Below are 125,456 nucleotides of genomic sequence, written 5' to 3' on the forward strand. Positions count from 1 at the left end.
GGATAATTTGTACAGCAAAATCACAACGAGGGTAAAACATGGATCAGACTACAATCAACCTATAAGATTACAAGTATAGCAGCTTAGCTTATATTGATCCAATAGGGAAATGAGTCATATAACAAGGGTACATGGAAAGATCAAAGGAGTTCTTAGAAAGGGAGGGGAATATGGGTCCAGGTGTTTTGGTCACCCACCTGTGTCTGATGCCTATCTGGGTCCACTGGTGCTAATTACAGCATAATCTCAAGTTGCTGTTTGTCTCCAGGGAGATATGCAGGCCTATCTATTGCTTTTCCATGGTGAGGGCTGGCTCTTTTCAGATTCACCTCTAGCCACAGTTCTGATGTCTTTATTTTTTGTGCTGACTTCCTTGAAGGTGTTGTGCCCAGATCGCGATGTCCCAAAGACCACCAGGAGACCGTTTCCGATGTAAGCACACGAGGGTCGTTTATTCAAGCTTAAGCAGGGACTCTCAATTGTCACCGACGCAGCGGATCGAGATTGAGAGCCCCGAGCCTCGAAACTAGCAGGGTTTTTATTGAGTATACATCAAGCTTTGGTTGTTAGTAGCCAGGTGATTGGTTAATGCTAAATACATATGAAGTGTAGGGTTTTGATTGGTTAGGCTCGGGGGGGGGTTAAGGGGGTTACGTATAGATTTTTGCAAGGGAGAAGGGGGCAAAGGTTAGGGGTCGACTGTCATAAGCTGATGGTTAGCAGGTCCACTGACTAATGGTCACATCTATCTTTTGTGGGCAGTTAGCCATTAACTGTTTACCTTATAGGTAGTGTGTCCGGAATGTCCTTCCTGAGTACACAGATGGCTGGGTAATAAACTTAGGAATTTTGAGTGGATAAGCACAAATTTGAGAGAACAAAGGAGACAGCTCCAAAATGGAGTCACTCTGAGAGAACAAAGGAGACAGCTCCAAAATGGAGTCACTCTGGCTCCACATTCCCCCCTTCTCAGGGTGCTGTAGAGGGCCAATCATGGGCCTCTGGGGGTTAATTTTGTCAAATCAATAGGTATTGGCTGGTATTGGGACCTGAGTACCATTAACTGAACAGCGTTAATTCGCTTTTTAATGAACGAAACTAGTCTATTAAGTATGCAAGGTCCAAAGGTTAATAGTAGCAACACGATAAGCAAGGGGCCCAACAGGGTAGAAATTAGGGTAGTGAGCCAAGGGGAAGAATTAAACCAAGATTCGAACCAGGTTTGAGATTGTTCTCTTTCTTGTTTACGTTTGGCGATGTCTTCTCTAACTTTAGCCATGGATTCTTTGACTACTCCTGAATGATCTATATAGAAACAGCATTTTTTACCTAGTGCAACACAGAGTCCTCCTTGTTGAAGGAAAATTAAGTCCAGCCCCCTTCGGTTTTGGAGGACTACCTCTGCTAGTGAAGTTAAAGACTCTTGGAGGTGGGAGATGGAGCTTTTTAGCCTTTCAATATCTATATCTATGGCTGTCCTTAAATCATTATAATATTTATTGTGTATTAGTAGCGATGAAACTCCCGTTCCTGTCCCAGCTAGTCCTAATCCTAAGAGAACGGTCAAAGTAATGGCCGTTACAGGTTCTCGCTTAACTCTGACCTGGGTTTCAGCCAGGCGGCTGGGGATGTCTTTTTCTGAGTGATATAACAACCGGGGGACTAATTGTACAAGTACACAGAAATCTCTTGTTTGTTTTAACACTAGCCCATGTACACAAGGGGTAAGTCCAGAGGAACAGGCCCACCATCCATCATAAGGGGGAATGAGATATTTAGGCCTAGGTCTAAGGACGATTTTGTTACAAAGGTGTTGGTGGGAGGCCGGGACACTGCCGACACAAGTTCCTTGCCCAGTTACTGATTGTAGGGTCAGCCTAGCTGTCCCTTTTTGTTGCCATCTACATTGAGTCGGGCTGTCTGACTTAGTGAAATTGTCTAGATAAGCTACTGCTTTATAGTATGGGGGCTTAGTATCATAACATAGCCAGCAGGACTGAGTGAGGTCTGGCCTAGATGTATTTAGGGCTTTAAAGGTGTGAACCATCAGTTCCCAAAGGGGGTCCTGGTCCCGGTTATGATCGACTTTATCAATCTGGGTGATCATTTGAATCAAGGGCGGGGATGTGGAAGCGGAGGTTAAGTCTGATGGCCGTACGGAGGCGTTTGGTTTTGGTGACATAGGCGAGCTTTTTGGGGGAGGGGGCTTAATAGGTCTGAAAGGGGCTATTGGAGCTAGCGCCAAGTTTGGCCCTATTAATTGGGGAGACCCTATGGTGAGCGGCTCTGCCTTCAGTTTTATAGTGAATAACAACCCGGTATCATAACCATCTTGATATAGACGGAGTCCCCAAGTCTGGCCTGTTTTTCATTTAGTGTACCTTTTACCTGAATCCGTGAATGAAAGTCTGACCGGGTTACAGAGGAACCCGGTACAGGGGCCACTAAGAACTAAGAAATTACCACCCTTTTGATTTGTCTGCAGGCCAGGGGGCCCAGGGACTCTTTTTAAAGAAATAAAATCGTCCTTGACAGGCGGGGCCCAGGAGACGGTGCCCGTGGACTCACATCCCCATTTGGCACAATAGAACTGGTCAGGTCCCCCGCACTTGTTTATCTGAGACTGTGTGCGCCTTTTTCCCGGACAAACATAAAAGGGGGTGCTTTGTAGGATGTTTCTATCAAGAGAATGGCTACACCCAGGGTCAAGTCTAGGAGGGGCCATGGGTACTGGAGCCATGGGCAGGGATGTTCTATTAGTATTACATTGGCCTATGTCTTTTTTACATATTGGCTCTCCTCTAGGCCCGATTTTCCAGTTTCCAGTGTTCTAAGTCCCTGTGGCGAGCGAACACAGGTCAAAGTCTAGGTCTGGCCACCAGGTAAGTGGTGGAGCCACTTCGGATGAACTATTAACAATGTTGCCCGTAGACGTACTAATGATCATCCAGGTTAAATTTAAGGGAGCATATGGGTTTTGTCCTCCTAGTGTCGGTGTCAAAAGTACAGTTACCATAATCACGATCGTCGACGACGTAGCTTGAGTTTGAGGGGACTGTCTTGGTCTCTGGACACCTGCCATGATGGAATGAAGTCTTCTAGGACAGTGTGAGGATCTGCAGGGCGAACGTGGGTGTAGTGTACCCACGAAGCAATCCCGTCGACCTTGAGAGCAGTGGGCGTGGTCAGGACTGTGACGTAGGGTCTTTTCTAACGTAGGGTCTTTTCTAACGGGGCTCAAGGTCTTTCTGCCGGTGTGTCCGAACGAAGACCCAGTCTCCAGGTCGGTAGCGATGGGGCTCAGGAGGTGGTCCGGTCTGGTATAAGGCTTCTAACTTAGGCCAGATGTCTTCGTGTACACTTTGGAGGCTTTTTAAAGAAAGTAACAACTTTTGGTCATCAAATTCAACAAGTACATTTGAGTGAAGGTTGGGGATAATGGGAGGGGGAATTTCAAACATGATTTTAAAGGGGGTCAACCCCATTTTATAGGGTGAATTGCGCACCCTATAAAGGGCGAAGGGAAGGAGAGTCACCCAGTCACCGCCAGTCTCTAAGGTTAATTTAGTTAAGGTCTCTTTTAAGGTTCTATTCATCCTTTCTACCTGTCCTGAGCTTTGGGGTCTGTATGCACAATGTAATTTCCAATCTGTCCCCAACACCTGTGCTAGGGTTTGACTCACCTTGGAAATGAAGGCGGGTCCATTATCTGATCCTAGCATTACTGGAAAACCGTACCTTGGCAGGATGTCTTCTAGCAGCTTTTTAGTCACACTCTGCGCTGTCTCATGTTTGGTAGGAAACGCTTTTATCCATCCTGAAAAAGTATCTATGAAAACTAACAAGTATTTATAACCGTACTTTCTAGGTTTTACCTCGGTGAAGTCCAATTCCCAATAGGCTCCAGGTCGGTTTTCCCTCAGCCTATTTCCTGGGTTGGCCCTATTGTGGGTGGCATTTGTCAATTGACAGGCTTTGCAGGTAGCAACAATATGTTCAATTGTAGAATTAGCATCACGGATCTTAATTTCAGCATGTCTCAGGAGATCTTGCATTTTCCGAGTGTCCATGTGGGTGGTCCGGTGTATCTTGGAGAGAACTTGTTCTCCCAGTGTCTTAGGCAGGATGACTTTACAATCAGAAGATTTTTACCACCCGTTGAGGCACTGGGGCGTAGGTAATTGTTTTATCCAATTTAAGTCCTTTTCAGTGTACTGGGGCTTTTCTGGGAGGGCTGCACTTCCCGGATCGGGCAGCTGAGTGGCCAGTGTCAGATCAACCTTTAAAGCTATTTTTTGGGCCGTCTGGTCAGCTAGATTATTTCCTCTGGCAATTGGAGTGTCGCCCTTCTGGTGTCCTGGGCAATGGATAATGGCTAATTTTTTCGGTAGCCAGAGGGCTGTTAAGAGGGCAAGGATCTCTTCTTTGTTTTTAATAGTCTTTCCTTCAGCTGTCAAGAGTCCCCTTTCTTTGTAGATGGCCCCATGGACGTGCGCAGTGGCAAAGGCATACCGGCTATCTGTGTATACATTTAACTTTAGGCCCCGTCCTAAAGTCAATGCCTTGGTCAGGGCTACGAGTTCTGCCCGTTGTGCTGAGGTCCCGGTGGGCAATGGTTCTGCCCAAATGACCTCAGTTTCTGTCACCACAGCTGCCCCAGCATACCTGTGGCCCTCACGAACAAAGCTGCTTCCATCAGTGTACCAGGTGTTGCCTGTGTCTGGCCATGGTTGGTCACTCAGATCTGCTCGAATTCCGTGTACCTGGGCCAGGATATCTGTGCAGTCGTGAAGCGGAGCCTCTAAGTTCGGGTCTGGTAACAGTGTGGCTGGGTTTAAAGCAGCTGGGGCCTGAAAGACAACTCGGGTTGGATTTAGGAGTAAGCTCTGGTAGTGGGTCAGGCGAGCATTACTGAGCCATCGATCTGGAGGCTGTTTTAGGACTCCCTCAATGGCGTGAGGGGTGGTCACGCATAGTTCTTGGCCTAATGTCAATTTGTCAGCGTCTTTGACCATTAGAGCTACTGCTGTAATCATTCTTAGGCACGGGGGCCATCCTGACGCAACTGGATCAAGTCTTTTTGATAAGTACGCCACTGGGCGGCGCCATGGCCCTAGATACTGGGTCAGGACGCCCTTAGCGACTCCTTTGTTTTTATCAATGTAAAGGTGGAATGGCTTAGTAATATCAGGCAAGCCCAAGGCTGGTGCCGTCAGCAAGGCTGTTTTAATTTGATCGAAAGATTTTTGTAGCTTTTCTGTCCATTGAAAAGCCTGACTGTCTCTAGTTGCCTCGTAGAGGGGCTTTGCGAGCTCTGCAAACCCTGGTATCCATAGGCGGCAGAAGCCCGCCGATCCCAAGAATTCTCTGACTTTTCGAGGGGAATCTGGTGTGGGTATCTTAAGAACTGTCTCTTTTCTAGCATCCGACAGCCATCTCTGCCCTTCTCTAAGCACGTACCCCAGGTAGCTTACCTCGGGTTTGCAGATCTGGGCCTTTTTAGCGGACACCCGATACCCCAGCTCTCCTATGACCATCAAGAGTCTCTTGGTTCCATTTAAGCAGTCTTCCTGTGTCTCAGCTGTCACAAGAAGGTCATCTACATATTGTAACAGAGTTAGTTGGGGGTTCTGGAGGCGAAACTCACCCAGGTCTTCATGTAGGGCCTCGTCGAAGATGGTGGGAGAGTTTTTGAATCCTTGAGGTAATCGGGTCCACGTCAGCTGTCCGTTGATGCCTTGCTCTGGATCACTCCATTCAAACGCAAAGATGTGTTGGCTTTTAGGTGCCAGTGGAAGGCTAAAAAAAGCATCTTTAAGATCTAAGACTGTGTACCAGCGATGGCTCGGGGGAAGAGAACTCAATAGGGTGTATGGATTAGGCACTGTGGGGTGGATGTCCATAACCCTCTTGTTTACCTCCCGGAGGTCCTGCACTGGCCGATAGTCATTAGAATGAGGTTTTCGTACTGGCAACAAGGGGGTGTTCCAGGCCGATTGGCAAGGTCTGAGAATCCCCTGAGCAAGTAACCTCCTGATGTGTGGAGTTATTCCTTTCTGGGCCTCCAGGGGCATAGGATATTGGCGAACTCGTACCGGATCTGCTCCAGGTTTTATTTCTATAAACACCGGTGCCCTGTGTATAGCTAGCCCCATGTCTCCAGTTTCCGCCCATGCTTGTGGGAACATGGAGAGCCATTGTTCCATATCAGGATCAGGAGAGGCCCTCTTTTGATGTAGTAGATATTCATCTTCCAGGTTTATGGTTAGTACCTGAATGGGCCTTCCCTCTTGATTAAGGACTTTTGTGCCCCCGGGTTGGAAATGAATTTGAGCCCCTAATTTAGTAAGTAAGTCTCTTCCTAATAAGGGGTAGGGGCAGTCTGGTATAACCATAAATGAGTGGGTTACTTGGCCCACTCCCAAGTCTACTGTTCTTTGGGTTGTCCATGAATACTTTTTCATGCCTGTAGCTCCTTGAACCCAGGAGGTTTTATCAGAAATATGGCCACACGGTTTGAGTAGGACTGAATGTTGAGCCCCTGTATCCACCAGGAACTCGATAGGTCTCCCCTCCACTTTTAGGGTTACCCTGGGCTCGGGGAGGGGTGCCGAACCCCGTCCCCCCTAATCATTTGATTTATCCGCAGCCAGAATAGGGGTCTTGGGGCGTCCTTCTCGCTGTTTCTTTTTAGGACAGTCCCTGGCCCAGTGTCCGTATTCTTTGCAATAAGCACATTGATTTTTCCCCAACTGGGGGCGCTCTCTGCGTCTCTCTTTGTTTTCTCCTTCCATCACAATCTTTTTTAGTCTACGTTCACATTCTTTCTGCTCTCCCGCAGTGGCAGCCAGAAGGATCCGAGCTAAGTTTCGGGTCTGGCGGTCATCAGCTTTTTCTCGTTTTTCCTCTGCGGTTTCTCTATTGTTATACACTTTCTCTGCCACTGCCACTAAGTCCTGAATACTCTTTTCTCCTAACCTATCTACTTTCTGTAACTTTCTCTTAATGTCTGGTGCCGCCTGGTTGACAAAATGTATTATTACAGCTGCCTTTGTCTCAACTGCTTCTGGGTCCATAGGAGTGTACCTACGAAAAGCTTCCTGAATTCTTTCTAGGAAAGCAGCAGGGCTTTCATCTAACTTTTGTTGTACATCTCTTACCTTAGCCAAATTGGTGGGCTTCTTCGCCGCTGCTCTGAGACCTCTTAATAAAGTCTGGCGATAGACTCGAAGTCTCTCCTTACCTTCTGCCGTATTGAAGTCCCAGTTAGGTCGGGACAGAGGAAAAGAAGTGTTGATGGTGTCTGCATTGGTGGTGGGCTGACCACTGTCACCAGGAACCAATTTTCTGGCCTCATTCTGGATTCTCTCTCGTTCCTCAGTGGTGAACAGAACCTGCAGAAGCTGTTGACAGTCATCCCAAGTGGGCTGATGGGTAAACAAAACAGTTTCTAACAGGTTAATCAAATCTCTAGGGTTATCAGAGAAATTGGCATGTTGTCGGCGCCAATTATAAAGATCACTGGTAGCAAAGGGCCAGTAATGATGAGGCTGGTTTCCATGTTCATCAGGGGGCCCTATTGCTCGCAGCGGGCAGACAGTTGAATCTGCCGGTCCTGCCGGCGAGGCGGCGCGCCGGTGACGAGTATTTTGGGCGGGACCATCACGGTTGTCGGCGGCGCCCGGGGCGGGCTCCCCAGCCCCGGCTGGGACTGGGTCACCTCCTCCAGCCTGCTGTGGCGGAAGAAAGGGGAGGGAATAGGGGGGAGGAAATATAAGATCTTCCTCGGTCCCTCCCTGGAGGACAGGGTAAAGTGGCGCGGTTGGCTTGGTTTCGGTTTGTTTTTCATCCGCGCGCTTTTTAGGAGCCTTTTCTTTGGCCGTCAGGATTAACTCCGGTTGCTGCTGCTGTGAAGGCAAAAAGAGCTTAACCCATGGGGGCGGGTTAGAAACCAGAAATTCCCAAACGGCGATGTAGGGTATCTGATGGGGGGGAGGATGGCTTTACGAACTCTGCGAATTATCTGCAAATCAAAAGTTCCCTCGGGGGGCCATCCTACCCCGAGGGAGGGCCACTCTGAGTTACAGAGGGTGATGAACTTAGTCTTCTTAATTTCTAAACTTAAGTTATGAGCGCTCTCCCTAACTTCTTTGAAATGGTCTGTTACAAGGGAAAGAGGGGTAGTCACAGTCTGTCCCATCGTCTCGGTCCAAGTCAGCACAAACAGACACACAAACGCAACAGAGAAGCACAAGGTGAGACAAAACCGTCCTCCGCGCGATCGGAGGCAATGCAAATGGGACGACGGCCTCCTGCCGTGCCGCGGGAGCGACCCGCACCGTCCCTCCAGGAGTCTCACTGACCCGTACTCTTGGGGCACTCCGTCCCCACCAGTGGAATCCGGAACGTCTTCCAGGATTCCGGGTCGGCGGCCCTTGCAGCGCGTCCGCCTAGACCGTCTGCCGACCTTCCCAGAAAATAGGCCCAGACTTTACAAGCACAAAGAAAACACTCACCAGCCGGCGTTGACCCTCCGGTACGGGAGTCCTGAAGGTCTTGGGATCCCGGACGAGCCCCCAAATGTTGTGCCCAGATCGCGATGTCCCAAAGACCACCAGGAGACCGTTTCCGATGTAAGCACACGAGGGTCGTTTATTCAAGCTTAAGCAGGGACTCTCAATTGTCACCGACGCAGCGGATCGAGATTGACAGCCCCGAGCCTCGAAACTAGCAGGGTTTTTATTGAGTATACATCAAGCTTTGGTTGTTAGTAGCCAGGTGATTGGTTAATGCTAAATACATATGAAGTGTAGGGTTTTGATTGGTTAGGCTCGGGGGGGGGGTTAAGGGGGTTACGTATAGATTTTTGCAAGGGAGAAGGGGGCAAAGGTTAGGGGTCGACTGTCATAAGCTGATGGTTAGCAGGTCCACTGACTAATGGTCACATCTATCTTTTGTGGGCAGTTAGCCATTAACTGTTTACCTTATAGGTAGTGTGTCCGGAATGTCCTTCCTGAGTACACAGATGGCTGGGTAATAAACTTAGGAATTTTGAGTGGATAAGCACAAATTTGAGAGAACAAAGGAGACAGCTCCAAAATGGAGTCACTCTGAGAGAACAAAGGAGACAGCTCCAAAATGGAGTCACTCTGGCTCCACAAAGGCCCAATCCCTCTCTGACTGTATATTGATTTCTAACTTAGCTGTCTATAATAGTAGCTCTGGAATCCTCGTGGCTGAAAAGTTTGTCTCTATTTGTAGTGGTTTCAGTTATGTGGGGCTCAGCTTGTTCCGGAATCCAAGTGATCACAGGTTTAGAACAATGGCTGGAGATTCCTCGGGTAGCTGAAATGTCCCTATAAATCTCTCTTCAGATTCTTAGTCTTGAAGGGAGATAAGAAGATGTAAACTTAGGGCTAATCAACTATGTTTTGGCCACTTTTAGACTGACATTCCCTGAATGATTAATATACCCATATCCAGAGCTGAGAAGGGATTTGACCTGAAGTTTTACAGTAACAAAAAATATAAAATCAAAGTCACCTTTTGTTCTGCTATTTATTTATTTATTTATTTATTAAGCCGAGGTTTCGCTATGTATTCCAGGCTGGTCTTGAATTCACTAGGTAGCCCAAGCTAACCTGCAACTTGCATCAATCCCCCTGCCTTAGCCTCCAGAGTATTGGGACTGCAGGCGTGTGTCACCATGCCTGCCTTTGTTCTGCTTTAAATTATCTATTGAACATTCGTGAGTCCAAATGGAAAGTCACTTTTCTATTTTTTCTTTTTTAATAGCAAAAAATGGCTTTTAAGTCACTGATTATCCCAGAAAAAAACAGAAATCGCGGTTTTAATGAGTTAGCAGGCTAGGACCCATCCCTACAGTGGTCTCCCACTAAGGAAGAGACAAGCATACCCAGTGTTTACTAACACAGTACCTGGGGCATAAGTGCTCTGTAAATGTTAACTGTATTGCTAACACTATTACTCCCCTCTTCCACAATGTAAATCTCTTAAGAGGAGGGACCCTGTCCGTCATGTTCACAGCACTTGGACTGGTGCTTGGCACATCTTGAACCGAATCGCATAAATAGGATAAGGTTCCCAGCACCTCAGTTGCTTGAGGGCAAACACAGGAGCCTTTCAGAGGTTTACCAGTCTCCTCCCTCCCCCTCCCGAGGGTAGAAGTCGCGACCCAGGATAACCCAAGGCCCCTTTGGAACTTGAGACCCGCGCCTAGGCCCGCCCCGTTGCCATGGAAGTGGCTCCGCCCCTAGCGCTGTATATCCCGACCCCTGATTGGCTGGCCGGGCGGCTTCCTTTCGGGATGTGTCCGCTGCCGCCGTTGTGCGGCGCTAGTCCGCTCGGAGGGTTCCGGCTGTGGTCGATTCCTTGGCCTCTCACCCCAACCCGGCGGGTCCGGGACTCCGGTGCGTCTCGGTGCGGGCGCCGGCATGTGGCTGTGGGAGGAGCAGGGGGGCCTCCTGGGCCCCTTCTCCTTTCTGTTGGTGCTTCTCCTGGTGGTGACGCGCAGCCCCTTCAATGCCTGCCTTCTCACCGGCAGCCTTTACGTGCTGCTGCGCTTCTTCAGCTTCGAGCCGGTGCCCTCCCGCCGGGCTCTGCAGGTGCTCAAGCCCCGGGATCGCATTTCGGCCATCGCCCACCGCGGCGGCAGCCACGACGCTCCCGAGAACACGCTGGCGGCCATTCGGCAGGTGAGCCCCCCCACGCCTCGCGCCCCTCGGACTTCCGCTCGACCTTCCGAGGCCCGGGCTTCTCCCGACAGCCTTCCCCATTCCTAGTTGTCCCCAAGGAACACACCCCGTTGCTCCTTGGTTCCTCCCGATTTCTGGGAATCTGCCTACTTAAGGATTTATATAATACAGCAGCTGTTTATATAGTTGCTACAGACACAAGAGGTTACCGCTGTAAAGAAGACCGACAGGATCCCTGCATCGGAGTCGGGGAGACAACTCCTAAGTGAATACTTTTTTTTTTAAGTAGGAAGATGTTGATAGGAAAGCTCCTGAGGGGCAGGAGGGGTCCCGAGTGGGTAGCCCTCCTAAGTGAATACTTTAAGTGAGCAAAAAATGAAGTGAGATAAATGGTCATGAGATGAAAAATTGGGAGGGAGAAGTTAAGCTACTGTAGTTGGCGAAATTCTCACAGAAGTGATACTTGTACTGAAAGCAGAATTATGAAAAGGAGCCACGCGTGGAATATGTGGGGAAGGTGCTCCAGGAAAAGGCGGCATCAAGTGCAAAGGTCCTGAGGTCAGAAAGGAGTTGGAGTGTTAATGTAAGAGAAATAGTGTAACAGAAGTGACTTCAAGGTACACAACAAAATCCCATGTGTGAATGAAATAGGTAGTGGGCCGGGTCTAACAGGATCTTGGTCAGTAAATGAGCTTATTCTGTGTGGATCACCCATCTCTGAAAATGTCTTTGCTTGTCCTTACTTGGTCCTCCTCTATCACCTTTCTTCCTAGACACACACACATACACTCGCACAACCCTGACAGCTGGACTCCCGATAATTTTGCCACAAGACATTCCTGAAGTTACTGATATCACCCAGGTCTTGGTAGTCTCCTGGCTTCATTATAAAGAGTTTTTCAGTTAATTAAGCATTTTGGCTCTGCTTTCTGTGCGTTTTGCATTCATGGATTCAACTACCTGTGGCTCAAAAATATCCAAAACCAAATTACATCTGAGGTGACTATTACAGTATAGCAACTGTTGATGAAGCATTTACATTTGTATTAAGTATTATAAGGAATGCTTTTTTAAACTATGTGGAGCTGGATGTGGTGGTGCACAGCCTGTAATTTAGCTCAGTGGTTCCGGCACCTGCCTCGAAAGTGCAAAGATTACAAATACGCAAAAATCGATTCAAATAAAACTGATTCTAGAATTCAGCCTTTCATTTTCAAGTTCCAGCACTGTTTGTCATAGGTTAAAATTTTTTAAACTATGTGGAGCTGAATGTAGTGGTGCACAGCCTGTAATCCCAGCACTTGGAGGCTGAGGCAGGAAGATTCCAAGTTCAAGCCCAGCCTGGGCAACTTAGTCATTTCGTGAGACTCTGTCTCAAAATAAAAATGGATGGGGGATGTAGCTTTGTGAGGGTCCTGCATTCACAGAACCACACAAGAAAAATAAATAGAGAAAGAAAAGAGAGAAAGTGTATGGGAGGATCCCTGTGAGTTTGAGGCCAGCCTGGGCTGCATAGTGAGTTCAAGGCCAGCTTGAACTACATAGCAAGACCTTGTCTCAAAAAAAAAAAAAAAGAAAAAGAAAGAAAGAGAAAGACACATTGAGCTGGCAATATTTATGTTTTGGCAGCTACAAGTCTGGAATTTGTGAATCCATAGAAAGGCTCAATTTTCAGGTGAAAGTCACAGGCCCAGTTTGTAAAGATGGCTGCTCTTTTTTTTTTCCCTAAAAAACACTCTTTGTACACTTTGAATCTCTCTCTTTTCTAAGGTTAAGTTTCTACTCTATACCTTATCCACTAAACTAATTTATGCCCTGATACTGTAGTATCTTTAAGGGATTTTTGTGATGGGCCTGGGAGAAAAAACAAGCAAGCCTAAAAGCATAAACAAGCTAATGGAACACAGATAGGATAACCTGGTAACTTTGTGTCCTGAAGGTACAGTCTTCTTAAAAGTACAATTTTAGGGCGGGCAATTTAGCTCAGTGGTTCTGGTGCCTGCCGCATAAGCACAAGGTCCCAAGTTGAATCCCCAGAACCAAAAAAAAAAAAAAAAAAGTACAATTTTAAAACTGATTTTCCTTGTCTCCTTTTTACCTCTTTTATTTCTCTTATCCTACTTCACAATGAGCTGGCCTAGTAAGACCTCCACAAACATAAACTCTTTCTTCCAGGAACTCAAAGATGCCTTGATTCTTCAGAGTAAATGTAAAAAATTGAAGTCTGGAAAAAGGGAGACAAGGAGAGCAACATTTGAGTTAGTAAAAGGCATCTGAGTTTTTATGTATAGCCATGTTAAATTTCTCTTAGCTTTCCGTCTTTTGATAACAACTGTATGGAGGAAAGGTATATTTTGGCTCACAGTTTCAGAGGTTTCGTTACTGGATTTTGGAGTGCTGAAGTCTCCTGGTAGTACTTTCTGTTCTGAGCAAAGAATTGGTCAAGACAAGGATGAACAGTGGCCAAGTTTTATTAAAGGTAGGAAAAGAAACAGACTCTGCAGAGTGAGTTTGGGCCAAGTAAAAGAAAGAAAAGAAGTACAGCCTACAGCTGAGGTGTGCCACCCATGCAAGGGAGAACGCAGTGACAAAAACTCAGTGGCAGCTGTTTTTTTCTATCACCCACTCCTCAGACTGACACTAGATTGAGGGCATCCTGTGAAAAACCTGCTCGAGTTCTCACAAGAAGTCCATGTGCAGGGCTCTGGAAACTGTTCTGCATATGTGTTCTGGGATTTTGTAATTAACAGGCCACACTTACTCCCTCAGCCAGCTTCGCTACACCCTCATCTCCTATCTGTTTCAGTCCATGGTCATCTGGCTCCATTGCTTTTAGGCCCATGATGAAGCAGAAACATGGCAGAATGGCATGGTGGAGGAAAGCTGCTCACCTCATGGCAGCCAGCATGCAGAGAAAGAACAGGAGCCTGTGCTAGTGGGCTTCTGCCTTCCTCTGCTTTTGTTCCGTCACCCTCCACCCTGCTGTGTGGTGCTGCCATCCTTCGGAGCAGGTCCCCCCACCCACTCAGTCTGCTGTCCCAGGCACCAGTCATCTCCGGAAACACCCTGACAGACACACCCAGAAATGTGCTTTCCAAAGTCCCTAAGCTTTTCGCAGTCCAGCCAAATTGACAATTAAAATTAACCAGCACACTTACACTTTGACCTCTTGGTTCTTTCTTTGTGATGGGAGAAGGTGAGAGCAGCTTTTCTAGCCTCCTGTTTGAAAACAAACCTGAAAATACCGAGGAATGTACATACATAAACTCAAAAAGCTTGGATAAAGTAATATAAGAAATACAAGAGGTAGAACTGCCATGAAAAGAAAGATGATTATTACTATAGGAGCAGAGCACATTGCTGTCATTGTTTTCCATTTCAACTTACCCTTATGTAAGTCAACTTACAAGATATCTCAAGGTAGCCAGGCATGGTGGTGCCCCTGTAATCCCAGCACTCGGTTAGTTGGCCACACAGTGCATTTGTAAGTCCTTACTGATGGATGTGGTGGTTTGACCAAAGCATGCCTGACTAAATCATATTAAATGAATGAGGAAGCATATATATGAAATACATACACAGTGCTTCACTGTGTATTGCAAACATCCTGTTGTATTGCAAAGAAACTATGGCTAAATGCAAGTCATGTTTTGGATATTTATGTTGCACATGTCTTTACATAACATAATAACGATAATAAAGATTGTGCCAAACTGGTTCCTGGTCTTAAGAGGAAATGAGATGTGGTAATTCAGCTTATTAGAATATGAGGTTATTGTTAATGAACTTTTTAGCCCTAACTGTATTTAGCTACCAAATACAGACTACAGAAAAGAAGGCTATGTCCTCTGCCTTGATTTCAAAAGAAAGTTTATTTCCATCAGAGTTGTTTTTGTTCAGTCCTGTTCTTCATCCCATTACACATTTCCAACTTATAATTTATATTCTTTCTTTTTTTGGTACCAGGGATTGAACTCGGGTCCTTGCACTTTCGAGGCAGGTGCCGGAAGCACTGAGCTAAATCCTCGGCCCAATATTAAACATTTTACTGTGTAAAAACTCAGAAAAGTTGTTCTGACAATGGTAGAATTTCTGGTAGGTTATTAACTAGACATAAAAGGGAAAAAAATAATGTGAAGTGAATGTATTCCAGAGAAACTCTTACACTATCATAAATAGTGGCAAGGGAATGAAATTATATATATCTGTCCAGTTCTCCATACAGGGGCCAAAGTATAGCTTTGAAAGTGTAGATCAGATTATATCCTGTTTTTATTAAAACCTCCTGGTGGTTTCCTGTTGCAATTCGATAAAATCCAAACTTTTTGCTATCATGTGTCTTTCTCAAAGCCCCTGCTTTCTCTGTTCCACCCCCTGGGTGTTTCATCAGGATGCTTTCGGCGTCATGTAATAGAAGATCCATCCTCAAATATCTCAGTAAGGGAACTGAGTGACTCTGGGTACGTGGGGAACAATGACCTTTGGGATGGTTCACGCAGCTGTGCGGTTGTGATGGTGGAGGACCCAGGCTGTGTTGATCTGTGTCTGTCTGCTCAGTCACCTGCAGCGTATGTGCCAGCCCTCATTGTAGCTGCCAGGTGTCCAGTGCAGCCCTGGGCATCATCACATTGTCACACACCAGTGTCCAAGCTCAAGGAAGGGCTCCACCAACACCTTCTTGTGTCTTTCTCAGAAGCCTTCTCTGATTACACAGACACACACACACACACACACACACACACACACACACAGATTTGGAGTAGTCCACTTACTCTGAGCTTAGGAGCAAGCTGAACATGGGGACAAGAACAAGTGTCTGCCAGAAGAGAAGGGAAATAGATTTGGTTAAGCAATCAACATTTTCTGCCAATCCAATGGCTCCCTCCTACCTTGGTGCCTTAGTGTTGCAGTAGTTGCTATTTCTTCTGCTTAGGAACTTCCTCCCCCAGGTCTTTTTATGGTTCTCTTTTATCAAAGAGCCCTTCCCTGGCTGCCTTGTCTAGTGACTCCCACCTATCTTTCCCTTCACATTACCCTCTATTCTCTTCTTCAAATATTTTTCACTATCACAATTGCATGTAATGTGTTTCTCCCCACTAAAATGTAAGAACCATGGTCCTTTCTCTCTTACCACTATCTCACTGCTTAGAAAAGTGCATGATACTTAGTAGACAGGGAGAGAGAGAGAAGGAGAGAGGGAGAGAGAGAGACATACAGAGAGACTTTTTCAGTGAAACATTCAAAAGCTTTTTTCTTTTTTTTTTGAGACGGGGTCTTGCTCTGTGGTTCAGGCTGGCCTTGAACTTGTGGTGATCCTCCTGCCTCAGCTTTCCAAGTGCTGGGATTACAAGTGTGTGCACATTTAAATACAGAGCCATTTAAATATAATGAATTTGTTGAAATAAACATGGTGTTTAAATCGGCTTTATCAAAGTGCTGTTTACATACACTAAAAGATACACGTTTTATGTGCATAATTTGGCAAGGTTTCCTAAAATACCTGGGTAACTACTGCCTCCATCCATTTCCCTAAATATTCGTTTGTGCCCACTTTGAAGTCAGCACCACCTCACCAGTGCATCAGGTAGCCGTCGGCCCGATTTCTATTCCTATACCTTGATACACCTTCTACTGTTACATTATAACACTGAACACTTTATTTTTATTAAAATTTAATAAAATTGCAGTGTAAACTTGTTTATTGGCAATTTGTATGTATAGAAGAAAAACATAATGATAAATTTCCCTAAATAAATGAGGTTAAAAAAATGCTAGTATGTGAATTAGGGTTAAGAGTGTTCATCTTTTGTCTGTATAACCCAGTAAGTCCAATGTAGTCCTTAGAAGATTTGGTCTCCAGAGACTCGACAGTGGTGTTTCTTTTATAGAGCTTTTGTTTGAGTTTTTGGTTTTGACTTTAATAAACTACTCAGAAAAAGCAAATAAGTGAACTCGTTATCAGTTTTAGTATTTTTGTTAAAATACTACGTCTCACCATTTTGTGTGTATGTGGGTATGAATAAAAGTATAACTGAACCTAATTATAGTGCCAACATCAAGGAATGAGAATAACATTTGTGGTGTAGTGAGGGAGATGTACTAAAAATGTGACTTGGTTTTATCTTATAAAGTATATAACCCATGTAGATTTACCTGTACATCATTCTGGCTTTAACTTAGAAAAGATATGCCTTTTAACTTCGTTAAACCCTTTTAACCAGGATAGATATAAACATTATTATAATGGCGTTTTCATTAGACTTAATTTTTCTAATCATGATAGCTTAGGTGAAAGCCAGCTCAGAGCCAGGTACCCAACTTGATAACTTGAGTACATTGTTTCTAAATCCTCACAACTCCTAGAAGTATTATCTTTTTTTTACTAGAGACTGATACAACTTTAATATTATATTATAATGCTATAAAGTACTATATAACAGTTATTACATACATTTTCATTACAAATCACATCTACTAACCTAGAAAAGCAATGTTTTCACATCTTCAGATCAGTATAATACACATGTCCATCTCCAGTGTGCGCTGTCATGTCCTCTTGAATAGACCTGAGAAATGAAGCCATTATCTTAATGAAATGGTGGCTACAGTAGATATGTAACTCAGCCTAGGTGACTAGCTAGTTAGCGATAGAATTGGGATTATTTTTGTGTGAAAATATCTTGGTCACATAGGTGAAAATCAAACTTCAAAGCTTAGAAGAAAATATAGTTGTATATTTTTATAACATGGTAATAGAAAAATATTTAAATAAGGAAAAATATCTACCCATAAAGGACATGACTGTATTTGACTACATTACTTTTAGAAATGAGTTTAAAAGGATACAGTGAATGGCAATGGCTAAAATTATCGAATGCTCACTGTGTACCAGCACAGTGCTGTATGTTGTTTGTGGGTACTTAAGTATGCAGTAAATAAATATGTAAAGACCTATAAAGGAATGACATGGTAATGAGTCACACCACCTTTAAGATGGCTTTTACTTCTGGAAAGAATGGGCTCAAACTCGTGATCTTCCTGCCTCAGCCTTCCAGACTGCTGAGATTATAGGTATGCACCACCACATCTTGCTTAAGGGCATTACTTCTGGAAAGGAATGAAAAGGAGAAATTTGGCTGTATCAACTTCTGTTGTCTTTTCAACTGTACTATGTATGGTTGCAGTAGACCATGACTTTAAAATTTTTTAAAATTAAAAATCTTGATTACAAGAGTGTTTCACATCTTCATGGTGATCAGCATGAAGAAAGCAAACATTAGCATCTCAGATTTGATGTTCTCTTATTCATTCATTCATTCATTCATTTTTCTCTGGTAGGCACCAGACCTAGACCTCGAGCGTGCTAGCCAGGTGCTTTATCATTGAGCTACACACCCAACCCTAAACTCTCTTCTTGGATAAATTTTAATGTAGCCTATCGAGCTTACCAGTTTTCTGGCCAACAGCCAGTGACGTTAATGTAAACAAACTGTGGTCTCCTCTCGAAACAGGCTTGGTGTTTCTTTTATAGAGAATAGACTTAAACCAACAAAAACCTGATTCCTCTTGTTTATACGAAAGTAGTGAAATATCTGACTTATGGACAAACACAGGGGAATCTTCAGAGTTACTATACCAACAGAACGTAGGCCAATAGTGGAATTTGTTAAGCATCTTAAGCCATTGATGAACTATGTAGTTTAAAGCATCCAGAGAAGACTTACAAAGACCACCCCTGCCATTAATGTGCAGTTGGGAAGAGTAGGGAAATTGAGTGTTTAAAGACACTGTCAGTGTAGAAGTCGAGGCAAGGTTAATATCCACACCCAGGTCAGGGCTACCATTTGGAAGGGGAGTCAGTAAGAGTAGCTGTCAGTTTATCCAGCTCTATTGGTCTTCTTGACGTTTAGATGCAGAATGATGTCTGTGGCCATTTGGCATTAATGTTGTTGCTGTTTTTGTTAAGGCAGCTAAGAATGGAGCAACAGGCGTGGAGCTGGACATCGAGTTTACTTCCGACGGAGTTCCCGTCTTAATGCACGACAGCACAGTAGACAGGACGACAGATGGGACTGGTCGATTGTGTGATTTGACATTTGCACAAATTAGGAAACTTAATCCTGCAGCAAATCACAGACTCAGGTAAGTAATTTATTGTCACTTAAACATACCTTTTAGCCTTTCTTGGAGATCCCAGATCGACACTGGCACCTTCTAATTACAGCTTTTGCTCCAGGAGAGTTGCTTTGTTTTGAACTGTATACAGGTTTCCAAGTAATAAACTGGTGCCAGGAACAACAGAAATACTGTATGTATATTTTTAATCTTTCCCACTGAGGCCAGATTTGGTCTCAGGATTATTCTGAAGATAGTACTCTGTCTAGTCATTAACATAATGGTTATTCTGTACTGTCATTTAAATTATAGAATCAATCATAAGGCTGAAAGAAATTGCTTGTCAGTCTTCTTGCCTTTAGGTGTACCAAGAAACACATGATACGTTCCTTAAACTCTTACAGAGTAATACCACCTTTTAACTAACCTTCAGATTTTTATAACAAACCTCTGAGGAATCATAGAATCTAAGGAGTAGGAAGTATTCTAGAAATCATCTAGAACAGCACTGTCCAATAGCTGGATGATGGAAGGGGTCTGTTTTTGCACTGTCCATTAGGCTAGCCAAATGTGGCTGTTGACACCTAGTTGTTAACTATCTGGCTAGTACCATTGAGGAACTGAATTCTTAATTTAAATGTAAATTTAAACTCAACTAGTCATAGGTGATAACCTATAGATCTAGATTAATCTTACTCTTAGAGATAATCCCAGAAGAGTTGAGTGACTTATTCGAGTGCTTAAAGAAGCCACGTATCAGGGCAGGGATTTAGCTCAGTGGTTCCACCGCCTGCCTCAAAAGTGCAAGGTCCTGAGTTTGATCCCCAGTACCAAAAAAAAATCCTTCAAGAAGACACCATACTGGATAAGAAGGCACTACCGTGTTGGAATTGATGTATCATATTACTGGTTTTTGTTTTTGCTTTGGTTTTTTTGGTACCGGGGATCGAACTTGGGTCCTTGCGCTTGCACAGCAGGCAGCGAAACCACTGAACTAAATCCCCAGCCCTCATATTACTGTTTTTAACAGTCTTTGCTCCACAGTTGGACTAGGCCGTCTTTTCTTCTGTAGTGAGATGCTTGTTCAGCCTGCGAGGGGAGCACAAACTAAGACTGCCCAAAGGAACAACAAACTCAGGTCTCCATCTTTTTCCCAGAGAATGGACATGGACTAGAATGGCTGGCAAAATGCCTGTAACACTTAAATTATTCTTACCCTTTTTTTATACCAAAATCCTAGAGAAGAAATAATACAGTTGAATGAGCCACAAGTTAAATCATACAGGGTGAAATTTCATTATGAGAAAATAGTTGATTTCTCATGTTAGGTGCTTAACCTTCATTTTCTGTATTAGAAAATTATTCATATCAAGAAGTTCCACTTAAATGCACAAAAATACAGTTAATGAATTTATATATTTTAAAGAATTTCTCCTGTTTAGAGTTCTACTGGGGAAATTAACTTAAAATTAAGTTTCTGAGTTTTCCAAAGGTCGCATATACTCTGCCTCTTGGGAAGTGGAGTTACTAATTATGTTATCAATTCAGTGATTTCTTAAATGATTTTTTGTTGTTGCTGTTGTTCGTTGCTCAAGAACATAATGTAATGTGGTGCAAGAACCTATAGTAAATTATCACTGGACTTGGTAAAGTTGAAGAAAGGAAATTGGAGAAAAACACTCTTCCCACTTGTTTGGGAGGCATTTGCAAAATGTCCATCCCACTGAACTTTGCTGTGTTTCCTGTAATGTACCATTCCTTCTCACTCTTTTGTAGGAATGACTTCCCTGATGAGAAGATCCCCACCCTAAGGGAAGCCGTTGCAGAGTGCCTAAACTATAACCTCACCATCTTTTTTGATGTCAAAGGCCATGCAAATATGGTACAGTTTATTCTGTGGACTTGCCTTTGCTATAGGACATCTTATTTAATTGTTAATCATTTCCAAAATGTTATTTATTTTTTATTTTTACAGACTAGATTTGCTTAGTAGAAGTATACAACGTACGAATCCACATCTTGAAGGAAACAGTAAATTATGAAACTATTTTATTCTTTTGTGGAACATTTTAACAACTCCTGATATTTCACAACCAGCACAAAATGAAGGGGTCAAGTTTCTTTTATTTACATAAAGCATTTACAAAAGATTATTAAGTGAACAGTAAAAAGCCACTTCTAGGGCCGGGGATTTAGCTCAGCGGTTTCTGCCGCCTGCTGTGCAAGCGCAAGGACCCGAGTTCGATCCCCGGTACCAAAAAAAAAAGCCACTTCTAGAATAGAGTAACCTCCAAAACAGGAATTTGGGGGTTGCTCATAAGACCAGTTCTGGCTGAAGAGTTAAGTCCAATGCATTTAAAGGGAATTTTGTATTTAAGGCTTCTAGTAGCTAACAGCATATATATATATATATATATATATATATATATATATATCTTTCAAGTAGATGTGTCCCTCTGTATGATTTGTTTGTTAGGTACAGTTTTGTTATTCAGTGATTTGAGTAGTAGTATTTATTTGTTTATTTTTTGGTATCGGGGATCGGACTCGGGTCCTTGCGCTTGCACAGCAGGCGGCGAAACCACCAAGCTAAATCCCCGGCCCCAAGTAGTAGTATTTTTTACCAAAAAATTACCACGTTATTTTCAAATATGTATGATATTCCTGAATAAAATTTTGCTTAGAGAATGTAGACTTTTACTCATAGAAACTTGTTATAATGTAAATCAATGAGAAAATACGGTTCTAATTACATTTGTTCTCTTATAACTTTTTTTTTAAGTACAAATAACTTTTCCTCCATTTGGGCAACCTGAGTGTTTTTCCTTTAGCAATATTTATAATAAGTAGTAGTCATTTACAGGTGGAGAGTTCTGGCTATGTTAATTTTTTATTAAGCCCAGGAACTAGTTTAAACCAATTATTAAAACCTAAAATATAAGCATAAATACATACTCTGATTTTATTAGAGTAAACTCCCACATTTGAAGAAAGAGGAGAATGGTAACTAACTTAATTCTGGTAAACTGATACTTTATATGTCTAGGTTTTCCAGTTGATTGCATCAGAATTGCCTGGAAGCACATATTTTAAAATAAGGGTTCGTGGGCCATACATACTTACTCACTGTGCTGCTGAGCTGGACTCAAGAAACATGTGCTTTTAATGAGCCTCTAGCTTTGCTGATGGTGATGACCATGTTTGGGAACCCCTGTAGCCCCTACATTTTACCCAATGTACTGATCTCCATGCTTATTCTCTTACTGTAGAATTGGGGTGTGGGGAGTATAAGAGGAAAAATTTTAAGTTATTTGAGTTTTCTGAATGGGCGCTCACCTGGTGTTTAGCCAAGATTAGTCAGAACATAGCAATCTAAGATATTAATGCAGAGGGGCAGGGGTAGGCAAGAAATTAGAGCTAGTAGAGCCCAGTAGCTAAAATCATGACCTTTGGAGTCCAACAGACTTTAACAGAGCTCTGCATTTGCTACAAAATAATCTCAACTTTGACATGCTTCAGTCTTCTCATGGACAAAATGAGACTAATGAAAGAAACTACCATATAAGTAGGGGTGTTACACGAAGTACATGTGTTAATTCAAACATCTAGAAGACAACTTTGACCCTATACATCTTTCAGTTATATTAATAAAGGGGAAGTGTGATATGATTAATTTGTATGCTCTTTCTTATTTTGGGGGAAATGCATGTTGTTGCTTATATTTGATTGTAGGTGTATGTCACCCGCCAAAAATGAACAGAACTTAAGAGTTCTGATGCACACAATGTCCGGTCATCTCTTGTGTCAGCTACTGTTGATATTAATTCACTAGGGGCTACGTAATGTTGGAAGACTTCACGCTCTCCCCAGCACCCTGTCCCGTTGCCTCTCCCCTGCGCTGAGCAGAGCTTCCCTCAGCCATTCCCAGGCAGGGTGGCTCAGAGTTCATCTAGGAAAGGCAGAGGATGATCAGTTGTGGGCATGAAAAGACTTCCTCATGGCTAAATCAGAATATAAGGAAAGGATTTTAAAATTTTGCCTCCTGCCTCCTCTGGCCTATACCCTGCCAAAAGCATGGCACAGGGGTGAGCCTCTCAGCAAAGCGGTGAAGCAGCCACAGCCTGGCTACTCCCATTGCTGATGTGGACAGTGGATTTGCCCATACTTGCAGCATCTCCATAGGCAGTATTAGTAAACTTCTGACTTGTTCAGTATGGTTGTGTTTAACATACAATAGTTACTGGCTAGGACTATCACATTTTAGTAGATTTTAAATAATATGAATTTGTTTTACAGGCAGCTGACACTCTGAAGAAGATATATATGGAATTTCCACAACTGTACAATAATAGTATGGTCTGTTCATTCTTACCAGAAGTTATCTATAAGGTAAAATTCAAGATTTTCTTGTACACAGTATTAGGTTAGTTAAGGGAGACAATAGCAACAAGCTATGTAAGCCAAAGGTACATGCCTCTTAAACTGAACTGAGTCAAGATCGAAGTGAAGAACATCTGTTAAAATTAATTAACAAGAGTCCTGGGGATTTAGCTCAGTGGTTCTGCCACCTGCCTCACAAGCGTTCGATCCCCGGTACCAAAAAAATAAAATAAAAATTAAAAAAATTAAATTAACAAGAGAAATCCCAAGGGGGAATATTCTTGTACCCCATTCATAAATGCCATGATGAGGCCGGAGCTGTCACTTAGTGGTAGAGTATTTGCTTAGTATGCACAAGGCCAAGTTCAGTCCCCGAGAGGAAAAAAAAAAAGAAAAGGTGTGTTTTCTCTTTAGCCCCTCATGTTGTTTATAGACCCATTTAGGTTACTTAGGTAATAAACATTCTCAGAACAGAAAAGAATTATGTAGCCCTTCTTCTCAAAGCATTCCTTAGGAAAAAAGCCCCTCTTAATTATGGAGTATTTAAAATATATATAAGCCAGGAGTAGTGTCGTATGACTGGTCCCAGCACTAATGATGCTGAGGCCAGTGGCCTGCCTGGGCTACGTAGCGAGAGTGCATCTACAAAAGAAATAAGTAATACAATGAAACTCCCCTTTAACCATAATCCAATTTGTTTAATATATACCGCTATTGATCTTCCCCAAGGCTATTTTAAGCAGATTTTATTATTCATGCATAAAAATTGCATTAAGTATCTTTAAAAAGTACGTGCTTTAGGGCCAGGGATTTAGCTCAGTGGCATCGCGCCTGCCTCACAAGCACAAGGTTCTGAGTTTGATCCCTGGTACCAAGAAACAAGTATGTGCTTTTTAAAAATACAGTAACAATGCCATTGTCCCATCCAAACAGTAAGCCCTTAATATCATTAAATATCAGTCATTGTGTAAATTTTCACTGTCTCAGAAATGTCATGGTAAGATACTAACTGGGCATGGTGGCACAAGTCTGTAATCCCAGCACTCAGGAGGCTGAGGCGGGAGCATCACCTCAAGTTGGAGGCTAGCTTGGGCTACATAGTGAGTGCAAGGCCAGCCTGAATTGCAGAGCAAGACCCTGCCTCAAAAAAAGAGAAATGTTATGGTTTTTTAATTTTTTAATTGTTTGTTTGAACAGGACTTAGGTAAGGAGTGTAAATTTCTAAATTCTAAGTTCTAAATTTTAAAATCTCCAAGTTCTCTCCCTCCCCTCCACTCCCCCTCTCCTTTGTGATGTATTTATTGGAGAAACTAGATGATTGGTTTTGTAGCATTTATCCATATCTGGATTTGCTAAGAATACCATGATGTAATTTTTTACATTCTTACCCTCTTTATTTCCTATAAATTGGTGGTGAAAGGTAGGGGCTTGAGGAGATTAGGATTGGTTTTTCTTGGCAAGATAATGTCATAGTGGGGGTGTTTGTCATCAGGAGGCACATAACATTTGGTTGACTCTGTTGTTAGCTGTTATTGATGCTCAGTGGCCAGATCGGTCAGTTTAGAATGTTGCAAAATGATGATATTTTAATTCTGTTATTTCTTCTTATTGTATTAGCTAGAATCCATCTATAAGGACTTCTCCTCTATTTAGTTACCCAAGAGGCTGGATAAATGCCTGGTTTTTCTCTTTATTTGCCAGCTTCTAAAATAATGAGTTGGTTCTGTGGCATTCTTCCCCAGTGACCAGGAGAGCATACATCTAAAGTGTTGCAGTAAGACTAGAGCCTATCCCAGTACAAGCTGTCATTGGGATGAATAGGGCCACAGGGCTCCCAGACACCCAAACCTAATTGACCACCAGGCCTTTAAAATGGATGAGACATTTTCCAGAGGAGTGGGAGAGCTCAGACTCTGCATTCCCACTCTGCTCTCTTCCCATCTGCCCTCTTCTCTCATTTCCTTTTCACTTCCCTGTGCTTTCTCTCCAGCCCCCGGTCTTCAGCCTTTGCCCTGGAAAGGATCAGAGCTCTCCAGTGTGTTTGAAACAATCAGGGTTCAATTCCAATTACCTCTGGCCAGAATTTAAATCAGTATCCAATTAAAAGCTTATTCTTGTGACATTATAATTTGACCAATTCTGAGGTTGTGTTTTTTTTTGAGACAGGGTCTTGCTATGTAGTTCAGACTGACCTTGAACTCATGGCAGTCCTCCTGAGTCCTGGGACTACAGCCATGCGCCACCACATCTGCGTGTAATTTTCTTTCTTTTTTTGGTACCAGGGATCGAACTCGGATCCTTGCGCTTGCGCAGCAGGCAGCGAAACCACTGAGCTAAACCCCCGGCCCCATAATTTTCTTATTTTAAAGGGATTGCGGTTCTTCTAGAATAATGAAAAAAGTAGACTCATGTGTACTGCATATTAAACACTTTATGTCCATTACATCTTTTCTCAAAGAGTTTATGATAAAGGACTCACCAGTAGACACGGGCTGGGTTACCGTGACCTCTTCATCATAGTGAGCACACTGGCTAAATCTAAACTAATGAAAAGTTTTAGACTTAAGGCATGGTGATTATTTTATTTTCCAAAATTTCTTTTCAGATGAGACAAACAGATCAGAATGTAATAACAGCTTTAACTCATAGACCTTGGAGCCTGAGCCATACAGGAGATGGGAAACCCCGCTATGATACTTTCTGGAAGCACTCCATGTTTGTGGTAATGGACATTTTGCTCGATTGGAGCATGCATAATATCTTGTGGTACCTGTGTGGAATTTCAGCTTTCCTCATGCAGAAGGATTTTGTGTCCCCGTAAGTTGGGAGATTTTCTTTATCTTTTCCTGATACATTTGCTGAATGCTCTTTCTAGGAAGAAAACATTAAGGATGTGGACAGCTGCCTATATTATGGCTCTGACCCGTAAGTCCCACTGTACCTCTGTTAAGTTGGAATATCACGTTTCTTAGGTAGAAGAATTCAGGCACATCTTGCTGATTGAAAATAGATGAGGAGCTATTCTTGGTTTTTTAGTAAATTTTAAAGAAAAAGGGGTGGGAGAATTGCATTTCTTGTTGTTGGCTTCCATTGAAAACCCATAGGATCCAGGGCAGAGCCGCAGTAAAGCTATCGGATGGATGGATGTTGGTCTTACTCCTTCTTCTCCCTTCTACATAGCAGGCTGTGCTCTCTGTTCCAGGAAACTGTCCCTTCCCTAACCAGCTAGCAGTCTTTGACTCTTTCCTTTGGCAGTTTTAGAGCTATATATTTCAGCTGGCTAGAATTACAAGTTTCTTACGATTTTGAGCTTGCATGCGATCAGTTCAATGTGTATTTAGCTACCACCTACAGTACTTTAAGGTACTTGTTAAGCCAAAGATGCAGTGGTGAAAAAGCAAAAACCATGGTCTCTACCCTCATGGAATTACAGTCAAGTGGGAGAGAGATGTGAATATAAAAATTGAAGGCATAGAAATCACATCTAAGCTGTTTTTTTAGGAGAGAATAGTGTACATAGACCTTGGACCCTGACCTGAGTATGGGAGTCAGGGAAAGGGTCCCCAAGGAAGTGACAGTTAATGTAGCCAAGAAAGGTCCAGTTCTGCTGCCACCCGAGAGAACCAGTAACTGGAGAGACGGGATGATGGAGAAGAGAAGTGTTATTAGCAACAAGCTGGCATGTTGGAGAATGGACAGTTCGTGCTTCTGTCCACCTTGTGTGGCGCTGCCAAGAGAATGTTTGTATAGCATCCTTCCTGGGGATGTTACAACAGTCTCAGGCAGATGGGCATCAGGGTAGTTCGTTAATCTTAAAAAGTGGCCAGTTCTGAACAAGAGTTGGGAAGATCTTATCGCAGATCAAAGGTTACCAAGTCATCCCAGACTTTTGAATCTAAAGGAGGATTGTTTAGAGGCTTGCTGTTTGCAAGTTTCTCTGGTTTCTGGTTTCCAGCCAGTGTGCATGTGGTCGTGTCGTCGTGTCGTCTCTCCCCACTCCTGTACTGGGAATTGAACTCGGCTTTTGCACTGAGCTACATCCCCAGCCTGTTTGTTTGTTTGTTTATTTATTTTTAGATGAGATCTTGCTAAACTGCCCAGAACTTATAATCCTCCTGCCTCAGCCTCCCAGTGTGCTTGGGTTTCAGGACCATACCACTACACTCAGCTCTGATTTATATGTTTTTTTCTTCCCATTAAGTTTATTGGTACATTTTAGGTACACAATACAGTTACATTCATCATTGGGATCTTGTACCATTACATGAGTCTCTTGGTTCTTATTTTTTTTCCCCTTCCCTTGCCCTCGCTTCACCCCCTCCACCCTTCCCTATTTGCAGAGACCTTGTTTCCATTTTTTTCCTCTTCTCATATTTTTTCCTTTCCCTTTTTTCCCTTCCCCTACCCCTTCCAATTCCCCTGCTCTTTTAGACCTTTTCTTTCTGTTACACAATATCAGTTATACATTTTTTAAATTACAATATTAAGATCTAGGAGACATTACCACAGATTTTACAGAATTTAAAAGGATATAGAAAGCATATTGCAAAAATCTTTTTGGAAATAAATTTGACAACTTCTAAGAAGTAATTTAGAAGACAAATTAATGAAACTAACTCTGGAGGAAATATAAAACTTGAATAGCACCTATTAAAGAAAGTATATTCCTAGCTCGAAAACCTTACCTATATGACAACAGCAGGCTCATAAACATTTTAACTGATAAATTATATCAAACAATTAAAGCAGAAAAAAGAAGGAACACTTCTCCCCTCGTTTTAGGAACTCAACATTGTGCTAATCCTAAAATTGGATAAAGATAATAGAAGAAAAAAGTATGAACATAGATAGAAATTTGTTTAACAAAAACTATTAGAAGTCAGATCTGGCAGGATGTAGAAAGTGGTTTTGTTATAGGGATGGCGGTGTTGGTTCAGCATTGGAAGATCCACCCCCAAAAGTCATCATTTTAACAGAGGAAAGGAGAAAGCCATATGATCCTGTCACTAGTTGGAGAAAAAGTATTGGACCAAATTCTACAGCTGTTCATGGTAAAAGCTATCAGGAGACTAGAAGTAGAACAGAAACTTCTCAACAAATTAAAGACATCTACTCCATACTTCCAGTGAGAACGGCTTGCATCAATGGAGAAGATACAATGCTTTCTCCTTAAGGTGGGGAATAAGGGCAGATATGCTTACTCTTTGTCTGTCCATTAAACTTTGAAACCTAGTCCCCACCAAAATAGTCTGGCAATAAAATGACACAACTAGGATAGGATTGGCATGGCAGAAGCAAAATCTTTATATGTAGATGAAATGATCATCTACAGAGAAAATACTAAGAAATCTCTAGGAGCCCCTAGAACTTGTACTTGAATTTAGCAGGATTAGAAAACACAAGGTATATATAAAAATTCAGGTCTGTGTATACTTGCTATAAATGAAGAACTGGATATTGAAATTTAAAAGTTATGTAGGAGTACAAAGGACCCAGAAAAGCCAAAAACAAAAATAAAAACAGTGTTGGAAGATGTTTAGCACCCAATTTTAAGACTTCTTCTAAAGCTACAGTAATCAAGGCAGTGTTGGTGTAAGGAAAAGCATATAGATCATTGGAATAAAACAGAGAATCTAGAAATAGAACCACATATACATGGTCCACTGAGTTTTGAAAGATTATTTAACATTAGCATTTTATAGAATATAAACTTGATTCAAGAGCCGAGGAAGAGATAGTATCTTCAGCAAACGGCACTAGAACACCTGGTATCTGTATATTAAAAAATTAACCTCAACCCTTTTTTTCCGTACATGAAAATAACTTGAAGGAATCTATGAACCTAAATAAGAAAGCCTAAAAGTATAAAACTTCAAGAAGAAATTATAAGGGAAAATATTTATGAATTCAGGGTAGGCAAGAACTACCTAGGATACAGAAAATATGTATAAAAGAAAAAAATTGATAAATGAGATTCCATCAAAATTTAGAACTTTAAATGACATCATTAAAATGAAAAGTAGTCCTTAAACAGACCATATTTACAATGCATATAACCTATGACCAGAATATATAAAGAACTCTTACAGCTCATTAATAGACAATCCAATTAAAATATAGACATAAGAAGATGATAAATAGCCAGTATAGCACAAGGAATGGTGTGCAACTCTAGAATCAGAAAAATACTAATCAGTACAATAATAAGATTGAATTATACACTCATTCGGGAGATGAAGTCAAAAGTTTTAAAAGCCTTGTCATGACTTTTTCTTTTTGTTGGATTCTCCCCCTTTGCATTTAATTTGTCACGCCCAATGGATTCATTCTGCTGGGTTTCCTGGGGTTGTGATCCTCATTGTCTTTTCCTAGGGTATTGTCTAAAATTTTTTGGAGTGCCGGTTTGGTATTCATGAAGTTCCTGAGGTGCTCTTTATCATCAAAGTATCTTATTTCTCCATCCATTTTGAAAGATAGTTTTGCAGGGTACATCAATCTGGGTTGGAGGCTGTTTTCCTTTAGGGCTTGAAATACATCACTCCAAGCTCTTCTTGCCTTGAGGGTTTGCACTGAGAAGTCTGCTGTGATTCTGATGGGCTTTCCTTTGTACGTGATTTGTTTCTTTTCTCTCACTGCTTGTAGAATTTTGTTCTTCTGTTGGATTTCTGGAATCCTAACTATTATATGCCTATGTGTAGGTTTTTTTTGATTAAGGCCAGCTGGAGTCCTATATGCCTCACTTATCTGTATGTCAAGTTCTTTTCCCCTCGGGAAGTTTTCTGCCATCACTTCTGTGAACAGTTTTTTTATGTCATCTGCACTCTCTCCTCTTTCTTCATTGACTCCAATCAGTCTTATGTTATTCTTCTTTGCATCGTCTAGCAGCTACTGGATTGATTTCTCATGTTCCCTTACAGTTTTTAAGCAATTTTTCTTTTCCTCCTCACTAATTTCGGTCTTATCTTCTATATCTGAAATTCTGTCCTCACATTGGTTAATTCTGCTGCGCAGACTTTCAATGGAGTTTTTAATCTCTTGGAAATCTGTTTGTATCTGTTTTATGGATTCCATTTGTTTCCTATGTTGGAATTCCATCATATTCCTCAGATCCTCTACTTTTTATCTGTGTCCTCTCTAGATTTATTAATCATGTCTTGCACCATGAGCAAAATCTTTGCTGTTATCTGAGTATTTCTGATTTCATTTTTCCCAGATCCTCTTTTGTTGCCAGCTCAGAGAGTCCAGGTGGTTGAGTATCAGATTGTTCCATCTGATTGTTCCCTTTGGGGTTGCTGTAGGTGATCCAGAAGTCTGTTTTTGAGGCTTGTTTATGTGTCTTCTCATTTCCATGGGGGGGGGGTGCTTCTGGCACCCACGCAGCTCACCTTCTCTGCCCTAGGAGCCTGGGATGGAGGTGGGGAGCTTCCTTCTGGGTGGTGGGACTGGCTGAGCTTCACTGACCTAGGAGCCTGGGATGGAAGCGGGGGAGCTTCCTCTGATTTATATGTTTTTTGACAACTACCTTCCCCCACCCTGCAGTACTGGGGATTGAACCCAGGTCCTGTACACTTAGCTATATCCTCAGCCCCCAGCCTTTTTTTTTTTTTCTTCCCAAGACAAGGTCCTGCCAAATCACTGAGTTGCCTCAGCTTCCCAGAGTGTTGGGATTATAGGCATGTGCCAGGATGCCCAGCAACAACTACCTTTTAATGGTGACTCTTCCTATATCAAAACAGTGCGTCAGAGCTACTTCTACAGTTAGCCATTAAGATATGGAGTAGGGTACAGGGAGAAAACAAAGTTATCTCATAAATTGAGAATGGGAAAAGTAAGAGAAAACTTTTAACTTGGGGTGTGTCCTCATGAAGCTCAGATATGAAGGGTGTGGGCAGCAGAGGAGGGGAAAACACCAGCAAAGTGTTGTGGCCAAAGGAGAACAGTCCTCACAAGGAACTGAAAGAGAATCGGTATTCTGTCAGACTGACAAGAAAGGGGTAGAATGGTGTGAGAGGCTGTGTTGGACATTAGGGAGGGGTGGTCATTAGTGAGCCACTGGGGACAGTGGGAGGCCTCCGGGTGGCTGGCTTGAAACACACCTTGACTGCAGGGTGGGCCGGCTCTGGGCGCCCCTGGCACTCAGGGCACACCAAACCCAGCAACCAGTGTAGACTCTAGGTTGAGTCGGGGCTCCAATGTGTTGTTAGCCATTGTTCTAACAGTGTTGGCTTTTCCTTTTCTCCAGGGACTATTTGAAGAAGTGGTCAGCTAAAGGAGTCCACGTTGTTGGGTGGACCGTCAATACCTTGGAGGAGAAAAGTTACTATGAATCCCATCTTGGTTCCAGCTACATCACGGACAGCATGTTGGAGGACTGTGAACCTCATTTCTAGCCTTTCACCCTGGGGAGGAAACACAGGTTCAGAAACTACCCTTTGGCCTCATACAGGGATATCAAAGTACTCTTTGTGCTAGTCCAGCCCTGGGGGCTCAGTGGTTCACACAAGCACTAGCCAGTAATTGCATTCTTATCTGAGTAAACCAAAAGCAGGTGTTGCTGCCAGACTCCATGGAATGCCTGAGTTCGTCACTGTCGCTCTTGAAAGTCTGGGTCTGAAAAAGGCACACCAGCCCCCGCCTGCTCAGCCAAGGCGACACCAAGACCCGGTGAGGATAAGCACAGAGTGGGTTGTGCACTTGGGGGATGCAGATGCAAATGCATGGGACTCGCATGATCACTTGGGGTTGACATTTTAAAACTTGCCATACTTAACCAATGTACCTATTTCAAATATTTGTATTCAGGTCTGTTAACAGTGTCCTGTAGATGTCAAACTTGTGAGCACACTAATAAAATCATTAAAAGGAATGTGAAAGGAAAATGTACCAAGCTCCATCCTCCCTAAGTGAGGCCTGGGTGTGCAGCAACCACAGGGAGGGAGGTGTTGGGACCAAGCTGAGGGATTATTTACTTGACATAAGAGCCACAAACCACCAGGGGGCAGAGTTGCACTTGTGGTTTATTAGGAAGCTTTACAGCACAGCATTGTAGACAGAACTGGAAGAAACTCCCAAGAACTTCTCAGCCTCATGTTACAGATGAGACTACTAGAACTTGTGGATAAAGAGGGGCAACCTCCAAAACCACACAGGTGGTGATGGAGCAGGGCTTGATCTCATTAACTTGTTTGCTGCAAGCCAGGAGCTACACAGGGTTTAGCATGATCTTACTCAACCTGATGAGGAAACTAAGGCTCTGCAGAGTTAAAGTCACTTACCTGGGCTCTCAGAGTCCATAGTATAGTTGGGGCTCAAATCCGCCTGGGCCTAGCTCAGAGCTACTGTTCACCACGCACCATATCTCTGCTCCTTCCCACATGATCATCCAAGGCTTCTACTGTGAACTTAAGTAGCAGTGTTTAGAATGAACTATTTTAAAATGGCAGATCTGTCTGCCTCCTCTAGTTAGCCCTGTCTGTGGTCTTCATTACAGGCCCATATTTAGCCCTGGCTTCCCCCCTGCGTCCCTCAGATGGCTCGTCAGGCTCACCCCTGCAGCAGCCAGGCAGGGGGAGCTTTGGAAGACCATTTCATGTAACCAGGCGGCGGAGACGCACGCTGCTTTTTGTTATTGTAGGTGTTGGCTGGGGCATGATAGATATAGCTTGGGATATTTTCTAATCAGTGTTTACAAAGAAATGTTCTCAGCTGTTTTTTGGTGCTAGGTATTGAACCCAGAGCCTTACTCGTTCTAAGCAACATGTATCACATGAGCTGCACCCTTAGCCCCCAAAGAGATTTTCTTGAATCTTAAAATTAAATTTATAAAGTAAGTGGAACAAATGTCCATGCATGTACTTCTATGCTATATTGTGACTAAAGTGACAAGCAGGAAAAAGTAACCAAGGAAGACATCTGCGGACTGAATTTATCTTTGGGTCTTTCCCGAGACTGCATAGCACATGACAGCCCAGGATGGCCCTTGGGGACAGCAGAGTTAGTAAGAGCCCTTCTCTTGTGGGAAAGCCTCTGGTGAGCCAGGAGTTCTCTGCCTATTGACCTCCATCCCAAGCCTACTTTGCCCTGACTCAGCTAGGCCCAAATAAGGACTTAGGTAAAGAATTTGAATGAAAAAGGGAAGTATCAATAAGTATGATAAGCACTTCCTTGAAAGGTTTACTACAGGGTTAAAAATGTCAGTGGACCTGTTAGTTTTAACAACAGTAACGGACTTTGTGAATCATTTGGCAGTTCTTCAAAAAAATTATACACATTCATTTCATATGCACACATCACCACGGGCTTCATGTTTGGTTCAGCATAAGACTTCATTGACGGTTATATGTATGAAACTTCACAGGGACAGTCCCATCCTGGTTTAACCCAAAGACCCCTGTACTTCATATGCAATAAGGAGACAAGACCTCTGAGTCTATCTCATTTGTGGGTGACATGAAGATGTTTTTAGTTCAGGGTCACAAACAAATGCACGTTGCACAACTCGGAGGATTTGCATGCCTGATTAAGGTTCATGTTTTTATTCATTCTGGACCACTTATCACAGCGCCAGTTTCTAAACCTTTGCCAGGTCTGGGAAGAGAGATTCCTACGGTCCAATAATTCAGACACACATTTCTTGAAGATCAAGTACATCAGTTTCAAGTTACATCTTTCCACATTCTCTGAAGGAAAATCTATTCCAACAGTTTACTGGAAAATTCCAAGTATATTGTCTTGAAAAATCAGCAATCCAGGCTTGAAAGATAACAGATGATGCCCGCTTTTCCTTGGCATTGACATTGTGGGTTAATGTTCCCCTCCCAGCGAAAGGCTTGGATTCTTCCGAAAACTCCTCGAGGCCCAGTTACGGAAGAATCTTTCCCATTTTCATCTTCTTTTCTTGTGGGCTTGGTGTCTGGCTACCGCAATAGTCATCAGGCCTTTAAGTTATCTTCTTGAACTGAGCGCCTAAATCGCAGGTCTGGGTTTGACACAGGAAAGAGGAGTTAATGCAGACACACACTGCCCCATCTCTAGGAGGGAAAGCCTGGGCCTTAAAGGCCTGGCAGCTTCTCGTGCCTTCTTTGCCCTGAACTCCCACCACTGGATGCCATGAGTAAATGCTGTCCCAAAAGACTACTGAGCTGGTTTGCTTCCTCCCCAGCATTCAGTCCCCTACCGGCATCAGCCCCAGATTACCCTTAGGAATGCACCTTCCCCTACTCTTCACCTCTGTGGTCCGTAAGGTGGCCCTGCCCCATACCTGTAGCTGAGACACGTGATTCAGACATGACCAAGGAAATGGACACATTTTTACAGCCATGCCAATCAGTCAATCCATGGATGAGCACCTTGCCCCATCACATCCAGTGAAACCCTGAAAACTCTAGGTCGCCTGCCCTTTTTCAATAACCTGAACCTGAGATGGCATGGGAATGGTAAAGCTGTTTTGCCATGATTAGGAACGACTGTTTGCAGAGGAACTAACATGGAAACGAACTGAACAGAGAAACAAGGTGGTGACACTGAACGCCTGCCTGCCTTAGGTCAGTCCTAAGGCAAAAATCATTCTTGGATTTTTACTTAAGCTATTTCGCATCAGGTTTGCAACTGAAAGACCACTTGGTACACAAGCAGTTCTGATCCTCTCTGCTTTGGGCTATAGCCCCAGGATAAAGCACCACATTTCCCCCAAAATAAGACCTAAATGGAAAATAACGCCTAGCATGACTTTTTTTCAGGTTGCTCATAATATAAGCCTTACTCCCAAAATAAGTCCCGGTTAAGATCATCAGCCAGATGGACACATTTAATACGTCCATTGAAACACATGATGGATGTTTTGAATTATAAAATAATATAAATAGTATTATTGACATTAAGACTTAAATGATAATATAAATTATAATTATTTGTAAATACCCAAGCAGGTGTGTTTGGATGAGAGGTAAACGTCTATGTAAACAGATGATTTATTCCTGAATGACCAATCAGAGTACAGACACAACACATAATGTGCACACTTGGTAATGAACAGATGTGGTTGTGTCTAATATGAATCTTCATAATTCAATTGTCATGATGCACTAGGAGCAGGCTACGTGAACACGAAGTGTTCATTTAAGGACAGCTCCATTGCTGGACATGAGAGTTTGGGACCAATATTTCTACAGGAAATGGAGTTGCAAGAAATTCAAGCTGGAATATCGGGGTTTGGAGAGTTATGACAATGTTCTAGAATTAGACGACATGACTATTTGAATAAATGTAGATTTTTGTACGTGAACAAATAAATGGAGATTATTGTACATGAATACATGCCCTATTTAATTTAAGACCTGGTTGTGTTTTTGGGGAAATACAGTACTGTTTTATTCTGTCAGTGAGATACTTACCAGGAGTAGCATCACATTCCCCCAAATGCAGAGGGCCTTGTTGCTACAAAAGGAAAATAGGGAGCCACATCACTGGGAAAGAATGGAGAGTCTGGGTCTTGTTGCATGGGTCATACAATTTGTGAACCTCCCATTACTTTAAAATTAGGGGTAACAAGACAAACGCGTCATACCCTGAACTATCAAGTGTGTTTTGTGTTATTTCCCTCAGTCATTCCACAGATACTTACTGAACATTTATAATATGCCAGGTAATACATTAGGACCTGGGTGACAAGGTACAGGCATGGTCCTTCACCGCAGAGGATATGACTTGGGCTTCTAGATTCCTTACCTAAGTTGTGCTGACAGTATTAATTTGCACCTATAGTATATCACACTGTCAAGATCACAACTTCTAAAACTGGTGGTATTTAAATTAAGGTTGGCTTCCTGTTTAGCTTTATTTTCTGGGACACCAAGGAAGAGAACTTTGGGATTAGAGTAGGCTTTGAAGCATCTCTAATACCCTCTTGGACTGAAATTGGTGAAATCTTTTTAAGCGTGATATGGCAACATCTATGAACATTACTGTGTACTGTCCGGGGGCAGAAATACTCACATAGAATAACAAAAAGGGCCAGGAGTATAGCTCTATGATAAAGCATTTGCTTAGCATATACAAGTAACACTGCAGTAAATATTACTGTAACAAAAATGCTTCATTGTTTACAGTTTTTAATACTTAAAAAACCTGGAAACAGCACAAATGTCCAGAATGAAAAAATATGTCCAAAATAAAACAATGACTGAAAAAATGTTGAGTGTGTATGGGGAGGGGGGTATGGCATTGTTTATATAACTATAGCCCCACTTTTTTTTTTTTGGTACCGGGGGTCGAACTCGGGACCTTACGCTTGCGAGGCATGCAGCAGAACCACTGAGCTAAATCCCCGGCCCTATAGCCCCACTTTTGTAATAAATGAAAATGTTAGTATCTACTAACAGGTGTGTTTGCTGATACCTGGGGGAAAGATCTGGAAGAACATACACTGAAGCATGAATAGTGGGCTGAGATTTGGGGGAACTTTTCATCTCAGTGTAATGTACTTGTATATTTTAGTAGGTTATGTAAAACAAATGTGTATCTCCATGAGGGCAGGGGCTTTGCTTTGTTCACAATAACCCAGCACCTAGAACGATTATTCTTATTTAATTTTTAGAAACCAGAATGCTTAAACATACAAAGAAAAGGGTCTGGGTGGGATGGTGTGTGCCTATAGTCAAAAAGCTGAGGGCCGGGAATTTAGCTCAGTGGTTTCACCGCCTGCTGTGCAAGCACAAGGACCCGAGTTCGATCCCCAGTACCAAAAAAAAAAAAAAAGAAGCTGAGGCAGGATCACTTGAACCTCGGAATTTGAGACCAGGGCAACATAGTGAGACTCATCCCAAATACACATATATAGGTGCTTACGTGGGCTGGGGATGCAGCTCAGTGGCTGCACCCCCAGAGTGCTTGCCTAGCACGTGCAAGATCCTGGGTTTTTATCATCAGCACTGCCACAACAAAAAGTGAGGCCATTTTGTGATGCCAAGAACCGAGCTCCAATTCCCTGATGCACTTTGCACAGGAAGACAGCCCTATTCCCAAGGGTCCTAAGAACGACATCTCACCTCCGTCTCTCTCCTTTCCAGAATAAGTGTGCTGGGCTTTGCCCTCTTCTCCATGTCCTGCAGTTTGGTCAACTTTTCTATCAGGAACATCTTATCTTTGCCCTCCTGCCAAGAAGAAAAGCAAAACAAAAACATGAAGGAGGGATGGTGGTGGAGGATTAAGAAGCAATTGGAAAAAGAAGGACCCAGAAGTTGGATGGAGCTTGCTGTCATGTTTTCTATTGATAAAAGACACACACACATACACGCACGACAGCAACATTAACAACTGCCTCGAGCCCTCATGCACTGTAACAGGCTCCTGTAAAGGAACTCCTCTAGCAGGCTTGGGCAGTAGCCTGCCCTAGACTGCTGCTAGAAGCAACTTACATGCCACTGTCTGAAGGCCTATGACAAACGTTTTGGTGTCCCCCTTCTTGGCTGCTCCCTGCCCCAGAAGCCTGGTCTGCAAACCTAGGATTGCCTCACTCTTCCCTGTCCTCCTACTAAAAATGCCAGATCTTAGAGCTTGGCCCCTAAGAACATCAAATGGGTTTCATTTGTCAACATATCTGTGTTGATGGAGATTAATAAAGTAAAATTGGAAAGAGGGACAAAGGAAAGGAGTCTGCCTTCCCATTGGGTGGGTGTAACCCCTTTCCTGTAGTAGAAAAGGGAAGACTATTCCACCTGTGTGCTGCAGTGGGTGAGCAAGCACCGTCAGCGGTCTTCCCAGTTTAGGCCAACGATGCTCATCCCGTTCTCATGCCTCTGTTTCTCCTTACACTTTTACCCTTTAATTTCGCCACCCAACAGTGGGTCTTGCTTCTCACAATTATCACCATGCAGTTTGTTTCAAGATGATTTTCTGCCTCTCCAATCCGTCTACATTTATTTATTTATTTATTGGTACCAGGGATCGAACTCGGGTCCTTGCGCTTGCGCAGCAGGCGGCGAAACCACTGAGCTAAATCCCCAGCCCCCCCTTCTACATTTATTAATCAGAATTCTTTTGTAAGGAAGAGCTGTCCCTGAGAATAGAGATTTTTCAGAATACCCCTAGGGTCTGGTGACACACACCTGTGATCCCCACACTCGGAGAGTTAGGCAGGAGGATCGCAAGTTCGAACCCAACCTTGGCACCTTAGTGTGATTCTATCTCAAAAAAGAACTGGGGTGCGACTTGGGGCAGAGGCCCTGGATTTAATCTCCCAGGACTGAAAAACAAAACGAAAGAAAACAAGCTGCCTAGCTGTCTTGGATGTAGCCAACTTGTTTGGAAATTTCTGGTCTATAGGAGGGGAGTGGGAATTAGAATTACCTAGTGGGTTTGTAAAAATGCAAACTCCTACGCTTTCCCTCAACAGACTTTTACTGGGGGAGACAAAACTGCATTGTAGTTAAGAGCACAGACTTTGGACTCTCCATAGAGGAAAGGCTGCAGAAAGCTTTGTGATGGACGAATTAGGCTAATAGTCCTTAGAACCACTGATTGCTGTCAACATCACAGAAGAGACATCATATATCTCAAGGTGATGTGGAATAGAGGCATATTATCACCTGTGTGAAGAGAGGCACAGAATTATTGTACCTGAAGTACACTGGTCCCAGACTTAGGACAGTTCAACTTGAGATTTTTCTGTCTTTACCATAGAGTGAAAGGCATACAAATTCAGTAGAAGCTCTGCTTTAATTTTTGAACTTTGATCTTTTCCCAGGCTAATGAAACTTAGTACATACTCTGTCGTGATGCTGAGCAGCGGCAACAAGCCACATCTCATGGTCAGGTCAAGCTGCAGCTCGTGGTCACAACAGTGAATAACACACTCTGCAGTGAACAGTACTGCTAAGCTAGGATGTTCATTAGGTTAAGTGTCTCAAATGCATCTTCCACCTGGAACACTCTCAATTTACAAAGAGTTTGTGGGGCATGTTCCCATCTGTAAGTCGAGGAGCATCTGTATTTTGTCTAAACAGTTGAATCTGGGTCTGTCAAATCTCTAGATTTTACCACTCATTTATAGGAAATATAAAGGAAAAAAGAAACATAGGAACCAGCACCAGAGGGTTGCAGATCAGGTACACGTAGAATATAGAAAACATAAAACCTGGGTTCTTCCATAATAAGAAGGCAAGAAAAAGTGAGGAGTGCTGAATGGTTACAGATTAAAAGAAAATTAGGCATATCAAGGAAAAGCAATATGTGGCCATTTTTCAGACACTAATCGAACAACTCTTCTGTAAAAAGATGCTTACTGGGACAGCTGGAGAAATCTGAATATTGATTGGGTCACATGATAGTAGTAAATTCTTGGTAAGTTTTCTTTTAAGTGTGATGGTATTTTATCTCTCACGTTTATTTTTTATTTTATTTTTATTTTTGGGGGGGTACCGGGGATTGAACTCAGGTCCTTGCGCTTGTGCAGCAGGTGGTGAAACCACTGAGCTAAATCCCCGGCCCAGTGTGATGGTATTTTAAGTCTCTATCTCATAAATATGCATATAAAAGTTTTTACTCAGGAGGTCACTCCGGTTCTGGTTCCAGTTCCAGTTCTTGTTCCAGTGCCCGGGATGGCTTTCATTCCTGGTGATCAGTAACAAGGTCAAGATGCTGCAGAATCTGTGTGCTCTTTGACAGATTGCCCAGAGGCCACCAGCACTGCTTCACCCAGGCATTTTGAAAAGAATGTTCCACAGAAACAAAAGCTCTTTGGGAGGCCAGTGGAAATCCAGTGTGTCTACAGGGTGCAGTAGCTGATGCCCTCTTGTATAGAACCACTGTGGCTTGTGGAACTGCATATGCCATATCAGCTGGCTATGGCATCATTTCCAAAGAAGCCGGAATGACTTCAGTCATCCTAGCAATTGAGTGGCTGAGTTCCAGTCAGTTCTTGGACCAGTAATATGAATATAAATAACTGAGCTCTTCTTTGGGGAATCAATATTTATTGACTTGTACTAACTGCCACTAACAAAGCAGTCTTTACCCCCAAAAAAGTTTTTTACTGATAAAAAAATGAATAAAGTCTAAGATTTTCTTTAAAATAATCTATAATAGAGATCTTCAGAGAAGAAATGGTGTAGATAAAGTCAGAGTACATAGATGTCGATGGTTATCGGGGCTGGGTGCAGAAGCCATGGTAATTCATTATGCTCTTCTCTCTATTTTAGGGTATCTTTGGAAATTTCCATTATAAAGTGTTAGAAAGAAGAGGGAGAGGGTGACAGAGGGACCCTACAGGACTTACATTAATGATCTGTTCATGGAGCAGCCTGATCATAACCTTCCTTCCCTCTGTGATCTGCCAGTAAAGATAGGTGATGATTCTGGAAAAAAAGAAAGAATGACAGACACTTTTGCTCCAAATTTTAACGGGGGTGCCAAAGAACTGGAATTTTTTTTTTTTTTTTGCAATTGGGTTTTGCCCCAAATATGTTCCTGAAAAGTCGTATCAGGGTGAGTTGCTGGTTAGAGTAATGGTTCTCAACATCCACATGGATCACAAGGAGGTGATGTAAGGGCCCCCTCTCTGGTCAATGAATATCTGGGCATGGGGCCAGACATCAGAGGGGTTTTTTGTTTTGGTTTTTGGGTTTTTTTCTGGTACCTGGGATCGAACTCAGGATCTTGCACTTGCAAGGCAGGTGTGGTGCCACTGAGCTGAATCCCTGCCCCAGCATTTTAAAAATGCTCATAATCCTAATATGCAGCTCAAGTTGTGAATGTGGACAGAGCTATTCAAACGTCAAGTAGGAGGATCACTGCAAGTTCAAGTCCAGCCTGGGCTACATAGTGAGTTCAAGGCCAGCCTGAACTACACAGCAAGACCCTGTTTCAAAACAAAACAAATGAACAAACAAAAACTTCAAGTGGCACACATTTCTTGGGAATTTGCTGCAATGCATATTCTGATTTAATAGTTCAGGGGTAGAGCCTGTGATTCTGCATTTCCAACAAGCTCCCAGTATATATTTCTTCTTTGTCCCTGGCACACAGCTCCTAAAATTCTTGGAATCTCTAGAGAGTCTTTCAAATGAGACTGAGATTTATGGTGGCTGGGAATCAATAGGTGGCTTTAGGATAGGGCTAGCACCAGAAAGACCAGAACATGATTAAAGGGTTGGACCTTTCTGTCCCTGCCCCTCATGACCAGGGGCAGGACACAAAGGCTGGAAACTGAGTGAAACCCCAGCAGCCAATGATTTGATCAATCATGCCTACCTAGGAGTGGGCATGGAAGCTGCACACCACCCCTCCATCTACCTTGCCCTAGGCATCTCTTCCCTTCGACTTTTTCCTGAGTTGGATTCTCTATAACCAACTGGTAATAGTAAACTGCCTTCCAAGTCCTGTGAGTCATTTTATCCAACCTGAGGAAGAGGTTGTGGGAACCCTCAAATTCATAGCCAGGCAGGGAGAAGTACAAGTGACAATGCGGGACTTGGGACTAGCATCTGAAGCAGGATTGAGCCTTTAACTTGTAGGGTCCCACACTAACTGCAAGTGGAGTCCCAGAATTGAATGAAATTTGAGGACACCCAGTTGGTATCCAGAGAATTGGAGAATGGATTGATGTGAAGACAAACCCTACCCCATCCCAACATTTGGTATCAGAAGCCTGCATGAAAACAGCACAGACCTAGTGAATTAGAAGTCTGAAGAAGCAAAGCAGCTGGAGAGCTCACCATTCCCAGGAGCCAATGGCAGCTGGTGGAGTGGAGGAGGGCACAGCGTCGGGGGGGGGGGGGGACCCGGGTTCTGCCCTCTTCTTTCCCTACCAGGCTGGGAAGCCTGGAACTTGTTTCTGCAAATCACACCTTCACTGTAAGTCTTATCACTCCTGTCTGCATGTGGACAGACTGCTCTACCATCTACACCAATTGGTTCCCGTACTCTGTGCTTTTGGACTGCATCCTTCTGATTAGGAGTTGCCATCCTGAATGCCCCTAGGGGTGATATCTCAACAGAGACTGCTGTAAGTCCACCAGCCAATTGTCCCACGCAGGAAAATGCCCCAGTGTTGGAAATCTACATTTCCTCAAGAAGCCAGAAATGGATCTTTCAAACTATAAAAGCACAATATTCTATATATCAGGAATGCCCAAGCCCTTTTCAAATGTCGAAGTGTCAGAAGGAAATTATATATACAATTTTCCTAAGTATTGTCATGTCCAGTTTTTCATTTTGTTCTCATGTCATCTCTTAAAAGGGCAAAGTAGGTATTACTTTCTCTGTAGATCATGGAAAAAAAAAACCTCTGACAATATTAAATAATTTTTTTTTGGTACCAGGGATCAAACTGGAACCTTGCGCTTATGAGGCAAGCGGCGGAACCACTGAGCTAAATCCTTGGCCCGATATTAAATAATTTTTTAAAAATATATCTAGCGAGAGAGTCAGGACTGTCTTTTTGGGGGGTTGGGGACAGGGGCTCGCTATGTAGTTCCAGCTGGCCTTGAACTCAAAGTGATCCTCATGCCTCAGCCTCCCAAGTGCTGGGATTACAGCACCACCACGCCCGGCTGAGTCAGGACCACCTTGAACACAAAGCTTGGTTGTCGCCCTTCGCTTTCCAGCCAAATGTCCCCAGATCTGCCCTCATCTTACGTCCAGGGCGGGTCTCCCCAAGAGCTCTGCACTTCCCCCACGAGTTTCCCAAGGCACCCCACTTACAACACGATGATAGTGAGGATGAAAAAGAAGTGCACACTGCTGATGAGGTTCTGATAGATCCAGACCACCCACGTGTAGCCAGACCTCTTACGAAGGGTGTCGATCCAAAGGTAGATGGACTGAATGAAGAGAGGCACACCTCGGAAGGGACCGCAGTTAGCTGAAGGCTTCAATCTGGAAAAGCAAGGAACAGGAAAAAAATCTCTGGCGTGGAACTCCGACGTAGTACTCGAGAATCTGTGTGTGTGTGGTGGTGTTGTTGGGTGTTACTGGGGATTGAACCCAGGACCTTTGTACTAAGCTACATCCTCAGCCACTCTTCCCCTGCCCCAGTCCCCCCAAGGCCAGGTACCAGCCAACTCAGGACAGCCGAGACCCCAGAGCCTGCTGAAATTATTCAACCTACCAAACCCTAAGTCTACCCCGTCATTCCTGTTCCTTATCAAGGAAACCAAATGAAGGCTCTTGTCAACATTTCCCCTCCCTCCCTCTGCCTCCTGACCAATGCTGGTGCTTCCCTGGGTGGCCCTGCATGGCACGGTGTCCCCTGCCCTTGGGAACTGTGAGTAACAAACTATGGTTTCAACAGTACTTGCCTCCCATCAGTTGGCCTTACCATACCTACATTTATCAAAGCCCACATTTTAAACAAACCCACCCAGTCTCTAAAGGCAGTCATGTCCTACCTCCAGACGGTGATGGCCAGGGTGCACAGCACTCCCGTGAAGGAGGGGAAGAAGAGCAAGAAGATGAAGACCGTGATCATCTGGGAGGCCCTCCAGGCTTTGCTCGGAGGCTGGAAGTTCCTCATCAGGCTGATCTGAGGGGAGAAACACGGTCTCCTCCCATGTGTGGCCAGAGGAACACCCAGAGGGAAGCACCAGGTGCTGGTTTCTGGGTCCCTTCCCAATGCCCCTCCAACCACCACCAGGTCCTATGAGACTGAGAGAAGCTGACAGGTCCCAATTTGGGACTGACTCACGTATTTGACATAAAACATGATGAAGAGAGTAATCATTTGGATTAAGGGCAGCAGAGGGCAGAAGAAGATCCCAATCCTGTGAGCAAAAGATGATGAGTGTCAGAGACCAGGGGAGACATGAGGAGTCAGGACAGATGGGGAGGGTAGAGGGAAGGGAGAGAGGGTCGAGTTGTGTCCCCCTAAAAGTCATACGGTGAAACCCTATCTCGTGGTTCTCCAGACCATGGCTGTATTTGGAGACAGGGTCTCTACAGTGGTGATTAAGACAGACGATGTTCTTGTGGTGGACCCTAGTCCGACAAGATTGGTATCCCTAGAAGGAGAGAAGGCGGGGGCAAACTCCCACGAGGGATGACCCACGAAGACACAGGGAGAAGACAGCTACCGATTAGCCAAGGAGGGAGGTCTTCGACTGATCCTTCCCTCTCCGCCCTGAGAAGAAACCAACCCTGCGGCACCTTGATCTTGGACTTCTGGCCTCCAGAACTGCTAGGACAAGCTTCTGTGGCTTAAGGTGCCCAGACTGGTACGTTGTTCTGGCAGCCCCGACAGACGAACACACAGGGAGACTGTTTGCCTCACAGCTGACCTAACCAGTTCCCCCAGCCCCGGTGTCCAACTGCTGGGAGATGTTGCAGGGACTCCCACGCAGCCACTAAACCACCATGGCCTTCAGGGTGTGCTAAGGCATTATGGAAGGTCTGAGACCCTGCAGGGAGGAGGAGAGAAAGTACCCCAAGTTACAGATGAGTAGGGCTTCACTTTCCAGCTCTCTGTGATGTTTCTGAGGGCCAAAGAGGGGACTCTCAGTTTTGTGCTAAAATGGTTTAACTCAACTCTTGCCAGCCCCCTGCTTTCCTAGAAAGTTTCTAAAGTCATAATTGAGAGGATTAGTAGAGAGCAGTACCTAGATAGAATACAAGGACCATGTAGGACAGGATTGCTTTTATTTTTCCAATTACTTGTGATTTCTGTTAAATGGTTTTACATTTATAATCATAAAATAAAGACTTCTGTAAAAATGTATTTGAGTAAAAGAAAAAAAACCACAAAAAAATCAGCTGGGCATGGTGGTGTATGACTATAATTCCAGCACTCTGGGAAGTTGAGGCAAGAGGATTAAAAGTTTGAGCCCAGCCTGGGCAATTTAGTGACTTAGTGAAACCCTGTCTCAAAATAGAAAAATTTTTTAAAAAAGAGTTGGGTATGTAGCTTAGTGCAAAGGCCCACAGGATAACAATGGTCATAGTGTCCCCACTTATAAAACAGCTCTGAGTCAGGGACTCACTGAGCATTTTTTAATTTTTGTTTTTATTTTCTTCACTGAATATTTAAGTACATATATCTTCTCACTTAATCTACTCTAAACACCAGTGAAGTAGGTACTATTCTCTCTACCTTTGAACTTTCCCATAGGCATCCTGTTGGTTGAAATAGTGGGTGGCAGGTCTTTTTAAGCTGTCAAATTGCCAGTGAGTGACCTGGAAGTGTACAAATATATCACCTAAAAGAGAAAGAAAAGCCCTCTCTATCTCTAAAATGAATCCATTGACATGAGTGAGTTATCTGCAGACAGCCAGATTACCCAGGAAACTCTATTAAAAAGTCAGAAAATATAAAATTTCCAGTTGCATGGTATGTTGGAATGCCAAAGCCATTTTGCCCATAATCCATTTAATCCGCAACACTACTTGTTATTATCAACTACAGTTATTTTTATGTGCATTTTACCAATGAAGAAACTGAAGCTCAGAGAAGCTCAGGGCCCACAGTGACTGGAAAAGCTAACCCTAAAAGCCAGGTTATCCAACCCTAACTGCATTGCTCTCAGTCAGCAACTGGAACTGGGCATGTGATGCATCACACAGAATTCTGGCATTAACTCCATTGTGTTAAGATAAATAAGGAAAAAGACTCACTGGCTATTGAATTCTAGTTTCTAGATGAGGATATATACAAACATGGATGCAAGGGGCTAGGAGTGTAGCTCAGTGGTAGAGCACTTAGCATGCCCAAGAACCTAGAACCAAAAGTTTGGTCCCTAGAACAACAACAACAACAATAACACAACAATTGATGCATGATTCAATTAGCTGGTTTTCTCAGTACACACACACATGCACACACATAGTTGCTAGAATAGAAGTGGTGATTCCCCAAGGCCACAGAGACCTCACTTGGTGGTACACTGGCATAGCAGGCCAGGTTAGGTATAAGAAACACCCAGTCCTCTCTTTCCTTTTCTTTATTCTCATATTTCTGTTGAGCTATAGATGCAAAGTAAAGTTTTACACTGCCAGCATACAGCAATGAGAAATGGCAACTCAGTGCTGGGGAGACGAGAGATCAAGGTGGAGACAGGCAAATGGGAGATCCTCACCTTCAAAGCCCCCCCGAATGTTACCATGATAGGAGAGGGGCCAGATCCTTCTGGAGAGCAGCCAGGCATTTAGATCCTATATGGAATTTCCCGATTTTTTAATATTGGTGGTTGTCTTAGTTCACTCATACTGATATTCAAAATACCATAAACTGGTCAGTCTGGGAACAACAGAAACTTATTTCTCACAGTTCTGGAAGCTGAGAAGTCCATGATCAAGTATTGGTAGGTTCAGTGTCTGGTGAAGGCTGTTTCCTGCTTTGCCATAGTGCCTTTCTTGCTGTCCTCACAGTGTCAATAAGATTTCAACATAGGAATTTTAGAGGGTCACAACATTGGGAGCACACCACGGCAAGGGGTGGTTCAAAGTTTTAGAAATGGCACTGTGTGGGACAAACGAATCATATCTATGCACTACATACAGACAGCCTGTGGGCCTCCAGTTTGGGACCTGCTCTATGCCGATTCATATCTGAAGCCCTCATGGTTTCATAAAGGAAAAGCAAAGTCTACAAGCAAAACTTACGGCTCTCAGACTAGCTGGGTTCGGTATCAGCTTTAAAACAACAGATTGAGACCTTGCCACCAAAATTCTAAGTCAGGTAGGAGCTGACTGGGGAGTCTCACAGAGCTGTAAAACTTACCACACCAGAGTTTGTGCATAGATCAGTTCTAGAACATTCCTGGCAATGTCAAACTCCTGTAAGCCCAGACTTGTGATGAATCGCATCCCAATGATCCTGTAAAAATGTACTAAGTTTAGCACCCAAACCACAACTGCCTCCTTCAAAAGAGGCTCCACATTGGGCCGGGGATTTAGCTCAGTGGTTCTGGCGCCTGCCTAGCAAGTGCAAGGTCCTGAGTTGGATCCCCGATAGCAAAAAAAAAAAAAAAGAGGCTCCATAAAGCTGGGCATGGTGGTGCGCGCCTGTAATCCTAGCACTTCAGGAGGCTGACACCGGAGATTGAAAATTCCAGCCCAGTCTGGGAAAATTAGCAAGACCCTGTCTCAAAATTAAAAATAAAAATAAAAAAGGGGTGGGGATGTAACTAAGTGAAAGGTCCTGGGTTCAATCCCAGTAACACACATCCACAAAACATCAAACAACAATGAAGCCCTTCCCCAGTTTAGAATAAAGTTGTAAGCTCCCTTGCAAATGTCTGAAAAGTTCCAAATACATAAGTATGCATGTGAAAAATAACTGACAGAATTGAGGGGGAGATGCAATTAGTACAGTGTAGTTAAGTGGAGAACTGCTAAAGTAATTTATAAATAATTCTAGAGAACATGTTACTTTAACTATTTAATTATCCCAATTATTACCTTGTTTGTACCACTCTGTGCTTATCAAACTCTTTTTTACGAACCAGATAAACAGAGAACCTTCCAACCCAAATAAACAAAAAAAACTTGTTTCTTGGTCCTGGGGATTAAACCCAGGGTCTTGCACATACTAAGCACACATTCTACCACTGAGCTACAACCTCAACCAGATAAAACAAAATTGTAAATTTATGGTAACTGCAGCCAAATTAATGATTTTTCCTTGTTCCCTAAATCTGCAAGGAGGGAGCCAAGCTCTCCATTTACTCTGGGGAAATTTGAGACTACATTGACTTCTTCAGACAGAGAAGTTCCCAATAATAAATTTCTGTCAAAAACAAACAAACAAATCAATCAATCCTCTCATGTTTATGCCAGGCCCTGGGCAGAGGCTTGAGTAAAAGCGGGTTTGGGCAGAACTGAGTGAGGGAAGCCAACATCCAATCTGCTCACTGAGAAAAAACCCAGCACGGTGTCATGCCATCCCCTTACTTTGGCAGGAGCTTCCAGAGCCATGAGAATATCTGGAAGCACAGAAATGCTTGTCATCTCATTTAAAAATGAATGAATGAGTGAATAAAAAAGAACCACACATGGCTGAGGTATAGCTCAGTGGTAAAGGGCTTGCCTAGTATGCACGACACCTTGAGTTTTATGCCCAGCAAGGCAAAAAAAAAAAAAAGGGATCAATGATATTAGTGCCTCAAGTCCATATACCTGATGTTAAAAAAAAAAAAAAATTAGGGCCGGGGATTTTGCTCAGTGGTTTCGCTGCCTGCTGTGCAAGCGCAAGAACCTGAGTTCGATCCCCAATACAAAAAAAAAAAAAAAATTAGAAGCCAGGCGTAGTGGCATACTCTTGAAATCCCAGTTCTCTCAAGGCTGAGGCAGGAGAATCATCATGAGTTTGAGGCCAGCCTGGGCTACATACTGAGTTCAAGTCCAGCTTCTTTCATAGATAAATACATACATACATATATACATTAGATTAAAATGAGGTAAATCTAGATGTACAAACATGGAAAGAGGCCAATGCATAGCTAGCTTAATGAAAGCAAACTCTACAGGGATTTTCCTGCAAACAAAAATCCCATCCATTAAAAAAAAAAAAGCCCACGCTCCGCACAAACAAAAATCATCACAGAGCCTGCAGAATGACTTAAAAATTGTCTTTCTTTTACAACATGGTCTCGTGAAATTGCTAAGTTGCTGTCATGGTTTTATTTGTATCGGCATTTTTTTGGTTTTGGTTTTCTTTTGGTACTGGGGATCCAACTCGGGTCCTTGCCCTTGCGGAGCAGGCGGTGGAGCCACTGAGCTAAATCCCCAGCCCTGCTGTTATGGTTTTAGATCAGGAATCTCTCAGCCCCAAAGGCCTCATGTGCTCCCAGGCAGGGCTTTGGGGAGGCGGCTGACTCACGGGGGCCACAGAGCTGACTTGCAGAGAGAGAGAAGGTGGGGTCTGCCCACCAGGAACGTGGCTGGACAGCTGCCTCTCCCTCCCCGGCCCGCTCTTCGCTGCTTCCCGACCGCCACGATGTGGGCGGCTTTTCCGTGCCGGCTCTTCCACCACGCTACCAACAACACAAGGACTGAGACTTCTGAAAAGTCTCGGAGTAAACTTCTCCCCCTTTTAGTTGCAGGTTTTGCTATTTTGTCCCAATGATGAGGACAGTGACTTAGACAGGTGCTCAGGCTAGAGCCAAACTTGAAATCCTCCTCCTGCCTCAGCTCCCAGAGTGCTGGGACTACAGGTGTGCACAGCCAGGCCCAGATGGGTGATCCCATTTTTTATTTTTGAAAATTATTTAATATAATATATTTTAAAATATATATGGCTGAGGATTTAGCTCAGTGGTTTCGCCACCTGCTGCACAAGCGCAAGGACTCGAGTTCGATCCCCGGTACCAAAAAATAAAAAAATAAATAAATAAAATATATAATCCTAGAATATTAAAATTATCTACAGTGGATAAGATTTTAAGTGGCTAAATTTCTATTTTAATTGGAGAGAAAGAGAGAGTGTGTGTGTGTGTGTGTGTGCGTGTGTGTGTGTGAGTGTATGTGTGTTTTCTTCAAGAGAAGGTTATAATGGTTCAACTGAACCCAATAAACTGTGACAACAAGGCTGTCAGGTTAAGGTGAAATTTTAGTTCATTTAGAAGAGAACAATATCCCAAAGGACAGTGGACAGATTATAATAACACACAAGTTGAGTACATAAGAGATCCACCCCTACCTGGTGCTCAGTTGGGAATCAGGATGTGGTTACAGCATAGGAGAAAATATTCATGGCCAACAAATATTTACCTCCTCAAAAATTCTCCCAGGAAGGAATCAGCCAAAGAAAACACAAAATCCATCAGAAGGAGCCGGTAGATCTCCTGGCCAATGAAGGTTTCCCAGCACTGGAAGGCAGACAAGAGACAGGATGTGGTGGGCCGCTGCCCCTGCTCAGTTCACGTCTGTTCTGTTCCTGCCTCCATATGCTGTTTTACCCACCACAGGTCTCCAAATTCACCCTACCCCCACCATTTCTTAGCCAGGGATACTCAGCCTTTTTTTTTTTTTTTTGAGAATAGGTCTTGCTATGTAGTTCAGGCTGGCCTTGAACTCACTACATAGCCCAGGCTGGCCTTGAACTCACAGTGATCTTCTTCTTGCCTCAGCCTCCTGAGTGCTGAGATTACAGGTATGCACTACCACCCACAGCCTGGGCTGATCAGTTTCTTCAGGACAGCAGGAGGGATTGGTGGTTTATAACACTCCCCTCTTTTTGCTGATTGGCTTTATGAAAAATTAATCAGTGTGTGCTTGATTAAGAAAGTGAACTGGAGGTTTAGCAGGCTAATGTAAACTGGAAATGTGACTTAGTTGGTTTATGAAACTGGTGTTCAGTAATCTCTGCAGGAAGAACTATGAACTGATAGACTGGGAGAGTTTGGGATTGGTTGGAGGAGAGGGAAGTTTTTGGTGCATAACCCGAGGATGGATGGATGGATGGATGGATGGATGGATAAATGGGGCAGGTGGATAGATGACAGATAAAATACATAGATGGATGGATAGATAGATGAGTGGATGGATGGATGGGGTGGGCTGATAGATGACAGGTGAATAAATGGATGGATTGATGGATAGATGGACATGCAGATGGATGGATAGAGGTTGCTAGATGAGAAATGGATGGATGGATGGATCAATGGATGGGAGAGTGGGTGAATGGATGGAGGTATAACATGGTATCTTCTCTAAACAGGCTAACCTGGAAGACAGGTTTTAAACTTATTTGACAATAACACTGAGAAGGTAAGGGTGCCATGTTCATGAATCTGGAAACAGCAGGATTATTTTGGTCCAGGAACAAAAGGTGATAGTTGGAGAGAAGCGCCTGCTTCCCTGACTCTGCTTCCAAACCCAGGCATCCCAGACAACCAAGGGCTCAGGATGGAATAGGATGTAGGGCCCAAATCTCATGGGGACCCCAGCAGCAGCAGGAGAGGCATCCCAGTGAGGAGGCCACAGAGGTTGGCTTGTTCCTGAATTCACATGGGACACCATTCTCAGAGTGGGAGTTCAGATGCTCTGCCTCAGAGGTGAGGGGAAACTAAAAGGTGTGGCTGAGTAAGGCAGAGCCAGGAAAGACCAGGATTAGGACATAATTGTTACTGGCAGCACTTAGAGAACTGGTAGCACTGAAGAATGGTAAAGCCCAGGGTGTCTAAGTTTCAGGAAAAAAAACAACGGAATAGGGAGGATCAAAACAGATCTTATTCAGAAACCCAAGTCTCTTAGAACAGATTAGCATCAAAATTAGTAAAACCTGTTCCATACCCACTTTAAACTGGGCCTTGTACTTATACCACGTGTGATACTATTTCATTCCCATTTTTACAGATGACAAAAATGAAGCTAAGGTGACCGCAGAAGACAGCTGGGTTTTCAAGCCAGGTCTGCCTGGGTCTAGGACCTGAATCTCTCACTGAGGCCCCCTGCCTTATGCAGCCGTCTACCCCAGCTGCTCCTTCTCCTCCGAAGAGGTTAGTACAAATAGGGCGTGATGGCCATCAAGAAGCCTGCATACCCCTAGGAGCAAGGACTACAAAACGAAACTTAGGGCCAAACGGTGTGGACCTCTCACCTCTTCATCAGATAGCGCCACAATGTTGAGCCAAGAGTAACAGAGGATTCCAATGACTGATATTTTCAAAAAGATGTTTCTGAACAGCAGAAGAGAAGAAAATTATGATCATTACCCTCCATGGCAGTCTCTTATGCTTTCTCAAGATGATTCCTCTTGGGCACATGATAGGACAGAAGTCTCTGCCCCTCACCAACCTCCAGTGGCTGGATGGGGCCATGTGGCTAGTTCTAGAATTGTGAAGGTAAGTGATGCATGTCACTTCTACACCAGAGCTCCAAATGCAATTCGAGACCCTCTGGAACTCCCTGTCTCCCCCATGGAATGGCCGCCAGCAATATCCGAGATGGGCACTGCTCCTAATGATCGGGCTCCTCTCTGATGAATGGGACCAGAACCCTCCTGCAAATCCATAACGCACACGTAGCATGGACAAGAAAGAAACTGCTGGGTTCCAAGCCACTCAGAGTTGGGGGTTTCTTTTTGTTACTGCAGCATCACTTAATTTATCTGACTGATACACTCTCTTTTGTTGTGTCTACAAACTATCTGATTTCAATTTCCCACGAAAATAATAGTAAATGTTCTGTTCCTAACATTCACTGGTGCTGACCCAAGATACTCCGCTGAGTACTTTAATGAGTCACTCCCCTTAATCTTTACACACTACCATCAGGTAGATGATATTTCATGCCCATTTTACCCAATGTGCAAAGTTTTGGGGTGACCATGATACATACCTAAGAAAATGATGCCTTGGCCCAGGGCGTGGGATGTAAAGGAGTAAGAAGGGTAAGGAATCGCCTGTGGTTGGGTTTTCACAATGAGTCAGATAGAATTGACAGACTGATGGATTCATTTACTCACTCATTCATGTCCCCATTATTCTTGAGCATCTATTAAAACCTAGCCATTGTGAGCAAGGCAAAGATTTCTCCCATCAACTACGGGGGAGGAAGATATCAATCGATAAAATATGCTAAGGAGTGGTAAGAAAATGGTGATGCAGGGGCGAAAGGGCAGTGAGGAGCTGTCATTTTTAATAGGGTGGCCAGGGAGTAGCTCTCTTAGAGGACGATATTTAAGCAGAAGCCAAGATAAAACCAGGAATGAGCCATGAGGCTCTCTGTAGGAAGAGCTTCCGGTCAGAAAGAGCACCCAGGGCAAAGGCCCAGAGGTGGGTGCAGAGCTTGGCACGTGTGTGAGCTCCTAGGAGGCTGTGAGGGACAGGGTGGGGACCAAGGAAGAAAGAGGTAAGAAATGGGGCCGGAGAGCCGGCCATAAGCCAGCGCTCACGGGCCAAGGTAAGAACCACACTTGGCAACTGGCAGGGAAGACACTCACTCTGCACCGTGCAGGCTTATTGTCACAGCCAGGAACTAACCGATCGGGGACTGGCCAGGAAAAAGCTAGGAGGACAAAATTTGGGTAGTTTTAGCCTTTGTTTATCAAAACCCCAGGGTCACCTCTAGCACACAGGATGCCTTTGTGGGAGCCACCCAAAGGCACCTACTCTGAACCAGTGAACTGCCAAAAGTACTCCTCTCACCTCTGTTTCAGTAGTGGAACCACTGTTTGACAACGGCTAATTTCAGCCCTCACACAGCTCTTCAACTAGGAGCCTTGGCGCAGTGCACTGCCTGTCTAACTGTCCATGTTATCCTTGAGAACTATGTTTATCAGCCATTGGTAAAGGTAAGCTGTTACTTTGGGCAAAAGGCACTTGTACTGTGCAAGAGTATCTTCCTAGAGTTCTTTTATGGCTATTAACCCACACCACATTTTCCACTTGGAATTGCTTCCTTCTGGAGCATGGTACTTTGATTGTTTTGTTTCGTTTTGTTTTGAAACAGGGTCTTGCTAAGTAGTGCAGGCTGGCCTTGAACTCACTAAGTAGCTCAGGCTGGCCTTGAACTCCCAGCGATTCTCCTGCCTCAGCCTCCCAGGTGCTGGGATTACAGGCATGCGCTACCACACCCAGCTAAACTTCAATATTTGAATGGGACTCCTCTAACTCTGTGGAAATGGAGCCGCTGCTGGGTGTGGCAGACACACCTACCGGATCAGGAGGGTGTAGACTTCGTGCCGGGGCATCTCGTACCTCTCCACCAGCCCGAACATGGAGTAGAAGCGCGGCACAATCAGGTTGATGCAGGACACCACAAAAGGCAGTAACAGCACCGCCCCAGGGTCCCTGTGTGTTCTCAGGAACTGTAAGGATGGAGGAGAGAACCAAGCTGCCTACAGTGCCCTGCACCCTCTCTGCCTCACTCAGAAGAGCCACATCATGGGAACGGCCCAGGGGCAGCACCTGTGGGCTTCACTACTAAACTACCACTTCTTTAGCACTTAACCTGTCCCAAGCACATGGAGACTCAGAGAGGAAAGACACTTGCCTCGAGTCACTCTGCAAGGAAGTGGGAGATCTGAATGTAGATGCATCTGAGCTCAAACAGCCATTCTGGGACTCTACCTGCCTCACCGAATTCAGAGACCTGGGCCTACTGAAACCACAGTGCGAAGGCATTCATCCCCGTGGAAGTTTTCCTCCTCTCCTGTGTGACCTTGTTCATTTTCCCTAGAACTGAACTGGGGGACAGGGCACCCCTGCTATCCCACGCTGCATCTGTGTGTGGCGCCCTTCCTCCAGGGGGACTCAGGCTCTGGCAATGGTTCCGGGCACAACCTGAGCTATCCTTGGCCAGGTGCCCTTCCCACAGGTCTTGGATAAGATGGGGAGCAGGTTTATCTGATGCCTCACAATCCCATTTTCTCCTCCTGAGGCCGGTCTGTGACTCCATATGCCCCTAGATGGTTCAAAAGCAACCCTGGCACTCTGGCAATGTCTTTGGAGCCAGGTTAACCTGCTTCTAATGCTGCCCCCCACACACACACACACATACAGGCTGAATGGGGGGATGGTGCTTGGCATCTCCCTGCCTTTCCACATCTGTACAACGGGGAGATCGTCACCTAACACGCAGACACACTGCAAAAATTCAATGAGATCAAATAAGGCAAAGTCTGGCCCCAGGGCTGCTAAATGACAGCACCATTCACATGAAGTAGGAGTCACCAGTGATCGGTGGCCACTAGAGGTGTGTGACAGGTTGATACCGCCTGGCACCAGGCAGATGCTCAAACAGGAAGGACTCCACCTCGGCATTCTCTCTTCTTAGCTGCCCCCTTCACTTCAGGGCAAAAGAGAAAGTCAGAAATCTTCTTTCCACCTGCAGCTGCCTGGTCACAGCTTCCACCCTAGTGAGCAATGCCAGCCCAACGAGGATTGTAACTTAATTTCCCCTCTTTCAGGGAAGATCTTAATAGGGTCAGTGGCAAACCCTCCGTGTTGTATAGTCCCACATCCTGTGTGTGTGTGGTACTGAGTATTGAACTTGGGGCCTCTGCACAGACTGCACTCAAATTATGGTCCTCCCTGTACCTCAGCCTCCCAGAGAAAAGGAATCACAGGTGTGCACTACCACAGCCAACTGCACGTTCATGTTTTTGCTGGCTTCTCACTTCTTCATCCATTTGCTAGCTCCTATCTGTACCAGGTATTAAGTCAGGTGCTGGGGAGAAACAGACTCACAAGCAGGCACCTTTAATGCCAGGTGTGACAAGTGGCACAGAATCAGCCTGTAGAGTCACACACATTCAACTCAGCCTAGGAGAGGCGGCAGGGACGGCGAGGGAAGGCCCCCTGGAGGAGGTGACACCCATGGTAAGGTCTAGAGGAAGGGTAGGAGTTTTCCAGATGAAGGGAGTTAAGAGTGTGCAAGAGTTTCCTATCTTGGAATAAAAAGAAAGGCGTAATATGTTCAAAGAACCTGTGACCATAATCACGGAGCCTTGTTAGTGTGGGATATAGGTAGTGGGGGATGGGGTGGAGCTAGAGATGTGGGCTGAGGTCAGGTCCTAAAATATCTATGAATCACACTGTGGAGGATAGTTTGAGTGTTTTGGGTGGGAGTGGGGCTCCAATCCAGGGCCTCTTGCATGCTAGGCATATGCTCTATCACTGGGCTGCCATCCTAGCCCTAGATTTTATATTGAGAGTAATGGGAAGCCATTAAGGAAAAGTGACATAATCAGACCAACCTGGACTCCAATTCTGTAGGCTGGAAAAGTGGATAGAATTAGCCGAGTAGTGTAGTCTGAAGCCTTCAGAAAAACAGTATTGGGCCATAGTGACCTGGCTAATTAGTCCCAGAGCCCAGCTTTTCTCTCATCCTGACTACACCACTTACAAAGCCAGGTAGGACCACTCCTGGCTGGGGCTTAGAAAGATTGTATCATTTGCCAGAGTTCACTGGCTCACCAGACTTACTGAGTACCCACTCTACGCCAGGCACAGTGAGCAGCATGAGGAGCAGAACAATAAAGAAAAAACTGAGAATGTGATCTCAGGTCTGTGGCACAAATTCCCATCTCCCCACCAGCCCAGAGCCCCTTGCCCTATAACAAGTGTTCACATCACCTGGGGCCTTTGCTTAGGTGCAGATTCTGAGTCCCTGGGCCAGGGACTTCCTGCTGCTGGCCACAGACCCTGGCTGGAGCAGTGGACTCTGCATCCCTGCCCCCCTCCATCAGGTCATCTCTTCACCTGGTTCTCCATCCGGCACCCTGGTGTTCCTGCCTGTCTGATTACCTCGGAGTTGTACTCAGCCAGGTAATACACGGCTACACAGCAGGCGGCAGCCACTCCCGCTGAGACAAGCCAGGCCGCTACGTGAGCAGAAAAGCAGGCCAGCTGCTGGCGGAATGTGAACTTGACATTCTCCTGGAGGATCTCTGACAGGTTCTCCTGCAAATGCAACAAAGTCAAGTTGGTCTCTCTCCTCTGTCATCGAAGATCCCCAGCCCAGATTCATAGGTGAGAGGAAGGGGAAAGTTCACGATGGATGTGGACTGTGGGAGAATCTCAAAATAACCAAGCAACACCGTATCTACATCAAACTCATCCCCATCTCCGAGGAGCAGGCAGAAGTAACAGAACGGGACCCTGTTGTTGAGGAAAGCATGTTGAGGTCATGGGCTCTTTCTTAACAAATGAGGCTGGGACCACTCAGAGGGAGAAGTCAATAGCTGTGACTTTTTTTTTTTTTTTTTTTTTTTGGCAAAGTCCTTCTTAGCAAATTCTGCCTGTTCTTTCGTTTTTTAATAAGTTTGTTTCTATGGACCAGACTACTCAACCTCCATACTACTGCCACTTGGGCTGGATCATTCTGCACCAGGGGGCCATCCTGCTCCTTGTAGGCTGCTTAGCAGCATCCATGGCCCCTTCCAGCTGGAGGCCAGTAGCACACTCATCCTAACTGTAGCAACAAAAGAAGTCTCCAGACCTTGCCAAATGTCCCCGAGAAGCAAAACTGATGTAGCTGGAAAAACACTGCTCTAGGATAAAATTATAAACCTGGAATGGAATGCTGGGACCAAGAAAAATATGCATTTTAATATTTTGACATAAACTGCTAAATTGGCCTCCAGGAAATTTGCAGCGATTTAGAAAGCTTCAAAGTCACGTGAAAATGCCCATTTCCCTACACCATCCTAGCAAGAGGTCAAGGGGTATTATGAATATTTACCTTTTTTTTTGTTTTTCACAATCTCACAGGCAATAAAAAGGTAATTCTCTTTACTTTAAGCAGTGACAGACATAGAGGAGGAGGGAAGGAGAAGAGCCATGGGAAGGCACTGGGTGGGATGAGCTCGCTTTACCCTTATCTCCGTGCTGAGATTCTTCTGCTTGAGCTTCACAGCTTTTTCATGAGTGACAGTGAAGTCCCAGCAGAAGATAAATTTAGCGATCCCTCTGGAGTAAATGTGAGGGTTAATGAAGCTGTTCCGGAAATACTTGGCCATGCTAGGGAAGGAAGAAACCCAAACAGCCAAAGGTTACAGGACAGGCATGGGGAGCACAGGGATTAGCCAAAGGACAGTCCTACCATTCAGAGTGAGAGCCAGCACCAGACATGGAACCTTAAGATCTTCACCCACAACAGCGTGAGTACAAACCTAAAGGTCAAGTTTTGGGACAGACAGGTCTATCCTGTAATCCAATCCTAGATTTGACACTGGTGGGATTCTTGTCCCATTGACCATTCTAACCCTCAGTTTCCACACCTGTGTAACAAGGATAATACCAACATCCACCTCCCAGAGATATTATGAGAGTTGTGTTCATTTCCTGTGGCTGCTATAACAAATTACCAGCTTAGTAGCTTAAAAAAACACAAAGTCATTATTTTGTACTTCTGGAAGTCAGAAGTCAACAAATGGGTCTCAAAAGCAAGGCTATGCTCCTTCTGAGGATGCAGGGAGGAATCCATTCCCTTGCCTTGTCCCACAATCCATTTAAGGGCTCACTCCCAGCTGATGACCTCTCACCAGGCTCCACCTCTTCAAGTTTCCACCAGCTCCCAGTAGTGCCAAGCTGGGCTCAACCTTTAGTACATGCACCACAGGGGGACATTCCCAATGCAAACTATAGCAATAGCCACCTTCAAACCAAGGAGAGAGGTCCTTGAAAGAAATCAACCCTACTGATTCTTGGTCTTGAACTTCTGGCCTCCAGAACTGTGAAATAAATCTCTTGCTTAAGCTACCCAGGCTGTGGTACAGTGGTACCTTGATTCATGAATTGATTCTTTCCATAATTCTGGCCACAAACTGAGTTGGATGAGAACCAAATCAAATTCAATGGTTAGGTTCAATGTTGTCATTATAGAGAAATTTGATTCGGTTCTCATCCAGTTCAGTTTAAGACCAGAATTATGGAGATAATTAAGTTCATGAATTGAGGTACCACTGTATTTTGCTACAGCACACCTAGCAAATGAGTATAGAGATTGAACACATATTCAGTGTATATTTCCAATCTGCACCTCCTCTCTGACGTTTGTCCAGACTACTCCTTGCTGGAATCACCCATCTTTCTTTTCACACTGACCCATTGCTTCCGAGGCACACAACAACCTCTCTTTCTCTGCTGCACTCATATTTTATTTTGTAGGACAAGGAATCATTAGGCAGCCGCAGAAAGTCCATACTGCAGAGAAGTTGTTACTTGGAGATAATTTTTGAGTTTCTTGGATTTTGCCTAAATCTCAAGCCTCAAATTAGGGCATGCAGATGCTCTGTACCTGTAAAGCAAACTGAAGAAGCAGGCAATCAGCCATGCTCCGATTGTGAAGATATAGGCCAGCTGCATGTCATAGGATGGCCCGCTGCTCCGATGCCTGATTGTAGAATTGGTGTAAAAGCCATAGTACATCACTGTTTTCGTAAAATAACCCTGCAGAAGACAATAAAGAGATCCAAGTCAGGTGGATCTCTTGCGGGAAAGGTGAATGAGTGTGGTCCACACAGTTGACCTCTTCTGCCTGCAGGAAGCTTGGGCCAATCAGTGTAGACATTCACAGTGATCCCTTGATATCCAAGGAAGAGCAGTCCCAGGACCCCTACAGATACCAAAGCTGCAGATGGTTAAGTCCCTTATGGAAAGTGGCAGAGTCTTTGCACATAGCCTGCCCACATCTTTCACATACTTTAAATCATCTCTATATACAATATCTAATACAATGTAAATAGCTGTATGGTGTAGGGCATAACAAGAAAAATCTGTTCATGTTTAGTGCAGATACATTTTTTCATATACTTTTAACCTGTGGTTAATCAAATCCAACAAGTCAGAATATGTGGAATCAGAGGACCAACTGTAGTTTATCAGAAAAGGGGCTCCTGAGACCACTGAGGAGCATCGCAGTTTCATCACTCGGCTCCCAGAGTTGAAAGGATCCCAAACCAACAAGACTGACAATGCAGGGACCCAGCCATTACCACCTGGACTCAACGACCAAGCAAAAGATCACCAAAAGCAAGACAGCCAGATGTTAGGTGCATCTGTCAACTACTCATGATTATGACCACGCGTGTTTAATAGGAAACAAATGAAGCCTTCCAGTCTACAGAAAAGAACGAACAGAGAAACAAAGTAGACAGACCACATGGAAATAATCAGATCATTCCAGAAGGGAGGGCACTGGGGTCTCTAGTTTCTGTAATAAGCTAATGCCAAAAAAGAAGAACGGGGGAAGGCTGGAGTTGGGAAGGTTATTCTTGACTAATAAAAATCTAAAGGAAAAATCACACACAACAGAATGCAAAGTCCGGTCTCTGATAGGATTCTGGCTGACCAAGCAAGTGATCAATGACATTTTGGGGAAATTTTGAATATCGAGATTTTTGATAATATTAACTTTAGTTTGTGCGACAAGGTATTGTAACTGTAGAAACACGTCCTTATTTTTCAGCATATTGAAGCATTTCAGAGTGAAATATCCTGATATAATTTACTTTAAAATGCTTCCAGAAACAATAAAATAAAACAGATAAGGAAATTTTAATTTACCTAGTGGATATATGGGTGTTTATTATACTCTTTATTTTTCTGTATGCTTTGAAGTATTTCCTAATAATTTTTCCTATATACAAATGTACATGGTATTTGAAGGAGAAGGAATAAAATGAAGGAGAAGTGTATACAATAATTCCATTTTACGGCATCTCTCGGAAGGAAGATCTTTTTAGTATATGTGCTGCCGAAGCAAGCACGGAAGGCAGATCTTTTAATGGGAAAAAAGGCAAGTAGGAGAACTTTACTTTGGACGTTCTAATGCAGGGATCAGAAACTGCTTTCTGTAAAGAGCTAGACAGTATACAGCTTCCGTTTTCTAAACTGGTTTGACAGGTACTCACCCTCACCCTAGCATAAAAACAGCAGAGATAAGAAGTAAGCAAAATGGGTGTGACATGTTCCAAAGCAACTCTACGGACACCAACATTTGAATTTCTTAACATTTTCTTGTTTCATAAAACCTTTTTCCTTTTGGATTCCTTTTCAATAATTTATAAATGTAAAAACCCATCTTAAATTCACACAAAAAGCTGGCAGGCTAGATTTGGCTCCAGGGCTAAGCTTAGCCATCCCTGCTCTGCAGACTCTCAGTGGCAGAAATACCTTTCAGGTCAACTCTCTAGACAAGGGTTAGATGCTTCAGTAGGGAGCTGGGTAAATAAATCATGGTTATTGCTAAAAAGAATTGTGTAGGTTTCTAAAAATGTTTGTGATATATAGTAAGGCAAAAAGAAGGTGCAAGACACAGCCATGCAGTCATATAATCCTATGCTTCTTTTAATTTGAATATTTATTTATTTGCAGTGCTGGGGACGGAACCCAGGGCCTCACTGGTGCTAGGCGTGTGCTCTGCCCCTGAGCTCCCACCTCAGCCCTCCTCCTCTCTCCTCCCTCTTCTCCCTCTCCCTTCCCCCTTTCTCCTTCACTCTCTCTTTTTCTCACTCTTGCTCTTTCCTTCTCTCCCTTTCTCTCTCTCTTTCTCTCACCCCAGTACTGGGGATTGAACTCAGGGCCTTTGGACTGAGCTACATCACCATCCCATTCTTATTTTTTATTTTGAAACAGAGTCTTGCTAAGTCACCCAGTTGCCCAGATTGGGCTCAAACTTTTGACCCCACTCCCTCAGTCCCCCCGGGGTGCTGGGGTTACAGGTGTGTGCCACCATGCCTGGTTTTCCTTTCATTTTTAAAAGAATCATTATTCATGTATCTATGACACTGATAGCTCCATTGGTGTTTGCATGGGGAGAAAAAAGCAGTCTCCAAAGGTATAACCTAAGCTGGGATGTTCGACAAGGAGAGAGGTAAAGTGGATGTTTTCTTAGTTCTTTTTGATGGTAGAAATTTCCCCAAGGAGCACTGTGTTTTATAGAAATAAAAAAGAAACATAGGTCTCCAGCATGAGACGCTGTCCACTATCATTAGATGAAAGAGACCAAACCATAGATAACATATAATGAATAATTCACCTCTCATGAGGACATAAAGGAAAGGGCTGCCTGTGCAAACATGAAGATGTGTTCACAAGTGTGCGTAAAAGAGGACTGTGGAAAATTGTTACCGTCGGCTAGCTCTGGGGGCAGAAATCCCACAATGTCACGTTTGCGTTACTTGGGGGAAAGGGAAATGCTTTAAACACCCACTTTCCCCATCTGTCGACCTCCAGGCAAAATGAGGGGCGTGGGTGGGTGACCACAAGGGACCTCCCTGGGTCTCCCAGGTGGCGAACTCACCGCCCCGGTGAGAAATTCCAACCCGGTGAACTGGAGGGTGTTCCTTTCAGCCACAGTAAGCTGAGGGATTATGATGAAGCTAAAGTTCAAGGCGAAGGAGAAGATGTTGAACTTCAAAAGCCACCTCAGGAAGTTGAAATAGGAGAGGACACTGGTTCCAAACTTGCCTCCGATGACCTTGAGCGCCTTCTGCCACAAGCTGATGGAACTGAGGAGGTCGGAAAGACTGTTCTTGGATCTCCGATAGCCCTGGAGTTGGAAAGCAGAGGCGGTGGTTTGATAGTCGTTCAACAGGGATCTCCTGAGCACGCACCGCGAGCCGTGTGTTTACAAGTCTAAGCTCTTTTCATTCTCACGGCCACCCTCTACGGTTCTGCTACCTTGGCCCTCCCTGGTGTGCTGTTGAAGAAGGTGTCACTCTCACTGTCAGGCTGCCCAACTGACTCTGCGTCCTCCTAGACCTTTCCACAGCCCATCCTGCCCCCACACCCATAGTGACCTGATGGCTCTGGGTAGGAAATAGCCCTAGATTTTCATTTTTCTTCTCCTCTGACCCCTTCCGTCCTCACTCTCTGCACTTCTTGTTTTTACCTGCTTGCTGGGCTTTTTTTCATGTGGGGATATAAACTAGTACACCCACTACGGAGGGTCCTCAAAACCCTAAATATGGAATTATTACCTGACCCAGCCAAGCCACTTCTGGGTATACATGGAAAGGAAGTGAGACTGGTATACCAAAGAGATTTCTGCAGGCCCATGCTTACGGAGGCACTGTTCACAATATCTAACGTCTAGAATCAACCTAGGGGTCCATGGATGAATGGATAAAGAAGTGGTGCATATATATATATATATATATGAATATTATATGGTCATAAAGAACAAAATCCTGTCACATGTAAAACGGATGAAACTAGAGGACATTATGGTAAGTTAAATAAGCCAAACACAGTATTCTTTCATTCGTGGGAGTGCAAATAAATTTGTCTAAATGTTGACTAGTGATTACAAGATGTTTAGAAGGGTTTGGGAGAGGAAGAATAAAAGGAGGTTAAATAATAGGTAACAAAACATAAATAAGACGCTAAGTGCTGGTGTTTTGCAATTCGTTGGGGTGAGGAGAGTTCACAATAACCCGTCAAGTACTTTATGAAGATCTAGAAGAGAGAAGATCCTAGGGATCCGAGATAGGAGAGTGATGGCGAGTGTACGCTGAGTGTGTGCAAGGCCGTGGGGTTCCATCCTCAGCTCCAGAAAGCAAGGGGAGGAAGGGCCGAGCATTTAGCTCAGTGGTTTTGCCGCCTGCTGCGCGAGCGCAAGGACTGGAGTTCGATCCCTGGTACCAAAAAAAACCCCCAAAACCCAAAAAGCAAAAGAAAGAAAGGGGAGGAGGGGAGAAGGGGAGGAGAAGTAAAAGACGTGGCCAAGCATGGTGGTGTGGGACTCCGTAACCTTTGTTCCTTTTCTCCAGCCCCATTGTGATTAAATGTGAGTTGATGGATAAAGATGCTTGTTAGTTTTGGGACACTAGATAAAAATCTGTAACAGACCTGAAGTCCCAGAGTAAACTACTCAACTCCTTGTTTGCCCGGAACTGATGTTCCGGGCACCACAATCTATAAAACAAACTGCAAATGTCTGCTGACCATCAATACGTGACAGTCGACCACTAACCTTTGTCCCCTTTTCTTTAATTCTACATGTTAACCTCCCCCTCAACCCCCTATAAAACAGCCTCGGACTCTGAGCCAGTTGCCTCTCTAAGCTATTTTGCTTTGGGAGTGCCGTCTGGCCAGACTAATAAAGGTCTGTTTCACTTTCCAACTTGTCCGGTGTGTTCCTTCCCGGGTGTTCTTTGCTGCAGTCAGCTCCTCAGAGTGTTTGGTAAGGCTCTCAGTCTTACATTCTGAAGGCACCACTGGGATTCCTGGGTGTGCTTCACTATAGTCAGCTCCTCAGAGCATTTGGTAAGGCCCTCGGTCTTACAGTGGCACATGCTGATAATCCCAGGACTCTGGGAGGCTGAGGCAGGAGGATTATAAACACAAGCCCTACCAACTGAATGAGACCCTGTATCAAAATTTTAAAAAATTTAAAAAAAGGGCTGGGGGTGTGAAGAGACTCTGTATTCAACCCCTAGTACCACCAAAAAAAAAGTCACAATAAGGGTAGGGAAATGCTACCCTGACCCAATCCGCGTACCCTGTATGCATGTATTCAACTATCACACTATAGTCCACTAATATGTGTAATTATTCCATGTTAATCAAAAAATAAAATTTAAAGAAAGAGTCTGACTTACCCGAGAAATGGAGTTCAGATACTGAGCACAACACTTGAGCTGGAGTGTGTGATGGGACTGTTTACTTTTCTCTTTGTCAACTATGTTCCTGGGGGGATAGGCAGGAAGAAGTGAGACACCAACACTGTTATTCATTCATTTGAATAATAGCTACTGAGCGCCCACTATCGATCAGCCAGGGTCCCAGGTAGTAAGCAAAAGAGACCACATTCCCTGGCTGGTGGGGCTGACATTCTAGTTGGAAGAGAAAGATAATTGCCAATAAACACAATAATAAAAGAAGTAAACTCTGTGAAATATGAGAAAGTGATTTGCACTACAGTATACAGAGGGGGGTAAAGAGATGGGAAACACTGGCTCGGGACCCTTGAAACAGTGTTACAGCAAGGCATCCTCCTATTGAGGGAGAGGAGGGTTTAGTCGTACAGAGGAAGGAAAATCCCACAGAGGACAGAGCATAGAGCCTCAAACGGGCAGAAAGGCAAGGAGCCAGCGTGGCTGGAATGGATGGAGCAGAGGAACAGGAGGAGAAGGTGAATGTGGACGTGGTGGGGCTGTCCCCGAGCATCAGTGCTTCTCAAACTGGGGTGATTCTGACCCCGGGGGTGGGGCAAATGGCAATGTCCAGGCACTTTCTGGTTGAACTGGGAATGAGGCTGGGGAGAGAGATGCTTCTGACAGCTACAAGGTAGAGGCCGGGGATGCTGCTAAACCCCCTACAAGGAACAGGCAAGAGCCCCAACCAAGAACAGTGCAGCCCCAGAATGCCAGCTGCACCGAGGCCGAGCAGTCCCCAGCAAGGTCTTCTGGCCCCTACTCTGTGACACAGGGACCACGTGGAGCTTGAAACAGAAGAGTATTTTGAGACAGCCACAATCACAGTTGTTCTCCTTGCCCTTCCCCAGACTGCACAAACTCTTATTCTTCCTGGCTCCCTTCAGTCCTCCTCAGTCGTTCATCCCCACACCACCCTCTTTAAAGGTGTGTCTCAAACGCCCCTTTCAGCCCCAGCAAACTGTGTCCCTGCTTCCTAGTTCTCCAACTGCACCCTCGCCTTCCTTGATTTGGCCTGATTTTCTTTCAGCCATTTCTAAGTTACTTGTTGACAAATCGATCTCCTCCTCTGACAGGCTTTGAAATTGTACCTTTGCAACTCAAAGTCTGCCTCTGAAAAACTGGATTGCTGGATTATTTATTAGTAGCTGTGGTTGCCAATAATTATGAGTTACAAAAAAAGAAAAGAGGGGCTGGAGGTCTAGCTCATTGGTACAGCACCTGCTGTGCATACCCAAGGTTCTGGAGGTCCCAAGCTCCCTGCCAGCACCTCCAAAAAATTTTTTTAGGAGAAATAAATGTGAAGTCTAAAAGCCAAAACAACCCTCATCTCTCTTTGAATTTCTGGGCTTGGAAAGCTCATAGGTCTCCCTTTTCTTTTTTTTAAGTAAACTTTTTAAATTGTAGAGTTGTCTGAACTTTACAGTGACAACTACTAAAGGCACTACAGAGTTCCCATATGCCACTCTACAGTTTCTCTGATTACATCTTATTTTTTCAGTGTTAAGTTTGTCAAAACTAAGAAACTAACAATGGTACATAAACATCTATGTAGGTTATTTGGAGTTCTTCTATAAGGAAGAGTTGTTTGTTTTCTTGCATTTATTTATTTATCTTTCTGAGATGGGGTAAGAATAAAAGTTTGAGGTTCACATGAAATCTGAGAGAGAAGAAAATCTTTGGTTTGTACCTAAGCTTTCTTTTCTCCTCCATGGTCCTTGGCTGGTTCCTGATGGTTTTAATCCTCTCTCTAGATGTCATGGGTATCAAGGATGTGATTAACTTTTGCCCTGCAAAAGAAAATAAATGGAGTTTAATTTCTTCATCTTTAACAGAGTTATAACATTTAAAAATATGGCATTGAAATCAGAGCATGTTTTTATAAGAGTACAAGGACAGAAGAATATACGGACCTAGGGATTCCAAACATCACAAGTGAAAACAAGAAGAAGACATATGTGTGTTAAAGTACAAAGCTAAAGCAAAGGACAAAATTTTTGCTCTGTTGCAATTCAGTGTTTCTCTTTTACCTGTGGCAAATAAATAAATAAATAAATAAATTCCTTTCAGCAAAGTCAACAGGGTGCCTTTGTACACGCCAGGCCTTTTCTCTCTGACTTTAATTTCCCACATTGCTTCCTTTTCCCCTTGAGCTCTAGGCCAAGTGACTTATTCTCTGACTGACTGCTGTAATATACTCTTCCACATCCCTCTTCTCCTGCTAACTCATATTCATATTTTTGGCCAATGTGGCTGGCAGACCCTGTTGCTCACCTATGCCAAAGTCATTCTTCCTTGTAAACAGCAGAACTGTGCTTGGGAATCTACCCCGCTTCCCTCCCAAGCTTCCTCAGGGCAGGCCCATCCCCAGGCACAATGTCCCAATGAATCTAAGACAATCCTGATGGTCAGGTCCTCCTTGAAGGTGTCTAGGCAAAGCAATGTTTTCCAAGTGATGGTCTTCAGAGAAGTCTCTTGGAAAAGGCTTTCTTCCTTCTCAAAACAGAAGAACAAAAAACCCCACAAAATGGGACTGTGGTGTAGCTCAATGGTAGAGGACTTGCCTAGCAGGCACAAGGCCCTGGGCTCCATCCAGCACTGCATGCACACACACAAAAAACAAAACAAAATGAAACAACAGGTTCTTCTTCCTCTGGATGATGTTGCGGCTCTGTGTGACACCTGGAGCTGCTCTCACCCATGAGGGAGGCCAGCTGGGGCAGTGAAGGGCTGGGGATGTCTGAAGGACAGGGCTACTTGCTCTCATCGCTGAGCCAGAACTCCTCACAAGGACATACCATGTTCACTGAGGTGCAGGAGGAATCCCCAAATGAGGACCACCAAGTCACTGTGCCAAAGATGAAATTTTCCTTAGTTGGGTGCAGAGACACATGCCTGTAATCTCAGCACTCCAGTCAGCTGAGGCAGGAAGACTGCAAGTTCGAGTCCAGGCTGGGCAACTTAGTGACTTAGTGAGGCCCTGTCTCCGTATTAAAAAAACAAAACCAAACAAAAACAGGCTTGTAGATGTAGTTCAGTGCTGAGGCCCTGGGTTCAATCCCGAGTACCACTGAAGAAAGAGAGAGAGAAAGGAGGAGGAAGGGAAGGAAGAACAGAGAGAGAGAAAGAGACTGATTTGTCTCTCAACTAAGGAGAGAGGAAGCAAAGAGAAGGGAAGAAAAAGGAAAACACAGCAATGCAGGGAGACAGCAGTGTGAGCAGCAATGCCAATTTTCAGTAAGGGGCAAAACCCACCAAATGCTTTAGTGTGAGTGGATTTTCTTCTCCCAGAAACCACTGAGAATTAGTAGACTTTATGCCTGGAGTGCTAAGGAGTGAAACAGAAATAGCAGTTTTGTTGACCTCAGGAGCAGACGGGCCGGGGATTCTCAGCGAAGATCTCGTTTCTTGATGAACTTGGCAGGAAGAGGTGTCCTACTATATTCCTAGAAACCACAGTGGGGAAGGATTGGACCAAAGTAGGACAGCATGATGGTTAAGGACTCGGGCTTGGCCGTCAGGCAGATCTGCATTTAGTCCCACATCTGCCAAGTCATTGAATTTCTCTGAGCCTCAGTTTCCTCATTAAGCAAATGGAAGTGCCTGCCTAAAGGTGCAGAGTGTGGGAAATAAATAAATCTAAACTTGATGGTTAACAGAAAGGAAATAAACGAATCAAGGTCAGCTCTCATTAGTAGTGCGGTCTCAGAGTGATCCCTCCCTACATTCCCAATGTCTTTACTTCATCTGCTAGCTCCTCAACATTCCTTGATGTCTTAAAAATAAAAAATTCAGTGGACAAGTGATGGTTGGTAGTGCACATCTGTAATCGCAGCACTCTGAGAGAAGGGTTGTGAGTTCCCTGTTAGGGCAACTTAGTGACTTACCTAGTGAGACATTTCAAAATTTTAAAACTAAGTTTTTTAAAAGGGCCAGGGATGTAGCTCACAAACAACAACAAAGATCCCGTGGACAACTCAGAAGCCTTCTCTGTTACTGCCCTAACTTTTCCCCAGTTTTATACCTTGAACAGTTTCATGGAAAGTACAAGCAGTGTCTATACCCAGGCACTCTGGGCTACGAAGGGTCTGCGAAATCGGTTCTTTCAAAGATGTTGAAAATTCTAACAACTGGTTGTGCTTTTTGTCATTCCTGTGGCTGAAAATCAGAGAGTCTGTCACATGGATATCAGACGTGGATGAAACCATGCTGAAGGCTGAATTTGCCAATGGTTTGTCTCGCATAATCTGAGTTGGGGAGGGATGGTTTTGGATCCCAGAAGGAACATTCTCAAGCTCTATGATGATTTCATGCACTCGGTTATCTGACATCATCTCTAGTCTCCTAGAAGCCTTATTTTCCACCTGTAGGGTCTTCAAAGACCTCACAGGTAGTTACACCGCCATTATCGCACCGGGACCCACTGCAGGACAAGTGATGATAATGATACAAGGATGCTCCATTCACATTTTTTCAATGCCAGGATGAGATCACCACAGCCAGCTCCACAAAAATCATAGCCTAACTTCCCCGAAGCTGTCCCCTGAGGAGTCTTCTCAGGAGGAGATGTATTTTCCTGTAGAGAATTCTGTCCTGGTAGCTAAGTAAGAAATTAAAAACAGAATCCTTATTGAAGACAATGGGATTCTAGAAAAGAAGACAGAAGCTCTAAATGACTGATAGTCGAATGGCAAGATTTTCTTTTTTAATTTAACACTTCTAACTTAGAATTTATAATTTCACATGCCTGTAAAAGTCCAGGTGAGTTTATAGTATTTCAATTGTCATCCTTGGGTCATCCCAGATGGTAGACACTGCTATCTGTCTACCTCCTAACATTGATTCTTTTTTCCCTATACCAGTAGAAACCGAATTTCTTAGGTGGTCACTAGACTCAGTTTAAGATTTTCCCAGCTTTCTTTACAGATAAGGGTAGACAGGTGACCCAGTTTTAGTCAATGAAACAAGTGGCTTTCAGGTATGCTCTTTAAAAGGAGATAGTTGCTTGGATTCACCTTTTGTCTCTCACCATTCCTCCATTTTCATCTCAGAAACAGCCATTTTGAAAACAAGAGGACGGACATTCACCTACTGAGAATGGTGGAGAAAGATACCAGGAACCTTGGCCCTCGAGGGCATCATGGGAAGAGTGGATGTAAGCTTTGGACTTCTTCCCTCCACTCTTCTTGTTACATGAGACAAATACATCAGAATATTGCAAAGCTATTGCTCTGTTTCAGCATTAGGCACCTGAACACAATTCCTGTCCAATAAACCTGACTTAGGCATCATATTATTTATTTAATAGTTGGAGAAACAAAGGAGCAGAGACATGAACTGACACCTTCTTTCCCTCATCACACCCCAGTAAATGGCAGGATTGGACTAGAACTCATGTACTCCTCACAGCAACGATAACTAGCAGTAACAAGACCTACCATTACTTCAGACCAACACCTTAAAAAGAGTGTATCATTTTCTTCTCACAATCACCCTATGAAGTAGGTACTATAATCAATCCTTTCTTTGGGGGGGGGGATCGAACTCAGCATCTTGGGCTTGCATGGCAGGCAGCGGCACCACTGATCTAAATACCCAGCCCCATCAATCCCATTTTATAGCTAAGAAAACTGAGGCTCAACAAAGTGATTTTCCCAAGGTCACACAATCAGCAAGTAGCAGAGCTAGGAGTCAAACCCAGGTCTGAACCCAAAGCAGATGAAGTACTTCACTGTGGCCCCTTCCTGAAACAAGATGCTGATGTCTCATTCATTCAATTATAAACAAATAAATATTTATGAGTGCCTACTATGTGTGAGGGGCTTCTTGGAGCATGGCAAAATCTTTTAAAGTGACACTTTATCGTGAAATTACCCATCAATTAGTTGTACGTGGTTTGAAAATAAAAACCAATGTAAGACAAAACAGCAAAGAAAGCCAGCTCCTCTATTTCATTACTTCTCCCTCCTTTGGGGGGACTCTCATCTCAAGCTTCATGCTGGCTGGATAGGGTGGTCTTATGAAGGCTAAAGCCATTTCCTCTCCCTGATAGTTAAAGTCAATCTTGTCTTCTACAGTAAAAATGAATGGTGCAGGTGCTTATGCTCCAAATAGACTGGTCAGAGTCTTTCCCTGGCACCGATGGACAGATCAGGCAGAAGGGAAGGCCTTTCAAGGAGGTAGCCAACTGACTCGTTTCTATGTGGGGCTGATGGCCTGACTCTGATCCAGATGGAGAAGGTCAAGTTTATAGAGAAGCTGAGTCAAGCAGAGTTGAGAAATGGATGGAAAACAAAGAAATGCAGGTGGTACTGAACCCTCACTTCAGAGTCTTAGGCCCCGATTTCTCTAACTCATTTAACAACTTAATCCAACAAATATCTCTAAAATGCCTACCACATGCAGGTTACTGTATGAGGAGCTGGAAGCAGTTTATTTTAGGTTCTTTATCTGAGACAGAGTCTCACTATGTAGTTCAAGTTGGCCTTGAACTCACTATGTAGCCCAGGCTGGCCCTCATACTGGTAGTGACCCTCCTGCCTCAGCCTTCCGAGGGCTGGAACTACAGGTGTAAGCCACCACACCCGGCTATTTTAGGTTCTTTAAGTTTCTCCCATATCCTTCCCACCAAATGAAGCAATTAATGCCCTTGGGCTAATGCCCATTTGAATTGAGTTTCTGTCACTTGCAGCTGAAAGATTCCTAAGGAAGTCACCTTGCTACCTACAAGAGAAAAACTACATATTTGAAATAAAACTCCAAGAGCTGGGGGTGTATATCAGTGGTAAGAGCCAGTGCTTAGCATGTACAAGGCCATGGATTCATTTCCCAGCACCAAAAAGGGGGGAAGAAAGAAAGGAACGAAGGGAAGGAGGGAGGGAGGAAAGGAGGGAAAAGAAAGAAAAGGCTCCATTATGATAAATTAAACAAAGCTGCATCCAATACAACACCGGGTGCCAAGAGAATACGGCAATATCTGGGTTGCCTTGAATGTGTTCCTTCCCTCGGGCTGGTTTTAGGATCACAGTCCATTAAGCCTTACCTTGGGGTGACTTGTGCCAATCACATTTGGACAATAGTAGGTTTCCATTGCCATGGCTATTTTCACCCACAAAAGCAGGGTTCACTGGAATGAAGAGGAAAGAGACACTGCAAATCAGTCTTATGACCCTAGATATCAGGGAGCACATAATGGTTAGTAATGGTTACTAACACCAAGACCTTGACTTTAAGGTTCTAACAGATCCAGGATCAAGACCTTGGAAAACAGAACAAATATCAAAAACAATGCCATTAAGTATTACCAACCTGGATCGATGATTTTCATTTGACTATAAGTCATGATTTAAAAAAATGATTCTTACCTTGAGATACAGGACACAGCTATACTTATTTAACTTAAAAATAAGTTTCACAAAACAATACTTTGAACTATAGAAACTTCACTATGATATATTCTTACCCTATTTCACTCTTTTGTATTTCACTTTATTTTTAATTTCATCTTGTTTTCGGAAAATTCTATTTCAGTTTAAGAAGTTCATTTCACAACTTGTTAATAAGTCACAATTCAGAGTTTGAAAAGTACTTGTGTAGATGAATACAAAGGTTGCTTCCAGCTCTAGCCTGTTATGATGACACATGAACAAACTTAAAATATGGCATGACTGCCTTAGGGACAGAGTCTACTTTAAGCATCTACATGACTGCGTCACAGTTCAATATATTTATATTCAATCCATGGTAAACATTAAAGGTAAACTCCACAACAGAGAAAATGGAGCACATTTTGATGGGGCCAGTGTGTAAAATTAAATTACTAAAGGTTCTGGAATTTCTTGCCTGGGCATAATTCCCAGCCCTGTTTGTCCCTAGGAATGTTACTTAACATCTCTGAGGTTTTAAAATAGGGATAATAATATGATTTTCACATAGGATTGTTTGGGGAATTGAATATATGTAAAATAATAAAATAATACTGGAATGTCATCAGCTCTTAATTTCTATATTAACTATTATGGGAGATTAACTGTTATTCAGCAAATATTGCACCTCCTCCATGTTGGCTATCTTTATTAATGTTGGGGTTGATGACATGACTTGCTTTTACCAATGTAACAGCAGAAGTGAGGGTCCCCATTCCAAGACAAAGCTATTAAAGACCTTGTGAGTTTCTGCTTGCTATTTTACCCTCCAGGTAGCTCGCTGGTGCAAGAAGGACACTAGACCCAAACAGAAGCCATGATTTGGAGCCAAGAACAGCCAAACTCAGCCTGATGCAGCCAAAACCCGAAGAATCCTGCAGATGTGTGAGTGGGAAATAAACGGTTGCTTATTATATGACTCAGGCTTTGGGGAATTGTTTGTTATGCAGCATTCATGCAGCATGAACAAACCGATACAACTTGTATGGATGCTATTAAGACAGTATGGACGTTATTAAGGCAGTGCTCATACATCTACTATGGACCAGGCACTGGAAACTGGGAAAATCACCTAAAGCCCTGGGGGGTGCACAGATGAAAATGAGTTCTTCTAAGGAGCGAACAGTTTGTCAGAATGGGGGGACACCAGGTCAGTGACTGCTAAGGGCTACTACATTTGCTCTACAAAGGAGCTCAGAGAAGGAAGGCACAATTAATTAATTAATTAATTAATTCCTTCTTTTTCTAAAGCACTTTGATTTCCAGTATTCTGAAGAGATGGGTGGTAAGGAATCTGTTTGCATTTGCCCTGTTTTTTCTCAGCAGTAATGCAGGGTAAATAAAAGGTCAGGCTTTGGGGCAGAGAGTCTGAACCCCAATCTTGGCTCTGTCAAATTAGCCGTTGGTTGACCTTGGGCACATTTCTTTCTGAACCTCAATTGTACCACCTGCTAAGGCAAAGCAGCAGTGCCTACCTGGAAGGCAGTTGTACAGATTAAGCAAGCTAATAAAAGTAAAATGTCCAGCAGTCTCAGGGCATAGAAAACACTTAAAGCCTACTTGGTATTATTCGTGTCACTTACGCTAGGGTAGGGCAGGTAGATTTATCAGTCTTTCTTTTCATTATCAGCTCCCAAAAGAGTCTTTATAGATGTATTTATGAACTCTAGGTGTATCTGCTTTATATAAGAAGAGGAAGATTTTTTTTCTGGCCTTTCAAGAACAACCCCTTCCCTCGCTCTTGGGTTTGCTATTGTTGTCTGCTGAGAAATGTAAGGATAAAGTTTTGAACAACTGACATTTGGGTTCCTAAATGAATGGTTTACATATAGATGTTTAACAATCAGTGTTTTTGATTACAATAGTTTGACTTACAATTTTTCCACTTTATGATGGTGGGAAAGCAATATACATTCAATAGAAACTAGACTTCCAAAATTTGAATTTTGAAGGGTATGTAGCTCAGTAGTAGAGCACTTGCCTACTTGAACTGGCTTCTCCAACAAGGCAGCAAGTCCCTCTTTCCTCCTGGAAGGTAAGAACTGTTCAGAATTTCCTTTGTCTCCTGGAGCTGGGCATCTTACCTTTACACACAATAGATTCTGAGGATGATGTGACTTCTCGCATCTTAGTCTCAGCGTACCACTTTGACCTACCTATTTAAAGTTAAAGTAACATGAGGCAACACTTGTATGTGCTTCTGTTTAACTTGTGAACAGAGACTTATAGACAGCAAAAAAGAAATCCTCCTCTGAACCCAGAGCTTACTGTCCACCACGAGTTTTGATACATATAAGAATAAGATGATACCTAACACAGTTTAAAATGACAGGTTTATTAACAGCCACTAAAGCTGGTTCGAAGACTAAAGAGTTGATAATTAAAAACCATGAGCAATGAGAAAAATCTTAGCTATATTAGTTGGAAAAGTAGCATAAGCATAGTTCTGCTTCCTTTCCTCCTTGCCTCCAGTAGATTGTGAATACACAGTTGTCGATTGGACACCTTTAGGATGTGCTAAACTAAAGTGGCCATAGCAGTCCTTATACCTCCCCAAAAGTGATTTTTGTTTACCCACTTGGTGTTTTAGATTTTTAAAAATTATTTCGGAGCACATCAAATTCAAGAAGTACTCTAGTTTGAGTGTAGGTTGATGTGCCCCCCAGGGGTTCATGTGCTGGGATTTTGGTCCCACTGTGACCATGTTTATGTGGTGGGACCTTTAAGAGGTGGAGCCTAGGGAACACAATTAGGTCATCGGGATGCTATTCTCAGAAGGGATTAGTTGGCTCTCCCAAGAGTGGGTTGATACAAAGCAAGACCACCCATGTGCTTGGTCCTTCTGCACATGGCTGGTTTTCCTTCCTGCTTCTGCTTCTCTGCCATGGTGTGATGCAGTCAAGTCTCACCAGAGGCCAAACAGATGGGGCTACCTGATCTCGCACTGTGAACTAAATAAGCCTTCTGTTCTTTACAGAGCACCCAGTCTCAGGTATTTGGTTATCACAACAGAAAATGGACTAGTAAGGAGATTTCAAGTTAAAAAAAATTTTTTTTCTGGCTTCTTTTGAGAACTCTCAGGATCTCACCACCCTGAGTACACATAACCATAGTGGGCCACCTCTGCCACCTAAGGCAGACACAGGTTATGCAGGCTCCCATTTTCCACATGCCTTACCTGGCCCTCTTTGAACACCAATTACACTTGGCTTCCCTAGACCCTGACTTCTCACCTCTTGTACCTAAAGAAGGTGTTTGAAGGGGAAACAATAGGCCAATTCTTCTATGGTGATGGCTGCTTAACCTCTAAATCCACTGGATTTTGCTTTTTTTTCAGGACATTATCTTCGTCTTAACACATGCTTACCGTAGCCATTTCCAGGAGCACCTGGTAAAGAATGGCCATATGGATTTGCCATCTTCACTGATGTCATTTCAATGCTTTCAGGGTAATCTTCAGTCTCGCCTCCAAGGATGCCCAAGGGGCCATTACCCCTGCAACGAAATGAGAGCTGGACTGAAGATGTTCTGCTGAACACCCTAAAATCCCAAAGTGATGGGTCACCATTCACCCAGTAGTGTGGTAAGAACAGCCATTCACCCATCCATCCATTTTCCCATCCATCCCACAATTGCTGGCTGAATGCCGACCATATGTTAAGCATGGGCAAGGCAGTAAGGATACAAAGATAAAGACAAAGTTATTTGCCCCCAGGAAGCTCCCAACACAATCTGGCATAGCTTCTTCTTTTTGAGACAGGGTCTCCCTAGGCAGCTCAGGTTGGCCTCAGACTCACAGCAATCTACCTGCCTCAGTCTCCCAAGTGCCGGGATTACAGGTATGCACCACCATGTCCAGCAGGCAAAGCTTCTTAGACACAGCAAGAGGTGATTATAATACAGGTAGAAGGGCCGGGGATTTAGCTCAGTGGTTTCGCCGCCTGCTGCACAAGCGCAAGGACCTGAGTTCGATCCCCAGTACCAAAAAAAAAAAATACAGGTAGAAGCTGATGGGTATCAGAAGATGAGTCCAAGGTGTTCAGAGGAAGTAGAGAATGCTGGCTGGAAGTTTTGGGGAAAATCCACATGGTTAAGAGACATCTGAGAGGAGACTGGAGGAAATTCATTTATAGTTGAGGGATGGCATTGCAAGGGTTAGGTACAGCAAAATAAAGGCGTGAGGCCAGACAGTATTGAATAAAGGAAATGTTATCAAAATCAATTAACCCGTAGCAATGATTTTCAATTTTATATATGCTGATTCCCAGGCCCTATACCAGACAATTAAATCAGAAGCTCTGAAGGTTGTGCCCAAACATCTGTATGATTTTTATTGTTACAATTCCCCAGGTAATAAAGTAATTCAAAGGATCAGTCAAAGTCCAGAATCACTAACGGTTGAGGCAGGGAGGGAACAGGGAATAGGAGAGCCACATCAAGCAGGCCTGTCTTGGGGTGGCACCTGATGTCAGCACAGTGTCTCCTCATTCCTAACTGCTCTGTAAGTGAAGCAAAGTGGCCTTTCTCCCACAGGTAATGGGGATACATGGAAGATGAAAAGCAGAGGAGTGACACAAACAGAAGGGTTTCTTGGGCTGATGACTCAGGCCCGGGATTTCTCGGTTAACCCCACACAGGAATGGCTGTTGTCATGTTCCTTCCAGAACTCTTTGAAAGTTAAATCTGCATCTGAGACCATGTCCAAGTACAAGGAGTCAAAACTCAAGACTTTGTGGGCCGGGGATTTAGCTCAGTGGTTCCGCTGCCTGCCTTGCAAGCGCAAGGTCCTGAGTTCAATCCCCGGTACCCACACACACAAAAAAATCTGCCTGAAAACTCAAGACTTTGTTCTTAAGTTAAAGCTAAAATTCCAGCTGTAACCTAAGTTGTTCATATGTCAGGCCGGTTGTAACTCAAGGGTCCACTGTATCTCCCCTCTCCTGTTTTCGATCAGTAAAGAGGTTCCAGAAAGCCTTTTTTTTTTTGGTACAGGGGATGGAACAGAAAGCCTATTATTAACCCAGTTGCAGAGCAGACCATTCAGGGTCAATGTGCGCAAACCTGGAGGTTAGTGTGCTTTTTTGTTTCTGTTCTCCACAATACTGTGCTCAACTTCCTCAGTCTTTTGGGAAAAGTAGCTTTTGCTAATTTATCTCCTGCTTGACTAGGTTCCTATCCTAGTTTACTTCTTTCTGTACTCCAAGTCTCATCTGTGATTTTCTTCCAGGTAGCCTTTTATGTTTGAGTATCATTAGGGAGTTGTTTTCTCAGGGCCTTATTTCATCCCAGTCCACCTTTCTGCCATATTCAGCGGCCATTTTGGTTCATCCTGTGGCTTGGCCACATGGATTTTGCCATTTTAGTTGGTCATGTGGGTCAACCACATAGTTCCACTATGCTCATTTGGCATTTTTTTTCTTTTTCTTTTTCAACTGGCCTCATGGTCATGAAGAAATCTCAAGATTGTAGCTAAGAGCTAAGTAAGCCATCAGTTTTGAAGAACATATGGACCTCTCCCCTTTTCTTTTTTTCCCCCCTTTTCTCTTTTGACTTGAGTTAGACCCTTTCCCTGTTTTTCCTAACAGAAATTCAAGTAATTTAGAAACCTGTGCTTGGGAACCTGGGTGGAACAAAGGAACAGCCAGTAAAGCTTAACTCAAGTGCCTGTGAGTATGCAAAAATAGACCCATACTGGTTCTTAGAACTTTCAAAAGTTTTTTTAAGAGGCTTCTGTCTCAATTGCCTAAAACAAGGTATGAAGATTTTTATTATTAAGGAAAATGTGAGGGCTGTTATTCTCAAGTGGTTGTGTTTCTCAACTGGCTAAAGGAATCCCTCGGCAGGGGGCTCCACCCTGATCTCATGGGAGTTTCTAAAGCAGCAGCTAGAGGGCTCCATTGTTCTTCTTAAGCAATAAATGGTCTCGGCCAGGGATTTAGCTCAGTGGTTCCGTCGCCTGCCCTGCAAGCGCAAGGACCTGAGTTCGATCCCCGGTACCAAAAAAACCCCAAAAAACAAACCTGGAAGGAATAAATGGTCTCAACTCTTCCAGGAAGACACCAGTGCCACTCCATCTTTGAGCAGGAGCAGAGACATCTGCTTAGTAAGTATTTGCATCTCACAAGGGATGTTTTATGAACTCAACAGGTTTCCTCCTTCTGCATGGACTTAAGGACTCAGACCTAGTTTTGTCTCTCCATAGGCCATGGAAACACCCTACAGATTCCAGCCACCTTGTCATTAGGCTGTATCCTTAAAAGCTGACAGCAACTTGACCTTGAGGGTAGCTAGTTGGAGCTCTAGGGGCTCCACCTTTGTAATGTGTGAGTCCAGTATAAACTAGGAAATAGCAAGAGATGGGTACAGAATGGCAGTCTAAATTACAGTAGTGCTCTTCACTTAGGTCTTTTTTGCAAAAGGCAAGGAAAGTGGTGTAAAATCTCTTATGTTCAGGCTTTTATGGTTCTCAATCTCTGAAAAGGCCCAAGAACCACGGTATTTGAAGAGGCCTCCCAAGGAAAAAGATGATATCCTGTTCTCAGATCCCCACCTGACTCTCTCCGGGATATAGGTCTTTCCCACCTGTTTCCACTAGAGGCTAGTGCCCCAGAGAGACCAGTATTTTAAAATGACTCAATTGCTGGACATGGCCTTTTCTGTATTCAACAACTGGGCTCTAGATGAGGATAAAAGGAGATGGACTGAGGGGGAAAAAAAAGGACAGACCAAAATTATTGCTTCAAGCACACCCAAGTTGTCCAAGGGAAAACCCAAGGCCAATCAAGGCCTACAAAAAATTGGACACTGGGTACATGACTGTACCAACCCACCACCTGGGCCCTGCTCCATGTGTCAGGTGGTCAATGTACCTGACTCGTGGCACTGGAGGATTGACTGTCCCCACTCCCAGAGAGGAGCTAGGCCAGCCAAAATCCTCATCTCCCACTCTGATGAAAACCGAAGGGGCCCGCCCAGTCCACGGACATCTATAATGTACCATCCAGGGACATCTCCATCTCCTGTGTGAAACCCTGGGTGACCTTGGATATCATGGGTGAGGATTTCAATTCCTTTGGTTTCTGTTTTAGCTTCTTTCTCTAAAACCTCTCCTCTAGATATAATTGGGGTCAAGGAGCACCCTAGCCAGAGCTTCTTTACTCGTGCTCTGAAATGTTACCTCAAAGGTCAAATGTTCAACCATGAGTTTTGAATTGTTCCACAGTGACCTACTCTCTTATGAATAAGAGATTTACTAGCAATATTGGAGGCATTTCTCAAACAGCAAAGGCCAAAGCAGATTTTACCTGCTGGGACTACGCTAAGCCATGCTTCTTGGATACCCCTGAGGTTACTATAAAGATTTGCACTACTCTTAATCCTGCCTCTTTGGTCCCTACAAGCTCAGAAGTTAGCCACTGTTGTGAATAGATGGCTTCCCAGACCTATGCAAACAGACAGGATATCAGAGACTTGCTCCTCCAAACCCTGAGGAGATATTGTTCATTGATAGAAGCAGCTATGTCCAAGGAGGACATTGAAAGTCAGATCATGCAGTTGTCAGTTCAAAACAGGTCACTGAAGCCAAACCCTTCCTTCAGGGACCTCTGCTCAAAAAACAAAAAACAAAAAACCAGAGCTCATAGCCCTCAGGCATTAATATTAAGCCAAATACGTCTTTCTAGTGCTACATCTCCATGCAGCAATTTGCGGAAAAAGGAGCTTTCTAACTAATAAGCAATCATCTATAAAGCAAAAGCAGGAAATCCTACAACTCTTAGATGCAGTCTATCTTCCCAAGCAGGTCACTGTCATTCATTGCAAGGGACTCCAAAGAGACATGTCTAAAGTTTCTTTGGAGAATCAAATGGCTGGTAGAGAGGCAAGAAGCAAAGCCTTACAGCCCCTCAAGACCCTGGTCCTTCCTCAAGGGACACAATAAGAAGCTATAAAATTCCTACATAGAAAATGATCACTTGAATTTTCACAGGACTGGGACTAGCAGAGACCACCAGACAGGCCTGAGAAGCTTGCCCACTAACCTTGCCAAGCTCAGATCAGCTCCTTTGTTAGAACCTGTACACAGGAGAGCGACATAACCCAGGAGGACTGGCAATTATATAACCAGCTCTACCTGAACTATCTGAAGACAAAGACCACCCCCCCCCTCCACCTCCACTGCCAAAACAAGTTACTCCTGTGTACTTCTGGAAGATTTGAGGGTCCTTTTTCAAAAGCAAGACTCCAGTACTCCTCTAGGTGGAGATAAGTAGAGTCACTAATGAGCCTAATTCACCACCGCTTAAAACAGGCATCTGCATCAAGACTCCTGTTTTTAATTAGAGCCATAATGTGAGTAAATTTTTTGGTTTGTTTTTTGATTCAGTTCAGGGTATGTAGTTCAGTTATGTAGTTCAGGTTGTCCTTAAACTCACTATACAGCTCAGGTTAGCTTTGAACTCTCTGTGATCCTCCTGCCTCAGGCTCCGGAGTGCTGGGATTACAGGTGTGCATCACCACACCCAGCTTCAATGTGGATCATCTTGCTAAGGCTATAGCTCTCAGACTCTCCATCATTTATCTAACATACTTCTTTGCCATACTTTCTCCTCCACAGAAAGTGAAAATCTGTCCCACTTCTTTTCATATTTGGGCTCTACATCTCTGATCTAATAGTAAAGTTACTCTCCTGACAAATTCACCGAACTTTCTCCCATTGAACAGGCAGCTCAGTAGCCACTAACTCTTTTCTTACTGTCTTCTGGCAGGTTTTTTTTTTTTTATTCAACCTAGCTACTGGTAATTTGTCTCCTGCTTGAGTATATGCCTACCCCAGTTTACTCCTTTTTGTACTCAAAGTCTCATCTGTGATTTCCCCCTAGATTTCCTTTTATCTCTGAGAATCATTGGTGAGTAGCTTTCTCAGGGACTTTTTTCATCCCTGGCCACCTTTCTTCCATATTTACCAGCCATTTTAGTTCATCCTTGGCCACAATACCCCAATGTACTTGGAAAGCACATAATCCCCAGGAGATAGGAATATAGCCCCTTTCAGCAGGAAGTAGCTCCATGAAGACAGGTACCTCCACTCCCTTAGCACCCCAAAGAATTATTGGGATATGTGTCTTTCAGGGGAAAATGAGGTAGAAGATTAAAGTGTGGCATGCTGGTTTGGAAAGTGGGCATGACCTGTTAATTAAAAAGTTTCAAGATGCAGAAGAGTTCCCAAAGCCCTGCACATGGACTTCTTGTGAGAACATAAGCAGTCTTGAGCCTAGACCTGATGTCAGCCTGAGAAACAGGAGATACAAAAAGGCAGTTGCCATTGAGCTCTAGGATACTGTGTTCTTTCACAGTAGTCTGCTCTCATGCTGCTCTAGAGTGTACTTTTATTTGGCCTAAATTTGCTCTGCAGAGCTCATTTCTTTCCCTACCTTTAATAAATATAAAACCTCGCTACCGCTACCTTTAAAAAAGTAGTGAGAGTCTAGATGTGTTACAAGGTTTGGGCGAAACTCTGGGAAAATGAGGAATTGAAAGATTAAATTCAGGTAAGGGCTTTGCACCACAGACTGGGAGTCTATGGCCCACGTGAAGTCCATGGGTAGGTCTGAGAGTTTCATCACAAGGGCAAGTCATTGAACCATCACACCTGTTCTTAATCAAAACCACAAGAACTAAGTTCCATTGACTTGATAACATAGAACTCAGTTCCCATCAATGAAGGAATATACCTGAACTTACCCCCTGGTCATTTTCCAGGTGTCAGAAGAGCTATAACCATGACCATCCTTAGCACCTGGGTAATCAGGTTCCCCCCAAATATCTGGAGAATTCTGATGGTCTGCAGCACCAGGATAGTCTGGTTCCCCCAAAAAGTGGAGAGAGTTGGCTTGATTCTCAGCACCTGGATAATCAGGCTGTCCCAGAGAGTCTGTGTATGGACTGATTCTGGAACTAGAAAAACCTAGATTCCTTCTAGAGCCTGGATGGTTAGAATTGGCTCTGTGGCCAGGGTGGTTAGGGTTGCCTTTAGCTCCAGGATAGTCTGCTTCTCCCAAGGATCCAAAATGATCTAGCTTTGTTCTGGCATCTGCGTAGTTTCCACTGATTCTGGACTCTGCAAAATCAGGATTTCTTAGAGATCCAGAAGAATCTGGCTCTCTGAGTGAGCTCAAGTGGTGTGGATTGCCCTGGAATTCAATATAATCAAACTCTGGCAGAGATCTGTGATAGTCTGGACTTGTCTTGGAATCTTCAGAATAGGGATTATTCCTGGGGTGGGGATAATCTGTAGAATTTGGAGATCCAGGATAATCTTGTTCCACTACAGACTTAGGAAAGTCTAGATTTGTTCTGGAGCCTGCAGAGTGTGCATTGCTCCCAGTGCGGGGATAGTCTGGATTGTTCAGAGAACCTGGAAAGTCTGGATAATCCTGAGTTTTCAAATACTCCTTCTTATGGTCCTGAGACCTTGAATAGTCTGGGTAATCTGTGTGCCTCTCGTAGCTGTTATTTCTGTAGTAGGCAGACATGCCGGTACAGATTCTTCACTCCAGGGTGTTACACCCTTCCTACATTTGCAGTCACTCAAGGATCCTTTTGTTAATCTGAAAAACAAAAAGGACAGAAAAAGTCAGGTTTTTCTCTGTCTCCTTGCAGGAATTGCTGGTTATCATGCAGCATCTGGTCTCTTCTCTCACAGCTGGGAGCACAGCTCCCTAGAATAAAGACAGTGTTTCCCAGCCTCCCTTGCACACACGTCTGGGAATGGGAGTGGCTGGGGGATATGAGCGGAAGCAATACACACAACGTCCAGGTTGTCCTTTCGAAAGAAAGGGGTTATCCTTCCCTTTCCCAGTCTTCTTCCTCCTGCGGGCTGGATCGCAGACACAGTCCACCAGCTCGGGCCATGTATCCAAAGGCAGCACTCTCTGCCCTGTGGGAGAGAGCCTGGGTTGCCGGCGACTTCGCAGCGCAGAGCCCCCGAATCAGCACTAGGTGATTATGGAAGACAGAATGAGCTTCTAAAAATCCTTTTTAAACTACTGGGGTTTTTTTTGGGGGGGGCTGGAGGGTGTTGAGATATGTGGCCAAAGTTACATCTTAAACAACACATTGCCTTGTTTGGAGAAGAAGGCAATGAACCAAAGGATTAGAAGGAATAGGAAATTTCCGAGGAATTTTACTGCATGTGTGTTTCCAGGGTTCAAAGCAATGTGAGAAGGGGCACCAAGCATACGTTAGTATGGGTGCAACGAAGGAAGACTAGGTGGTGGGGCCTAGAGGGCTCAGGTAGGGAGACGTTTGCTATGGCCCCTCCAGAGTGAACAGACGGCTTTATGAGTTCCGTGAGCTCTAATCTGCAGACACAGCAGGCATCCCAGTCGGAAGCGATGTGGCTTTCTTTCTCAGGTGTGCTGTATATCTATTTTTACCTGCCTGTGGCCCATTTCCCCTTCTTTTGGCATTGATGCCATGATTTTCCTGTCATCCTCCCCTGCCCCCGTTCTCAGTCCAGGTCGTGCCAGAAGGGCTGGCTGCCTTCCTGACCACCTCCGAGATGGTCACATGACCCAGGCCTGGCCAATCAGGCCCTGCCCCTGGCCATAGGGTGTGGCTCGGGAATGGGTTTATAACTAATGGCAGTCCACTAGAAGAGAGATCCACAACACCCAGCCACAGGCTGCTACTGGTTATGGACCAGGCCGCAGAGCAGGAGGTGAGATTGGGCAAGTAAAGGATGCTTCGCCTGTTTACACGGCTCCCCGTGGCTCACATTACTGCTTCTGTCAGATCAGCGGCAGAATTAGATTCGCATAGGAGCATAAACCCTACTGTGAACCACACATGTAAGAGACCTAGACTGCTTTTGAATCATCCTGAAACCATTCTACCCACCCCAAGCCCCATCCATAGAAAAGCCAGCTTCCACAAAACCTATCCCTGATGCCAAAAAGGTTGGGGATTGCTGCTCTTGGACCTGAACTAGACTTACAAAAAAAGTGCTCTTATTTCAAGGGAGATAGAATGTAAGTCTGGAGCTGCTGCAGTAGCATTAGTGGGAATAGAGAAGAAAATAATAAGTAGATAATTAAAAGGCAGAGTCAATAAGATTAACGGGCTGACTCAATATGGAATAGACGAGAAGCGAAATGAAAGAGAAACATGTCCACAGTTTAAAGCTAGCATGATAAAATACATAGTGATGCCTTCAAAAGAAGGAAGTAGAAGATTTTGAAAGCGCAGCCAACGTTTACAAGTTTATCTCTATGTAAATGACAAGAGTTGGACTTTTTGAGTAATCAGAGCTAAAGGCAATATTAACTTTCTGCCATCACCTGTGGTTTCCAAGTATTTGCCAACTCAATTCCCTGTGTCTAGCATGGCAGAGGTCTGTTTTTCTTTCTCTTGTTTCACCTAGTTTCCTTGACAATCCCTCTCCCCCACTCACAGTCCCCTCAGGCCAGGTGTGGACATTGGACCCAATCCAAATTATATTCTTTTTGGCCATGGGGACAGGGTCGGCATATCATGCAGTCAGAGCCAGTGAGATTCAATTCTTGGCATTTTTTCAGAGCTAGAAGGAAGAGCACAGCTCAGTCTTTCTGTGGGACTTAGAGTTAGGCATCTTAAGCTTGAGGTTGCCAATGGTCACAGGTGAAGGTTTGCCTAAGAGTGATGCCAACAAAGAGAAAGCAGAGCCAGGAGTCAGACAGAAAGAATGAGCAAGTACTGATGACACTGTTTAAGGGCCTGGATCCAACCATACCCGAGGGGCGGATGACACTGGATACCTGAGTCATCACATTCTCTTTTTGGCTTAAGTTCCTTTGAGTTGGGTTTATTATTTGCAAATTAAAGAAAAGAATTCAGACCAAGATGTGAGCTTTGCAAAAGAAACATCTATTCACAGTGTAGTGCTGTGAAGACTAAATGCTAAACTTTATTATAAACGTTTTTCACAACACAGAGTTTGAACCCACTTATTTACTTGTAGAAATTCATATGTTTATGCTCAAGGAATTTCTGTGACCCAACAAAACCTAAGGAAGCTAAATGATGCCTAGTATATGCAAGAAACTAAAAACAGATATAGCTATATATCTCAAAAGAAATGAATATGTCTACCAACAGGCAACAAGAATGTTCACAGAAACATTTTTTTTCATGAGAGGCAGAAATTGGAAGCAACACAAATGTCATTCGGTAGTGGAATAAGGAAATGGACTGGGGCATATTTGTACCATGAACTACTACGCAGCATTAACAAAATATGAACTTTTGCTACATGCAGTATCATGGATGAATCTCACAGAGGTAAGGATATGGAAACAGCTGGACACAAGACAGCATGTTCTGCATAACATTCACACAAGTTCAAAAATAGGGGCCCTGACATGCGGTGACAGAAGGGAGAACTTGGATATCCGGGGGAGGAAAAGAGGCTGGGGAGGACTAGGAACTGCCTTGAGAGGCTCAGAGGTGCTGAGTGGTGATCTCAGGTTGCATGGGGCACAGACATATAGGTATAAAATTTCATCAAGGGTACACTTAAGAACCGCATACATCTCTATCAATATATCAGTCCTAAGTTTTAATGTTAGAGTGAAAATGAAAAAGACCAACTAGAAGACAAACATAAAACCTGTTTCTCCAAGGGGCCATTATACCAGTTGAAAAACACAAACAGTTTAGGCTCACAAATATTTCCAGTTTTCTTACAGATAAATCAGAGAAAATCTGAATTAATGAAAACAAAAGCCAGGTGAGAACATGACACATTACGTGAACTGAGTCATCTCTCTATGTGATGCTAAGAAATGAAAATGCCAGAAGTAAAATACTGTGCTTGGTATCAGTTAGAACTGAATTTAGTTTCTATTTGCTGCCTGTGTGGTCTGGGGAAGTCACTTAATCTCTCTGAGCCAATTTCTCTACCGATGTAATACCGAATATAATAATATCTCATACGGCCATTGCGAAGAAACATTCATTGATCAGAGCTATTATTTACCATTATTTTTATTTAAGTATAATGTAAGTACCAGCAATTTTCAAAAGAGATAGGAGTTAGTGGATAATGAAAGTCATGCACTCAACCAGGACGTGATTAAAGAAGTAAGAAATGAGGGCCGGGAATTTAAGCTCAGTGGCACCAACGCCTGCCGTACAAGTGCAAGGTCCTGAGTTCCATCCCTGGTACTGGAAAAAAAAAAAAGAAGTAAGAAGCCTCTCATAATGAGGTAGAGGACTGCTGAGATTTCTGCCTTGTAACCGAGAACTACATTTTGCTGTGAGCCACTTACTAACTCAGACTAATAGGGAATCTCTGTGGTTATCGAACACTCATGATCAGTGAAAAAGAAGTTTACCAGTTTTTCTAGATGGCCACACTGTTCCTCAGGATCAATGTCTGAAAGGAGCTCATCACGAGAGCCCTTCCAAAGGGAGCAGATAACAGCACAGTGATGCGGGGTCATGGTCCCCCTGGAGTCCCTCCAGGTCGCCGTGAGGTGACAGCCCTTCAAGTCAGGTAGTGGGCTGGAATTGCTGGTGGCCAGGTCACTTCCAAGCCGAACCTTTTAAGAATCAAAGTGGGACTCTCTCTCCAGCTTCCTTTCCCTCTGCCCGGTGGCCAGTGACATCCATATAGGGACCTGTCTGCCACCCTGGGTTCCTGCTCGTGTACACGGACGGCAGCCCACCCTGCCAACCCACAGCAGCTCTGCAGGGCAGGAAACAGACTTTCATCCATTAGGACCCTGAGACTTTGTTTTGATGTAGCAAAGCTCGGCATAGCTATACTGATACAAATGATACAAATCTTCTTGATCTTTGTTTTGAAGCTCTGAGTATGTGTGTGTATGAGGTGTGATTGACTTAACTTTAAAAGTTATTGCTTAACTTAAAAAAAAATGATCACGATAAAAGGCACATTGCCATTAATCCCCCTCAAAATAGTCCCCTTGCTTCAAACACTCTTATCCCATTGTCCTTGCCACTTTCAGAAGCAGTTTTTCAAGTCCTCTTTTGTGAGTGTCTTTAACTGCACTATCATGGATGCCTCGATGTTCTGAATCCATCCAAAATGTTTACCTGTCGTATCATTTTGACTTTGGGGGAGAGCCAGAAGTAGCACAATGCCAGATGCGGTGAATATGGTGGATCAAGGCACATTGTAATTTTCCATTAGATGGCACAAGGGAGGACCATTCACAGTATTTTTATCACATAAAGTCGTTCAGGAAAGAGGACTTTCAGAACTGCTTCAGAAAGTGGCAAGATCAATGGGGTAAGTGTGTTAGAAGTGAGAGAGTGTTTTGAGGGGGATTAATTGCTATGTGTCTTTTATTGTAATAAGTTTTTAAAAATTTAAACATTCACTGTATATTTTGATCACACTTTGAGTGTATTGCCTGCACATATCTGTACACTATATATATGGATATGATATGGAGAGGGCCAATTATATATATGGATTATATGAATGTGTATACATATATAATATACACTAAATATGTAGGTGTATACATACTGTGTGTATATATAGTACATTATGTATTTGTCTGAGTAAATCTATCTATATATTGTGTGTATTTACAGTTATCCCTCCCTGTATTGACAGATTCCATGTCTGCAGATTCAACCAAACTTGCACTGAAAATACTTTTTAACAAATGCATATCTATGGAACATGTACAGACTTCTTTTCCTTGTCACTATTCCCTAAACAATAGAGCAAACTATTTATATACTGTTTATAATGTACTAGGTACTATAAGTAAAATACAGATGATTTCAAGTACTTGGGAGGATTGTGTAGTTCTATGCAATTATAATGTCATTTTATATTGGGGACTTGAATAGCCATGGATTTTGGCATTTGGGAGGGTCCTGGAAAAACACCTCTTCCCCCGATCCTCCGTAGATACTGAGGGATGTCTGTTTATATACACAGTGTACGTGTGTATTACTTAGAATCTATACACATATATCTATGTAGTAGGTATTATATACACATACATTCCTTTAACACACAAACACGCAGATTAGATAGATGGATGCATATGATAGACAGACAGATGCGATCAGCCCAGACAGACCTACGTTCCTTCAGCTCAGTTCTCTGCTCTGAGGTCACTGACAGGGGCTTGTGTATTGCACGTCTCTGAGACGCAAACAGTGCTCCAACCACCATAATCTGCACTGGAATCACTTTCTAAACAAACAAAAAACCAAGCCCACAGAAAAGGGCTATGAAAGAAGAGAGAGGAGGAAATGACCATAAGGAAATAATCTTGTAATGTTTGTCCAGTGACATGGGAGTGGCCTTCTGAGAACCTTCTGGCTTCTTGTAACTACAAGGGAAGCAAATAAACACGCTGCCCACTCAATCTCTCTTGGCGCCTTAGAAAAAGCACAAGGCGGGCACTGCATTTTCTCCTACTTTTTGGTTCTCTTGTACTGCCTCAATAAGGGCAATCAGACCATCTACTCCAAATCTACCTTTGGTATCTCATTTAAGGCTTCTCACTTCTGTTGCAATGATTGTTAATCATTTTCCCAAGCAGTGACATGCGATCCCAGGCTGGCCATCGGGGTGACTTATTACATGGCCCAAGGCTGCCTGGTTTTAATGCGTCGCCACAGTGATCTTGTTTTGTTTTTGTTTTTGTTTTTTTTTCTGGTACCAGGGATCAAACTCAGGACCTTGCCCTTGCAAGGCAGGTGCAGTGCCACTGAGCTAAATCCCCGGCCCTTCACGGTGATCTTGTGTTTGCCGCTCAGTGAGTCCAGGAATCTGGGGATAACACACTTGGGAGAATCTGGGTGATTCAGATCATTCAGTCTCTTCATCTGGCTCTCTGCTGCCCCTACCAGCTACCCCAGCACACCCTGTGCCCTCACAAGACATGGGGCTCAGATCACTAAGGGTTGTCAGGCCAAGTTTTATCTGCAGGAACAAACTGGAAACAACTCAAAACCCACTTACAGAGGGTGTCAGTTTCTTGTACATCTCCACAAGAGAATATGACGGAGTGGTTAGAAAGAAAGCTTTATGCTGGGCTGGATGTGCACACCTGGAATCCCAGCACTTGGAAGGAGCATCATTACCATGCGTTCAAGGGTAGCCTGAGCCACATAGTGAGACATGGTCTCAAAAACAAACAAACAAACAGACACAGCAGGCTTTAGATGGGCTTGTCCCAGCAGCAGACGGCCAGCTCTGGCTCTTACCTCTCCCGTGCTTTCCCCGTCTCCTGCCCCAGGGTTAGGAGAGAATTCAGTGGCCATGCAGACTGAAAAGAATGGAAGGTTAATTTTGCTAACTGAGGCCATTTGTTACCTGAAAGGCAGGAAAGAAGCCAGGGCCTTGTAAAACTGCGAGACTGTCCAGCACCAACTGCAGAAGTCACCCCACAGGAGGCAAAGTGAGGCCACACCTGTACCTTTTAACTTCGGCCTGGGAGAACTTTGTCATGCCAACGGATGACAAGGCAAACTCTCCAACTTACAAGAAGAAATCGGTGCTCTTTATGCTAGTGAAGATCCTGTATCAGTTACTGTTACAACTGTACAACTGTTTTTGTTATTACTATTACTGTTATTACTCTTACAACTGTAATGTATTCGAGACCCTCAGTCAAAATCATAAAAATGCCTGGCATGATGGCACATACTTGTAATTCCAGCTAGACAAGAGGCCGAAGCAGGAAGATTGTAACTTTGAGGTCAGTCTGGGCAATTTAGTGAGATCTTGTCTCAAAATAAAATTTTAAAAGGGCCCAGGATGTAGCTCTGTGGTAGAGCACTTACCTAGCATGCATGAGGTCCTGGCTTCAATTCCCAGTACAACAACAAAAAATTTTCATGAAAATGATCCTGTAAAAACTCTTAACTAGTTCCAAAGAATCACTATCTATTTGATTTAAAGGAGACCAAATTAAAATTTTAAAAAGCTGTTTTGGTGAGGTGGGAGGGAGGAGAAAGAACCTAGGGTTACCAATGTTCTCTTCTGCCAATAAGGGCATTAAAAGTCATGACCACAATCAGAATGGGATATCACTATTCATGCACACAACATTTTATGGGTATTTTAAAAAAGGAAGAGAAAGTGGCCCAATCTCAAAATGATGAGCAGTTCACTTAATGGAATATTTAATCCCACGAAAACTTACTCTTTTACCCTTATTTTTCCTTACTTGGTCCCAAACAGATGCTATCTTTACCCAAATCAATTTGGACTGCAGATGCTACTGGGAACTGCTGGCATCATGTGTCCTGTGTCTTCTCTCAAACTGGCTTTAAAACTGTTTTAGTTTTAGCCAGGTGGTGGCACACTATAATTCTAGCACTTGGGAGGCTGAGGCAGGAGGACCATCATGAGTTCAAGGCCAGCCTGGACTACATAGTCAGTTTAAGGTCAGGCCGAACTACATAGCAAGAAGGTTAATTTCTTAACCTAAGGGGGTGTAGCTCAGCACTCTCTGGGTTCAATCCCCAGTACTGACAAAAAAGTTTTATTTTTTGACTGACATATAATTGTACATATTAATGAGCTACATGTGACATTTTGATTTACGTATGCACTGGGTAATGACCAGCGCAGGGCAATTAGTATATCCATTACCTTAAACTTTCATCATTTCTTTACGATATAAATACCTTTAAAAATCTCTTCTAGTTGTTTTGAGATGCATAATATATTACTATTAGTTAGACTCACTCCACTGTGTCAGGCTTTTTTTCCCCTTAAATTCTTTTATTGGTACATTTTAGGTATACAGTACATTTACATTTATCATTGGGATCTTATTGACATATCTCGGTTCTCATTTTTCCCTATCCCCCTGCCCTCCCTTCACCCTGTGTCAGGCTTTTGATGGGAGCTCTGCTATAGTGATTTATGAGAGGCTATGATCTCTGATGCTGGCCTATTCCAAGTTGCAGTCTGCAGTCTGAGCCACATATCCTGAAAATCACATGGGAGAGGACTCTGACTCCCATGAAAGAAGGTCTCATCCTGTCTATCTTTTTTTTTTTTTTTTGGTACCAGGGATCGAACTCGGGTCCTTGCGCTTGCAAGGCAAGCAACGGAACCACTGAGCTAAATCCCCGGCCCTCATCCTGTCTATCTTAGGTGCTTTTGCAAGTGGGAGGTGCTTGTTCGAACGTCTCCTTGTTCTATTTTCTCTTGTAACTGAAAAGAAGTAGTAGACAATGGTGAAGTAGAGAGAATAAAAGAACAAACGCCAACAGATACAACCAGCCCTCTGTGCTGAGGACTCTACCTAGGCACAGTCAAGCACAGATAATCTGTGGAGAAGACCCCACAACCAGCCCCCACAGACACTGAGAGATGACTGTATAAAGTAGAAAGATATTATAGAATTAATTTTTAAAATTAAAAAATATATATAACTTATGAATTATATAAATATATGTTTTGTGAAACCTTCTTAAACATAAAGCTGGTTTTGGGATCTTTCCATGCCATTAGCTCTAATTAACCAAGCTAGAAATTCACACATCGTGTTAGAAGTTAGTTCATCTTTTTTTTTTTTTGGTGGCGAAACCACTGAGCTAAATCCCTGGCCCCAGAAGTTAGTGCATCTTAATGGCTGTATACTGTTCCATTATGTGACCGTGATGTTGTACTTACTTCTTTTAAAAAAAATTTTTTTTTGGTTTTTTTTGAGAGAGTCTCACTATGTAACCCAGGCTGGCCTGGAACTCATGGCCACTCTCCTGCCTCAGCCTCCGAAGTGCTGGCGTTACAGGTGCGCACCACCATACCCAGTAACATTGTACTTATTGCTTCTCCTACTCATGGATGCTGGGCTTTTCACAACTTTAAACAATGATCCATGTGTAGCCCAGCTGAATCATCTTATAACCACCAGTGAAAATTCCTCCAGGGAAGAAAACAGAAGTGGTTTTGCTGGGTTGTTCAGTTTGAGTGTACTCAATTTCACTGGGGTTGGCTCAGTTCTGCCCCTAAATAGTTGTAGTACTTTCAAGCACTGGAAGCAGCTCACTCATTGTCATACTGTCAACTAGGAATAGTTTCCCAAATTGCTCTTCCTCTTTTTTCTCTGGATTATACCCAATCACAATGCCATATGCAGCTTGCAAGGAGGCAGAGCAAGAAGCTAATGGGAAAAAGAAAAAAAAAGAATTGCAGGATTAGCTTAAATTAAACTAGATTTTCCCCATCTCAGCACGCTGACACGTCCATCAGGTAATTCTTTGCTGTGGATGGCAACCCTGTGCAGTGTGAGGTTTTTAGCAGCTTCCTGGCCTCCACCCACTCGCTGCCAGCAGCACCCGCTCTGATTTTAGCAGCCAAGCATTGCCAGATGTCCAAGGGGGACACAATTACCACACCCCTGACCCTTCACTGAGTTTGAGAATGGCTGAGTCAGGCAGAGATTAACGAGTGGACCTAAAAGGGCTTTTCTAACTCTCCAGCTCAATGATGTACAGAAAAGGTTATGGGGGAAAAAAAGAAAAAGCAGCAAACAGAAGAGACTTCTTTATTGAGGAGAAAGAAGTGGACATTTTAGATGAAAGGGAACCCTAAATTGGGAGTGAAATAGTCAAAGTAAGAGAACGTGCACTCTCGGGACACTGACTTCCACTTCCGCTCGCGGACAGGTGGGCGCTGCGCCTGGGGTGCGATCATTCTTCAGGGTCCCTCGGGGTGTGCCTCTCTGTTCGCATTTCACAGGTGAACGCTTTGAGGCTTAGAGCTGGGGACATCTCCAAGCTGTCGCAGAGGGTGAGCAGGTACAGGGGTTAAATATAAACTGAGAGTGCTTCACTACTACACTTGGCCATTTCCCACTTAGACTGATATGTTTTGCCTTAATTCTGTGTTTTGAAATCAGTGAAGATTGCTCAGGCAGAGAGAGAGAGAGAGAGAAAGAGAGAGAGAGAGAGAGAGCGAGCCCGTCCCCCGTTATAGATGGAAATAAAAGCAAGTCTGATTAAGGTGAAAAAAGAAGTGATTTGTGGCACTGGGGATTGAAGCCGAGACCTTTACACTGAGCTACATTCCCAGCCCTTTTTTATTTTTAATTTTGATAGAGGGTCTCACCAAGTTGCTAAACTGCCCAAGTTGGGCTAAAATTGCAATCCTCCTGGCTCAGCCTCTCAGGGTGCTGGGAATACAGGCATGCATCTTTCTTTGTAACAGAAAGGAAAACAATGAACAAAGCTTGGGTAAAAGGTAGCAGGAATTCTCCCAAACCATGGCCATTTTAAAGTGAAACCAGTTTTTTTTAAAAAATGACCACAACACCAAAGCACCATGTCTGGGGAAAACAAGGAGGAAAATATCTGGAATAAGCCAACAGTATGAATGTTTTGTTTTGTCCTCTAATCTCTAGGCTATGGATGCTTTAAAATAAATCAAAATCAGTTACAATCACAGCCTATGGAGCTTCTGAATTGTGCGATCTACTTAAAACCTCAAAGTGCGGATGATAAAGTGTCAGTGAAATGTTGAATGGACATTCATCACAGAAACTTTAAAAACTAACATCCTGAACACATTTCCAGTCCCACCTCTCGCTGACCACAACAGCTGACAAGCAGGGGACTTTCACATCTACCTCTTCTACCTAGGGCCACAGAGCAAAAGGGAGGTAGAACCTGGAGTTTCAAAGAGAGCAGAGGATTCCCTTGCTGATCTGAAGGAAGGCACTGCCCTGGGGCTCCAGAAAAACTAGACGGTGAGACACAGTCACAGTCCATGTTTGGCACAGGAAGGGGAGAACGCCTTCTCTTTCAAACGCATCCTATATATAAAATGAGGCTTTAAAGTTAGTTCAATGGTGTTTTGTTTTTGTTTTGGTTTTGGTTTGGTTTTTGAGACAGGGTCTCACTATGTAGCGCAGGCTGGCCTCAAACTTGCAGCGATCCTCCTGCCTCAGCCTCCTGAGTCCTGGGATTGCAAACGTGCCCTACCATGCCTGGAGTGTTCAAGAGCTCCTAAAGGGATAATTTCACTCATAAAAAATAGTGACTTTCCCAGCAATAGTTCCTTCTTTTAAAGTTTCCATTCAATATTTCTAATTAACAACTAGATAAAGTCTCATTTGGTGCCAAGCCAATGGGTCTTCAACAGCTCTGTAAGTATGCGGTGGGGTCATTTCCAACAAAGATAGAGCAAAGCTCCAAGCTCAGGGCCAAAACTTTGTGACCAGAATAATATGTATGAGGTATGATCTGAAAATACGGTGAACATTTAAATTTAAATTTTTAAAATTTTTATTACAGTAAAAGACACATTGCCAGCAATCCTTCTCAAAATACTCTCCTTGCTTCAAACACTCTTATCCTATCATTCTTGCCACTTTCTGTTAGGTTTTTTTGGGGGGAGGGGGTACTGGAGCTTGAACTCGGGATCTTGTGCTTGCCAGGCAGGCATGGTGCCACTGAACTAAATCCCTGGGCCCCTCTTGTCACTTTCTGAAGCAGTTCTGGACGTCCTCTTTCATGAGTGTTTAGTTGTGCTGTCACGGCTACCTCGATGTCCTGAATAGATTCAAAATGTTTATCTTTCATGGTCATTTTGACTGGGGGAGAGCCAGAAGTCTCATGGTGCCAGAGCTGGTGAATAAGGTGGATGAGGACACCCTGTGATGTTTTTACAAGCCTGCCTTTCCATTTGATGGCCCTGGGCAGCAGCATTCACCATATTTTTTAAAAAAATTACACTTCATAAAGACACTCAGGAAAGAGGACTTTCAGAACCGCTTCAGAAATTGGCAGGAACAATAGGGTAAATATGTTTAAGGTGAGGAGAAGTATTTTGAAGGTAATTAATGGCAATGTATCCTTTTACTGTAATAAGGTTTTTTAAAAATTTAAACAAACCATATTTTCTGAGCAGTTTTGTAGTATTTGCATGATCTCCCTACACACATGCACACACACACACGTGCACACACGCCACGCACATAGAGAATGTCAGTCTGTAATTCTAAGAATTCTTGAAATTGAAGTAGGAATAAGAATTTTAAAAGAAGAGATCATTCATCCCAGGGATCTCATGTCTACCAAACTTTCACAATGGCAGTTCTGAAACTTTGATTCCTATCATGGGCACCTCATCTAGCAAAGACAATTCCAATCCAAAGGGTGGGGACCACCACATCTCCATGAATGGTGCCCCAGGCACCACGCCATCCACCACTCAGACACCCACAGGTTCAGTGGAAACTGACTTGGCTTGTCTGGGGGTCGCTGTTCTTATTGGGCTTTTGTTAGCTTTGGCCACCAGCCTCAATGCCATTACAGATAATGCTTTGCGATTCCTTTATCTTTAGTGGGTAATGTTTAGAACCAGGAAATAAAGGTAACATAAATAGTTTCTAATCAGCAGCCGAAGGCAATCACTCACTAAAATCACCTTCCTTTGTAACTAAATATTTGTTTGTGTAAGGACTGGGGAGCTTTTCAGAGAGTGCTTCTGCCATGGAGTCAGTCACGTTCATAGCCACACTGTTGGACCTTCTGGGAAAGAGTCTATGGTTTGAGACAGGATGATGAACACTGTGAATAGAAGGAGGAATGTAAATACTGTATAGCAAAAGAACAGTGTTGGGTGGTTCTTCTGTTTTCCCTTCTCAAAAAACTTCACCAAGATTTCAAGAATTCATTTAATTCCTGAGGAAGGTAATATATTTTATGAATGCAAAGAAAATATAACAATTTTAGCTTGTTAAGTAGGAAGGAATTGGAAGCTAGAAAATGAAAATGAATTTTAATCACATAAAGGGTATTCTTTAGAACAAAAAAATTCATCAAGAAAATGGCCTAACATACTCCATTTACCACAAAAGTAGCAAATGCTTCATGATACATCAGATTAAGATGAATTCTAATGTATTTTTTAAATAAGAAGGGGCTGGAGATGTATTTCAGTGTAGAGCACATGCTTAGCCTGGTTTGAATCCCCAGCACAAAAATTTAAAGATAGAAGAAATGGGAAATGGGATGGAAGAGATGGCAAATGTCACCAATTAATTTCCACAAGTAAAACTCAGGAAAAAGCTAGAGGGGTAGGGGTGTAGCTCAGTGGTGGAGTACTTGTCTAGCACAATGTGTGGCCCTGGGTTTGGTCCCCAGCACTGCACGGGGGGCGGGGGGAGAAAGAGGAAAAGGAATGGAGAAATTATTTACTTATATGAATGTTTGAAGACCCTCAAATCTTATTCCACTAGCTGGGATACCCCCTCTTTTAATATACTCCTTTTTTGGAAGGAAATCCATGGACCAAACCCCTCCCGATGTAAATGCCAATTTGTAAGAAGACTGTCCTCCAAGCAGGAAAAGCTCACAGACCTTGAAATTGACTTGCAATACAGGGTTTGCATTCAGATGTCAATGTTTTCTTTGAAGCAAGATGCATGGCTACTTTTATTATTTTAGAAAGAAACTGGTGGAAGCCGTGTGTAGGGCAGTAGCTCTCAACTGGATACAGTTTTGTCTCTGAGGGAAAGTTGTCAAATGTCTGGGGACATTTTTATCACAACTCAGAGGAGGGGGATGTTACACTAGAATCCAGTGAGGCCAAGGATGCTGCTAAATGTCCTGCAATGCACAGGATAGTCCCCAACAACAGAGAATTATCTGACCACAAAAGTGAATTGTGCTGAGGTTGAGCAACCTTGATCTAGGGCAGTGGAGGCAAACCCATGGCATGTGTGTTACTGTGTTTTTCTTTTAAGACAGAAGATGTTAATGTATGAGTTATTTTTTCTAAACTAGAACCTCAGTATTAACATTTTTTGTTTTTTTGTTACTGGGGATCAAACTTAGGACCTTGCGCTTGCGAGGCAGGTGGTGGAACCACTGAGCTAAATCCTCAGCCCCTCGGTGTTCAGGTTTAATTGCAGTGTTGGCACTTTGTTTTTTGTTTTTTGGGTTTTTTTTGGTACTGGGGATTGAACTTGGGACCTTGCGCTTGCAAGGTGCTTGCAAGGCAGGCACCAAAACCACTGAGCTAGATCCCTGGCCCGGCACTTTGTGATAAAGAAGTGGGTTTTGGCTTGCAGTTTGGGCACTCGTCTCTGAAAGGCTCGCTATCCCTGACCTAGAGGGATGCTGTGTAGTTGAACTTGCTCAGTTAAGGGAAACATTCTGTACCTGCGCTGCCCAGTCTGATAGCCACTAACCACATGAAGCTATGAAGTACTTAAGATGTGCTTGGTGCAACAGAAGCACTGAATTTTTGCTCTTATTTTATTTTAATTAACTTCCATTTCATTAGCATTAGTGCAGTCTAGGGAAGGAAAGAGAAAGGAGGATGGAGCCAAAAAAAATCTCAGTATCAGCAGATCTAGAAGGGCTGGAGATGGAGGTCAGTCATGTGGATGCCAACCATGTCCATGAAACTGAGCCCCAGTAAAGATGCTGGGCGCCATGGCTCAGGGGCACTGCCCTGGCTGGCTTAAGCCCTGAGCACTGTCCAACAGGCATGCTTGACCCTGGTGCTGGCCATGGTGCCACAGGAAGGGAACAATCAGAAGCCCCATCTTTGGTACTTTCCAGGCTGCACTCAATGCACATCTTCCCTTAGCTGATTTCTGTCTGCTTCCTTTAGCTATAACAAACCTAACCACGCTGTGGCAGCTTTGGGCTGTTCTGTGAGTTCTGTGGTCCTTACAAAGAACTGTTGACACAAGGGTGGTCTTGAGAATCCAGAAATGGAAATGGGTATCATAAATGAGAGGGTCTTGTCCAGTTTTGCAGACACAAAGAGCTTCTCTCTAATGAATGACATGACCCTTCCGGGAAAAAATTAAGGCCAAAGGAGGAATTCTGCAGCCAAGATTAAAGCTTGCCCTCCTGTGGACCTGGACGTCTCAGAGAGTCCTGCCAGTCAGGAATGGGGTCTGCTGGGAAAACAAACGCAACTCAGCAGGGTTAACCGATACACTCTGGGAGGCTGAGGCAGGAGGATCACAATTTCAAGTCTAGCTTGGGCATCTTAGCAGAGCCCTGCCTCAAAATTTAAAGAAAAAAAAAAATATATATATATTTAATGGGCCAGGGATGTAGCTCAGTGCAAAGGGCCAGCATTCAATCCCCACTACTGAAAAAAAAAAAAAAGGAAAAAAGAAACAGATTGTTACAGAAAAAGGACAGAGAGAAGGCAAAGAGGAATAAGCTTATAAAAAGTGACTGCAACTGCCTATTTAGATGTAGTAGAAGATTCAGAAGATGAAGTTAAGAAAATCTCCCAGAATGAAGACTAAAATGTTAGTGACAAGTATGTTAGAAAATTTAAGAGATACAGAAGACTGCTCCGGGAAGCCCAGTGTCTACAAAACAGAAGAAAATGGAAGGGCACAACTGATCAAAGACAAAACAAGACATGCTAAGTTGAAGGAGAACATGACCTTTATGCTAAACACGTGGGCACATGTGGATAAACACTGACGAGAAAAGCCCACACCTACACACAGCCTCATAAAATCTGAGATCATCACAGCTGAAGAGGAAATCTTGAAGAAGTTCAGAAATCAAACCCTTTTATCTTCAAACAAATAAGTCACACTGGTATCAGACTTCACATCAGTACCAACAGATCCTATATTAGCCCTGAAAATAAAAGTGACTTCAGCCTAAAATCTGGTGCCCAGCAAAACTGCCAAGCAAGTCTGAAGACAAAACTGAGCCATTTGCAGAGATGCAAAACGTAAGAAAGTACACTTCCAAATTGCTTGAGGATAAGCTAAGGCAAGCAAAAAAAAAAAAAAAAAAAAAAAAATCTGAGAGACAGAATTGTGTTTTGGATACGAGGGACAGGAGAAATGTCAGGGTAACTGCTGTGACACCATCCACGCAGGAATGATTAAGAAGCTGGGGGCCAGGGGTTTAGCTCATTGGTTCCACCTCCTGCCTTGCAAGCGCAAGGTCCCGAGTCCGATCCCCGGTACCAGGAAAAAAAAAGCAGCAGCAGCTGGGGTCAGAGACGTGAAGGCTGGGTGTAGTTTCTTCAACAAAAACTTGACCTTACAATCCATTTCCTTCAGTGCCCCAGGGGAAGGGAAATAAACAACAGTATGTTGTTTTCTATGGGCACAGTTTGCCTAAAATACATACACACAATCATGGCCTTTCGGCCATACAATTTGCTTATGCCCATGTGATATTGTGATTTATAATAAGAATATTATAGAGGGCTGGGGATTTAGCTCAGTGGTTCTGCCGCCTGCTTCGCAAGTGCAAGGTCCCAAGTTCGATCCCCAGTACTCCCCCGGAAAAATATTATCAATACATATGATTTTTGTCCCTGGCTTCTGGAATGGATCTCCTACAACTCCTGTAATCTGATCAATATGGGTGATGGGAGAATCTTTCATTGTAACATTTAGTCTTTAGGGCTGGGGTGTAATTCAGCAGTAGAACTTGCCTGGTATATGGAATCCCCTGGCTTTGACCCCCAGGATTGAAAATAAAAGAAAGAGAAAAGAAGTCGAGTGTGGTGGCACACATCTGTAATTCCAACTACTTGGGAGGCTGAGGCAGGAGGATACCAAGTTCGAGGCCAAGCTGAGCAATACAGTGAGACCCTATCTTAAAATTTTAAAAATTTATGAAGGGCTGGGGATACAGCTCAGTGGTAGAGCACTTGCCTAACACGCATGAGGCCCTGGGTTCCATCCACAGTCACACACACCTGAAAAGTAAGAGTTGGTCTCTAACCTCTGTCAGTTGGTCTCGACAGAGCTCCTAATCCTGGTCCTTTGGAATTTCCTGGGAGATGGTAGCCTCTTTTGCTCTAATGAGATGATTCTCGGTGAATTCCTGGATGGTGGATTCTGGATGTCACCAGAAAGACCAAGCCCTGGTTAGAAGCTGGAACTTTCAGTCCCACCTCCCTTCTGCTGGAAGGGGGGCAGCAGGCCAAGCCTGCAGGACGAAGCCACCACGCAAATCCCTGAATGGCACAGGGTTCAGGGAGCTTCCGGGTTAGACCCAGTGCGGGGTTAGGGGTGCACCCACTAGCGCAGGAACAAAAGATCCTGCGCCCCACACCCTCCAGACCTTGTCCTGTGTCTTTTTCACAAGAATAACAGTGCTCCCCGAGGTGTGTAGGCCACACATGCAAATGACTGGACCTGGTAAAGAGTCCCGGGGAGCTGATTAGTCAGAAGGTCAGAGTCTTAAATCAAATTTTCAGTTTGGACCGAGTTCTTGCGCTCTAGGCCCAACAGAACCAACCCAAAATGCAATCACTCGTGCTGAAGTTCCACACCACCAAGACCAAACTCAGTCATTCATTGAATTTTCAAGGAAAGAGAGAGAGATTATAGTCAAATCGCTGAACAAGACAGTTTCAGCCGGCAAAGTCAGACTTTTCAGATAGCAAAGTCGCCTCTGCTTTAACCTTTTCAAGCCAAGTACCTTTGGAATGATCAACCAGCTTCTTGTTCCATTTCTTCACTGGCTCATCAGAACAGTCAGTTCTAGTTTACAGAATGAGGGGCTATCGATTGCAGAATCACCTGGATGCAGTGCCGCACACCTGCAATCCCAGCACTCTGGGAGGCTGAGGCAGGAGGACGTTGGAGCCCAGCTTGGGCAACTTAGTGACTTAGTGAAAGCCCTGTCTCAAAATAAGAGATACAGGGGTTGGGGACGTGGCTGTAGTTCAGTGTAAAGGCCCTGGGTTCAAACTCCAGTCCTTCCCCCAAAGCCAAACCCTAACAGTATCCGTGCTGAATTAAACATTGACATTTTCGATGAAAATAGCATTGGGATTCCTGATTTGTCCTGGGGCTCCATTCTGGCCCAGCTCTACACGGACTGGGAATCCAGGTGTTCTCTCAGCCTGGGAAGGGCAGTTCTCAGGACAAACAAACCATCTTCTTGGAGACCACCCCTAGCTCCTCTCATTTCCACTGTTTTGCCTCTGACTGCACTTTTATAATTCAAGTCTCTGCTGAGGGAGAAATTTCCATCGCTACTTTGGAAAAGTCACCCTCTCTTCCTTCTCCTCTCTCTCTCTCTTTCTCTCTCTTTTTGTGATACTGGGGATTGAACCTAGGGCCTTCATTTTTTATTTTCAGATGGGGTCTCCCTAAGTCATTAAGTTGCCCAAGATGGGCTCAAACTTGTGAGCCTCCTGACTCAGCTTCCCAGGTACTGGAGTTACAGGCATGGGCCACTACACCCAGCACTATTTTGCATTTAATGTGAGTGCTAAACAACATCAAAGGTTAGGAATGGTAACTATGAGCTCCTGGTTCTTTTTCTGAATTATAGAAATGGGACTTTCTTTTTTTTTTTTTTCTTTTAAGTAATACTCAAACTGAAATACTACAGGCAACAGAATTTGTTCTAGCATTTATAGAAATATGGGAATATCATTTCTTCCCCTATGAATTCCTTCACAGAAAAGACACTGCCTGATAATTCCAGCAGCTGGGGTTTATCTCTGGGTACATCGGACCTTAGCAATATAATGTAATCATGTCTTGTCACCTCATCCTGGGAAATCTTGGCAAAAACATTCATCAAGTGACTCACTGAACTTTGAAGAAGATGTTTATGCCTCCACCTGACACTGTCTCGTGGGGAGAGGACTTTCCCTGGGAAAACATGACTATAAGCCCCACTTTTGACAGCCATCTCCACTGGTGCCTCTTCCTCTTTCCAGTGCAGAAGGAATCTAGCCAAACAACAAGAATACCCACGATGATAAACACACAGGAAGCACTACTTACGCGCATGTGCATCAGACCCCCCCCAAAGGCCATGACCTTCAAATGTCTTAGCAACTGAATCTTCAAGCCACCTCACAGAGTTCCCATTTTATGATGATTACACAGAAGCCCAGACAGGTTAACTAATTCTGTTCAGCCAAGATCCCGCGGCTAAAAAGAAGGGGAATGAGTGTCAGACCCCTGCCTCTTTGCCTTCAGACCCTGATCATGGCCTTCAACAGTATCACTGTTGTCAGGGGAAGAAGAGAAAGACAAGTAGGTGAAGGAAGTCAAGGCAGCACTTATTCAAAGCATTCTTCTCAGCTCTGCTATCCCGTGTTCAGCCTCTTTGTATGGAAAAAGAAACCACGGCCAGACAGGTACCGTTGCTCCCAGAGCCTCCCAGTCAGGACCTGGGAAAGCTGGGATTCCCATTTCAGCCAACAACTCCGGCCTCCCACCGCTGTCTTTCCTCTAACAAATATTTACTGCCCATCTATTGTTTCTGCATCCAGCAAAAAGCGACAGGACAGCCCCTGCCTCTGTTCTCCTCCACGACACGTTCCCAAGCGTTCCCCAGTATTTGTGACTCCCAGCTCCATCGCTCTTACCTGCCCTCAGTCCTGTAGAAATGTCCAGATGGACTCCCTTTACCCTCCAGTAAAAGCCAGGGAGACACACAGCAGCGCGCCCCCATAAATCTCATTTGTCCAGTCTCTGCCGGGGTCCCCCATAAACACCGCACCTTGGTGGCTTGGTCCTGTGCTACACAGGTTGCTGCCAGGGATGTTTACCCAGAGTTCTTATTTCATCCTGGTTGTCACTCCCCAGGCTCTCACCTGTTCACATGCAGGTCTGTCTCGCACCAAGGCTCCTGCACACCGGGTTTGGAAAGATAAAACCTGACCCGGCCTCCAGCGAGTGCATTTCTTCCCGAACCTGCCTGTGCCTTTCAATCAATGTTCTCTCTGCAGCAGCGCAGTAAAAAGTGCAAAGTTCCTTTTAGAGGTTATTTCATTTCTCAGACACCATAAGGAAGTAAGTACATAGGTTTTTCCTCCTGAGGAAGACACAGTCTAGAATAATTAATCCTGTAAGCCCTTTTCTGGGAAGGGCTGGCCTAGCAGACACCCCCGCACTGTCCAGGAATGTCCTGAGTATGGCATTAGATGTGCAATTCGACTCCACAATTATGATTATGCGGTAAGTGGCATTTCCTTTGCAGAGATAAAGCACAGGCAGCGTGAAGCCAGCCCACGTTCCAAGCCAGGCCGGCTGGGATTCACATGCTGACTCTAGCATTTTAATTCTTCAACCTCCCTGAGCCTGTTTCCGCCTCTGATCTGCAAAATGGGAGGACTGAACTCTACCTGTCTGAGTGTTGGTGAGGTGACATCCGCTGTCGTTTTGAGAAAGAAAGTACTACCCTAGTGCTCAAATCATTTCCAGCCACCTGGGATCCAGTTTCCAGGGGGAAACCCCACCTGTTGGGATGCCAGGGTTTTCTGTGTAGATAATCCAGGGCTGGGTAAGATTTCTATATATATATTTTTTCAATTGCCAGAACAAGTTCCTTTTTCCCATGGCATCTGAATCTTTGTGGGGCTCATTTAAAGAAAATGAGCTGGAGCAGGCTGGGCTGGGGAGGGCTCCCTCGCCCTGCTCATGCTGCACGGTCCCTCGCTGTGCACTGCACTGGAAAACCGGACACAAAGTAGCAAAGGGAGGCTTCCGTGGAGGTGTAGCTGCAGCCCGCTGTGGGGGATCGGGCAGGGGCCCCGGGTCTCCCCACAGGGTTCACGTTGACTACAGTCTGTTATCCTGCAAGGGGGACCCTCCGGAAGATTATCCAAAGTCTAGGAAAACTATAATTCCATTTTTGTTTTGAGCGTATCCTCAAGGAAATGATTTTTTTTTTTTTTTTCCTCTTTGGTACCGGGGATTGAACTTCGGTCCTTGCGCTTGCGCAGCAGGCGACGAAACCACTGAGCTAAATCCCCAGCCAAGGAAATGATTTTCAACTGGAAGGTTCACTGCTTTTTTTCCGGGGACCGTATGCATGAATCAGACCCCCTTAACCTTCCTGCTTCTTGATTCTTTTCAAGATATGCTCTATGGATTTTTTTTCCTAATACATTTATAAGCTACCTAATGATAAACTAAAACTGAAATGCTGGTCGAAGGATTATGCCACATAGCTGGTGAGGAATTTTGAACCGCAGGAACCTCCTACTGATCATTTCTTTCATTTCTAATTTACCTCTTTTGACTATGCATAGCTAAATGTGTACAAGACTAGAACTTATAGCCCTTTTTTGTTTGTTTTGTTTTCTTTTTTTTGTGGTACTGGGGGTTGAACCCAAGCCCCTCAAACTGAGCCTCACCCCAAGCCCTTTTTATTTTTTGTTTTGAGACAGGGTCTTGCTAAGCTTCCCAGGCTAGGCTTGAACACTCCAAAACAGCCCTTCCCAGACCTACTTCAAAAAGCAGCAAGAACGACAGGATAAGTGTGTTCAAAGCCAGGGTAGGAATGTGAGGGGGCTGAATGGCTGTCTTTTACTGTAATACATTTTTAATTTTAAAATATTTTTATCACATCTCATGCACGAAACTCTAAACAGCGATGACCAACAGGTGATGGGGTAGCAGAGTTTTTCACCCATGCAAGTACATGTATAAATAAACGCTAAGAATAAACTGTGTATGTATGATGTTTGCGATTGGATAAAATAGTAGGAAAGGTAAATGGAGAAGCTCTGTGTCCGAGGTCACTGGACGCATGAGCAAGAGTGGGAGCTTTCTGAAAGCTACCTGTGCTGGGGCCCCAGACATAGAAGCAGGGACCCCACATAGTGGCTGGTAAGGACACCGGGGTGCAGAACGGGGGCCACAAATTAGGACGGTCAAGGAAGTAGAAACAATTGGACAGAGGTAAGAGAAGAAAGGACAGCTCTGTGTTCCTGGGCAGTTATTAGTTTCCCTGACCTGCCTCAGTTTCCTCAGCTGTAACATGGAGATAATTATATTAAAAATGACCATTTATCATTACACTGTTCCTTTCACTATGTATGTGTTGATGGTATTGAATCTTCATAGCAGCCCTGTGAGTTAGAGGACGCTATTAACAATCACACCAGTTTACAGATGAGGCATGTGAAGAACAGAGAGGTCAAGCAACTTGGCCCAAGGTCACACAGCTAGAAAGTGACCAAAGCAGGATTTGAACCCAGGCAATCCGACTCTGGAGCCCAAGTGCTAGAGATCCTGAACCTCGGGGCTCGGCACTATGCCTGGCACGCAGAACAGATGTTAATGAGGATGGTTATATTAAAAGGCGAGGCTCCCTCCCCAGCCCGGCAGCATGGCGCCCTTCCCATTCTGTGCCAGCTTTGCTGTCCCCAGAAACTGCCCGGGCAGAGGTAAAGGCAGCACTCACCCTACCAAGAAGCTGGCAGCTGGGGAGGCCTGGAAGAGACAGGCGGCGCAGGGAGGCCTGGGGGAGGCGCCCTACTTAACCCTCCCTGAAGGGCTTCCCCGCAGGGCTGCAGCCCCAGAGCCTTTCAATTGCTGTGGGCCAATGACTTGCGGCGTCTGAGCTGCAGTCTCCTGATGGATGAAGTGGGACAAGAGACCCGCGTGTAGCGGATTATCCCACGGGAAATAACCTGTAACCTTTAGGAAGCGCTGCCCGCGTCCCCTGCACACGGAAAGCTCAGTGCCAACCCTAAGAGGGAGGGAGGTCCTATTCAACTCCTCTTTGCAGAGCTGAAAACTGGAGGCTAGAGAGGGAAGCTTGCTCAGAGGTGCACAGCAAATAAAGTAATTCCAAAGCCTGCTCTGGCTCACCTCGCCTGGCTCATAAAAAACTTACCGGGTCGGCAAGGTCGAGGTCCAATAAGCGCCGGGTTAATAATGCTTGCAGCTGTTCTTCCTGCAGCTAGGAGCCGGCTTCCCGCCGAGGCCGGCCCTGCACGACCTTCCGGAGCCTCCCTAAGGCGCCGGACCTGGCCACTACCTCCTCCGCAGCCCCTCGGCCCTGAGCCCTTCTAGGCGGAAGAGCCCGCGTCCCGCAGGTGGCGCGCTGGCTCCGAGCCGATCCCGCCCACCGCCTCCCCTCCTCGCCTGGCCAGAGCGGCCACAGGCCAGACGCGCTGCGCGCCCAAAACGCTGCACCAGCCACACCAAAAGAGAACCAAAGAGAAATAGCTTATGATTATCACTAGTCTAAACCTCAGAGTGCATGACGGTGCAGGCCTGCAATCCCAGCCCTCTCAGAGGCTGAGGCAGGAGGATTGCAAACTCCAGCCCAGCCTGGGCATTTAGGGCTGAGGACGTGTGAAGGCTCTCAGTGTGAAGGCCCTGGGTTCAATTCTCAGTGTGGGCACGCGCGCGCGCACACACCCACACACACACACACACCCACAATTTGAAAGCGTCTATTACCTGCCTACTATCAAAAGAACAGAAAATAAGTGGAGGCGGGTACACTGTGCACTGCCTTAGGGATGTAAAAGTGGGGTGACCACTGTGGAAAACAGGGAGGTGCTTGGAAAAATTAAAAATAGAACCCCGATACAAACCACTATCCTGCTCCTGGGTATACACCCCCAAATTCAAAGCAGAATCTCAAAATGATATTTGCACACCCGTGTTCTTTGTGACGTTATTCACAGTGACCAAGAGTTGTAAGCAGCCCAATGCCCACTCACAGACACACAAAAGAAAATGTGGTTTGCTCTTGCAGTGGCATAGGATGCAGTCTTTAAAAGGCAGGAAAGATTTCAGTTGCTGGGACAGATGATCCTCAAGGACACCACAGGATTGAAATAACCCAGGCACGAAAGGGCAGGTAAGGTATGATTCTACTCATACAAAGTACTAAAGCAGTCACAATTCACAGAAAGATGCAAGAGGGCACACGAATGTAATCCCACCTACTGGGGAGGCTGAGGCAGGAGGATCACAAATTCAAGGCCAGTCTGGGCAACCTAGTGAGACTCTGTCTCAAGATAAAAATAAAACCATGGAAAGAGAAAATGAAAAGATGACTGGAGGCTGGGACTGGTGACACACAACTATAATCCCAGCACTCGGGAGGCTGAGGCAGGAGGATTGCCATGAGTTTGAGCCCAGCCTGGCCTACGCAGTGAGTTCAAGGCCAGCCTGAGTTATAGAGCCAGACCCTCTCTCAAAAAACAAAGCAAAACAAAAAACGAAAGATGTCTGCCAAAAGCTTAGGGGAGGGAAGGAGAGAGGTGAATGTTGACCATCCAGATACAGAATTCTAGACATTTGCTGCATAACAATGTGAATATGCTTCCCATTGCTCACCTGTACCCTTAAAAATGATTGAACAGTGAATGTAATGTTTTACAGCAATTTAAAAAAGTACGCAGTGACAGGGCTGAGATGTAGCTCCATGGTACAGCATGAGGCCCTGGGTTCCAACCCTTACATGAAAAAAATAGTACACAAATATAAATGTAATCGTAATTTTTGTAGCCAAGGAGGAATATGTGGTGCCATAGGAATTTATCATAGAGAGGATTTTCTGGATTTCAGAGAAGTGTTCTCCAAGGCAACAAGGCTTCAGCAAACATCCGTGGGGAGGAAAGTGGTCATGCAAAGGCCCTGGGGCAGCAGGTCACATGGCAAGTCTGAATTCATTCTATAGAATACACTTTTCTCCCTAGCTGAACTTTCCTGTTTTGTGAGTGGAACTGATAAAATGATGACAATAGCAGTCACGATATACTGTAAAGTATATTCAAGCAGTGAATTACTTCATTAACACAGTGGTGAAGTACAGTCTGAAGCCAGACTACTCAGGTTCCTATTCCAGTGCTAGGTCCTTCGTTGCTTCATAATCTTGGGTAAATCGATCTCTGTGCCTCCGTTTCTTTATCTGAACAATGGAGACAACACTAGGCCCTCTCTACTGGGTGTGGTGAGGCTCTAATGAGTCCCGCATACAGTACCTGCCATGCCACCAGGCCTACAAAAGCACTTGCTCAATAAAATCAGATCTAATCACAAACTAATAACTGTAGTGCCACTGTCCATGCTGCGATGTATTGCAGAAAGGCCCCAGCTTCCTCCCAGCCCTGCAGGCAAGCGGACCCTTTGCAGTGTGACCCTATCGCTGAAATCTGTTGTTCACTTACGAACAGGTCCGTCCCAAACCTGAGCAGATGTCTCCCTAGGGTCGGTCCCTCCTCTCCCCATCCGGAGGGGTCAGCACCAAACTTCCCTGCAGCTGCCCACTCAGAAGTTGTAGAGAAATCCTTGCTCGCTCTATTTTTACTCCTCACTCTTGCTATGGAAGAAAATCCCAGCTGGGCACGGTGAGGCAACCCTGTACTTCCAGCACCCTGGAAGGCTGAGGCAGGACCACAAGTTTGAGCCCCGCCTGTAAGCAGGTACGTCCTATTCATTCAAGCACTTTTTGAGTGGCCCCTGGCTCGGCCCAAATTTCTTCGTGGAACCTGCCGGAGAAAGACCAGAAAGGGTGATGCAGAGTGTATTAAAGGTGGCGACTCCAGGTCTCGAAGCGGATTTGACTCAGCGCTTTAGGGGAAAAGAGTAGATGTGAAAAATCCATAGCAACCAGAGGGCGGGCTCCCTGGGGGCTGAGCAGAGCTGTGGCCAGGCCCCAGAGCCCTGATTATAACCAAGACAAAGTTTATCCTGCCATCTCCCCGAGGACGCTGTGTAGGAACCGCAGAGAAGAGACGCTCCCGGGGAAAACACCCGCCGCGGCTCCGCCGGGACAGACCCTGCCCCGCGGGCCGCAACCCGCGCTGCTGCTCCCTCGCGCCCCCTGGTGGCCACCTCCGCAACCTCTCCAGAGGTAACGGCGAATCGGCGCTCGCCTAGACTGAGAAGGAGCTGCAGCCCTTGGGAGGCCGAGGCAGGATATTTTCTATTTTTATTACTGTGACATTGGAAACAAGCACAAGTTAGACGGTCTACATGTCTGTAAAGTTTGAAGAAGCATTATTATGTTCATAAATCCACAGACCCCTTAAAATGGTTTTAAAAGGCAAAATCCAACTGAAGACTGCAGACTGCAGGTGACTTTGAAGGACATCCTAGACTGAAGATGGAAAGATTCTTATTACCTCAAAAGCAATGACGGTGTCATACTGTGAAACTCCAGTCCTGTGGCCCAGCAGTAACAAAAGCTAACATCGTTAAGCACATGCTATGCACAGCACAGTGGTCTGGAATTCATTCCATATGTTACTGTCTGTATGTTTTTTGTGTGGTCCTGGGGAGTGAACACGGCGCCTTTGTACTGAGCCGCACCCTCAGATCTTTGTTTTTTTTAATTTTGAGGGTCTTGCTAAGTTGCCCAGGCTGAACTTGAACTTGCTGTCCTCCTGCCTCAGCCTCCCAGAGTGCTGAGATTACAGGCAGGCACCCCCATGCCTGGTTTATAGTCGTATCTTGAATCCCCACAGCAGCCCTTTGAGCTAGGTGCTCTAGGCAGCCAGCCCTCAAAATAGCCCTTAAGCATTCCTGGTCCCTGGGATTCATCTTCTGTGTATTTCTCTCCTCCCTGGAGAGGACAGACCTGGGTAACTGATAGGATTGTGTAGAAATAATGGTACTGTGTTTCCCTCTTGGCTGAAGTTTCATTTACGCATGGTCAATTATGTTCCAAAAATATTAAAGGGAAAATTTCAGAAGCAAACTGTTCTGAGTTAGCATAAGAAAATCTTCTGCCACCCTGCCGTTCCTGCTAAGGGTGTGAATCACCCCTCTGTGCACCATATCCATGCCTGCTGGTCGCTCGGTGGCATCCTGGGTCCCAGGGCTTGTGCCCAAGTAACCTTCCCTTTACCTAACAAGGCCCCAAGGCACAAGAATGGCAATACTGCAGATTTTTATTATAGTGCATTTTATAATTGTTCTAGTCCATGAGCTGCTGTTAACCTCTCATCACGCTTAATTTATAAATTAAACTTTATCCCAGGTATGTGTGTATCAATATGTGTGTAGGGTTTGGCACTAACCATGATCAGGCATGCTCCGGGGTTCTGGAAATGTGTCCCTGTGGATAAGGGGGACTCTGGCATGTGACTTCCAAGGCTGGCTCCTGAGAGACTCTGCCACAGTGTGTTTTTCTTTTTCCCACTTTGGAAGAACCCAGTCTCTGTGATGCAAAGACACCAGAGCAGCAGCGTGGCCAGGGAGCCGTAAGCAGACCGCCCAGTTACCCTGCAGGCAACTTCTCCTCCCACAGGAACTGGGAGAGATAATAACTCTGTATTTGTTGTTTCTGGATGCTACATTTTGGATATATGTAGCCCAAGCTGGCCTTGAATTCACTATGTAGTCCAGGCTGGCCTTGAACTCACAGCAGTCCTCCTACCTCAGCCTCCTTGGGGCTGGGATTATAAACATGCACCACCACACCTGGCCATTGAGGTATTTTTGTACCTGCCTGTAACATATTTTGATCATATCCATCCTCCTCTTGCCCTCCCTTACACTCTCTCCCCTTCCCCTTAGTCCCCTCCTCTTGTCTAATAAATAGTCTCCTTTCCACTTTTCTTTTTAGATTTCATGTATTAGAGAAAACATGGATAGTTTTCTGACTTACTTCACTTAGCATGATGATCTCCAGTTCCATCCATTTTCCTGGAGGTGACATAGTTCCATTCTTCTTTATGACTGAATAATACTCCGTTGTGTATACCTCACATTTTCTTTATCCATTCATCTGCTGATGGGCACCCAGGCGGTTCCATACCTTGGCCATGGTGAATTGTTAGATCCGCTTCTCCTAAAGTTCCTACCGCCTTTCACTAGCACCAAGCTGGGAACCAAATCTTCAACACATGAGCCAATGGAGGCCATTCCAGATCCAATCATAGCATTAGGAAAACTGAGGCACAGCTCGACAGCCCTTCTGTCACCAACAGTCAGTGGTGGGGCCAGGGTCACAGCCCGAGTAGCCCTTTCAGAGGGGGTGCAGCGATGCTCAATGCCAACTGGGTGTGGTAGGGGCCTGAGGGTGACAAACCTTTCCTCCTATCCATTTTCTATCAGCTCCTCCAGGGCCCCAAATTCCCCCTCGGTGGATTTCTAGCTTTGTTGCTGAAGAGTAGCTTATGACCAGTATGTGACTGGGTCATGTGCTAGTTAATTGGCTCTGAGCGCTGGAAACAGGCTCAGTGTGAGGCTCCCTGGTAGGGTCCCGGCTGCTGTGGTCTGCAGGTGCGCTGCCCTCTTGCTCTTCAGTGAGGGAGCAAGGGCCCTGCTCTTTGTGCAAGAAGGAAAATACATTTTAAGGTTACATTCTATCCAACCAGCGAGGAATGCACTTAAATATTTAAATCCCACCTCTAGTCCCATATGGTGGCATGTGCCTGGAATCCCAGTACTCTGGAGGCTGAGGCAGGAGGCTCATGAGTTTGAGCCCAGTCCGGGCAATTCAGCAACTTAGTAAGTCTCTGTCTCAAAACAGTTGCCCAGGCTGGGCTAGGATTTTTGATCTTCAAGTGGCACCACACTCAGCCTCTCTATAGTGTTTCATTTTTGTCTGGTTTTGGTTTGGCTTTGGCTTTGGCTTTTTGAGACAGGGTCTTGCTATGTAGTTCAGGCTGACCTTGAGCTCCCTATGTAACCCAGGCTGGCCTCGAACTCGAAACAATCCCTCTGCTTCACCCTCCCAGAGTGCTAGGATAACAAGTGTGCACCACCACACCTGGCTGCTCTATACTGTGACATTTTAAGTAAATATTTTTAGTCCTTCCCCAATCTTTCATGTTGAAAAATTTCAAACCAACAGAAAATTTCAAAGATATTCAGATTCACTTCTCTCTACTTCTCTGTGAACCATAGGAGAATTAATCATAGCCTTTTTGAAACTTCATCCCTATATTAGTGTCCTGGGAGTTTCTGGTTTTTATGAGTTACCTAGTCTGTGGTCTTCTCTTTTGGCAACAGAAAACAAAGACAGTGGGGGTCTCACTCCAGGTTACCCCCTGAGTACCTGCTTCCCTTGTTCTAGCCCCAGTCCTGTGTTGCAGGCTCTTCCCTTCCCCCTCCTCCATCCCTCAGGTAACATCAGGTCACCCAGGCTGCCTGCAGCCAGGATCCCTTTAGGACAGTTTAGCCAGCACTGCCCGCCTCCTTTCCCACCTGTTTCATCTTAGTAGCTTTCTGCTCCTTGGCTGTAAATTCCCACTTATCCATGCCATGTTAGGGATGGAACCAATCCTCCCCACCCCTGTGTGCAAAATCCCACTGCCACAGCCCAACACGGACCATGACAAGTTAGTCTGGACATCATGCTGCCACTATGACTCTTAAAGATATCTGAAAGTCACCCGTGGAACCCGAGGTGAGGATTCACCAAATGAGAATGACCTCACCAGGCATAAAGTGAACCCCTGGAGAAGGTGTGTGCTGAGTTCATCAGAGGTGCACAGGAAAAGACTCCGAGTGAAAGGATACAGTCACACGCCTACTAAGACCCGGAGAAACCGTGTAAGGAAAACACCCTGTAGTGAAGGCTCTAAGACATGGGATCATTTCCAGATGAGAACCCACAAGTGACTCCTTGACTTGCACCGTCTTTCTGAGGTCAAATAGATGATGTCAATCGGTATTAAGCCAGAATCAGCCCCTTACTTCCTTGGTCCTCAATTCTTTGTGCCTTTGATGAAAGAATTCAGTCCCGACACATAGGCGGTGCAGAAGTACAGTAGAATTGATTGAAAAGTAAATATAAAGTTACAGCTCTAAGCAAGAAGCCTGGCAGTATGGCAAAGCACCTGTGCCAAGTGCGAGTTTGGAAACATTCTTACACACCCAAGAGTTACTTCCGGAGTTCAGGACTAGGATAATTATGAAGTTTATCATTTCAATTAGAAGTTACTTTGGAAGAAGGCACTTTGCAAGATGTCTTCCTGTCCTCCTCTCCAAGGCAGGAGAGTCTTAAAGAACATTTCCTATTCTTGCCGTGTCCTGGAAATAGACAGCCAGGTGTCAGAATGAATGTGCACAGTGGATGACCGTAAGATGCCACTGTGCTCTGGGGGATGGCTTTCAGTCTGAGACTTAAAACATGATTTTCAGCTGGGGATTTAGCTCAGTGGTTCTCCCGCCTGTCTCATCGGTGCAAGGTCCCAAGTTCGATCCCTGGTACCACAAAAAAAAAAAAAGATTTTCAATGCATTATGCTTCGAAGTCTTTGTTTACTTAGCTAGCAACACGTACTATTTTGGACGCCCCCTTTGTCCCTCCAGCCCGCTAATGTCTAATCACTGGCCCAAGAGAAGTAGAGGTTGAAGTCGCCATTGCAGATGGCTAAGGCAACTGTTTAATAAATTGATTACCATTTGTTTTTAAAAATTAACATTTAATGAGGCAGTTTCCCAGGGCTCTACAGCTTTCTGATGTCTGCACACAGAGCCGGGAGATTGATTTCCCATCCTTATTGCAGAAAGGGCTGCTGGGCCTTTGAGTGCTGACTTCAGGCTTCTGGGCTGTGAGCAGCCCTGGGGAGGACTCTTGGTCCTGTTAGGATCAGCTCCTGGCAGGCAGGGAGTTAAGTGAGATCCTCCCCAGAGCTGGCAGATGGGGAGGGGAGGGAGGCTCTGTGCTTTCCAGGGGGAGGGTGGGAGGTCCATGGCTGGCGGCATCCATGTGGGGAACAGGGGGTCCTGAGCCAGGGAGATGTGTTTCAGATGGCTCGGTGCTGTCTCTGAGGGCCCTGGGAAGGGACACACCCACGCAGAAGTGTGAGGGGCCGGAATGCAGGGGAAAGGAGAGATGGGCTAACAAAAGAAAAACATGCCAACGTTAGTTAATCCAACATTTACATGCACAGCAGCATCTAGAATGAAGGCCTACAGACCCAGGGTGAATGCTCCATTTCTATGCTCCGATTCAGTGAAGACTGACAGCTGTGGAAAAGTAAGATTAGACTAAGCGTGAGCTGGGACTGGGAGCGTAGCTCAGGGTGGAGTGCACCAGGCCCGGCACTGAAAAGATGTGGAGTGGGTAGTAGTGGCTCATTGGCAATGAACAGGATTACATCCCTTAATAGTCACGCTGAGGGTTAAAACCATTGAAAAAGGAACTCCAGGTAAAGATGTCCTGCTCTTGGTGGGCCTTTGTACGATGGCAAGAAACTGAACCTTTGGTGTCAGGTCCATTCATTCCTCCCAGAGTCCTGACCCATTTTCTCTAAAAGATATGTATGGGCCTCCTTGTCACCTTCTTAAGTAAAGACAAAAGCCTTCTGCAGCTAGAGGAGATCAACTCTGTGGAAACTGCAACTACAAACATAATTTTAAACTCAGCTTCAGGGAAATGGGTTCTCGTTTTTTGTGATCCATCCAGGGGAAGAGACATTCTACTTGCTATGGCTGCTTGAGTGGCAATGAAGGCAGGAGCCAGAAGGGCAGGAGAGGGGCAGAGAGAGCCGCTGCTGAGGCCTTCACTCTGCATACTCTAAGGGCACTGCAAATGGAGCTTTAAAGATTAGATTGTTTTTTCTTTTAGAGATAAGTGACTCCTCTAAACTTTCTCCTGCTGAGCACATAACAACCCCTTCCCAGCCCAAAGAAGTGACAGAACATGCAGATGCTGGCCCTTGGCTGTCAGGCCCATTTTCTTTCTTTAAGAAAGAGGGGGATGAGCCAAAGATGACCAGAACTCATTAAAGCAAGTGCGGAAATCTCATGTCTCTCCGTGCTCCCCTCTGCTCGGTCCCATACTATAAAAGACCCTTGCCCACCTGTCCATGGTGAGATGGTGACTTGAGGCAAATGGGCCCCTCCATCTCCTTGGAGCTAGGATTGAATAAATTCTTTCTCCTTTTTACCAAAATATATGACCTCAGATTCGGTCATCGGCAAGCAGATGAACAAGTGCATGAACCCGAGGGGCCAGCAACAGAACCATTGTCTGAGCCCCAACAACCATAAGCCACTAAAACAGCAGCTGAGCTCTCTGCAGAAAAAGAGAAAGAAAGAACTTGTGTGGACAGGTGTGGTGGCACACACTTGTGACCCTAGCACTGGGAGGATTGTGAGTTTGAAGACAGCCTCGCCTATGCCAGAAGTTCAAGGTTGGCCTGGACTGCATAAGAGAAGAACCTTAGTGAGCTTTGTGAGTGGCCTTTTGCTGGTGGCAGAGAGCGTCCCAAACTAGAAGTGGGGTGGGCTCCTCTGACCTCAGAGGCATTTGGCTTTGTCTGACTCACCTGGAAATTTGCTTCCCTTCAACCCCAAATGAAGAAGCATCATCTTTAAACAAGAAAAATTTAATCCAAGAAAAAGTGATTTCCTCCACATCACTCCATTATTTTTTCACACATTTGACACCTTTTCTCCGCCATAAAGTCTAGGCAGAGCTGGGCATGTTAGGACACATCTGCAATCCCAGTAATCTGGGAGGCTGAGGCAAGAGGATCATAAGTTCAAGCCCAGCCTGGGAAATTGAGCAATTTAGTAAGACACTGTCTAAAAAATATATACATCTACATGGCTGGAGGTGTAGCTCAGTGCAAAGGCCCTGGGTTCCATCCTCGGTGCTGAGAAAGAAAAACAGCTGGGTGTGGTGGTATCATAGGCAGCTAAATTAGATAGAAATTAATATACAATCAGAGAGGGACTGGGCTCTTGAGGAAATGAGTGAAGAAAGCCATCAGAACTGTGGCTGGAGGCGCATCTGAAGAAGACCAGGCCTAAAGATGAAGATGCAATGGCCAGGCCTACAAGACTCCCTGAGGGATAAACAGTAACTTGACATTATTCTGTCACTATCACCTGGCCCAGTAAAGTCCAGCTAGGCATCAGTCCCCCAGGTGGGTACCAGAGCACCTGGATGCATCCTTGCTCCAAAATGGCTTTGTTTTCTCCATGTACCCTTGCTACATGACTGGTTTCCCAGTTGGATCCATATTAGCTCAGCGCCTAGCTGTATTTGTAATCCTATAGGTTGGTTATAGTTTGGCCCATGTTGTAACCCATGTTTTGACTTATTATCCTGGACAAGGCCCTTGGCAACCCACCCGGGACCCCTCTTGTCTTTCAGGAGCTATGTCTCAAGAATAAATCTTTCCTACTTTAAACTCCATTGTCCCTTGGAATTCATTTTTTTATTTCAAGGGACATGAACTCAGCACATCTGACATTTAACAGGTTGGAAGTTATATTTCTGTATCGGTGGCACATGCCTGTAATCTTAGCACTCAGAAGGCTGGGGCAGGAAAATCACCATGAGTTCAATGCTAGCTTGGACTACACAGTGACTCCAAGGCCAGCTTGAGCTATGTAGTGATACTTTGTCTCAGAAAAAAAACAAACCAAACCAACAACCAAAAGCAAGCAAGCCCAGACAGGTGACTGTATAAGTGACCCAGACAATCTCTGCCTATGGAACTTTCATTGTGCTCGGCAGAGGGAACACAATAAACATAAAACCAAGTTGGTAGATTTTGATAAATGCCATGAGAAAAGGGTCCATATAGTGCAGCAGTAGAGGTCAGGGAGGGCCAGATAGTGGAGGCAGGTAGGGTATCCTGGAGGCCAACAGGAGGCCAGGAAGGATGTCAGGGGACACTTGAGGAGTAGCCAGGGAGTTTCTGGGAAGAGGGTGTTCCCTGCACATGTTCAACACCTGTCTGCACAGAGAATGTGGAAAATTAGGGTCTGGGGATGTAGCTCAGTGGCACCGCTGCCTGTCTTGCAAGTGCAAGGTCCTGAGTTCAATCCCCGGTACCAAAAAAAAATGTGGAAAATCAAACAATGCACTGGCAACTTGCTACAAGAAGGAGGGATAAAAGTATTTCATAACACCGTAACAGTGTTCATGGCTGAGGCCCCTGGGACAATAGATTAACAAGAGAAAAGTGTACAGACTTATTTAGTGCAAACTTGGCATTCTAACCGGCACTGCAAAATGGAATTCTCTTGCAGTGCAGCAATAAGCTCTATCCTTTCCTGTATTCCTTGACCATTGGTAAATCCTTTCTTCCACAGCTGGCGTTGGCCTCTCACAAGCGGCACTAGCATGGCATTTTGGTGGCCGGTGCAGGGCCCTGTCTTCTCACCTTTCTTGCCTGCTCTTCAATCAGGTCCTTGTGTGTGGCTGGCAGTCGGCTGTGGATCTGAAGGACTCTCACTGGGGCAAGTCTGCAGCAGGACCGAAGGCCTCCGGCTGAGACCGCAACAGCCCTCAGGGCACAAGCTAAGGAGCTTTGACCCTTATGAGAAGCCTTACTTCCGGTTTGCAAATGATTGACCCTGGCCAGGCTGCACTCCGGTGGGATCCAAAGGCAGTGGAAAAAGGAGAATAGCCCGCTACACTCCGTAAAGGTAAGGGGCCACTTTTCTTCTGAGAGGCAGCTCGTACTTTCAATGCATGCGCAGTTGTCAGTGGCAGCTCATCCAGGGGGAATGCTCGCATACTAGGAGACCTTGTCCCTAAAGTCCTTTCTCTCTGCTTAGCATTCATGGACCCATAAAAAGGACACCTTGCTAGACCTGTGAGTGCCTCAAGAGCCATTCATTGCTCCTCCAGGACGTAGACAAACCTTAGTGTCTCTCCCCGATACATATTTTTCACCTCAAGTTTGCTCCCATCACTTCCTCCTACCCCGAAGATCCTACTACATATTCCTGTGAGCCTCTTGGAGATCTCTGCTATCTCTTTAACTGCAAAGGAGGTGAAATTAAAGACTCACATGGGTGAGCTTGCTGACAGCATTACTGTTACTCGTATTTTAACCTTTTATGATATATTAGAAGCGCTCCCCTGCCATTACTGAGAAAATCCTGCTATTCACTTTCTAACTCTGAGACTTTTGACCAGGTTATGAGTTCATTGTAGACCCTTACTTTCAAGGGGATTTTTCAGATTACACGTGGGAGGAAGTTATCATCTATCTTGAGTGTGATACTGTCTATTGTGTATCTCACTTTTGTTCTGCAAGTCTCACCAACAGTCAGGGAATCCAACTTCCTTTTAGTATGGGCTGAGGAATATGCTGAAGCTGAACGACAAGGATCCTGCTGGATCTGTGGGCTGCTTCCCATCTCCAGCATCTCAGGGCTCCCTTGATGGATTCGCCCTCTCAAGGGGAGGACTGGAACCAATTACAACTGTACACTGATGAAGAATGGAGATCTTCAAGGATCTTAAATATGGCCCATCCTGCTAAGCTAACAAGCTGGCCCGTAGGCACCACATGACACAATACAGCCCATAATAAGACCTTTTCCTTTTTTTTTTTTTTTTTTGGTACCAGGGATCGAACTCAGGTCCTTGGTCCTGCAAGGCAGGTGGCGGAACCACTGAGCTAAATCCCCAGCCCTATTCTAAGGAAGGAATTGATGCTGCCCTGTGGCACTTGGCCCAACCATTATTGCAAAATCCCCCTCCTTCCCATTGATTCATGGAAATAACCACAGATATCAAGATGGGTCCCTCCGAATCTGGGACAGTTATATTTGGCTTAATTCAGCCACTGGCCATTCAGTCAGATGGCCCCTCTATGCTGGGAAGAATGAAAGCACTCTTCGTCTGATTGGTCACATTCTAACCCACAAAACAATTGGGTTGGATCCCTTGTAGACAATGTTCACATGTAATAGTTTTACAGGCAGAGGACGGGATTGCAACTGATTGACTTTTTTGCCCGGCATCCATTGGGCTGCAGCCAACGGTACCCATTGGCTTTGTGGAACAAATTGTGGCCACAGCTTCCTCCAGGATGGATAGGAGCATGGACCATACGGTTTCCCTGGATGCAGGGGTGATGGACTAAACACATCCCACAGCCTGCAAATCTCCCCATGCTTCAACATCATTGGACTAGGAGTGTTTTTCATTGGAATGACAGATTAGTGTCCATTTTTATTCCATCTCCAGCTAGAAGATGTAATCTTCCATATCGAGTCCTTAACCAATTAAACCCAGAAAGTTCTTAACGACACTGGATAGAGTATTTCCCTCCTAGGCACTGAGGTAAAACTAATGTGACAACCAGCACTCCAATATTAACTACACCCCAAGGAGGAATTTGTGCTATCATTAAGGTACCTGATAACTCAGGTGCCGTGTCTTCAGCCTCTGAAGATCTCCATCAGTGAGTTCAAGCTATGTCTGAGCCTACCCTTCCTTGAAGCAGCTTAATATGGAATTGGATTTCAGGCTCCTCATGGTAGAATTGGCTTCTGCAATCGGAACAATTATTATATTAATATTGTTATTTAGGCCTTCATCTTTAACTGCTTATCTCAGTTTGTGTCTTCCAGGTTGAGTCAATTTTCCTTCTGCTGAATGCCAACTATAGATCACAATTCCCGTTCTCACCTAGAAGTGATGGCTACCCACTTGAAGAAATAAGTAACCTAAACATACGGTCCTCTGTCACAAGTGGTGGTTCAGCAAAGCCAATACAGGGCCCTCTTCATCTGTTCTCAGCAGAAAGTAACTAGAGATTGATCGTGATGTCTTGAGTCAACTAATTGACTTCGCTGAATTGTCAGAGGGGAAATGTGTGGGAATCATGGCTATTTCTCCATTGTTTCTTTAAGAAGGCCACATGGCAGCTGAGCAATGAGTCTGTAGTAAGACATTCACTTTTGATCTCAAAGGCAGCAAGAACTACACACACACATCCTACATATTCTAATCACTTGATGCATTTTAGAGAATATGCTTTCTGCCCTGTTTCTATATAATACCAACAGCCCTCCTTTGACACAAAGATATAATTTTCTGACACCCTTTACCAATAGGCCCCATATACATTTGCTAACTCTACTCAGAAGGACTATTTTTTTTTGTTTTTTTCTTTTAACGATACCAAGAACGGTAACCCTTATCAAAAGAAGATGTGACTCAGTCTTCAAACAACATTTGGCTGTTGCCAAAATTGAGATGAATGGACAATAAAATTGTCAGAACCTGGTAAAAGCACTCCTGAGATAATGTCCCTACATTCCTTTGGGGAGTGTTCTTTCCTTTTTTTATTTATCAGAGCATATTTGGGGTCCATAATGTTTGCATTCCTCCTGGGGAGTTGGTAGTGTACCTACTGCTTCTTGATTCCTTTCTTCGTGTCCTTTCCCACCTCTCCCCCTCCACCCATCTCCTGATCCCCTGCCTTCTTTTGATTTTGTAGTTTGCAGTACTGAATGTTTATGTTCCTGGTGTGGAGTTGGTATACACACATAACTCATCTTGATTCCTTTTATCATCCCCTCTCCCTCCACTCCCTCCCCTCTCCCTCCACTTCTTGATCCCTTTCCTCTTTGAGAAAAATCTATCTCTGTACTTCCTGTTATATATCTTTTGTCTTGATTTTTACTTATACTTTGAGTTTCTCACATAAGAGAAACCATGTGATATTTAAACTTGCGTATGTGATTTATTTCACTTAACATTATGGTCTTAAGGTGCATGTTTTCCTACAAATGCATCAAGTTTGTCTTTCCTATGGCAGAGTAGTGCTCTGTTGTGTGTAAATACCACATTTTCTTTTTTTTTAATTAAATTCTTTTATTGGTACATTGTAGGTATACAACGCAATTACATTTCTCATTGGGAATTGTACCTTTACATAATGCACCTTGGTTCTTATTTTTTCCCCATTCCTAGCCCTCCCTTCACACCCTCCACCCTTCCCTATTTACAAAGACTTTATTTCCATTTTTTCCATTTCTCAGTATTTTTCCTTTCCCTTCTTTCCTTTCCCCTGCCCCTCCCACTACCCCTACCCCTTTGGACCTTTTCTTCCTATTTTACATTATCGATTATTCATTCTAATCATTGGTACATTTTAGGTATACAATATAATGACATTCATCATTGGAGATTTGCACCTTTACATGGTCTCTCTTGGTTCTTATTTTTCACCCTTGCCCAGCCCTCCCTTCAACCCCTCCATTCCTCCCTATTTACAAAGATTTTGTTCCTATTCTTCCATTTTCTCATATTAATCCCATTCCCTTCTATCCTTTCCTCTAGCCCTCCCACTTCCTTCCCCTTTGCCCCTTTTCTTCCTATTTCACATTACCTATTATACATTTAGTCCTTATTTACACTTTCAGTTTCTCACACCAGAGAAACTATGCGGAATTTATTCATGTGTGTCCTATTTATTTCACTTAAGAGTATTGCCTCAATGAATACCACATTTTCTTTATCCATTTATTGTTGATGGACATATAGGCTGCTTTCATGATTTAGCTGTCATGAATTGTGGTGCTATAAACATAGATGTGCATGTATCTTTGTGATATGAAGTCTTTAACTCTTTTGGAAAGATACCCAAAAGAAGGAGAATAGAAGGGGGGTAACTGGGTAAAGTGGAATTTCTAGTTTCAGTTTTTTGAGGGATCTTCATACTGATCTCCTAGTGGTTGTACCAATTTACATTCCCACCAACAGTGTAGAAACTGCCTCAACCTCAGCATTTGTTATTACTCGAATTCTTCATGATAGTCATTCCTTCTGGTGTAAAATGGAATCTCAGAGTCCTTTTAATTTGCATCTCTCTAGTGGTCAACTATATTGACACTTGTTCAAGTATTTATTGGCCATTTGTACTTCTGTAAAGTGTCTATTCATTTCACTTAGCCATTTTTTGATTGAGACTTTTATTTTGGTGTGTCTAATTTATTTGAATTCTTTACATAGTCTAGATATTTGTCCTCTGGCTGAAGAATAGCTGGAAAATTTTTTCCTATTGTGTAGGTTATCTTTTTACTCTGTTGGTGGTTTTTTTTGCTGTACAGAAGATTTTTAATTTGATAGGACCCCATTTGTTGATTCTCAATACTATTTCCTCTGCAACAAGGGTTTTGTTCAGAAAGTCCTTGCCTACGCCTATGACATGAAGAGTTTTACCTATTTTATCTTTCAACAGGTTAAGCGTTTCTGTTTGACCATTTAGTCCTTTCATTTTGATTTTAGTTTAGTACATGGGGAGAAATATAGGTGTAGATTCAAATTTCTGCATATGGAAAGCCAGTTTTCCCAATTTATTAAAGAAGCTGTCTTTCTTCCAGTGTTTGTTTTTGGCCCCTTTGTCAGAGATCAAATAGTTGAATTGCTTGGGGTTGTTTCTATATTCTTTATTCTGTTCCACTGATCCTTATGTCTGTTTTGTGCTGATAGCATGCTGTTTTTATCATTGTAGCTTTGTAATGTAATTCTAAGTTTGGGATTGTGATGCCTCCTGCTTTGTTCTTTTTACTGAGAATTGCTTTTGCTATTCTGGGTAAGATATATTCCATATAAATCTTAGGATTGTTTTCTCCAGTTCTCTTAAGAATGTTGTTGGTATTTTGATTGGGATTCCATTAAATTTGTATATCAATTTTGGGAGTATGGCCATTCTGATTATATCAGATTTGCCTATCCAGGAATGGGATATTTTACCATTTTCTGATGTCCTCTCAATTCCTTCTTCAGAGTACTGTAGTTTTCATTGTAGAGGTCTTTAATTTCCTTAGTTAGGTTAGTTCCTATTTATCTATTTTTTTTGGGGGGGTGCTATTATGAATGATATTTTTTTCTAATTTCTTTCTCAGTGGGTTCATTATTACTGTACATGGATGCTATTGACTTTAGTGTGTTGATTTTGTATCCTGCTACATTACTGAATTTGGTTTTTAATTATGGGAGTCTTTTGGTTTTGGGTCTTCTATGTGGAGAATCATTTGCAAATAATGATAGTTTAACTTCTGCCTTTCCTATACATATCCCTTTCTTTTCTTTTTCTTGCCTAATTGTTCTTGCTAATGTATTGAGTACTACATTCAACAAGAGTGGTGAATATGGACATCCTTATTTTGTTCCTGATTTTAGAGGGAAAGCTTTCACCTTTTCCCCATTCAATGTGATGTTGGCAGTAGGTGTATTATAAATGGCTTTTATCAGATTGAGATAAGGTCTTTCTATACCTAGTTTCTTTAGTGGCTTTATCATGAAAGGATGTTGGATTTTGTCAAAGGCTTTTTCTGCATCTATTGAGATTATCATGTGATTTTTGTCCTTCTGCTTACTTAATGTATTACATTTATTGACTTGCGTATTGAACCATCCTTGAATCCTGGGATGATATTTGGTTATCTTTTTGATGATTTGTTGCATTCTGTTTGCCAGTATCTGGTTGAGGATTTGGGCATCTGTATTTATTAAAGATATTCTCTATAGCTGTCTTTTTTGGTTCTCTAGGTTTTGAAATTAGGATAATAGTAGCTTCCAGGAATGTCTTTGGGAGTGCTCCTTCCCTTTCAGTTTGATTAAAGAGCTTGAGGTATATTGGTGCTAGAGCTTCCCTGAAGGGTTTTTTGTTTGTTTGTTTTTTGTTTTTAAGAATTCAGCAGTGAATCCATCTGGATCTGGGTTTTTCTTAGGTTTTTTGTTACTGCTTAGATTTCATTGCCTGTTATTGGATTATTTTGGGTTTTAAAATCTTCTTGATTTAGTTTTGGCAATTCATATGTGTCTAGGAATCTATTCATTTCTTCTGAATTCTCCAGTTTATTGGTATACAAGTTTGCAAAGTAGTTGTTAATAATCTTTTTTATTATTTCTGGTTTTGTTGTTCTCTGAGAGAGGGTCTCCCTATGTAGCTTACCCTGGCCTTAAACTCACTATGTAGCCCATGCTGGCCTCGAACTCACAGCAATCCTCCTGCTTCAGCCTCCTAAGTGCTGAGATTACAAGTGTGTACTACCACGCCTGGCAATAATCTTTCTGATTTTGGCAGTGTCCATTGGGATATCACCTTTTTCATTTCTAATTGCATTTATTTTCTCTCATTTTTTGGGGGGTAAGATTGGCTAAGGGTTGTTCCATTTTGTTTATTCTTTTGAAGAACCAACTCTGATTCATTAATTCTTTGTAAATTCTTTTGGTCTCAATTTCATTGATTTCTGCCCTTATCTCTATAATTTCCTTCCTTGTAGTGGCTTTGGGTTTGGATTTATCTTGTTTTTCTAGGATCTTGAGGTCCATTGTTGGGTTATTTATTTGGGCTTGCTCTGTTTTTGTATAAACACGCCCTCCAAAGTGAGACATTTTCTGACTGACATCCCCGGGGAAATCTACCTCGGCACTGAGGGATGAGGGTGGAGTTGGTTAACTGGCAATGCCTTCAGAAAGAAAAAAAAGCACATCCAAAGACAATAGTGGAAAGTTGTGAACATCACAGAGTAGCGGGGGACCACCCTCCCCAAATAAGTCGAGCTTCAGAGTTGTGAAAGAAGGTTCTTCTGCCCGATTGCCTAAAAGCAAAAGCCTCTTCCAGCAGGTGTAATGATTAGACATCATCTGACTTCAGCTTCTTTTGTATGTGACTTCACGACCCTTAGTGATACTTTTTCAGCTCAAGCATCCAGCTTTCTCTTATGTTTCAGCTACTTGTGATGGAATGTGCAGGCCAGTCCAACATGAGCCAGCCAGCCAGATGATGCAGCACCTCCAGGCCCTCAAGATTGAAGGCTAGAATAAAGCCAGAGGGAAACTGTAGCTGGCACTGCAAGAGGGACCTTGGAAAGTTAGACATTTTTTCTTCTTTCTTGGCTCGGGTCCTTGTAACAGATTTCACCCACGTGCAGGTCTGCCTGGGTCTTGGATGATGGCCTGGGAAACAGGAGCGCTCTGTGTGGGAAGGGACCTATCAGCTCATTGCTACAGAGTAACCTTGTTTCACCCTTCAATTGAAAAGCCAGTACCATTCATGGTCATCGTTTGAATTCCCCCTCAAAGGCCCAAAATACCCCTGGGGAGAGTATCATACCAGGTCCAGAATCACTGCTGTAAGTCACTTATTTTTCAGATGGGAAAACTGTGAACTTGGTGGATGAAATGGTTTGTCTATGACCACCCAGCCAGCTCCTAGTAGGGTAAGGTTATTATTACCACTTATAGTCATGACAAAACTTAATATTCAGCATCTTTGTGTTTACCTATTGAGAGTCTGGCCCAAGAGGAAATACCTGTATAGAGTACAGGTATCCTATACTATGTTTCAAATTAATATACTCCATTTCTCAGTTATGAACACAGATTTCTAGAAAAGTTAGAAAATGCAGAAAAGCAATAAAAAAGGGCTACTGTTGTAACGTAGAGGTAACTGCTCATGTCTGGGTGGTGGTGTTCTCATTTATATACAAACATGCACAGGCATATGCACACATTTTTACTAAAATTGGATTATATCCTTTATATTTTTCAGATTTCTTTTTTGTTAAACACACCGTGAACAATTTTTCATGTCATTATGTGAATCCTTGGACAATATTAAGAGTTGCCCAGTGTTCCATGAAATGGATGCTCCATAATTTTTTCAACTGACTTTTTATAGTGGGGCAGTCTTCTTCTGCTTATTTAAAGTTTTAGATTTTAAACAGTGCCGAGAAGAATATTACCAGGCTCCCAAGGGCAATCTTTGGTGTCAGGCTTCTTGGGATCAAATCTCAGCTCTATCACTTGCGAGTTGTATGATCTGGGGGAGGACATTTGAACTCAGGCTTATCTTCCTCACCTGTAAGACGAGAGCATGTTGGTCCCTACCTCGTTGGATTACTGTAAGGACTAAGAAAGTTAATCCACTTAAACAGCACAGAATACGTCAAGACTCCTGAAAATGCTCCACCACCATCATCGCCAGCATCATTTTAACTTTTTGTGGTAGTACTGGGGATCAAACAGAAGGATGCTCTACCAGTGAGTTACATCTCCAGTCCTATTTACTTATTTATGAGACAGGATCTCACTAAATTGCCCAGGCAGGATGTAGATTTACAGTCTTCCTGCTTCAGCCTCCCTCAGTTCTGGGATCACAGGCATGCATGCACTGCCATGCCTGGGTTATCATCCTCCTTTTAATTCCTTTTCTTGTTTTTTTTTTGGTACTGGGGATCGAACTCTGGACCTTGTGCTTTTGAGGCAGGCACCGGAACCACTGAGCTAAATCCCCAGCCCCTCCTTTCAATTCTTTTACTTCATAGACAGACATTATATTTTTCTGAAGATAAATTCCTAAAAATAAGATTAGCCTAATAATATTCGAGGACAT

At 44.0% G+C, this 125,456-nt stretch overlaps 2 protein-coding genes and 2 pseudogenes across 15 annotated transcripts; 3 read left to right on the forward strand and 1 right to left on the reverse strand.

The window, feature by feature from the left end:
• Nucleotides 1-10,316: 10,316 nt before the first annotated feature.
• Gde1 (glycerophosphodiester phosphodiesterase 1) lies at nucleotides 10,317-32,076 on the forward strand. 4 transcript variants are annotated; one of them, XM_087208945.1, is made up of 7 exons: nucleotides 10,317-10,715; nucleotides 18,686-18,857; nucleotides 20,607-20,712; nucleotides 23,127-23,219; nucleotides 25,816-25,932; nucleotides 26,086-26,135; nucleotides 31,453-32,076. In XM_087208945.1, exons 1-7 carry the CDS (start codon nucleotides 10,328-10,330, stop codon nucleotides 31,598-31,600), a joined length of 1,074 nt encoding a protein of 357 aa, XP_087065071.1. In that variant the 5' UTR covers nucleotides 10,317-10,327; the 3' UTR covers nucleotides 31,601-32,076. The 4 variants fall into 4 exon arrangements, with proteins under 4 accessions (XP_087065071.1, XP_087065070.1, XP_004855862.1 ...); XM_004855805.3 differs by having other exon boundaries at nucleotides 10,327-10,715; nucleotides 18,682-18,857; XM_087208944.1 differs by lacking the exon at nucleotides 26,086-26,135 and having other exon boundaries at nucleotides 10,326-10,715; nucleotides 25,816-26,027.
• Nucleotides 32,077-33,711: 1,635 nt separating this feature from the next.
• On the reverse strand, nucleotides 33,712-105,437 carry Tmc5 (transmembrane channel like 5). Of its 11 annotated transcripts, none has more exons than XM_087208932.1 (22): nucleotides 105,264-105,433; nucleotides 81,408-82,273; nucleotides 75,034-75,161; nucleotides 73,751-73,822; nucleotides 71,285-71,368; nucleotides 65,933-66,032; nucleotides 64,189-64,276; nucleotides 61,887-62,135; nucleotides 58,881-59,032; nucleotides 57,457-57,601; nucleotides 56,387-56,542; nucleotides 53,795-53,946; nucleotides 51,736-51,814; nucleotides 49,905-50,002; nucleotides 46,915-47,010; nucleotides 43,891-43,966; nucleotides 43,595-43,728; nucleotides 42,909-43,082; nucleotides 40,483-40,561; nucleotides 37,256-37,360; nucleotides 35,603-35,645; nucleotides 33,946-34,188 (listed from the first exon to the last, which is right to left on the reverse strand). In XM_087208932.1, exons 2-22 carry the CDS (start codon nucleotides 82,196-82,198, stop codon nucleotides 34,142-34,144), a joined length of 3,048 nt encoding a protein of 1,015 aa, XP_087065058.1. In that variant the 5' UTR covers nucleotides 82,199-82,273; nucleotides 105,264-105,433; the 3' UTR covers nucleotides 33,946-34,141. The 11 variants fall into 11 exon arrangements, with proteins under 11 accessions (XP_004855863.1, XP_087065063.1, XP_087065064.1 ...); XM_087208931.1 differs by lacking the exon at nucleotides 105,264-105,433 and adding an exon at nucleotides 102,232-102,410; XM_087208934.1 differs by lacking the exon at nucleotides 105,264-105,433 and adding an exon at nucleotides 102,004-102,133.
• On the forward strand, nucleotides 39,843-40,151 carry LOC106010346 (cytochrome c oxidase subunit 7A2, mitochondrial pseudogene; annotated as a pseudogene).
• LOC147828673 (small nucleolar RNA SNORA40) lies at nucleotides 73,850-73,969 on the forward strand (annotated as a pseudogene).
• Nucleotides 105,438-125,456: the final 20,019 nt, after the last annotated feature.

The sequence above is a fragment of the Heterocephalus glaber genome, unplaced genomic scaffold (assembly GCF_053883595.1).
Source record: "Heterocephalus glaber isolate CG9 unplaced genomic scaffold, H.glaber_assembly_v1.0 deba00000943, whole genome shotgun sequence".
Taxonomy (NCBI): Eukaryota; Metazoa; Chordata; class Mammalia; order Rodentia; family Bathyergidae; genus Heterocephalus; species Heterocephalus glaber.

What these genes read in the sequence shown, in the direction of transcription:
- Gde1 (XM_087208944.1), top strand. Translation starts at nt 10,328, where the DNA reads ATGTGTCCGCTGCCGCCGTTGTGCGGCGCTAGTCCGCTCGGAGGGTTC. An exon ending in CGCTGGCGGCCATTCGGCAG is followed by an intron (nt 10,716 to 18,685) that starts GTGAGCCCCCCC and finishes TTGTTAAGGCAG; the next exon opens with CTAAGAATGGAGCAACAGGC. An exon ending in TACCAGAAGTTATCTATAAG is followed by an intron (nt 23,220 to 25,815) that starts GTAAAATTCAAG and finishes ATTTCTTTTCAG; the next exon opens with ATGAGACAAACAGATCAGAA.
- Tmc5 (XM_087208932.1), bottom strand. Translation starts at nt 82,198, where the DNA reads ATGTCTGCCTACTACAGAAATAACAGCTACGAGAGGCACACAGATTAC. An exon ending in ACCTGGAAAATGACCAGGGG is followed by an intron (nt 75,162 to 81,407) that starts GTAAGTTCAGGT and finishes ATTTCGTTGCAG; the next exon opens with GGGTAATGGCCCCTTGGGCA. An exon ending in TCATGTTTTATGTCAAATAC is followed by an intron (nt 43,729 to 43,890) that starts GTGAGTCAGTCC and finishes TTCTCCCCTCAG; the next exon opens with ATCAGCCTGATGAGGAACTT.